We start from the raw sequence: 143030 nt of genomic DNA, 5'->3' as shown, positions 1-143030 counted from the left end.
GCAGAGAAAATATTACCATTGAGTGCCCAGTCCCAGCATATATAACATATCTGCAACACCCTACATTTAAGGGCCAGGGAAAATTGCAGAAGTGGTAGGAATCAGGACACCTATGCTAGTTAGTGTCCTCTAGACATGACAGGGAAACAGTACCTGTGAAATCAATCTCAACAATATTGTGACCAAGAGCTGTACAATGTCAACATCAGTTGACATACCAACATGGATGGGGGAAATTCCACAAGGTCTCCTGGATGAAGAGCTAACAGCTGGTCAATGGCTGTGGAGAGACAGAGAATCAGTTTTCTCCAAGGATAAGATCCTGCCTAGGTTATTCAACCTTAAGTGGTCAGACCTTGACATATGTATGTTCAAGAAACGCTAAATGAACTCAGATGTTGTATATGCACGTGTACATACATACACATATATGTCAGTGTGCAATAATAACAACTAAAGAAGAAGTCATGAACTTTGGAGTGGGGGTGGGGACAACGACGGTGATGATGATGACGACTACCATAACAGGAGTTAGACGTGTAGAAAGATAAAAGTATTATATACGCAGTGCAGATGTGTAAATTTCTTTAAAAAAGAAAACTATATAAAAGGAAGACATGAAGGTCAAAAGAGTCCTGGAAGGAGTTGGAGGAGGTGTTTGGGGGCGGATATGTTAAAGATACATTGCATACACTCATAAAAATTTTAAAGAAAAGAAAAATCCAAATCTTGCCAAGTCACATGGAAGTGCTGGTTATAACTAACCATAGCCACATGGTGGCAGTAGAGGAGGGGGGGTAAGTGGTTCAGCTGCTGCCTGATAACCAGCACAGCAGACTGGACTCTCGGAGGCTTGACTAATGTGAGAATAGCACCAGAGAATTTGATCCTAGAGACAAGAGCAAGAAAACACTGACCTCGCACACTTTAGATGGTGAGTGAAAATAAAATGTTATTTGATGAATACAACATGCACACACTTATCTGTATACATGTTAAATTCTGGTGAGTGAAGGGTGAGGAGGAGAAACAGGCCCAAAAGGAGGAGGGAATGATGTCCCATCAGCAGTGATGTCTGACATCAGACATGCAGCTCCCTACACAAGAGCTGCACGATATTTAGGTGAAATCCAGTCCCATGACTCATTAGCCTGCATTGGTGAGTGTGCACAAATGTACTGAGACTCTGTCTGGTCATCGTGTGAGAACTTTATATGGATTATAGTAAATAATTCTCACAACAATTTCTGAGTGATATTGTTCCAACTGTCTTTGTTAAGCAGTTGTCCCGAGGTTGATGGACTAGTAAAAAGTAAAGTCAAGAGTTAAATGGAGGAACCAAGACATATGTGCAGGAAAACACCATTACAAAGCCCGATGCTTTGTACACTAACTTAAAAACAAACTGAAAGGCTTAACTCATAGTTTTCCTGTGGCGATGCTGGAGATTAAACTCAGGGTTCTCTGCCTGCCAGGCAGATGATCTCCCACCAAGTTATACCACTGGCCCCACAGATTTCATTAGAAGGGAAAAGGCAACTTGTTTCAGAGGTTCTTCTTCTCCATGTCTAAATCTCATTCTAGAAGTTCAGGGCAGTTCTGTGACAAGAGACCTTAAAGGAGAGGAGCTAAGTCATAGGGTGTGGAAGGTGAAGCTGAGGACATTTTGCAAAGGAGTTAATGACTTCTAGCTTTTCCTTGTTATTCTCTAAAGGGGGGGGGGAGTAAAAGAAAACCCAGTGAAGAGCCTCCCTACCTAACCTAGTTAAGTTTTTATTGCTGAGATAAACACCATGACCAAAAGCAGTTTGGGGAGGGAGGAGTTTATGTCAGTCCGCCATGAAGGGAGGTCAGGACAGGAACTCAAGGCAGGATCCAGCAGACAGGAACTGAAGCAGAGGCTGTGGAGGAAGCTGCCTGCTCTACAGGGTTTCTCTGCCATGTTTTCTTCTGCCACCCAGGTTTACCCGGGGGTTGGCACCTTCCACAGTAGGCTGGGTCCTCCCACATCAATTATTAATCAAGAAAATGTCCCACAGGCTAATGTAATGGAGGCGTTTTCTCAACTGATGCTCCCTCTTCCTGCATGACTGTAGCTTGTGTCAAGTCAGCACACGATTTTACTGACTGTTTCCCTCCTCTTCTTCCATTGGTTAGTAAGAATCTCTCTAGAACTTTCCTTGAATGCCCACCCATGCCCTACCTTCTAAGAAGGGAAGAGAGGAAAAGTGCTGTGTAAGATGAAGGTTCGCCTGTGAAATAGCTTCAGAGTCTTGCTGAAGTTCAAGATGGCCCTTGTCGACATTCAGATCTGTGAAGCTGTGTGCAGAAACATTCTATGTGATTGCAAGTCCACATGTGCACATGAGGGTGCGGGCATGCAGGTGTGTGTAGATTCTGTTTGGTTTCTACAAATACACAGGCTTGAACTATGGACCCAGAGTGTGCACTTACATCCACATTAGCAGATGAGCATCGATGCAAGAGCCAAGATCCCATATAATTGTGCACATGTTGGCCACGTATAATCAAGTGCTAGCATTTAGAATTAAAATTTTAGATAGTGGCAACCACTCACACATTTCTGTTCACAGTGGCACATAGAATTATGCACAGCTACTGTGGCCCATGCTGCACATTCATATTTTATTGGCTGCCTGTTCTTTGCAAGCCCTCTAATGTGGGTCTGTTTGTGCTTTCTTTGATCACACAATCACTCCCTCTTGCACAGCTCCCAGCTCCCACGGCCTTTCCTCTTCTTACATATACTGCATTTGCACAGGCCCTCAGTAGATCAGAGATGTGTCACCATAGAAGGGCATGTTTTCATCTAACTGCCTAAGTGTCATTTTGTCCCTAATGACACTACTGTGTAGCTGCCATGATGGAAAAAAAATCACAGCTTCATAAATACCTTCAAACTCATGCAGGTGCTCATGCATAGTATCTGCATGCAACCATCCCCAGGAAGACAGAGTTCCACAAAATGAAACTTATTTTTTGTCCCCCAAGGGTACCGTGTGCCTCCCTCACATCACAGGATTGAGTGGTAGCAGGAGTCAGAGCTTGTCCAGGGAGGACCTACAGAGAGAGTGACTGACCACGCTTTGGGCTCAAGTCCTTGGGAGCACCTTAGTCTCCATTTGAAGGCAACATCCACATTCCTCAGGCCTGTATTCCTGGAGCAGGAACACTAGAGACTAGTTACTCTTCCTCTTATGAGGCCAATTTGATGAGGGTCAGGGTGATTGGTGCTGCCCCCAACTCAGAATGTTTTCAGGAACACTGTGTATGGTGATGGTGCTGCTTCTTAGTTCTAGTCTTATAAAAGCAAAATAATAGTAACAACAACAAATAAATAAATAAATAAATAAATAAATAAAGAAAGAAAGAAAGAAAGAAAGAGTCAGGCTGACCTGTGGAATACAAGTCAAGTGACCAGAGAGTGCAGGAGTTTTACAGGCAGCTTTCAGGACCAATCCTCCTGCCAACTGTAGCAGGGCCAGGTGCTTCTTCAAGTGTTATAGGAGTGCATGTGTAGAGATGGTGCTTCAGGCAGCTGTGGAAACAAATGGCTCTTCCTATGTGTTTGTATGTATGCATCTATGTGCATACACTTGCTAATGTGTATGATAGAAATACAGAAGAGTGTTTTTTGGGTGTGAATATTTCCAGCAATGGATTTGTTGTATATTGAGTGTGTGTGTGCGCACGCGCGTGTGTGTGTGATTTGATGGAATTATGCCTAATGCAGCATTTTGGTTGGGGATGACTTCATGACGGTGTTAGAACAACCATGAGGGAAACATTTTCAGTACAAAACCTTTCAGTGATTTCCTACTGCCTGTTGAATAATGATGGAACACCCTTATTTAATATGCAAGCCACAGGTTGTCTTTCTCTTTCCCAGATCTTTAACCATCAAGCTTTTCTTCACTACATTGACAAGGCGACAGTTAAACTGAACTTGTAATCATCGGCTCACCAAGCTTATTTCACTTCCCTGCCTTTACACACACTTGCTCCCACTTCCAACAGCAGCTCCTGCTTCTTTTCAGTTCTCACCCACGTTGCTGGAACTAACTCACTTTGTGCCATGAGTACCCCTAATAGCCCCCTCAGTCACTCCTATTCCAACTCTGTGTCTGTCCTCACGCTCTTCTGGAATGATGTTGAAAGACATTTAAGAGGGAGATAATTCATCTGATTTGGATGAGTTGTATAAGGGAGGGTGGGAGCATTGTCTCTTTTTAGTGTGGGACTATGTCTATTTCTTCTTTATTCTCCAGGTTGGGCTCTGTTACTGCCTTTCTGTCACTTTCTCTTCTCAATAATTTGTTTCTTTATTCATAAAATAGGTTCAATATATAGACAAGGCTTCCTGTTCCTTCTAGTTGGCTTTTAGAATCTATAAAGTTATGCATCTGGATCTTCACTGATGCTAACCATGTGGAAGAAGCCATGCACATCCTCAGTGATGATGGACAGCATTGTATACCTCAGAAACTTTCCTCTAATCAAGGTCAGTCTTTACAAGGGAGCTGGGAAGGACCAGGCTATTAGAAGGCCTTACCTTGACTTCCTGAGGCCTTTGGGATATTATGTATATGTTCTCATCATGACAATTTAAATAGGTCTAGTAGTACAGGTTTGCAATCCCAGATACTTGGGAGTGGAGCAAGAGGATCACAAATTCAGGGCCTGCTTGGGGTATAGAGTAAGCTCAAGGCTATCCTGGGTAACTTATTCAGACCACATATTACAATAAAAAACGAAGAGGGCTGAGAACCTAGCTCAAGTTGTGCTTAGTATGTATGAAGCACTGAACTCATTCCCTTACTACCCACCAACAGATTCCAGTTCACAAGGAAATATGGCAATGAACCATCTTGCCAAGGACTGAGTATGATCTTAGGATGTGTTACTCCCAGTTTAAGGCTGAGATAATTCTGAGCAAATAGGAATAAGATAAACTGTTAGAATACCCATGATGTTCTCTAAGATTTGAGTAAATGTTTTAGCTGCATCCTTTTCTTTATTAGTCTGTGACTTTCAATAATGCCATAGTTATATACAAAGAGATAGATGGTAGTGGAGGGAAGGAGAGTGGAAGGGAGGAAGGGAGGAAGGGAGGAAAGGAGGAATCTGTGGCTGATGTCTTAACCGTTTCTTCAATCTAGGTGCTAGATTGCTGGTTCCTTTCTGAAGGGGTGTGTGGAAGGCAAGCCCAGTCCCTGGTTAAAGCCTGCAGAAGTGATTCCAAGGGGATTCTCTTGGGACTCATGAAACATTGAATCCTACACCTTACCACATTATCCTCCATTAGCCATACTCACTCAAGGGACTAGAAAGGGGATCAGGCAGAGTTGGCCGTGTAGCATCAGCTGTCCTCTACCTGTCTGCACTCCCAAGTTCATTCTCACCCTGTCCCTGAAGAGAAAGGCTTCCTAGGTAGATTCAACTGGGTCAAGAAGACAAAGGAAATCCATAAAAACTGTGAGCTTTGTTGGGATGAACACCCAAGAGCTCTACCTACTTCTAGAGGGTTCACTATGCCCCAGGACTTGGAGAATCATAGTGACCATTGCTGTGGTCAGAGTTTTGGTATTTCTTTTCCTAACCCCAACATTACCTTTGGATAGTATATCACAACAAAAAAAAAAAACTCATGATGTCAACCTTGCCCCTCCATTTGTTAATCTGAGAATGCTTGTAACCACTAACAAAATTTAGCTATTAATTTCTACTGTTAAGTTTGAAGAAAAATTTAACCACTACCCATAACTCAAAAGCTTAAATGTAACTTTAATGTCAGTTGGATACCTAGAATGCTTATGTATGCAACTCGGTGTTGTTTATCTGTTGCGCCTACCTCGTCCGGCAAGGAAGACGCAACACCATCGAATTCTTCTTAACAGCCTTTATTGCAGGACCACCTCTTTACTGATACGGGGACCTCAAGTAGCAAAAGCACTTGCCTTATATAGACAACAGGCTGAGGCTATGCTAATTGCCCTTCAGGGATTGGCGGAGCATGAATCACCTCATTAGCATGGTACTGCTCCCTCATTAGCATATTACCAGCCAACTGATGCCAGGTGCAAAGCCTGCATGCGCAGTACCATTGTTCACCACAGGAGGGCGCCCTACATCTCCCCCTTTTTTGTTTAATAAAATGACTGGTCTAGATTTGGGGGTCATGTCAATCTTGTCATTGCTCCTGTCTTAGGTCGTTCTCATCCAAACTCGGCCTTACCCGTCATAGAGTTACCCTATTGCTACTGGGCCCCATGTCTTAGGTTGGTCAGAGCTCGAGGAAAGTTGCCCGTCTCTGGATACAATGACTCCACATGACAGTGACAAAAATGATCTAGGGCGAACTCTTAATCTTTCAAAGAGGCCAGCCATATGTTAGGAGAAGCACCCTTTTTAATGGCGGTCATAGCCTGGTAAACAACCACTTTGTGGCATGTTCTCTTTTTAAATGGCCAATAAGCCAGAGACCTACTCCGCATCCCAGGAGGACAATAGCTCCCCAGGCAAACATGACAGCCTACTCCTTAAAAAAGGAGAAGGTGTTGGTGATCCATGAGGTAAACTCTTCAACTGTGATGGGGTCCATCCTAGTGCTGTTAAGGACAGCAATCTGCATCAGCAATTGTCTTGATAGTTGCTCTGCTTTCATGGACCAGTTCCCTTTCAGATAATTCGAAATTTCTTTGCTCTGTGGAGAATGCTGAGAAAAGTTAGCTTGCAAAAGAGTAAAGCATAAACCTCTAAGGGAGGAAACGCAGGACAGCTGCGTCATATGATACAGTGCTTCAATTTGTTCTTGAACTAAATCTATCCTTTGATTAGCTAATAGAAAGCCAGATGCCAAATGGGTACATTGCTCACATTAGAGCTTATATTATATTGAATATTGAAATGTGGTTCTCTGCAACCAAACGCAGGGCAGGGAAGAGTTCTTAACAGTAAAACATAAGGTATGCGACAGAGAAAAGTTAGTGGCGGCATACCGTTGGGGCATTTCTCCATTTGGCACTATACATGGAACATCACACAAACAGGAGGTAGAGTAAAAGGTTGGCAAAACAGTAGAATTGCTATGAATTGGCATGGGTACTGGCCAGGATCTGGCAATAGCCCACAGGGTGAGCGAATCAACCTGTATTACCATTCCCCGTAGTAATAGTAGGGTTCGTAGTCTCATCTTCAGGAAGAGCAGAGGGCAATTTTCGAGTCAAGTGCTCAGGTACCCAAATTGGATTTTCTTGATTCTGCGGAAAAACACAAACAGCTCCCCTAGATCTTGAAATCATGGGATCCGGGCCACGCCATTCATCAGTTAAGACATCCTTCCACTTTACTTCTGCATTAGTCATAGGTGTAGTAGCAGCATGGCGAGCCAAAATTAAGAAATTCAAAGTAAAAAGTGCTAATGACAACTGTTCTCTTGGTGTTCTGCCATAGGCAATTCCCCCTTTTTGTTTTTGTAGCAGTCCCTTTAAGGTGTGGTGTGCTCTTTCCACAATACCTTGACCCTGGGGATTGTATGGTAATCCAGTAGTATGCTCGACCTGCATTGTCTGGCAAAATGCCTGAAAGGACTTTGCTGTGTAGGCAGGCCCGTTGTCTGTCTTGAGACTATCAGGCTTTCCCCAGGCTGTCCACGCCTCTAAACAATGACTAATGGCATTATGAGCCTTTTCACCAGTCATCAGAGTGGCATGTATAATACCGGAACAGGTATCAACAGAAACTTGAGCATATTTTAAATTTCCAAATTGAGATATGTGTGTGACATCCATCTACCAAATTTTTAGTGGAATCAGACCACGAGGGTTAATTCCCACCTGAGGAGGGTGGTGAAATTGAACACAATTCTGGCAACGTAACACCACATCATGAGCTGCAGCTCTAGAGATTTTAAATTTTTGTTGAAGAGTAAAGGCAGGAACATGAAACTTTTGATGAAATTCTCTAGCGAGATCAACCGAAGCTGCATGAAAAATAGACTCTCTATGAGTACTAGCATCCACCAGGGCGTTATTACTGGTCATGGGACCAGGCAAATTAGTATGGGCTCGAATATGTTGTGTGAAAAATTTATTTTTTCTGGCCCAATTCAAATTTTGTAATTCTAAAAGAATCTGACATACAGTACTACTCGACCGAATTGGCCCTGCAATTTCAAGTGAGCACACAGCATTAACTACATAAGCAGAGTCAGAAATTAAATTAAAAGAATCATGAAATCTTTTTAAAAACTTCCAATACAATTTTACATTCTGTAATTTGGGGGGTACCTGGACTGTATTAAGACTGGTTCTTGAGAATCAACCATATAGGCACCTACACCTGTTTTGGAGCCATCTGTATAAATATTTAAAGCTCTAGACAAAGGCTCTGAAGCAGTGACCTTAGGAAAAATCACTGGCTGTTCAATGAAAAATTGTAGCAAAGGATCCTTAGGATAATGATTGTCAAACTTTCCATCAAAACTGCAGCATCTGACTGATTCTGCCAATTGCTTTATAGTCTTAAAGTCAACGGGTTCATGATATCGATGCCCGTTAGCATCCAGAAACACTGGAAAACTTAATCCCATCTCTTTCCACACCTCTGGGCAAAAGGAAGTAGCTTTTGTAGGCTTCACCATGCTTTTATATTGAGGGTTATACGGAGGTGCTGTTGGTATAACCGCTTTCTTGCCTAATTGTCTGCCTCATTGCCACATGGCACTAGCGTGTGTCCAGTCTGGATCATATCTCTCCCTCTCACATTGAGCAGCCTCTTCCTCGAGATCAGCCTCATCATCCCAATTTAGACCTGTTTCCCTAGATTGGCTCATGCCACATGTTGTCTAGAATGACTCCATCCAAATTTACCAGTTTTATGTCAACTTTCTGTTACCAATGTTACATTTTTTTAAACCATATCCAATAACTTAAAAACCAATAGTCCATAACCAAGGCATGTAGAGAATATTTATACATTTAAAACCAATCAGAAACAAAATTGAAGTGGCTACACATATCTTCAATATTTAGACCAAACACCATTATGACTTTTCTAGCTGTGATTTTAAGAGAAGCACCTTGTCACCTGCTAAATCTAATAATCAGCTCATGCAGACGCTCATCCCCGGGCAGCTTCTCCAGCTGACCTAGGCTCCTACTACAGGTGCAAGGCTCCAAGGGCCGATTGAAACTGCTTTTTATTCATTTGTTCCTTTTTTGAAACGAGTTAAAATCAAATCATGGTGTGAACGACCAGCAGATAAAGTTTTTATCATTTTCTCTTTTGAACATGAAACATAAAACATTTAAGCAACGAGAAACAAAAACCACAGACATAAACTGACAGACATGGACAGTTTGGTGCACCAAGGACAGACAATAGACATAGAGGGGAAAAACTAGATGGTGTCCCACCGAAGGGACCCAGATTCCAATAGGAGTCAGCAGAGAGGTAGGATTTCCCCTTACCCACCACTTCCACGGTGACCATCCACTCGAGTGGAGTTGATATGGATGATGGATTGTCTCAATTCCTGGACTAGTCCATCAACGTGTTGAGACCAAATTCCTGTAAGATACTGAGATCTATTACGGCATAAGTGAGCAGCACGACTGACATTCACAAATGGTATGGAAGTGAAACACAGTCCTGAATATTTCCACTCACAACCCAATTACATTAACTCCATCAATCTGTATATGGGCATTGAGATGTCCTTGGGGGTAGGGGGTAGGAAAAATGAAATGAATGCTGTAGCTGATGTGTCCTGACTGGTCCCAGCTGAAAGTCATTGAGACCAGGAATCCAAGTAGGCACACTCTGTACAATTCTCAAGACAAAAGTTTAGAATCGAGATATCTTTTTGTTTGATTCTCCTGAATAAATTTTTCAGGCGGTCTACCTCTATCAAATCTGATCAGTATGACTCTGTGAGGTTTCCAGAGCCTAATCACACCTTTTAAAAACACAAAGACAAAATCTTTCTCCCAAAATACTGTGTTCCTTAGTCTGAAACCAGAAAACCTTGTACCTTGTACTCTCTCCCAGAGTAATAATATAACCATAAAACTCAGAGTCACACCCATCATAATATCTGCTTGTTCCTGGAGCAAATCGACCTTTTGATACAGAAGCAAAATTCCTGTTTTCAACTGACTATTAATATTACCCTGAACATCTAAAGCTTCTGCAACACCTGCGGATAGATTACTTGCAGCTGTGGATATATTACTTACAGCTGCCGCAGTCTGTACTACAGAGGTAAGGGATATGGCCGCTGCGACTCGTCCCAAAACCGGGAACTTTATTGTCTCAATCCGAGAACTTAACCCTTGTCCCAAACCGGGAACCTTATTGTCTCAATCCGAGAACTTAACCCTCGTCCCAAAACCGGGAACCTTATTGTCCCTTACCTGGGAACTTTATTGTCCCTTACCTGGGAACTTTATTGTCACTTACCTGGGAACTTTCCGACGTCGCCGTCCTGGATTTGGAGAGTTCTGAATCCATGAGGATGTCCTCGGGTCCTGGTACGGCCCACCAGTTGTCGCGCCCACCTTGGCTGGCAAGGAAGACACAACACGGTCGGATTCTTCTCAACAGCCTTTATTGCAGGACCAGCTCATTGCTGATATGGGGGCCTCGAGCGGCAAAAGCGCTCACCTTATATACACAGGAGGCTGAGGCTATGCTAATTGTCCTTCAGGGATTGGCAGAGCATGAATCCCTCATTAGCATATTAACGTCTGGCCAACTGGCACCAGGTACAAAACCCGAGCATGCGCAGTACCGTAGTTCACCACAGTTGGGCGCCCTACAGCATACTAATTAAAAAAAACCAAAAGTTAATAAATAGCAAAACTTCAAACATAAACGAAGAAAACCAAATGCATAAAATAATCAAACTTCAAACTAAAAACCAAATACAGCAAGTAAATTAGTCAGCATTCAATTGCTACAGATTTTGCAACATACACCTCCAGCCTGTTGCTGGCCTTGCAAACATAGCAGAACGGCAGGCAAGATGGTAAAAAATCTCTTCAAGATGAATGTAGACATGCCTCATTCGGGGTGGTTGGTTGTTGATGGACAAGTTCTCAAAAGGTTAAACAGGTGTCATCTAAAGATCTTTCAAATGCAGCCCAAGATTGTTATGGTTATGAGGACTGAGGTGTGGGAGGTGTTGTCAATCTTGCACACTCAGTGCTCCTGGTGGACACTTCTGTCTCTGAGAGCTGTAGTCCTGGCCTGGACCCTGTGCAAGCTTCTGCTGGAGTGTTTCAGACCTAGGGGTGGAAAAGACCTGGTGAGGAATTGCCATGTCACTTACCCAATACACAACAGCCCAATTCAGCAGGAAAATCCAGTAGGATCTTTCATCTGAGGTCATTTTCTAATGCCCAAGAGGGAAGGGTAAGCGATCCCACAGGCCTGCATATCTTCTCAGCTTTTAATAACTGCTAAAAATCGAACAGTGAACAACACATAATTCCAATCATCCAAAGAAACACACACAATCACCCCCCCCACACACACACACACACAGAGAGAGAGAGAGAGAGAGAGAGAGAGAGAGAGAGAGAGAGAGAACAGAAATCATAAGGCGAAGCAGAAAAGAATGAGGAGACCATCATGCTGGAACAACAGTTGTTGAATACAGATTAGACAAAGGAAATGTGCCAAGTGAGAGCTTAGACAATGCTATCCATCCCTTATAAAGTTAACCTGTATAGGGAAAACACTTCTCCGGCACACTAGGTTGAGAGAGTTGGAGAAATTTTTCCCTCCAATCCTCACATATCTCACACAAACCCTCACCCTGAGAGAAGCCTTTCTTACATCCCTGTTCATCCAGTCAGCTCCAGGATATAAGCCACAGGAAAGAACTCTAGAGCATTGACATAAAACAGGACTGACAAACTGCTTCTCAAGCTCTATCACTATAAACCATGATTTGGGCAGGCGGAAGGACCATTTTGCAATGTACAGGGAAAAGGAGAGAAAGGACAGAAGCCCCATCAAGACTGAGAATGATAGCCATTCTTTTGGCAATTGCACTGAGCTCTAATCAGTTCTGTGCACTACAAAGGAGGCTACCACATGGCATCCCTCTAGCATAATGGCATGTAAGTGTGCGATGTGCGATAAACAGATCCCCCTTAAGGAAATGCAGTGTCTAGTTGGGCAGGAGGATTTAGTTGTCAATCCTCCAGTTTCTTGCATGAGGCTAACACCACACAAAGTTTTGTAAATGATCAAAGAAATGAACAATGGATGAGACCTAGTAGAGTGTCTGGATAAGTTGGAGATTGGTTAAATTGGTTTGACTTGGTTTAGGGTTAGATATCAGGACAACATGCCCTTGATGCTTCATTCATCCTTCCTGATGCTCTTGTTACATAGATTTTCATACTGGCTTCCACACAACCTTGTTGTTTCCTTATTGGACTCTTCCAGTGCAATCTGATCCCATAGAAGCTCCCTGTTCTCATTCTGTGCTCTCTGGACATTGTGCTTCAGTTCAATAAACTCACTTAGGAGGAGGCAGTACCTGCGGCTGAGTCACAAACAAAAACATGGTGAATCCCAGCCAATCTCCAATTTCCTCCCACTTCTCCAAGTACATTATTCCTTCTAGGGCCTGATCCGAAGATAGCCCCAGATTATAGTCCAAGTCCACAGTAGTCATGGAGCATAACCTAGAGACAGGTCAAATCGAGAAAAAAAGCAACATTCCTGAAGATTCAGGGCACTTTTCATAACCTGACATGAAGGACGCAAGTTTTTCCCAGAAGAGGACTTAATCCTTAAGTGTGCTTATATATCCATTTTATTAGAATGTCACTTGCAGGCAAATGCCCTCTGAGAGAAAAGAATAGATCCAACAGTTATGCAATCTTTCTATGTGTCGTGTGTGTGTGTGTGTGTGTGTGTGTGTGTGTGTGTGTGTGTGTGTTTCCTGTCAGAGCCCCAGAGCATCAATATTGATTGATAAGTCCATCATTGTACATACATTTTCTATGTACAGGATCCCTAGCTGGGAAGGACAATGGTTGGAGAAGCTCACAGCCTCTTTCCATTTATTCAAACTATCTACAGGAGGTAAAATCCTAGAGCCTTCCTTAAAGACACACTTCCTGGTATGCTTCAAACCCTATAAAACCTGATCCTCACTTCAAAGATAAGAATGGGCTGACACATGTCTACTGCTGGGGTCACAACCTGGTAAGTTACTCACCAGTACCATTGATTTTCTTGTGATAGTTGATTACATTTGCTCAAAGCTTTATTGATCTGCTTGCACATTTTCTGCAGGTCAGTAATCACTTCCTGGTGCTGCATCATGAGCATCTCGGACTCAAAGTTGTCCCTATGATAGGGCATGGTCCAAGAATCAAATAACTTTATGAATGAAGGATTCAAGAATTACATGAATTCAGACTGAATCCTGAACTACCCCAGCCTACGACATGCCACAGTCTTGCTCCTTGGTATTGGGTCCATTTGGTTCTTATTAAGCTTATTATTATGGACGCAGGGACAGCAGTGCCAGCAAACTAAATGTGGGAAATGATCTGCATGAACTCCCTGAGGGGGGTTTGAAGGAATAGACTAGCTTGCCAAGAACATTCCAGGACCCTGTGCCACGATCCAGGTTCCAACTTATACCCATGAAGACTATTCTCCTGTTCTTAGGTAACATTTCTCAATCATAGAATCTATTGCTACATGAAAACCCAAAGGAACATGAACCGTATTTACAGGGAAAAGAATTTATAACACACACCAGGAGATTCCCATGTGCGTCCAAGGTAAGCAGAGGTGAAATGTTGTTCTGCTCAAAGTGAGGCTCTCATCTTCATCTCTATCACGCCATGGAAATTGACACAGGATAATTCTCAGGCCAAATCAGAACATAGAATACCCAGATCATAAGTGAAACACACAAAATCACTCTCTCTCTCTCTCTCTCTCTCTCTCTCTCTCTCTCTCACACACACACACACACACACAGGCACACACACAAACTCACACAAAACTCCCTCCCTCTCTCTCTCTCTCTCTCTCTCTCTCTCTCTCTCTCTCTCTCAAATACAATTAGAATGCCAAATAAATATAAGGATGTGGCATTATCTCAAAATACAATGAACAAAATCAGAGAAAACCAATGATATCCTGTAGTCAATCCAGTCACACACTCTGAGGCAGTGAGGCAGCAAGTGGGATAAGGCCCCTCCAGCTGTTCACAGGACCTATTGAACTCCAAGCACCTCCAGGTCAATTACAACAATAATTGGCAAATCACAGCACCTAGAAATTCCCACAAGCCAACACCTGTCCAGTTTTCTTAAAACACACAATGAGAGCTCACACACTACTACCCTTATTCCCAGACTGTGATTCAGGCCACAGGCTATGATTTACTTTTGTAGGAGTCAAAATAGCCTGTGCCCCCATCTCATTCCTATCTGAACTTCACAATCTGATGCAATCAGGAATATGATTTTGACCATGAGGATACCCTGGAGTTGTAGCCTACTGTGATTTGAGGACATATGAGTTTAACAGACATCTCAAGACAGTTAACAAAGAACTTGCATTGTGACTACCTGTCGTTTAAATTCTTCCCAGGGTAATCTGCCAGGATTCTCTGGAGTTCTTCTCTCTCATTTTGCATCTTGTGGAGAGCAATTTTGAGGTTCTCCAAATGCTTCATCCTCTCCTCCTCAACAGGGCTTGTGGAGGGTTGGGATGATACCTTCTGAGCAAACTCTGTAGGCAGATAAACACAAGTAAAAAGGAACATATGTGGACATAAGGTCAGGAAAAACTATGCTTAGTCTAAAACAGAAGTCTGAGGATGCATAGTTCAAGAGATACAGTGAATCCCTGACACAGCAAGAAAGCTATCTTTAAGCTGAACTCAACTGTCCCTGTTCCCCACCATCATAGCCATATGATGACATATGCCATCATAGATATAGACCACACCTCCTAAAGCCATTCCTCTGGCACTGAAATTCTATAGCTGGCCTAAACAAGAAGAATTGGAGGCCATTTTCAGCTAATGTCTGATGTGAGGCAGGTAAGTCCTTGAGTCCAAACTGCTTAATATCTTGAATCCCTAATCATGTGTGTTCAAGTACAAAGTAACTGAGGCCTTGATATATGACCAGGAGAATATCCCTCTTGGCATCAATTACCCATGTAATCTACAGGACTGAGAATGAAGTGCTTCAACAGCCTATACTGAGAGACACACTTTGTTATTCTTACAGAGGCTCATTCTGGTATTCTTTGACACTCCCCATGACATTAAAGAGCTCCAAGTAGAGCCCCTTGACATATATCAATTCTTGGCTCTCTCAAACTAATGATCAGAAATTGTTGAGTCTGGGTCAGCCATTTGGAAACACTGAGGCTCCAAATCATATGTCCTACACCTAGAAGGACCAGCAGAAGCCAACCTCCTCCAAGAAGCTCCCCTACCCCTGTCCAGTGCTCACTTTTCCTTCCTCAGGACCTTTCCGTTCATCTTGTTCTCCAACGTGATAGAAGGCTGGCCTCATTCTGCCTTGGTCTGGTCTCTGCATGTATATGATTGTCCTGCCGAAATAGACTGAGGAACCCGGAGAACATGCCCGCTTCAGAACCCCTTAGGCTCTGGAGGGATATCACTCAGGCAGTTGGTGTCACCACAACACTGGTGACATCACAGAAGATTCTAGGGTTCTCCTGGATACAAGAGAATTTCCAGGGAAGACACTATCAGTGATGTCACTGGGAAATGCCATAGCTTACTTGCTAACTCCCTCTACCCAGACTGATCAGTTTCTGCACTGCCTTTTCCAGAGACTCACTTTTGAGCCAGGGAACACCCATTCGCACACTCTCCTTCCAGAGCCTCAGGGTTCTCACTATTTCATTACAACCCAGTTCCTGAGAACAGGCAGAGTTGTTTAAGGTCTAGATACAGATAGAACATCTTAGTTAACACCCAAAGATCTAAAGACCTTGGATGAGGGAGATTCTTCTCCCTGAAATGTATAAACCCAGGGTCCATGCATGTGACATATAGTCAAATTCCCATAGTTTTTAGTGTTCCCCAGAGGCCATTTTTTTCCCTACAACATTATATGAATGCAAGTTCGAGTTTATTATTTCATTGAGTGTGCCTTGAGAGGGGGCAGGGTTTCAATATATTCACCCATGATTTTTCCTGAAATCCCTGTCTTACAATCCCATTTTGTGCAATGAAAACTCCCTTTTCCTGGCAACGTAGGTGCTGAGGTACAAGGCACACATCAAATCGTATACTTTCTGTCCATTCTTATAAGTTAAAGTCCCCAAAAGTGAGGGAACTAATCCCCAGGTGAGAGACACGGAGGGGCAGAATGCAGAGAGCTGCTGGGCAAGGAAGAGCAGGAGGAAGCAGAGAAGCTGCATCGCATCATGGTGCACCAGGAGCTAGAACTGGAGTCCGACCTGGGCAACCTGCTGGCTTCTGACAGCCACCCTTGATGGTGCTGTGCCAGGCCAGGGCCTCGCTGGAGGCCGAGCTGCGTGCCCTGGAGTGGGAAAACCCGGAGCATCTCATCAACCAACTCTGGAAGTTGCTGACCAACCGCATGGAGGAGGCGGTGGTAGTGTGCTTGCAGGATCCTGACACAGGCCTTCCCCGCAGGAAGCCACTGCTCGGCCAAGGCCACTCACTTGCTGGCAGCAGTTGGAGAGCTTTAAGGGCATCCATCTGAAGAAGAGGCCCAACCTCATGTGGGACGAGGTGAATGGCCAGTAGCGATGCCCTTGTGGCTACAAGCCTGCCCGGGATGACAGTAAGGAGTGGCTGATCAAGGTGCCTGGGAGCACCGACCCCATGGAAGACCTGTTCTCCAAAAGGATTCGGGTCAGGAAGAATGCATGGCCAAGAACTAGCTGAACCATCTGAGGAATCTGGGCCGCAAGTGCAAGATGCAGATGCCCAGTTTAGCTGGCCTGCACCTCCTGCCACCAGAGTAAGGGGGAGCTGGGCTGCACCATGCAAGTGTCCAAGGTTTCCAGTGCTTCGTTGGGACACTTCCAGGAGGGTTCTGTTCTACAACATCTCATGGGTATGCACATATTCCACATTCTGGGGAAAAACCAAAAGGTTTTCTAGTTGTATACAATTTGGAGCAAGTGTGTATTTATGCACCTACAAGCATGTGAGTGTATGTGTATGCCTATGGGCTTGTGTATATGTATACCACAAAACCCAGATTAATAGCCTCACAGATTAACATCAGCATTGTTACTAACAGTGGCTCTCGTTTATTATTAGTGCCTAATGACTATAGCAAATTATCAGGAGTCTGATCTCCTCAGGAGACTTCATGCTAGCCTAAGGCAGCAGTCTGCAAACTTGTGCTCTAAGGACCTCTTATTCCCTTTCTTGTTTTTCCTTTAATCTTTCTCTATTTTTTGTTTATTTATTTGTTTTGTTTTTGAAGACAATGTCATAGACCATGCTGGCTTTAAACTCAGACATCTGCCTCTGCCTACTGGGTGCTGGGATTAAAGAGATGAGCCAACACTGCCAGGCATCTAAGGACCTCTTAATATTCTCAAAAATTACTAAGGACCCATAAAACTTGAAACATGATGGATAGTATCTGAATCTATATTACTCTATCATGTAGTAAGCCTAAAAAGCTTATAAAACGTAGTTGTGGGGTATTGTGGAGATGGCTTAGTTAGCTAAGTGCTTGCCATGCAAATGTGAGGACCAGAGTTTAAATCCCCATCATCCTTGTAAAACATCATCATCAAGTTGACAACAAAAACATTTTCTCAATGACTGCTGAACCCACCTTAGGGCACTCTCTCAAATGAATGCTCTTTTTATCTTCAGAATATTTTTAATTACATGCATATGTGTGAGTGTGCACACATGCATGTAGACACACACACAAACAGACATGTACACACATGATTCGAAAATGCACATGAAGGAAGGAGAGAACAAACTCCCATGAGTTAACTTCTGACTTCCACATGTGTGCCATGATGCCTCTAACCCTAAACATATAAAATAAATAAACTTTTTAAAAATTTTTTTTTTTTTTTGGTTCTTTTTTTCGGAGCTGGGGACCGAACCCAGGTCCTTGTGCTTCCTAGGCAAGCGCTCTACCACTGAGCTAAATCTCCAGCCCCAACTTTTTAAAATTTAAATGTATAGTGTTTCTTTTAATTATACAAGACCCATTTCTTTATCAAGTATTCTTGCATGGTTGGAATTTTGGTTGGAATTCATTTCACCACAATTCTGAGGACAAAACCAACAAATATATACCACATCTGTGAAATGCTTGACTCTAAACCAATTTAAAGTTATGAGCTGAGTCATATCCATTTGGTAGATATAGGATCTCATCCTGCCTACCTCATCCAGCACTGAGTGAGATACACAATGAGAAAAACATCCTATGCATCAGCACAGACTGTAAGGGAGAAGAATGATTAATTCTCAAGGAGAGCTTGGCAGGTTAAAGGGGCACCTCCTGCTGAGCAAATGATACACACATTAATTATCAAGTGTTTACAATATCCCAGAACCTGTTCTTGAAGCTATCTTCACTCCATCTCATTCCGGCTTGAGAATCATGGAAAGCAGGCGCAGTGCCTTTCCCATAAAACTAGGAAAACTAGATGTAGATGTCTATCTACATCTTCCCTGAAAGACACCAATCTGAAGAGAGGATTCTAACCTGGATGCTTAGACCTTAGGCACCATCTCAAAGAGACCCCTAAAAAGGGTTCTATTTAAGCTGATTTGAAGGACAGTGCTGTTTGGCTGTTTAACCCATTTCTAGGTTTGTAAAATGAAGACAATGACTGTGTACCCACAAGTCTTTTGTAAGAAGAACATGAAAACCTTAAAAGCCACAGGACTGTGCCAGGGAAGTGAAGGGTCTAAGTGGTCACGGTCACCACTATTACTGCTGGCATCGTGAAGCAGGAATGAGAGAGACGGTGTCCATACAGCAGTGACAGGTGAGAGGTGAGTCTAACGTAAGTCAAGTTCCTCATGCTCCTGATTGAAATAACCAAGACACTGATGTGCTGTAGAGATTGGAGTCAGGAGGTTGATTCTAGGAATGTGTGTCTTTTCTGAGAGTTCCTGGGTGGCTTTCAGTGCTCTTAACCACAGTTACTCCTACTGATAATGATTCTGAAGTTTGTGTCCCATTAGGGTCAATTTGTTTCATTGTGGATTTAGAATCTAGTAGGTATGGGAGGTCTAATGCCATAACAAAAAGTATCCAGTCTCAGAATGGTGGTCTGGGGTTGTTCTGATCTAGGTAGGAATGTTACCTGAAAGGCAGCAGAGAGAGAGAGAGAGTCGTGATTTGAGGCACGTCACAGAGCTCTGAGGAAACTACAGGGACACAAGTGACATGAGGGCATAGGTGGAGGCTGAACACAGGAAAGTAGGGGTCTACCTTTAGGGTACCTCCTGCTCCCATCTTATATAGAATCTACTTTAAACAAAAGACTAATTCACATGAGATGGCCAGGTCTTTCATCTGATGACCTCATACATTTTAGTGATCATATTTCCTGTCTCTTTCCTTCTATTCAAAACACCATTTCACTGGTGTGTCCATGTGTCTGTTAGTTACTTTTACACAAACTAATAATAGTGGACAGAAGCTAAACATGACTGAATAAAGTATGCATATGAAGACACTAGCTAAAGATTTTGTGTGGGTTTGAGGGGCCAAGGTAGGAGAATGCTAGAGAGTGAGGCAGAAGAGGGTGGGTGGGTGGGGGAGCATCCTCATCAAAGCAGGGGCATGGGGCATTGGGGTGGGATAGCGGGTTTGTGGAGGGGAAACCAGGATGGGAGATGACATTAGAAATGTAAATAAAGTAACCAAAACAAAAGTAAAAATACAGAAGAAAACTATTTGTGTGGGGAAGCCTGGAGTCTTTGATCTGAGAATGCAGGCCTTGAGGGAGTCAGTGAGCTGGGTCTCCCTATGTTCCTCAGGCTTCTCTTTACAGGCTCCTTGCCCATATCCATCAGCCATAGGGTGAAAATTTCAGGCTAAGACAAACAAAATAATAGAATTCCTTCCTTCTGATAGCCTTTATCTTTACCTGTGGGATGATTTTTCCTCTATAACAGTATCGTGCTTACTATGAAGGCTTTAAACTTGTGGACAGAGCTGAAGGAGACTCGGAAGACCTCCAAGCCTTGCGTTTTCTGTCTGTGATTTCCATCGTGGACCCCTGGATCTTCATCATTTTCAGGACTTCAGTATTCTGGATGTTATTTCACAAGGTTTTCACAAGACCTCTGATCTACAGAAACCGGTGCACCCTTTCCTGGTGAGCTAACATGGAATCCACTTTGTGATGGCTTTGTATGTTCTGGTAATCTGAAAATACAGCACACATTCAGGCAAAGAACCATGGTAGGAAATCCTTTCAATTTAAATCCTGAAAAATTACCTCCCATGGGGAGATAGAGAGATGCATCAGCCCTGGAGAGCCTTTATTTTTCTTTTGGAGGACAGGACAGCACCCATATCAGGTGCCTCACAACCACTGTAACTCCAACTCCAGGGCATCTGACACCACTGGCCTCCATAAACACCTGCACTCTAGTGCATATAACCACATGTGAGCACACACACACACACACACACACACACAAAGAGAGAGAGAGAGACTTAAATGTAATTAAAGTAAATTTAAAATATCTCCCATAATTAAGACATCTACTTTTAAAAGTAACCAACTTAACAACATGTTGTCTCTGGTTGCTGCCCTCACAGAGAGCTCAAAAGCAACCCCCCACGAGCAAACTTGAGCCATGGGACCACAGGTAAGACCAACTTTTCTGCTCCAAGCGACCTGCCTGGTAGTCTCAGGACACACAGAGGCAAAATTTCTCTGGGACTGGACACTTCCGGTTTTTAGCTGGAGCCACAACCTCGGTGATCCCAGCCAGCACTCACTGCTCCCAAACCCCTTGGGAGAGAGAGCTCACCGCCCAGACAGGTGGGCACTCCTGAGACTGCAGAGTGGGAGAGACCACCAATACTGCCCACCCCAGCCCACATCCCTGGCCCAAGAGGAAACTGTATACGGCCTCTGGGAAACGGACGATAGGGGCACTGGAGCTGCAGGTCCCCTGCGCTCCAGACACAGCCCAGACCCGAAGGGACCAGATCAACAGTTCTCTGGACCCAAATCCCATGGGAGGGAGAGCTAAACCTACAGAGGGGCTGAAGAAGCAGGGAAGATGCCTGGGAAGCAGGAAGAGACTACACTCTGCCCACATTTCTGACTCCAGAGGAAAACACCTAATGCCATCTGGGACCCCAGTGCATGGGGGCTCCCGGAAAAGGCTGTGCCGGCCGGCCCTCCTGGTTGCACACCTCAGAGACAAAGATAGACACTACCTCAGAGTGAAAGGCTGGAAAAAACTTTCCAAGCAAATGGTCAGAAGAAGCAAGATGGAGTAGCCATTCTAATATCAAATGAAATCGATTTTCAACTAAAAGTCATCAAAAAAAATAAGGAAGGACACGTCATATTCATCAAAGGAAAATCCACCAAGATGAACTCTCAATCCTAAATATCTATGCCCCAAATACAAGGGCACCTACATACATAAAAGAAACCTTACTAAAACTCAAAACACACATTGCACCTCACACAATAATAGTAGGAGATTTCAACACCCCACTCTCATCAATGGACAGATCATGGAAACAGAAATTAAACAGAGACATAGACAGACTAAGAGAAGTCATGAACCAAATGGACTTAACAGATATTTATAGAACATTCTATCCTAAAGCAAAAGGATATACATTCTTCTCAGCTCCTCATGGTACTTTCTCCAAAATTGACCATATAATTGATCATAAAACAGGCCTCAATAGATACAGAAAGATAGAAATAATCCCATGCGTCCCACTAGACCACCATGGGCTAAGCTGGTCTTCAATAACAATAAGGGAAGAACTCCCACATATACATGGAAGTTGAACAATGCTCTACTCAACGATAACCTGGTCAAGGAAGAAATAAAAAAAAAGAAATTAAAGACTTCTTAGATATAATGAAAATGAAGGTACAACATACCCAAACTTATGGGACACAATGAAAGCTGTGCTAAGAGGAAAACTCATAGCTCTGAGTGCCTGCAGAAAGAAACATGAGAGGGAATATGTCAGCAGCTTGACAGCACACCTAAAAGCTCTAGAACAAAATGAAGCAAATACACCCAGGAGGAGTAGAAGGCAGGAAATAATCAAACTCAGAGCTGAAATCAACCAAGTAGAAACAAAAAGGACCATAGAAAGAATCAACAGAACCAAGAGTTGGTTCTTTGAGAAAATCAACAAGAGAGATAAACCCTTAGCCAGCCTAACGAGAGGACACAGAGAGTGTGTCCAAATTAACAAAATTAGAAATGAAAAGGGAGACATAATTACAGAATCAGAGGAAATTCAAAAAATCATCAGATCCTACTACAAAAGCCTATATTCAACCAAACTTGAAAATCTGCAGGAAATGGACAATTTCCTAGACAGATACCAAGTACCGAAGTTTAACCAGGAAGAAATAAACCATTTAAACAACCCCATAACTCCCAACAAAATAAAAGCAGTCATTAAAGGTCTCCCAACCAAAAAGAGCCCAGGTCCAGACGGGTTTAGTGCAGAATTCTATCAGACCTTCATAGAAGACCTCATACCAATACTATCCAAACTATTCCACAAAATTGAAACAGATGGAGCGCTACCGAACTCCTTCTATGAAGCCACAATTACTCTTATACCTAAACCACACAAAGACCCAACAAAGAAAGAGAACTTCAGACCAATTTCCCTTATGAATATCGATGCAAAAATACAAAATTAAATTCTGACAAACCAAATCCAAGAGCACATCAAAACAATCATCCACCATGATCAAGTTGGCTTCATTCCAGGCATGCAAGGATGGTATAATATATGGAAAGCCATCAACGTGATCCATTATATAAACAAACTCAAAGATCAAAACCACATGATCATTTCATTACATGCTGAGAAAGCATTTGACAAAATTCAACACCCCTTCATGATAAAAGTCCTGGAAAAATAGGAATTCAAGGCCCATACCTAAACATAGTAAAAGCCATATACAGCAAACCAGTTGCTAATATTAAACTAAATGGAGAGAAACTTGAAGCAATCCCACTAAAATCAGGGACTAGACAAGGCTGCCCACTCTCTCCCTACTTATTCAATATAGTTCTTGAAGTTCTAGCCAGAGCAATCAGACAACAAAAGGAGATCAAGGGGATACAGATTGGAAAAGAAGAGGTCAAAATATCACTATTTGCAAATGATATGATAGTATATTTAAGTGATCCCAAAAGTTCCACCAGAGAACTTCTAAACCTGATAAACACCTTCAGCAAAGTGGCTGGGTATAAAATTAACTCAAATAAATCAGTTGCCTTACTCTATACAAAAGAGAAACAAGCCGAGAAAGAAATTAGGGAAATGACACCCTTCATAATAGTCCCAAATAATATAAAATACCTCAGTGTGACTTTAACCAAACAAGTAATAGATCTGTATAAGAACTTCAAGACACTGAAGAAAGAAATTGAGGAAGACCTCAGAAGATGGAAAGATCTCCCATGCTCATGGTTTGGTAGGATTAATATAGTAAAAATGGCCATTTTACCAAAATTTATCTACAGATTCAATGCAATCCCCATCAAAATCCCAATCCAATTCTTCAGAGAGTTAGACAGAACAATTTGCAAATTCATCTGGAATTACAAAAACCCAGGATAGCTAAAACTATTCTCAACAATAAAAGGACTTCAGGGGGAATCACTATCCCTGAAGTCAAGCAGTATTACAGAGCAACAGTGATAAAAACTGTATGGTATTGGTACAGAGACAGACAGATAGACCAGTGGAATAGAATTGAAGACCCAGAAATGAACCCACACACCTATGGTCACTTGATTTTTGACAAAGGAGCCAAAACCATCCAATGGAAAAAAGATAGCATTTTCAGCAAATGGTGCAGGTTCAACTGGAGGTCAGCATGTAGAAGAATGCAGATCGATCCATGATTATCACCGTGTACAAAGCTTAAGTCCAAGTGGATCAAGGACCTCCACATCAAACCAGATACACTCAAACTAATAGAAGAAAAACTAGGGAAGCATCTGGAACACATGGGCACTGGAAAAAATTTCCTGAACAAAACACCAATGGCTTATGCTCTAAGATCAAGAATGGACAAATGGGATCTCATAAAACTGCAAAGCTTCTGTAAGGCAAAGGACACTGTGGTTAGGACAAAACGGCAACCAACAGATTGGGAAAAGATCTTTACCAATCCTACAACTGATAGAGGGCTTATATCCAAAATATACAAAGAAATCAAGAAGTTAGACTGCAAGGAGACAAATAACCCTATTAAAAAATGGAGTTCAGAGCTAAGCAAAGAATTCACAGCTGAGGAATGCCAAATGGCTGAGAAACACCTAAAGAAATGTTCAACATGTTTAGTCATAAGGGAAATGCAAATCAAAACAACCCTGAGATTTCACCTCACACCAGTGAGAATGGCTAAGATCAAAAACTCAGGTGACAGCAGATGCTGGCGAGGATGTGGAGAAAGAGGAACACTCCTCCATTGTTGGTGGGATTGCAGACTGGTACAACCATTCTAGAAATCAGTCTGGAGGTTCCTCAGGACATGGAGGACATTGAACTACCTGAGGATCCAGCTATACCTCTCTTGGGCATATACCCAAAAGATGCCCCAACATATAAAAAAGACACGTCCTCCACTATGTTCATCGCAGCCTTATTTATAATAGCCAGAAGCTGGAAAGAACCCAGATGCCCTTCAACAGAGGAATGGATACAGAAAATGTGGTACATCTACACAATGGAATATTACTCAACTATCAAAAACAATGACTTTATGAAATTCCTAGACAAATGGATGGAAATGGAAAATATCATCCTGAGTGAGGTAACCCAATCACAGAAGAACACACATGGTATGCACTCATCGACAAGTGGCTATTAGCCCAAATGCTTGAATTGTACTAGATGCACAGAACACTTGAAACTCAAGTGACCAAAATGCGAATGCTTCACTCCTTCTTTAAAAGGGGAACAAGAATACCCTTGCCAGGGAATATGGAGGCAAAGTTTAAAACAGAGGCAGAAGGAACACCCATTTGGAGCCTGCCCCACATGTGGCCCATATATATACAGCCACCCAATTAGACAAGATGGATGAAGCAAAGAAGTGCAGGCCGACAGGAATGGGATGTAGATCTCTCCTGAGAGACACAGTCAGAATACAGCAAATACATAGGGGAATGTCAGCAGCAAACCACTGAACTGAGAACGGGACCACCGTTGAAGGAATCAGAGAAAGGACTGGAACAGCTTGAAGGGGCTTGAGACCCCATATGAACAACAATGCCAACCAACCAGAGCTTCCAGGGACTAAGCCACTACCCAAAGACTATACATGGACTGACCCTGGGCTCCAACCTCATAGGTAGCCATGAATAGCCTAGTAAGAGCACCAGTGGAAGGGGAAGCCCTTGGTCCTGCCAAGACTGAACCCCCAGTGAACGTGATTGTTGGGGGAGGGCGGTAATGGGGGGAGGATGGGGAGGGGAAACCCACATAGAAGGGGAGGGGTAGGGGTTAGCGGGATGTTGGCCCTGAAACTGGGAAGGGGAATAACAATCGAAATGTCAGTAAGTAAGACTCAAGTTAATAAAGGTAAAAAAAAAAAAAAACCTAAAAAAAAAAAAAAAACAACCAATGTGTTGTTACTCTGTCTCCATACAATGTGTTGTTACTCTGTGTCCATAAACCCTTTTAGTCTATTTTTAAAAATGTACTATTAACAGCCACTAAAATTTGTATGCTGTAAACAATATTAACAGTTTTATAGCAATGATTTTAATTGTCTCAACATTTGTACCTGATAGATCTAAATGTTTAGGGCAGTCTTAATACCTATGGGTTTTTATTGAAATACAGTAGAAACAATACTGTTTCACTATATGTTTGTAATTTTGCAGTGGGAATTTCTGAAGAAGCCTAGCAATGTCTCCCATGTTTTTACAGTAAAGGCTAACTTAGTTTGTATCATCGTTGCTCCTTTTTGTTGTTGGTTTGTTTTGTTTTGTTTGTTTGTTTTTGTCGAATGATCTAAGAATAATCTGAATTATAGACATATTTCAGAGGAATGAACTGGGAAACTAGACCAGGTCAGGCATTTGGAGCGACCATTTCAGAGGCTCACTGCCACAGGTGAAGACCTACAACTGCCATGTAGTTAAACGAGTCAAGATGCAAGTAGGACCAACAACTCAAAGTGGAAAAAAGGAAACTGATATTTTGAAGTCTGGTCTGGAGGCAGGGATGGTGGGGGAGGGGGTCAATAATTTGCATGATGAGTCTAAGATTTTCAATTCAGGAAACCTTCATTTTCACATTGATGGATTCTTTGAAGAAGAGGATTTATGTTTCTTGGGAGAACACTGGTGTGTGACTTACCAAAGAGCTGTATTATTTACCAATTTCAGCTGTGTGAACTCAGGGCATTTAGCACAGTAAGAGGCCCACTCAGGACATAACCGCTGTGGAGGGCGATGGCAATGGTCTTCACAGCTGCATATTACAGCTTCGGTCTGCTGTTAGTAGAGGGAATAAAATGTTACTTGGGGCTTCTGTGAGCTCTGATAGCGGAACCAGAGCAAAGCATGGCTCAGAAGGACACTGAGGGTACTTTAATTGCTCACTTATGAGACCACAAGGGTCAGCAACACTATGTGTGGTCCAAAGAGAAAGGGGAGCATGGGCTGCCCCTGCACTGGGAGAGAAGGTTCTAGATAGAGAACACAGCAAGAACTCTCAGCATTTGTAGATCAAGAGATGGGGGTAAGATAGAGTTTTTGAGTCCCTGAGCATCCTGATATTCAGATGCTTAACTGGTCTCAAGGTCTGCAGCAGGCAATCTCTTCCAAAGGCAAGAGGAGCTCCCTCCTTCCAGTTCAGCAGAAAACCAATTTTCTAATCTCTGTTTTGCCTGAAAACTCAGAGATAGTAGTGGCTTAACTAATGTCTGTCTGTCTGTAAGTTTGTATGTATGTGTGTTTGTATGCATGTATGTTTGTATTATATATTATGTACGTATGTGTGTATGTATGTATGCATGCATGTATGCATGTTTGTATGTGTGTATGTTTGTATGTATGTATGCATGTTTGTGTGTATGTATGTATATATATTATGTATGTATGTGTGTGTATGTATGTATGTATGTATGTATGTGTAGCAAAACTGAAAAAGCCAAACTAGGAATAAAGGAAAAATAAATTGGGAGTATGACACAGTTGAAAAATGTTCTTGGTTTTGGTTTATCTTGTGTTTCTATCTTTAATGTAAATGATGAATCTTTCTTCTGGTCTTGAGTAGGGCTATCTTTTTGTGTCCTACTGTTTGAAGGTGTGCTATAGTAATTGCTAGAGGATTTGATAAAGTGCCAGATGAATCCATAAATGTATTTTATAAGATTTTTCAAAGAAATATGCTTTTTGATGTAAAAGAAAAGCATCTGATTTTGTTTTTATGGCAAATAATTGGCAAGCAATATTTCAATCTCTAGCTTTGCAAGTGTGGATTTTTCCGAAGTAGGTCTTAATATTACCTAAACATAATTCCCTAGGCGTATCCAAGAGCCTGGTGTTCCTGTTTGTTTTACATGAAATGCTGATAAGCTGCTCTGATAATAGCCATGTGCAGTTACCGTCCACTGTGTAGGGATCCTCACTGGTTGATCAGTAAAGTATTAAATCCCTGACACAGACCCCATGCACAGCAGTTGGCTAGGTGCACGTTGCTCCTTGTCCACTAGAGGGAGACAAGACTCAATGGCTGTAATGCCAATGGAGATTCTCAGTAGCAATGTGCTCCTGCCGTGCTAAGATGTCTCCAGCAGAGCCAACATGTCTGAAGAACTTCTCAGGGAGCAGGTGTTTCCTTAAAGCACTGAAAATGGCTACACAGGACAACTGAAATCGGAAAGGACATTCAAAGACAGTACACAGAGGATGGAACACATATCCTTGAGAAATGTAGAAAACCATGCAGCCTGACCACAGAAATACAGAAGCTGAATTAAACGATGGAGGGTCAAGCAAAACAGTGTGACTTACAGGAAGGTTATTGAGATGTAAATATTCATCATCATCTGGGAAGTTTGTCAATTACTACATCATTTCTTGATAGCAGCCTTGCTACAGATACACTAAGAGCCTAAAAAGATCTAGGGTGCCAGCATGTGCAACCTGAAATTTCATTCCAAAAGAAGAACTAGAGATATTGTCAAAATTACATTTTAAAAAATTGTAGCCTTACGTTAAGTAGAAGAAAAGAAGGAAAGAAATGAAAGATACTAACAGGATAAGGACTAAACAAACAAATTCAAACACACATTTATATACAAACTACTTATAGTTGTGACTACTAAATATATCCACAAAGAAAATGTCTTGTAAAAATAAATCAAAAGCATGAATCACAGGTGCTCTTGTCCATAATTCTTTATGTTTTCAAAGATTTGAGATGATAAGTATTCCTTTTACATGAAAGTATATATATATACTTTATTATCTTTATTAACTTGAGTATTTCTTATTTACATTTCGATTGTTATTCCCCTTCCCAGTTTCCAGGCCAACATCCCGCTAACCCCTTCCCCTCCCCTTCTCGATGGGTGTTCCCCTCCCCATTCTCCCCCCATTACCGCTCTTCCCCCCAACAATCACGTTCACTGGGGGTTCAGTCTTGGCAGGACCAAGGGCTTCCCCTTCCACTGGTGCTCTTACTAGGCTATTCATAGCTACCTATGAGGTTGGAGCCCAGGGTCAGTCCATGTATAGTCTTTGGGTAGTGGCTTAGTCCCTGGAAGCTCTGGTTGGTTGGCATTGTTGTTCATATGGGGTCTCAAGCCCCTTCAAGCTCTTCCAGTCCTTTCTAAGATTCCTTCAACAGGGGTCCCGTTCCCAGTTCAGTGGTTTAATGATGGCATTCACCTATGTATTTGCTGTATTCTGGCTGTGCCTCTCAGGAGAGATCTACATCTGGTTCCTGTAAGCCTGCACTTCTTTGCTTCATCCATCTTGTCTAGTTTTGTGGCTGTATATGTATGGGCCATATGTGGGGCAGGTTCTGAATGGGTGTTCCTTCTGCCTCTGTTCTAAACTTTGGCTCCCTATTCCCTCCCAAGGGTATTCTTATTCCCCTTTTAAAGGAGTGAAGCATTCACATTTTGGTCATCCTTCTTGCGTTTCATGTGTTCTGTGCATCTAGGGTAATTCAAGCACTTGGGCTAATAGCCACTTATCAATGAGTGCATACCATGTGTGTTTTTCTGTGATTGGGTTACCTCACTCAGGATATATTTTCCAGTTCCATCCATTTGCCTATGAATTTCATAAAGTCATTGTTTTTGATAGCTGAGTAATATTCCATTGTGTAGATGTACCACATTTTCTGTATCCATTCCTCTGTTGAAGGGCATCTGGGTTCTTTCCAGCTTCTGGCCATTATAAATAAGGCTGCTATGAACACAGTGGAGCACGTGTCTTTTTCATATGTTGGAGCATCTTTTGGGTATATGCCCAAGAGAGGTATAGCTGGATCCTCAGGTAGTTTAATGTCCTCCATGTCCTGAGGAACCTCCAGACTGATTTCTAGAATGGTTGTACCAGTCTGCAATCCCACCAACAATGGAGGAGTGTTCCTCTTTCTCCACATCCTCGCCAGCATTTGCTGTCACCTGAGTTTTTGATCTTAGCCATTCTCACTGGTGTGAGGTGAAATCTCAGGGTTGTTTTGATTTGCATTTCCCTTATGACTAAACATGTTGAACATTTCTTTAGGTGTTTCTCAGCCATTCGGCATTCCTCAGCTGTGAATTCTTTGTTTAGCTCTGAACCCCATTTTTTAATAGGGTTATTTGTCTCCCTGCGGTCTAACTTCTTGAGTTCTTTGTATATTTTGGATATAGCCCTCTGTCAGTTGTAGGATTTGTAAAGATCTTTTCCCAATCTGTTGGTTGCCATTTTGTCCTAACCACAGTGTCCTTTGCCTTACAGAAGCTTTGCAGTTTTATGAGATCCCATTTGTCCATTCTTGATCTTAGAGCATAAGCCATTGGTGTTTTGTTCAGGAAATTTTTCCCAGTGCCCATGTGTTTGAGATTCTTCCCCACTTTTTCTTCTATTAGTTTGAGTGTATCTGGTTTGATGTGGAGGTCCTTGATCCACTTGGACTGAAGCTTTGTACAGGGTGATAAGCATGGATCGATCTGCATTCTTCTACATGTTGACCTCCAGTTGAACCAGCACCATTTGCTGAAAATGCTATCTTTTTTCCATTTGATGGTTTTGGCTCCTTTGTCAAAAATCAAGTGCCCATAGGTGTGTGGGTTCATTTCTGGGTCTTCAATTCTGTTCCATTGATCTATCTGTCTGTCTCTGTACCAATACCATGCAGTTTTTATCACTATTTATCAAGTAATACTGCTTGAGTTCAGGGATAGTGATTCCCCCTGAAGTCCCAAGCCACTACCTCAAGACTATACATGGACTGACCCTGGACTCTGACCTCATAGGTAGCAATTAATATCCTAGTAAGATCACCAGTGGAAGGGGAAGCCCTTGTTCCTGCTAAGACTGAACCCCCAGTGAACGTGATTGTTGGGGAGATGGTGGCAAAGGGGGGAGGATGGGGAACACCCATAAAGAAGGGGAGGGGCAGGGGTTAGGGGGATGTTGGCCCGGAAACCGGGAAAGGGAATAACACTCGAAATGTAAATAAGAAATACTTCAGTTAATAAAAAAAGTAATAAAAAAAGGAGTTCTGCACAGGCATGTCCAGAGGTTAACCTAAATCTAGTAATGCCTTATAGAATAGAGCTAATAATCAAATGATCTTCCACTTGGGTGCCTAGAGGTGTGTCTCCAGGGAGATTCCAGGTCCTGTCAAGTTGATGATCAAGAAACACTAACCAACATGCAAACTATGAAGACAAGTTATTCATTTAGACTCAAGCCTACTTGGCATGTAAGGAAAGTAAAAATTCCATAATTATCAAAACCTGAACAACCTCCTCACTTACCAGTCAAGCAGGTTAGACCAACACCTCTGAAACTGTGGCCTGGACAAGCAACAGTATCTTCATTACCTGGGAATTATCAGAAATGCAAATTTTAACTCTACTAAGTCTATTCTCTGGATGAAGCCAATCACCTCCTCTCAGTGGACTGCCTGGAATGGATGGCTTTCTTTTCCCAGAATGGCCTCCAGGTGTAGCAAAGCTAAGTTTGCAGCTAATTGCAGTTGGGTGTTTGGGGCTTCCTTTTCCTGCCCTTCACAATTACCTGACTTAGTAAAAAGAATCAGCAGGCCCCATCTATCATTGACAAGGGGACCATTCCAGTCTTTGAGAAAAAGAAAGATTTAAAAATCACTATAGTCTTGAATATCATCACAATGAAGGTAACTAGATCTTACCATGCCCCAGCAAAGAATCTACAAAATCAGAAAGCTTGATTTTTTGTGTTATTTCTATTACCAGAATGCTAAAACTAAGAAGGACTAAACAGGTGACCCAGGTGACATATAGAACAACATATTTAATTGGGGACTTGCAATTTCAGAGTTTTAGAGCAAGAACATGTGGCATGAACAGCTGAGAGCTCTGATGTTGATGAAGAAGTAGAAGAAAACAAATGCTAACTGGGAATGGTGGGGGCCTTTGCAACCTTAAAATCCACTCCCAGTAACACACCTCCATCTCGGGTCCAGACCTTGAAACACTGGTGGTCTTGGAGTCCCCTAGAGCTGGAAACAATGTAATGGTCAAGAACTCCGAGAGTTGTACAACCTGAGATGTTCCTCATGAACTCTCTTTGATGGACTGCTGGCCAATGCTTCAAAAGAATCTGACAGCTCCAGTCCAAATAAGGAATAAAATTGAAAGTTGCCTGGTTTGTCACCTCTAGAGTTAAGTCCCGTTAAGGCACCTTCTGTTTAGGATGCTAATGAGATGCAGGTGGTGAGGATCTAGGACTGGGTTCCATATGGTCTCCTCAGGTGCATGAATGTATGGCTGGGACCCAGACAATTTTCTCTATGTATTTATCTCTCTGTATATTTCTGTCAGTTCTATTGATTGGAGACAAAGATCTAAAAAAGAAGGGAAGTGAGACCTCCTGGGAAAACAGCTACTGCTGCCCCTTGGATGATACACAACTTCCCACAGGCTCGTGGGTCATGCTGGCCCATCCATGCTGCACCCCTCTTCTGGCAGAAACTGTGGCTGCAAGCTGGTGCTACTGTTGCTATGGTGATGCCAGCTGTAGGGGCTCCTGAGTAGTATTATGGGTGGTGGACACAGGCCCAGAAAGAGTTTTGTGGAGTAGGATGGCTATGATGAATGTCTCTGGCACTGTGACCCTGGAAGAGGCTAGTGGCCTATCTATCCAGAAGACTTGATCTTGTTTGGCCTACTTGTTTGTGAGCAGTTGCTGCTACAACCATACTAATAAATAAATTGACTTCGTGCCAGGAGCTGTTATTAACTTACATCTTCATCGTTGTAATGGACCTCCTGAGGGGAACCGCAGTACATGGATGCATAACATTTAAATAACCCATTATAAGGCATATCTTCTGGGCCAGTCCCATATATGACTTAATAAAATGATAGCCATCAGCCCAGCCAACCCACTACCAGATGATAACATCTTTAGACCCAACCATTCTACTGTTTGTTTTAAAACATCTACTTGATGCTGAAGTCTACTGTCAATTTTAGTTTGCTCTATCCATAACTCATGTGAATCTTTCTGCCAGTCTTCAACAAAATGCTTTGTCTGAATAGATGTTTTTAATGCTATGCTGGAAACTGCTGCCAAAGTAGCAACAGAAATAAGGCTTAAAATAGTAGCTACAGGGGCTGGAGAGATGGCTCAGAGGTTAAGAGCACTGTCTGCTCTTCCAGAGGCCCTGAGTTCAATTCCCAGTAACCACATGGTGGCTCACAGCCATCTATAATCAGGTCTGGTGCCCCCTTCTGGCCTTCTGGCCTACAGGCATACATGCAGGCAGAAAGCTGTATGATGATGTATAATGTATACATAATAAATAAATAAATAAATAAATAAATAAATAAATAAATAAATAAATAAATAAATAAATAAAAAAATGTAGTCGCCAGTAGCCGGAGCGGGTTCCTGCGAGGACTGGGGCAGGACAGGAGAGACCAAGCCCAGGATCCCGGATCTTCGTGCCCATTGTGAGCGCCTGGCTGCCAGTCCAGGGGTCCCCTACTGGGGCCCCGAACCGAGTCTGCTGTCCATCCGGTGCCAGCCTGGGCGGTGGAAATCACTCTCGCCCCGTATCCTGCTCCGGTAGTCTGTAGTCTCCAGACCATAAGTCCATGTCCACGAGGCTGCTGACCATGAGCGCCCGCGCCGGCCTGGGACCAGTGCACCAGCCGCGGGCCATGCAGGAGGAGCCCGCGTTCACGCGAACCTGGTCCTCAACTAAGCGCTCTGCCCTGTAGATGATCTGAAACACGTGCACCGACACTGCCTTCCGAGGAGCTGGTCCAGACAAGATGTGAAATAGAGAAGTATCTGACACCTCAGCTTCCTCCAGTTCCGATAATTTCAGAGCATAAAAAATACAGACGAGACAGTGCCTCAGTGGTTGAGCAGTTCTTCACTGTCACTGAAGGCTTCCCTTACAGCATCAACATGAACGTCTTTCTCCCTGATATCACGCACCTGAGACCTGGCCTCTACAAATCCCAGAGACCATGCGCAACACAGATCAAGACAGAACCTGTTACCATTTTCAGCCACCAGAGCGAATCGACCGTCCCTCCTCCGGCCCCCACGCAGGGCCTCCCTGAGTTCCCCAGTATGTTCAGCTCCCACAAGACCACAGCGCCAGAGGTGAACAATATCTTCATCAAACAAGAACGTCCTATACCAGGTCTCTCTCCATCTCTCGGTCCCTTCCCAGCAGGGCCACCTGTAGCAGCTGTGGAATACACCTGATCTAGACGTGCCCAGTTCGACAAACCAGACAGCAGTCATGAACACCCTTAATGTCTCTATGGCCGGCCTTAACTCACACCCCTCTGCTGTGCCGCAGACGTCACTGAAACAGTTCCAGGGCATGCCTCCTTGCAGGTACACCATGCCGAGTCAGTTTCTTCCACAGCAGGCCTCCTACTTTCCCCCATCACCACCGAGCTCAGAGCCTGGAAGTCCTGAGAGACAAGCTGAGATGCTCCAGAATTTAACCCACCTCCGTCCTACGCTGCTACAATTGCTTCGAAACTGGCAACTCACAATCCAAATTTACCTGCCACTCTGCCAGTTAATTCGCCAAATATCCAACCTGTCAGATACAATAGGAGGAGGGTTCTGGAGAAGTGACACATCCATTTCTGTGATTATAATGGTTGCACAAAAATTTTTAGGTGAGTTGCCTATATTTGCTATTTAGAATTTTGTAAATATGCAAATCAGATTTATAGGTTTTTTTACACTCTTTTAAGGATTGTTTGGGGAGGGAAGAAATCATACTTTTGATGTGAGGGTTTGTGGTAAGATACCTCAATTACCAAATCCATTTCTTTGAGGAGGGGATAATCGTTCAAATAAGAGTAAAATGCACATTTCATTCACTGATTGAAATAAGATTTTATTATAAATGTAAGATTTTTCTCATGTGAATTTAAGCTTAAAGATAGTTAAAATACACAGACATTAACAGTCTTACCATAAGTGAAACAGTATCATTTTTTAAGTGGAGAAGGACAGTTGTGTTTCTTGTTGATCTTACAACGCTGTTTTCTCGAGGGGAAGCGTTGAACTTCCGGTACAGTTTTTCTGTCAGACTGGGATGTTTGCTCCTGCCGTGCTGTGGGTTAAGTGACAATTTATGGATTTTTGCATGTAATATCCAGTGAGACAGTAATTTTATTGAAATTACAGTACCATGTAGGTAATCTGTTATTAATACTGACTCGGTGTCTGTCTTTGATATCAGTGATGTGTTGAAATCTTACCAATATGCAATATGGCTAGGAATGTGACATTGATGCTGGTAACCAAAGGGCAAAAATCACAAGCAAATGCCAAAAGCAGTCTAAATGAAAAATTTAATGTTGTTTTTAAAATATTGTTTCATCATTAATTATTTTGTGGTAATATAGTAAGTTTTGTTGGAAACAATTATCATAACTTGATAAAATATAGTTTTGTTTGTTAGAAAAGTTGCTACGACCTGTAAATAGGCAAGATACAGTGTAAATAGTTTTGTAAGGCTTCTAGATGTTTATCCGTGGACACACCTACATCAAAAGCATAAATCAGGTGCTGTTCTGCTACTTCACCCCTTACTTTTGTATTGTGGTAATTTCCTATGCACATATCAGCAAGCAGCTGTAAAGCTGTAGAATTCTTTAAGAGAATGAGATGTTTATATATTAATGACAATTTTTTAAAAATAAAAGTGCATAAAGGAAAAAAATAGGAGCTACAATGATTCTAATGATTATTTTACTTCTCTTCAGATTATTAAAAAGTTCAATAATCACATGAAGATCTTGAGGCCAATGACATCCCAAATTAAGTCATCCATACATAAAATTTTTGCTGAATATCATAATAGAATCTTAATTCATAATAAACTGAATAGATGAATTAATACATGAATACAAATGACAGTTAATACAAGCAAATCAATTAGTAAAATTAAATCTACCTGTTAAAAACAAATATGACATAGGAATACAAGTAGTAACTTTTCTTTCTTAAATGTGGTAAAATTATACTGAGAGGCAGATTGAGCAGTCTCAGAAAAGCTTCCACTAGCAAACACAACTTCTTTTTATGCAGCAGCTGTCTTCCACAGATCAGTTTGAAGCACAGTGGAATCTTCCACAGAGGCCAGTAGATTATCAGCAATGCCACCATCTCCCCTTTCCATCGGCAAGGACCCATTAAGAGGTTCATTCTCTTCTCTGCTCATCCTGGAAACATTAGACAAATCACAAGTACTAATATTGCATTCTGAACTTGTATTACGAAATTGACCATAAGTAACCCAATGTATCCATTTGATTGAATAATTTTTCCAAACATGCCAAGGCAATTCTTCCAAATGAATGGGCAATGTTTTATGTCTATATAAGTTAACTGAGCACAAACAGAACATAGTGGCTCACTAACGAATACGATGTTACTCCAATTTTGGTTTATATGCCAAGCTGTTAATCACTGCCAATGAGTCCTGAGCCTGAACCTTTTTTCCTGGTAATAGCCAATTTTCATAGACGCTTTGGAGACATGGTCTCTGTCCTAAACATAAAGGCATCTTTGAGCCAGCATCAGTAAAATTATACAAAGCTCCATCATGCTTATTCAAATAAGTCAAATTATTTCAAAGAAATGGTACAATGTTTGCAGTGGTGTATAACACCAAATCTGTTTCCCCCCAAGTAGCAGGCTCAAATAAAGGTGGATTAGGAATATAAGCCCAATAACTCACACTGGCCTCAGCAGAAGATACTGTGAGTAAAGCACACATTGCTAAAAATAAATGCTCAGCAGTAAAGGACTTTCCTGTGCGAGACAATTTTGTTCCTTGTGAAGTCCCTGCCTCAAGGAATAAAGTGGGGTAGCCATCAAGGAGAATTCCCGCCATCAGCGTCAGGCCTGCCTATTCAGGAGTCACAAGTGAAGACAGATTTTGGGAATTGGAATTTTATCATGGAGGGCAGTTGTAGGAAAGGGGCAGGCACTAAAAGAGGAAGGGGGTGAGCATCAGGTGAAGTAAGGCTGTGGGTGAATTAAGGCTTGGGCAATCCCGGGAAGCCTTCTGAAGAGTCTAAAGAAGAAGTCTGTTAATCCCAGCACAGCAGGGACAAGCAAGAGCTGGGAGACACATTACACAGGGCTCTCAGGTGAAGTAGTTTTGCTGAAATGGACCCTATGTCCTAGATAGGAAATAAAGAATTGCCAGATGGTTGAGGTCACTTAGCTGACCCCATATTGAGGCTGCATCTGGAGCAACCATAGGACAGAGGACAGCTGACTCTTTACGAAGGAACACAGAATGGAGTCTTCGCAAGCTGCCCTCGGTGTTCTGGCATTGTAGCTTTGATATGTCTTGTTTTAAAACGTAACACTTTCCATAATAGCGATAAATGCCCTTGTAGGGGGTTAGTCATTCAAAAATAAAGCAACATCATACACAATGCACATAATATTATGGCAAAACCAGCCCCTCCCAAGCTATGAAAACACTTTGAGCCAAGGCTTGGGATCTAATCCTGTCAATTGATCAGCCAATAATTTAGCTATTTCCGCAGGGGTAGTATCCTCTAGCTGTTTACCAAAAGATGTTTAAACATCATTTTTCAAGGCACTAATACTTTGGTAGCACTATCATTACCTTCTAAAGACTTGAATTAACTTCCAATCCTGTTCTGCATATATATATATATATAAGTATATATATACATATATATATGTGTGTGTAAATATATATATATATACACATATATATATATACATATTCAGTAACACAAAAAGGAGTAGAATTTCAATCACATTCTAAATCCACCTATTGTTCAATAGACAACATCTTTAGGCCCAACCATTCTGCTGTTTGTTTTAAAGCATCTACTTGATGCTGAAGTCTACTATCAATTTTAGTTTGCTCTATCCATAAATCATGTGAATCTTTCTGCCATTCTTCAACAAAATGCTTTGTCTGAATAGATGTTTTTAATGCTAAAAATTGAACAGTGGACAGCACATAATTCCAATCGTCCATATATATTATATTTTAATATCACGTTCCAATGTCTCAATGTCAGTTGAGGAGAGATGTGAACAAACTAGAAAGGCCTTGGAAGCCTGTCCATCACTGAAATGAAGGCTATTATGATTCCTCCAGTGCAGGAATCTGCTTGGGTTCCACTACAACCTCAATATCTGCAAAGACCCAGAGAAACAATATCTCAAGAAGGACATGCACACTGAAGTGATATTATATTTGGTAAGAATACGCTGCATGGAATTCTTTCCAAGGGGAGGCTTTGAACTCTGAAGGAGATACTTATGGAGAAAATAAACTATGTCACTCCTTTGTTTATGGGTATTGTAAAACTATTTGTGGGGAGACTTAAAGGCACTGGGCTCAGATAATACTAGAGAGCTCAGACTGGAGGAATGAGTACACAATGGCCGGAATCTCTAAGGATCACATACACTTCACGGACGGAATTTCTTTTAAAATGTACCAGAATAATGTTCTGAGCTGCTCCTAGCTGGCAGATGCTGAGAACTATGCAGAAAGACAGACACCCAAAAAGACAGTTTACAAGTACAGGTAATCCACTTGGGTCCTCCCATCGTGCTTTTAAATCATCTCAGTGACACTGAAATTATGCTGCATCTTCTCAGTCAAGGCCTTTTGCTCAGTGACCAGTTCTTTCTGCTTCAGCGGGTCCTGGAGACTTTTCTCCATTTTATCCTCATCCTGGTCATTAGAAGATTATATTGTCTGTGGAGGCATGCATGTATACAGACACAGAGACAGACAGACACCCACCCAGAGATACACACTTTTGAACCCACTAAATATATTTGTTCACACATACAAGCAGAGTACTTTGCAGAATGTGGTTAGTTTCCCAGTTAATGGTAATATAAGAGATCACCCAGGCTACTATTGTGGCATAAGAAAAAAAAAACCTGGAATGAGGTAAGTACACAGTGAGCATAGCTTAGAGACAGCTCAGCCACTAAAGTGCATTGCTCTGAAAATCAGAAGTTAGAAGTGTGGCATCTTGACCTGTTAGCCAAGGCTGCTTAGCAAGTGCACCAGGTTGTGCACAGTAGGCTTAATATCAGGCAATACTCTACTGGGTGGTGGCAGCCTTTTCCATGCTCTGCCTCACTGTTTCATACTGGATGCAAAGTGAGTAGCATTTTTCAATATGAGGTCCCTTTCCCATACCCTACCTGACAGGGGAACCAAACTACCAGCACAAACAGCTAGGAAATCTCCATAACCACAATCCAAGGTAAAACTTGTAATGGGATCCTGTCAGATATAATTCCAGTAAGATAAGGCTGACTAATTCAACGCCAAATGCTTGGATGTATAATCAAACTCAGCAACAGTCCATGGAAGGGCTGGACAGCATTGTACCTTCTCACTTTCTGACTGATGGACATCTGGATCATTCTACGTCAGGGCTGCTCCGAGGTGTACCACTACAACACTAATGTGCCAGAGTTTCCCTGCTGACACCTACTTCTTGTTCTGGAATCGCTGTGTCAAAAGGTTGAACTTTCAGAAGAGTTGTACATGGCTTCTCACAGGGTTACCCATTTGACACCTCTAGCAATGTCTGAGGGTCATCACTTTTCTAAACCTTCCTTAAAGATGATTTTCACTCAGATCAAATGATTTTGAATCACAGTGGTTAAGAGTGCCACACACTCAACACAGGATGACTGCTTTGGACTATTTTGAGCCTAAGGTTCTGTCTGAGGCAAAGATGTGATTACACCTCAGCATAACTCCTGGACATCTTCTGCTCGCAGATTCAACTCTAAGCAAATTACTTTCAAATAACAAATTCCAGGCCAAACTCAAAGCCAAGGTATATTCAGTCAAGTTTAGGCCAATCTGGAAAGAAAGTGGTGGCAGGCAATGATTAAAATAACCAGGATGTTAAGAAGATACAACAAGCCACATGACTTTCCAGTATTACTATACACCAAGAGCAAAGAAGGCAGAAGAGGCCTGAGTCAGCAGTTTCGACACTCAGGTACATGGCTTTCACACCACAGCCTCTCCTCACATCCCTGTAACCCATTACTGTGTTTTTCTCCAAGTTATGTCAGTGATGATGAATAGTTTTCCCACTGTATATAGTTTCAAGAGCAATCAAGACCCCATTAAGAACATTGAAAAATCTGATTTGAAAATTTTTTCCTCTTATTCTAGTGAATATATATGTTTTTACATGTTTATATGTATGTGCATATAGGTGTATACACCTCTATATATACATATATATGTATGTATATATGTCTGTGTGTGTTCAAAAACTATTAGTTCATGACTTCACATACACACACATGCAACAAACACACATACAAGTGCACAAACACACACACACATATACAAACACTTCTATATATAGGGACCCATACCACAAACACTTAAAACAAGCTACTCCCAATGTACAAATATGCACCATAGCCATAAATGTGGTCACATATATCTGTGATCACAGACACAAACACAGACATTTACACAATCACCCCCACACACTCACGCACAGAGAGATAGATAGATAGATAGATAGATAGAGAGAGAGAGAGAGAGAGACAGAGAGAGACAGAGAGAGACAGAGAGAGAACAGATATCATAAGTGAGAGGCAGAAAAGAATGAAGAGGCCATCATGCTGGAGGAACAGTTGGTGAATACAGATTAGGCAAAGGAAATGTGTCAAGTGAGAGCTTAGACAATGCTATCCAAACCCTAAAAAATAAAACAGTATAGAGAGTGCACTTCTTGGGCATGCTACGTTGAGAGAGCTGGAGAATTTTTTCCCACAAATGCTCAACTTATCTCACACAAAACCTCACCTTGAGAGAAGCCTTTCCTACATCCTTGTTCATCCAGTCAGCTCCAGGATAGGAGCCACAGAAAAGAACTCTAGAACATTGACATAGAGCAGGGCTGACAAGGTGCCTCTCAAGCTCTGTCACTATGAACCACGATTTGGGCAAGCAGAAGGGACCATCTTGCAATGTACGGGGGAAAAGGACAGAAAGGACACAAACCCCATCAAAACTGACAATAAAAAGAACCTAACAATGATAACCATTTTTTGGCAATTTAACTGAGCTCTAATCAGTTCTGTACACTACAAAGAAGGCTACCACAAGACACCCTCCATAATGGCACGTAAGTGTGCTATGTGTGATCAACCGATCCCCCGAAGGGAAATGCAGGTTCTAGTTGGGCAGGAGGATTTGGTTGTCATTTCTTCTGTTTCTTGCATGAGGCTAACACCACAGAGAGTCTTGTAAACAGTCAAAGAGATGAACAACTGGATGAGACCTAGTAGAGTGTCTGGATAAGTTGGAGATTGGTTAAATTGGTTTGACTTGGTTTATGGTTAGATATCAGGACAACATCCCCTTGAAGCTTCATTCATCCTACCTGATGCTGCTTGTTACGTGGTTTTTCATACTGGCTTCCACACGGAACCTCGCAGTTTCCTTAATGGACTCTTCCAGTGCAATTTGTTCCCATAGAAGCTCCCTGTTCTCATTCTGTGCTCTCTTGACATTGTGCTTCAGCCGAATAGACTCACTTCGTAGGAGGGAGTACCTGAGGCTGAGCCACAAACATAAAACGGTGAATCCCAGACAAGACTCTAGCTTCTTCCCACTTCTCCAAGTACATTACACTGTCTAGAGCTCTAATCCAAAGCTTAGATTAGCCTTAGATTGTAGTCCAAGTCCTTGGTAGCCATGGAGCATAATCTAGAGACAGGTCAAATCGAGAAAAGAGCAACATTCCAGAATAGTCGGGGTACTTCTCATAACCTGACACCAAGGACTCAAGTTTGTCCCAGAAGAGGACATAATTCCTCTGTGTGCCTATATGTTCATTTTTTTCAAAAGTCACTTGTAGGCAAACACCTGCTGACAGAGGAGAATAGAGCCAACAGGTATGCCATCTTTCTATGTGATTATATATATATATATATGTATATATATATGTATGTATGTATATGTATGTATATCCTCTCAGAGCTCCAGAGGATCAAGATTGATTGATAGCTCCATCATGGTGAACACCTTTGCTATCTACAAGATCCTTAGTTGGGAAAGACAATGATTGGAGAGACTGACAGCCTCTTTACATTTGATCAAACTATCTACAAGAGGTAAAAATCCTACAGGCTTCCTTAGAGGCTGGTTTCCTTGTACACGTCAAACAGTATAGAACCTGATCCTCACTTTAGTTCAAAGACCAGCATAGGCTGACACATTCTGTGCCTAGTGCTGTGATCACAACACTGTGATTCACTCACCAGTACAATTGGTTTTGTTTCCTGAGTTGATTGGACTTCCACAAGCCTTCATTGATCTGCTGGCGCATTTTCTGTAGGTCAGTCATCACTTGCTGGTGTTGCATCATGAGCATCTCAGACTCAAAGTTGATCCTGTGGTAGGGCATGATCCAAGGGTCAAATAACTTTCTGAACTAAGGATTCAAGGATTACATGAATTTAGGCTGAATCCTGAATTACCCCAGTTTAGGATATGCCACAGCCTTGCTCCTTGGTACTGGGTCCATTTGGTACTTATTAAGCTTATTATGGAAACCGGGACAGTACAGATAGCAGAGAAAGGGAGGGAACTGATCTGTTTGAGCTCCCCGAGCAGGCTTGAAGGAATAGACTAGCTTGCCAAGAACATTCCAGGACCCTGTGCCACAGTCCATGCCTCACCTTAAACCCATGAAGACTATTCTCCTTTTCTTAGGTGAGTATTCTCAATCCTAGAATTTATTGCTACAAGACATCAAAAGGAACACAATCAGTATTTACAGAGAAAAGAATTTGTGAAACACACCAGGAGATTCCAATGTGCCTTCAAGGTGAGCAGAGGTCAAATATTGTACTGCTCAAAGTGAGGCTCTCAGCCTCATCTCTTTCATGCCATGGAAACTGAGTCAGGCTAATTCTTAGGCCAAACCAAGGCCATAGAATTCTCAGATCTTAAGGGATACACGCAAATGCATTCACACACGCACACACACACACACACAAAGAGACCACACACACACACACAAAGAGACCACACACACACACACACACACACACACACACAAAGAGACCACACACACACACACAGAGTCAAGTACAATTAGAATGCCGAATAAATACAATGATGTGGCATCATCTCAAAGTACAATGAACAAAATCAGAGAAAACCAATGATAACCTGTTGCCAATGCAGTCACACACTGAGAGGCAGCAAGTGGCATTAGGCCCCTTCAGCCGTTCACAGGACCTATTGAACCCAAAGCACCTCCACGTCAATTACAACAATAATTAGTCATAACCACAGCACCTAAAGATTCCCACAAGCCAACACCTACCTGTCCAGGCATCTTAAGACACACAATGAGAGCTCACACACTTCTACTTTTATTCCCAGACTGTGATTCAGGTCACAGGCTACGATTTACTTTTAGAGGAATCAAAATAGCCTGTGCCCCCATCTCACTCCTATCTGAATTTCGCATTCTGTGCTTAAGATGCAATCAGAAGAAATGATTTTGACCATGAGGACACCCTGGAGTTGTAGCCTACTGTGATGTGATGAAATATGGGCTTAAAAGGCATCTCAAGATAGTCAACAAAGAACTTGCATTGTGACTACCTGTCATTTAAATTCTTTCTAGGGTAATATGCCAGGATTCTCCGGAGTTCATCTCTCTCATTTTGCATCTTGTGGAGAGCAGTTTTGAGGTTCTCCAAATGCTTCATTCTCTCCTCCTCAACAGGGCCTGTGGAGGGTTGGGATGATGCCTTCTGAGCAAACTCTGTAGGTAGATAAACACAAGTATAAAGAATATATGTCGACATAGTGTCAGGAAAAAGTATGCTTAGTCTAAAACAGAAGTCTGAGGATGAACAGTTCTAGAGACAGAGTGAATCAGTAACAAAGCAAGAAAGCTATCTTTAAGCTGAATTCAGCTATGTCCCTGTTCCCCACCATCATAGCCATATGATGACATATGACAACATAGATTTAGACCACACTTCCTAAGGCCATTCTCCTGGCAGTGAAATGAAAAAAGCTGGCCTAAACAAGAAGAATTGGAGGCCATTTTCAGCTAATGTGAGGTAGGTAAATCCTTGAGTCGAAACTGCTTAACATCTTGAATCCCTATTCATGTGTGTTCAAGTACGAAGTAACTGAGACCTTGATATATGACCAGGAGAATATCCCTCTTGGCATCAATTACCCATGTAACCTACAGAACATTGCTGAGAATAAAGTGCTTCAATAGCCTATCCTGAGAGAGAGGCACTTTGTTATTCGTACAGAAGCTCATCCTGGTATCCTTTGACACTACCCATGACATTAAAGGGCTCCAAGGAAAGCCCCTTGACGTATATCAATTCTTGGCTCTCTGTCAAACTACTGATCAGAAAGTGCTGAGTTTGGGACAGCCAATTAACAAAACTGGGGCTCAAAAATCATAAGTCCTACACCTGGAAGGACCAGCTCAAGCCAACCTTCTCTAGGAAGCTTCTCTAGCCCTGCCCAGTATTCACTGGGTCTTCCCCAGGACCATTTCCTTTTTCTTGTTCTCCAACCTGATTGAAGTCTGGCCTCATTCTGCCTTGGTCTGGTCTCTGCATGTCTATGATTCTCCCTCCGAAATAGACTGAGGAACCTGGAGAACATGCCCCCTTCAGAACCCCTTAGGCTCTGGAGGGATATCATTCAGGCAGTTGGTGTCACCACAACACTGGTGACATCACAGAATATTCTAGGCTTCTCCTGGATACAAGAGAATTTCCAGGAAAGACACTACCGTTGATGTCACAGGGAAATGCCATAGCTTACTTGCTAACTAGCTCTACCCAGACTGACCAGTTTCTGCAGTGCCTTTTCCAGAGACTCACTTCTGAGCCAGGGAACACCCATTCGCACACTCTTTTTCCAGAGCTTCACGGTTCTCACTACTCCATTACAACTCAGTTGCTGAGGATAGGGAGAGTGGGTTAAGGGCTAGATATGGGTAGAAAATATTTGTTTACCCCAAATATCTAAAGGTCTTATGTGAGGGAGATTCTTCTCCCTGGAATGTAAAAACCTGGGTCCATTCATATGACATATAGTCCAATTCTCACAGTTTTTGCTGTTTCCCAAGGTTAATATCCTTTTCCTACACCTTTAAATGTATTCAAGTTGAGTTTATTGTTTCACTGAGTGTGCCTTGAAGGGGGGCAGGGTTTCACTATATTCACCCATGTGTTTTCATGAAATCTCTGTCTTACAATCCTATTTTGTGCAATGAAAACTCCATTGTCCTGGCAACCTAGGTCCTCAGGTACAGGGCAAACATCAAATTGTAAACTTTCTGTCCATTCTTAAAGTCCTCAAAAGTGAGAGAACTGAGCCTCAGGCAAGAGCCATGGAGGGGCAGAGTGTGCAGGAGCTGCTGGCCAAGGCTGAGCAGGGGAAGCAGAGAAACTGCAGTGCATCCTGCTGCACCAGGAGGTGGAACTGGAGTTCGACCTGGGCAACCTACTGGCTTCAGACAGGAATCCCCTGATGGTGATGCGCCAGTCCTGGCCCTCGGGAGAGGACGAGCTGCGGGCCCTGGCGTGGGAAAACACGCGGCTTCTCATGAACCAGCTGTGGCAGCTGCTGACTGAGCAAGTGGAGGAGGCGGTGGTAGCATGCTTGCAGGTGCCTGCCACAGGCCTGGCCCGGGAGAAGCTTCTGCACCAGCTACTGCCGCTCCAATGCTTTCAGCAGTTCGAGTGCATTAAGGGCATCCATCCCAAGAAGAGGGCCAACGTGTGTGACAAGGTGATTGGCAATGCTGTTGTGGCTACAAGCTCACCCAGGATGACACCAAGGAGTAGCTGATTGAAGTGCCAGGGAGTGCTGACCCCATGGAAGACCAGTTCTGCAAGATGATTCAGGCCAAGAAAGCGCATGGCCATGAAGGAGCTGAACCATCTGGCAGATATTAACTAGAACAGTAAACATGGAGAACAAATAAAGTGTAATAAAAGCTGGAAGGGGAAAAGGACAACTAACATACAAAGACAGTCCTCCTATTAGAATTACACATTACTTTTCCCTCGAGACTCCAAAAGCAATAAAAGCCTGGATAGATGCACTGTAGACTGAGAGACCAGACTAATAACATTGGATTGTAGTTGATCCAAGTGCCTCTCTTCTTTTACCACATACAATATTATTAGATACGTCCTAAAATTGCCTTCAGACCATCTTTGAGGAAGCCTGAGTAGCTTAAGACCTCTGATAAAGTATTTTGTACAAAAGGGCCTGCTTGCTTTTTCCTTATATCTACTATAGCAGGATGTAGGCAACGTTTTTTTGCAACCTACTTTTAATAAGAATTCAACCCCTCCTCTAGCCCACCACCCAGCATAGTTAATGGAAGGGAAAAGTTATTAGGATATGGGGGGAGAGGACCTGTTCAGCAATAGTTCTTTGGGAAGGAGCTTGTTGTTCTTTGGCAGCAGTTCAGTACAACAGCCAGCACCAAATATGACTCAAGAGGGGATTTCACAGGAGAGAAAAAGCAGGGGCATAGTGGAAACATTATGGCAGTGGCTGTGCAGACTCAGGCTGCAACAAAGCACCTCGTGCTCTGAAGCACAGCCGCTTAGCCAGTTAGCTGGAGACCGGGCTCTCCCACTGCCTGCCTTGCCTGGAATCTGTACAGGATACAAGAGGACAAACAACTGAGCCCAAGCTGAGCAGTCAGATCAAAAGTCCTCTGAAGAACCTGCAGGCACCAACTTAGTCAACTTCATTAGAGCAAAGAGTCTGAAGTGTTTTCCTCCTTCAAGCATGGCACCCCAGCCCATTTTCTTTCACTCCATGCCTTAATTTTGATGGCTTCTACTTCCCTTCATAAGTTTGTCATTTAGTTTCTTTTCTCTCTCTTTTTTTGTTTCTTTGTCTCTTTCTTTCAACTAATATAAAGGACCAGCATTGTGATATTTCTAACCTAATATTTGTTGTGGTTTATTCCATGCATACTTGCACATTAAAATTCTTTTTTTCTTAAATTTGCCACACTTTAATAGGACACATTAACTTAGCTCAACCTCTCACTTTGAGGTAAGTGAATGTTGGGGTGACCTCATTCCCAACTCCTGATCCTTGTGCCTCTAAAGTCAAATGCTTATGAATTTTGAAAGTTTTTTTGGCCAGTATGTGTGTGTGTGTGTGTGTGTGTATGTGTGTGTGTGTGTGTGTGTGTGTGTGTGTGCTATGTGCCACAATTTTCATGTTTCTACTAGGAGTCCCAGGTATTGAACTCAGATAATCACACTAATGCAGCAAGTTCTTTACCTGCTGAGTACCTTGCTGCTATTGCACAAGTCTCTCTCTCTCTCTCTCTCTCTCTCTCTCTCTCTCTCTCTCTCTCTCTCTCTCTGTCTAATTTTCATGTATCTGTATACCATATATTGTGCCTATCTCTCCCTCTCAATACAGTTTTCCTTCCTTTCCTCACCTGTTCTACAATTTCTTTTTATCTCTCTGGACAGATTCTCTTTGTTCACATCAGTTTTAAATGTAAGAAAACACACACACACACACACACACACACACACACACACACACACACCGATTGAAACAAAATTAGAATGAAAAAATAAAAATATGCAGTCTTTTTGATCAATACTCATTAGCATTAGCTTTTCTTTGATTTTTTTATACAATTCATATATAATAATTAATGGGAAATCAGCTCAAAATTTTTGCTTAATGATGATATCCTTGGAGTTTTCATGAATGTTTTATAAATATTATATTATCTGCAGATAAAAATGTCAACTTTTAGTTCCTCCTAGTGACAGGCCTTAAAATATCACATTCCTGCATTCTGACCACAGCAGTATGCTGTCTATAAGGGTGATCACCACTTAGTGCTCAATAAAAGGGAAACAGAAGAGTGGTGCTGTTCCTACCCCTTCTGGCCAAAGGTCCTTATGAGCTTGTCCTGAAGAAATGAGGATATGGATTACTAGGAATGGGGTGCCACCTGGTGGAAGTAACAACGTAGTGCACCTGCGCGATGTCTTCTCCCACAGTTGCCTTGGCTGGCTCTAAGTCGAAGTGTTGGAGAAGACCTGAGTCATCCCCACTACACGCACTGCTCTCTCAAAAGAAACCCAACCTCAGTTTTAAACGGACACTTAATTCCAGTGAGATTCCTGCTCATCCCTCACTCTGGCATAAGTCCAAAGGACTTTCAGAAAAATGAAAATGCTAGGCAACCCAGGGCACTTAACGCCATTAGAAAATTCAGACCAGGGGTTGGGTATTTAGCTCAGTGGTAGAGTGCTTGCCTAGCAAGCACAAGGCCCTGGGTTCGGTCCCCAGCTCCGAAAAAAAAAAGAAAAGAAAAGAAAATTCAGACCAGAGTCTTCTGTCTAGTCCAATGGAACAAACTCGAAATACCCAACTACAAGTTGTTAATCTATACACCATGTCGTGAATCATCTAAGGTAATAGCACATTTTGTAATGCCCTAGTAGGCACTTAATTGCTTGTTTGTGGTTTTAGGACACAAAGAAGAAGTGGTGGTGGTCCACTGTTAGTTCAAGAGTTCAAGCAGGAGGGCAGAAGCAGGGAGTAGAACATCCTTGTTTACATAGATCGTTCCATGCTAAATACAAGCAAAAGGAGATCTTCGATTACAAAATCCAAAACTCAAAATGAACATGTCATTGCAGATGTGTGGCCCTTTTGAGGGACAAGATAAGGGACAGGGTAAGATCAAACTTTATATTGCCAAGAGAACATTCATAAGAAGATTAACTGGAGACACTGGGCAGATTAGAATAGAAGCAATGGTGCTGGAGAGATGGTTCCACAGTTAATATTGGCCACTGTTCCAGAGGTCCGGAGTTCAATTCCCAGCAGCCACATGGTGCCTCACAATAATCGATAGTGAGATCTGCCGCCCTCTTCTGGCCGGCAAGCATGCATGCAGGCAGAATGCTGTATGCAGAATAAATCTTAAAAAAAACTAAAATAAAAATAAATAGGTTTGGAAAGCTCTGTGTGTTTTATTTAAAAAGCGCAACCACATCTATGGCGATTCTGCATAGATTTCCTGGGGCCTGCGGCGTCTGACATTGCTTTCTTCTTTCTTCCGTCTTTTTGCTAAACCATCAAATGTAAAAGACAGGAAAATATCTACTGAATGTGTACCCGTGTTCACTAGCTGAGGAGAGACATCTTAGGCTTCACTTAACTCCAGAAGGCCTTAAGTAGACATTACGAGCAGTGCCTCTGTGACAATAGAGTTTCTAGGGTCAACTATTGCTGTCCCCTTCTAAGGTCAAATCTGTGTTATCTTGTGATGGGGAAGGTTAAGGGTAGAAACTGTCTCATGGGAAGATGAAGAAAGATAAAAAAATATTGTCCCCAAGGGATTAGCAGGGAAATTTGGTTGGTGTTGTAATTTTGTTATTTCATCTACTCTTCTATCCAGGCCTGTGCACACAGGATGGTGTGACACACAACTGACAAAAGAACCGAGCCACTGGAAGAACTGATCATTTTCACATTTCATGGCCCTGCTAGCCATTTTGCTGACTGATTGGGGCTTCATTTCAATGCTCACACTTTTCTCGCCGATTAGATATTTTACTTTAGCTTTTGCTCGCTCATCTGCCTCAAAATAGCAAACAGTTATTGGATACCTGGTAGTGTGTGCTGTCTGTACCTGATGAGCGTTATGCCTGTCAGACCAGAAAAACAGCAGTGGATCAAATTTGGGTTCACTGACAGCAAACTGGGCTTTGCCTTCCTGGAAAAATTCGAATGATACCTCCACTTACCTTGGCGTCCCAGTTTTTATTTAGATAATGCATACAGGTCCTGAGTCTTCCTTCTCCATTTGGGTTATTGATGTGATGGACATAGCCTATTTTGTTGCCTGGGTAACAAGCAACCATGGCGTGGCGCTGCCCCACTCTGAACTGCACTGGTTCAACATATTAGATGGCCAAATCCAAATGTCCCCCATGTCACGTCAATGAAGAATAGAAAAGCAGACTCAACGCAGACTAAGCCCTCTGGGAAAGGAAAGCATCTTCTGCTCAGGTCTTCAAGCCTCGGCTCAGCAGACCAGTCAGCATGATACACCAAGAGGATAACATCCACAGAGGAGCGGAGTGCCCTTGTGCTCTGGGTATATACATGTGACCAGTTAATGCTGGACAGAGATTCAACAGAATCCCTTGGTCACCTGACCAATAGCAGGGCGTGTCCTATCCGCAGGCAGAACTTCACCTGCTGCTGGTCAGCATCACTTCTGGATATCCTGTCAGCACGGGAAATTCGTTTTAGTTCCTCAGGGTGACCCAGAGCGCTCACCAGAGGGCTAATAGAGTATGACAAGAATTGGGGACCAAAGTTTCTTTTAGCAGTTTATCCTCTAGTGCTCAGCTCCCCGCTGCTGCGGGGGATCAGTCGTCCATGCTGCTCATGAGCAGGGCGATAGATGGTCTCTTTGTCATCAACCCAGGTGATCTGTTCCTGCTAGATGTCCTTGGAAGAGTCACACTCTGACTGACCAGCTGCCTGTATGTGAACTTGCCAAAGCCTCGCAGGGCGTGCACCTCTTCGATGATCTGTTGCCGGGTCTTTCTTCCTAGGAAGTGGTCCGTTATGCAGATGCTGTAGTTGTTCGTGCACAACACAATGCACTCCCAACGCCAGTTTCATCACAGGCAGAGGCTTCGTTTGCCCATTGGGCTACAGCTCTCCACCAGGACTCAGCGCCTCCCAGGGGCCGCCGACCTGGGAACACAGGCTGCCTCACTCACACCCAGAGACGTGCTAGGCGAAGGATCCTAGTAGCTGGGCCGTGGTGGGCCTGGACTGTCCTTTCCTTCACCAGGCCCGGAACCAGGTATTCCCCAGGCCGCACCGCTCCCCTCCCTGTGCAGTAGCAGGCTCACACAGCTCTGGGTTGCCCCACCGGGCAGGGTAGTAACGTGGGGCAGTGCACATCCAGCTGCGCTTTGGGGTCCTCTCTGCCCTGCACACCAGCTTGTGCTTCTTCCAGTCCTGCGTCTGCTGCTCCTTGCAGCAGTGCCTACAGCACGGCAGGTTCTCCATTTTCCTGCACAGCTCTTGCAACTGCCAGTGGCACTCGCTGGCACTAGGCATGCTGTGCCTGCCACTGTCACTGGTTTTGGCCTTAACTGCCTTGCCTGGAGCTGTCCAGCACAGCAAGGTGCCTGAGAGAGTGAGCACTGCAGGGAGCTGGGGCTCATTGGGTTGTATCTTAGTCAGCAGGCAGGGCAAGGGCCTGTGGGCAGCGCACACAATCCAGCCGTGTGGGGGGTACACTTTGGCCTGATGGACTCCATTTTTAAATTCACACGCTTTTTGTAAGGAAGCATCCTCCTTACCTATCCATGCCATTGTGTCTTCCAATGCCACTGGGTGCCAAAACTTCATATTATACACTGAAAATGTCCTTCACTATTCCCGGAATCATGGATGGTCATGGCTCTGCCAGATGTTGTCTCCATTCCCGTAAAGAGAAGCTGCTGAATGGTTTGAAACACTGAAGTAGGGGAGACCTGGACCCCAGCCTTCCGTCAAACACTGCGAACACCAACCACTCACCACATTCTGTTCTTTTTTTTTTTTGGTTTTTTTTTTTTTTTTTTTGGTTCTTTTTTTCGGAGCTGGGGACCGAACCCAGGGCCTTGCGCTTCCTAGGTAAGCACTCTACCACTGAGCTAAATCCCCAGCCCCCACATTCTGTTCTTATCACCTGTTTCTTTCTGGAGAGGAAAAAAATCCATTTAGTGATGTTAGGATTCACAGAATAGGATTTTACTTATTTCATGGTCGAGGAAAACCAGTAGTTATTACCAGATACCTTGTTCATTATCTCATGTGGATATAGGCAACGCTAATACTTGTCTCAGTGCAGATTAATCTACCTTTATGCAAGAGATGTTCTTGTCACACAGATCTTTCACTTGCTTGATTAGAGTCATACCCAGGCCTTTTATGTTATCTGTGACTACTGTGAAGGGTGTCCTTTCCCTCATTTCTTTCTCAGCCTGTTTTTCCTTTGAGAAGAGGAAGGTGGCTGATTTGTTTTAGTTAATTTTCTCCCTATCCACTTGGCTGAAGTTGTTTATCAGGCTTAGTAGGTTTCTGGCGGAACTTTTGGGGTCACTTAAGTATACTAACATATCATCTGCAAAGAGTGATATTTTGACTTCTTTCTTTCCCACTTGTATCCCTTTGACCTGCTTTTGGTTGTCTGATTGCTCTGGCTAGGACCTTGAGTGCTCTCTTGAATAAGTAGGGGAGAGAGTAGGCAGCTTGGTCTACTCCCTGATTTTAGTGGGATTGCTTCAAGTGTCTCTCTGTTTAGTTTGAGGTTGGCTACTGGTTTGGTGTATATTGCTCTTACTATGTTTAGGTTTGTGCCTTGAATTCCTGATCTTTCTAAGGAGATGATCATGTGATTTTCTTCTTTGAGTTTGTTTACACAGTGGATTACTTTGATGGATTTCGGTATATTGAACCATCCCTGCATCCCTGGGATGAAGCCTACTTGATCATGGTGGATGATCGTTTTGATGTATTCTTGGATTTGGTTAATGAGAATTTTATTAAATATTTTTTGTGTCGATATTCATAAGGGCAATTGGTTTGAACTCGTTCTTTTATGGGAGTGTTTGGTTTAGGTATAAGCATAATTGTGGCTTCATGGAAGCAATTGAGTAGTATTCCTTCTGTTTTGATTTCATAGAATAGTTTGGACAGTATTGGTATTAGTTATGCTCTGAAGGTCAGATAGAATTCAGCACTAAAACCATCTGGTCCTGGGCTTCTTTTGGTTGGGAGACTTTTAATTGCTGCTCCTATTTCTTTAGGAATTTTGGGACTTAAAGAAGAAATGTTTTTTCTGATCCTAATTTAAATTTGGTACCTGGTATCTGTCTAGAAAACTGTCCATTTCATCCAGATGTTCCAGTTTTGTTGAATATGCTTTTGTAGTAGGATTTGTTGATTTTTTTGTATTTCCTCAGATTCTGTTGTTATGTCTTCCTTTTTCATTCCTGATTTTGTCAATTTGGATATTCTCTGTGTACCCTCTGTTAGACTGGCTAAAGTTTAGTCTATCTTTTTGGTTTTCTTAAAGAACTAGCTCCTGGTTTTGTGATTCTTTGTATACTTCTTTTTGTTTCTACTTGGTTGATTTTAGCCCTGAGTTTGATTATTTCCTGCCTTCTACTCCTCTTGGGTGAATTTGCTTCTTTTTATTCTAGAACTTTTAGGTGTGCTGTCAAGACTCTAGTGTATGCTCTCTCCAGTTCCTTTTTGGAGGCCCTCAGAGCTATGAGTTTTCCTCTTAGCACTGCTTTCACTGTGTCCCATAAGGTGGAGCCTGGACTGTGGCACATCTCTTAGGCCTATTTGGATATTGGAGAAAACACATACCTTATTTACAGTTCTTGCTCAAGTCACTCTATCACATAGTGAAAAAGGCATCTGATTTCACCTAGGGACCACCCAAGGAAGAGGCAGCGAAGACTATTATTAGGATATATAGAGCAGTATCTTAATTTAATCTATATTAATATAGATGATAAGTAATAATAGATAAACTATGGAAGAATATGGAAATTGGAATATTTTTGTAAAGCAGCTTCAAATTAAATCTATTGGATTTAATTGCAAATGATTTTTTTGGTCAGACAACAAGTATTCAGTGTTTGATAAAACAGTATGGACTGTGTATGAAGCACTCCAGACCTGCCACAGTATCCTAAAAGGGAAGCCAGTGGTACTCTGATCCACCATACACATTCTAGAATTGGTAAAGGCACAAGAAGAGGCATGGGCAAGGTATAGAAGGGAAGGTATTGCAATGGAAATGGTACCTTTCAGAGTCCCTTCAAGGAGCAAACCTGACTGCACAGGGGATGGTACTAATGGTGTCAGAGCACATACTGGCATAAGTCAATGAAAGCCAGGTACCCATCACACTTGTCACCTCCCCTACCCAGAAACAGGTACCAGTACGATCATGGGGGTCAAGACAGCACTCCCCCTCACTGGTTAATGCCTGTTTTACTGATGGCTCAGCTACCACTGAAAACAACTTGGTGCTCTGGAAAGCAGCAGGCTTCAGGCGAGAAGATGGGATGGTGATAAAAGAGGAAGGAAAAAGCCAAACAGCACAGCACATGGAAGTGGTAGCAGCCTTGTTGGCAGCTAGGCAGTCCCTTGATGATGGGAAGGATAAACACCTTTTCACAGATTCTTGGAGTGTGGCCAGAGATATAGCAATTTGGACAGGGAAATGAAGACTGAATGATTGGAAAATTAATGGTAAAGAACTATGGTCTAAAGGTGCCTGAATAGAATTAGCACAAATAGGAAAAGACATTAAAATAAAAGTATACCTTGCAGATTCTCTTCAGAATACAGATGACCTACAAACCAAATATAACAATGAGGTAGATAGATTAGCAAGCTTGGCATTGAAACTCAAAGCCCAATATCAAAAAGAACAGATAGGATCCATAAAACTTAAGATCAAAAGACAGAGGATTAAACAACCCTCTCATACATGAAAGGAAACTAGGAAAGAAGAAACAGAGGAGATACATAAAATTCTCGGACACACAGGCACCCATGCAACATACCGGTGGTTCATTCAAATCAACATTGCAATAACAAGGAGTAAGATCAAAAATGCCACACAGAAATGTGAATAATGCCACGTGACAATAAACAGATTACTTACACACAACTACCATGGGAAGGAACACACAGATTATATTTCAATCACATGCTCCAAGTTGATTTCATAGGACCATTGAATGAATTCAAACAGCAATATGCTTGTATCATAGTAGATATCTGTACATGATTAAGTATGGCCAAATCAGGATCCAGGCCAGACCAAAAATTAACTATTTTTACATTGTGGTCATGGATCTCAGCCTACAGAATACCTTAACTAATCCAAAATGGTCAGGGAACCCATTTTACAGGTAAGATTGTACAGAGACTAGCAAAAACCTACACATCATCTGCATACAACCCCACTGCAGCAGGCAGCATTGAAAGATTAAGTGGACTATTAAAGGTAAAACTAATGATGTATAAAGACAGACAATTGACAGAAGCACTAACAAAGGCTATCTCTGAGCTCAACAGAATAAGAAAAGTCTGATAGAAGAGGTCCTCAGTATGCATTCAGATATAGATTACCCAACCGAAGAAGAACATAGGAATATAATTAAACGTAATGCTTACATCTGCAGGCACAAGGACAAATGGACACAGACAGAAATCATAGCTCCCGGCACTGGAAACAGCATGTGGACCACAGACAGCAAGGGAGCACTACAGCTAACTGAACTGTAGAATTTAATATACACTAGTAGGCAATGTGCTTGTGTGCATGTTTGAGAGCACTTGTATATACAATAAGCCTGATTGTTGTCATTTTGCTGGGAATTGTTCCAGCAATTGATCTGGGATTAACCTTTTGTGCTAAATTATATAACATTAATAGTGCTACCAGCCTGATTGCCTATCATACTATTTGCTGGTTATATACAGTGGCACAGATCAAGAGTTAATGATTAATCTTCTGCTGCTATTTTTATTAGGTATTGCTACGAACCCTTTGCCTTTTAATTTGTGATTTGGTGGCTGTATTATATTACTGAATTTAGGAAACACACACATATTAAGTATTTAGCTATCTTTTATTACCTGTTTAAAAATCCCACTAATGGCGAAAAGAATAGCAGTGATGGAGACTACAAAACTATGAGATACATCTGTGTTACAGCAGTAAGTGGCACAGGAATGGATTTCCTTATACCCTGGAACATAACAGGAGATTTAACCACTGTCAGTTTTCTGGCAAGGAACAAATCTGCAAGATTCAGTTCCATGCCACAATGTCTCCCTGGCTTGAGTAATTTGATAAATATACCTAGCTTAAATTATACAACGCTAAATAGCATTAGACATGAAAAACCTAACCTGACAGTAACACAGATACCTGCAGTAGGCTGCCAGTATGATTTGCACAGCCTGACCCCAGATACATCATCCAAGCACTAGACAGGGCAGTGTATTGGTGGAAACATGGGGGATTACAGGAAATAATACAAGGACAATATATCATTCAGGCTTACTATATTACTTTAGTTACACATTGCCACATCTTCGATATCAGGATTGGCAAATTTTGGATTGAACAGCACCAAAATCCAAAGCAACAACATATAACAAGGACACATGCACTAGTATGTTCATAGCAGCCTCATCTATAATAGCAAGGGGCTGGAAGGAACCCAGATGTCCCTCAACAGAGGAATGGATACAGAAAATGTGATACATCTTCACAATGGACTACTACTCAGCTTTTAAAAACAATGATTTCATGAAATTCATAGGCAAATGGATGGGACTATGAACTATCTTCTTACGTGAGGTAACCCAATCACAAAAAACCCCCCATAAAACCACACATGGTATGCACTCATTCCTAAGTGAATATTCGCTCAAAAGCTCAGAATAAACAAGATACAATTCACAGACCACATGAAGCTCAAGAAGGATGATCAAAGGGCAGAACTTTGAGTCCTTCATAGAAGGGAAAAATATTCATAGGAGGGGATATGGAGAAAAAGTTTGGATCAGAGACTGAAGGAATGGCCAGTCAAAGCCTGCCCCACCTTGGGATCCAGCCTATATACATACAGTCACCAAACCCAGTCACTATTGCTGATGCCAAGAGGTGCATGCTGACAGGAGTCTGATATTGATGTCTTCTGAGAGGCCCTGCCAGAGCATGACAAACACAGAGGCAGACTCTCATAGCCAACCATTGAACTGAGAAGGGGTCCCCATGGGAGGAGTTAGAGGAAGGACTGAAGGAGCTGAAGCGGTTTGCAGCTCAATAAGGACAACATTATCAACCAAACCGAGCTCCCAGTGAATAAACCACCATCCAAAGAGCACACATGAACAGACCCATGCCTCAGGGGCATATGTAGCAGAGGACGGCCTTGTTCAGCACCAATGGGAGGTGAAGGCTTTGATCCTGCCAACCTGGACCGCACAGGCTAGGGGAATGTCTGGGCAGGGAGGTGGGAAGGAGTGGCTGGTTGGGTGGGGAACACCCTCATAGAAGAAGGGAGAAGGGATATGTATGTGGTTTACGAACGGGAAACCGGGAAAGGGGATAACATTTGAAATGAAAATAAATAAAAACATATCTAATAAAATATATTTTATTAAAAATTATTTAATTCCCAGACAACCTAAAGGGCAATTTACAATCCTCTGTCATTTCAGTTGCATGAGCAATCCAGCGACCTCTGCTGGCCTCTGGCGGTAATGCATCCAAACAAACACTATTTGGGGGAAAGTGGGTGGGATGGTTCGGGGGATCCTCATGGAGGCACAGGTTTGGGGGATAAGATAGGGGATTTACTGAGGTGAAATGGTGGAGGGGTATAATATTTAAAATGTAATTAAACAAAATATGCAATAAAGATGAAAAAAAGAAATAATTCGAAAACCTAAACAAAAACTTCCCCTATGCCCCCTAAAAACGAAGCTAGCAAATATAGTGCCAAGGCCTCAGCACAAAATTAGCATCATTGAGAAGAACCACAAACAACTACCACCAATAATAATAAAATATTTGTCTCTCCAAGCGTCTTGGAATTCATTATCTTTGTTTTCTAGTTGTAGCTGATGCTCTATTTCAAAAAAAATCAGAGGCATTCGACTCTCTGTTTCCTGATTCCATTTATATAAAAAGAGGATCAGGATGACTTTGGGAATTCAAGGAAGAAAGACAAGGTTGTGGGATGACATTTGCCATGTAAACAAATATATATATATATATATGTATACACTTATGTGTGTATGTATATATAATGTTTATAATATAATATATTTATGTTTCCAACAGAGATGTTAACATATGTCTCCATAAGGACCAGATATTCATTATCTGTTATAGATTTACTGAAAATAAATTTCATAACTTTTGTGACTTACTTTTTATTGAAATTTCACATAGATGAAACCACTCAATATTTTATCTTCTGTCCTTGCACCTATATTAAATGCTTAGTTATCTTTCTGAAAAATTTGAAAAAATAATTTGTATTTTTACTCCATTAGGTTTCCATTCAATGCCTCAAATGTCCCTCAATTTTAGCTGTCCCCCTGTATATTCCCTCCATTGTTACCCTCTCCCTGTCTCTTCACATTTGACGTTCCTGTCCCTGACACTGTCCCTCAGCAATCCAGGAGTAAACTTGTACTTCCCAACTTGAGGACAGTCTGGCCCACGTCCCTGGACCTTACACTAAACTGATCTAAGAGTTACACAGATTGAAGAATTAACATTCAGACTAAAGTGAATATGCATCCCATTTGTCCTTTTTGATCTGGATCACCTCATCCAGGATGGCTTTTACAAGATCCATTCATTGTCCTAAAAATTACATGCTTTCCTTTTTCCTTTTGTAGTTATTAATCAGCAATCCAGTCTGTAAATGCACCACATTTTCTTTATGCACTCATCTCTTAAGGGACAACTTGAATATTTCCAAATTCTGAATATTATAATAGAGCTTCACTGAGCATGGTGCAGAAAGGGTCTCTATACTAGGATGAATCAACATTAGGATATATGCTGTGGAGTTGTATCTTGAGTTACACCCATTCCCACCTTCCTGAAGAAACAGTACACTGATTTCCGAAGTCGCTAAAGAAATTTGCATTGCCACCAGGAGAATGTAAATGGTCCCCTTGCTCCATAACCCAGTAAACCTGAGTTCTCTCATGTGTTATTAAACTAAGATATTTAGAAAAGTATGAAAATATATCTCAGAATAGTTTTGATTTGAAATTCTGTAAAGTCCAAGGATGATAAATATTTATTATGAGTTTCTAAGTCATTTGAGTTTCTTCAATTGTGAATACTATGCTTATATATGTAGCCCATTTGAATTATGTTTTTCCCTTATGTATAGTGTTTATCTTTCAAATATATGTTTTATAAGCCCAATGTTGAATGTGTACATGGAAATAATGTTTACTATTTCCATAAATGGTCATTTAAAAATTATTAATGACAAATTAGATAATGCTCTCTTCATTGATCTCACAGAATTGGCAGACATGTTTTAATTAATTGAATTCATTAAAGTAACTTAATGAAATATCCCTATATAATAAAACATTCTCTATGTCCATAATATTGTGGAATATACTTTAGATGTTTTGTTTGAGAATTTCCACCAATGTATTTTGATGATAATTCTCCCATTTATTCCACACACATCACTCTCTTTTTCTTTGAATCCTATGTTTTTATATCGTGTACATTAAATTACCGTTTAATAACCCTATGATAAACCCTTACAAAAATTGTTCAACCCTCCAACAGAAGACACTAACTGTCCATAGTATGTCAGTTAGGGGTAGGGGCTCTCAGGTCTTTTCACTGCACTCTTGACTGTTGACTGACTTGAAGCTGTGCAGGGAATGACAGCTGCTATGTGTCACGAGGGAAGCACTTCTTGTATCCAAAAGACACTCTTTTCCTCTGATCCCCCTCAATTTGTGCACCTACGGTCTCATTGCCCCATCTTTTAGGTTGGCCTTTGAGCCTTGTGGAAGGGGTGTAACATGTATATCCAACTCATCAAGACTGAAATCAATAAAATGATGCCAAAAATATAATGAATGAAAGGAGGAGTTGGTTCTTGGAAAATATTAGCAAGATTGTCATAACATCTGGCCAAGTTAGGTAAAAGACAGGGTGGAATTAATAAAATTATAGAGAAGAAAGGAGACATGAGAGAACACAAGTTTTTTTTCATATTTACATTCCCAAAACTAGAATATTCTTTTAAAGTATTCATGATTTATTGGATGTATTTGATATACCAATATTTTTTCATGATTTTTTCTCCATCTTTATTGAGTATTTCTTATTTACATTTCAATTGTTATTACCGTTCCTGGTTTCCAGGCAAACATCCCCCTAACCACTCCCACTCCCCTTCTATATAGGTGTTCCACTCCCTATCCTTCCCCCATTACCACCCTCCCCCCAACAATCCCGTTCACTGGGGCTTCAGTCTTGGCAGGACCCAGGGCTTCCCCTTCCATTTGTGCTCTTACTAGGCTATTCATTGCTACCTATGCAGTTGGAGCCCAGGATCAGTCCATGTATAGTCTTTGGGTAGTGGCTTAGTCCCTGGAAGCTCTGATGGCTTGGCATTGTTGTCCATATGGGGTCTCAAGCTCCTTAAAGCTGTTCCAGTCCTTTCTCTGATTCCTTCAAAGGGGGTCCTATTCTCAGTTCAGTGGTTTGCTGCTGGCATTCGCCTCTGTATTTGCTGTATTCCGGTTGCATCTCTCAGGAGAGATCTACTTCTGGTTCCTGTCAGCCTGCACTTCTTTGCTTCATCCATCTTATCTAGTTTGGTGGCTGTATATGTATGGGCAACCTGTGGGACAGGCTCTGAATGTGAGTTCCTTCAGGCTCTGTTCTAAACATTGCCTCCCTATTCCCTTGCAAGGGTATTCTTCTTCCCCTTTTAAAGGAGGAGTGAAGCATTCGCATTTTGGTCATCCTTCTTGAGTTTCATGTGTTCTGTGCATCAAGGGTAATTTGAACATTTGGGCTATTATCCACTTACAATAAGTGCATACCATGTGTGTTTTTCTGTGATTGGGTTACCTCACTCAGGATGATATTTTCCAGTTCCATCCACTTGCCTATGAATTTCATAAAGTCATTGTTTTTGATAGCTGAGTAATATTCCATTGTGTAGATGTACCACATTTTCTGTATCCATTCCTCTGTTGAAGGGCATCTGGGTTCTTTCCAGCTTCTGGCTATTATAAATAAGGCTGCTATGAACATAGTGGAGCACGTGTCTTTGTTATATGTTGGGGCATCTTTTGGGTATATGCTCAAGAGAGGTATAGCTGGGCTCTCAGGTAGTACTATGTCCAATTTTCTGAGGAACCTCCAGACTGATTTCCAGAATGGTTTTACCAGTCTGCAACCCCACCAACAATGGAGGAGTGTTCCTCTTTCTCCACATCTGCGTCAGCATCTGCTGTCTCGGGAGTTTTTGATTTTAGACATTCTGCCTGGTGTGAGGTGGAATCTCAGGGTTGTTTTGATTTGCATTTCCCTTATGTTGAACATTTCTTTAGGTGCTTCTCAGCCATATGGCATTCCTCAGCTGTGAATTCTTTGTTTAGCTCTGAACCCCATTTTTTAATACGGTTATTTGTCTCCCTGCAGTCTATCTTTGTGAGTTCTTTGTATATTTTGGATATGAGCCCTCTATCAGTTGTAGGATTGGTAAAGATCTTTTCCCAATCTGTTGGCTGCCGTTTTGTCCTAACCACAGTGTCCTTTGCCTTACAGAAGCTTTGCAGTTTTATGAGATCCCATTTGTCGATTCTTGATCTTAGAGCATAAGCCATTGGTGTTTTGTTTAGGAAATATTCTCCAGTGACGATGTGTTCAAGATGCTTCCCCACTTTTTCTTTTATTAGTTTGAATATATCTGGTTTGATGTGGAAGGCCTTGATCCAGTTGGACATAAGCTTTGTACATGGTGAAAAGCACGGATCAATCTTCATTCTTCTACATGCTGACCTCCAGTTGAACCAGCACCATTTGCTGAAAATGCAATCTTTTTTCCATTGGATGGTTTTGACTCCTTTGTCAAAAATCAAGTGCCCATAGGTGTGTGGGTTCATTTCTGGGTCTTCAATTCTATTCCACTGGTCTGTCTGCCTGTCTCTGTACCAATACCATGCAGTTTTTAATCACTATTGCTCTGTAATACTGCTTGAGTTCAGGGATAGTGATTCCCCCTGAAGTCCTTTTATTGTTGAGGATAGTTTTAGCTACCCTGGGTTTTTTGTTATTCCAGATGAAATTGCAAATTGTTCTGTCTAACTCTCTGAAGAATTGGATATTTTGATGGGGATTGCATGAATCTATAGCTCGCTTTTGGTAAAATGGCCATTTTTGTTATATTAATCCTGCCAATTCATGAGCATGGGAGATCTTTCCATCTTCTGAGGTCTTCTTCAATTTCTTTCTTCAGAGGCTTGAAGTTCTTATCATACAGATCTTTTACTTGCTCGTTTAAAGGCACACTGAGGTATTTTATATTATTTGGGACTATTATGAAGGGTGTCGTTTCCCTAATTTCTTTCTCGGCTTGTTTCTCTTTTGTGTAGAGGAAGGCTACTGATTTATTTGAGTTAATTTTTTACCCAGCCACTTTCCTGAAGGTGTTTATCAGGTGTCAAACTGCTAACATATGCTTTCTCCTGTTTCTCTCTGCAGGCACTCAGAGCTATGAGTTTTCCTCTTAGCACAGCTTTTATTGTGTCCCATAAGTTTGGGTATGTTGTACCTTCATTTTCATTAAATTCTAAGAAGTCTTTAATTTCTCTATTTCTTCCTTGACCAGGTTATCATTGAGTAGAGCATTGTTCAACTTACATGTATATGTGGGTGTTCTTTCCTTATTGTTATTGAGGACCAACTTTAGCTCATGGTGGTCTGATAGGACGCATGGGATTATTTCTATCTTTCTGTATCTGTTGAGGCCTGTTTTATGACCGACTATATGGTCAGTTTTGGAGAAAGTACCATGAGGTGGTGAGAAGGTATATCCTTTTGTTTTAGGATAGAATGTTCTATAAATATCTGTCAAGCCCATTTGGTTCATGATTTCTCTTAGTCTGTCTATGTCTCTGTTTAATTTCTCTTTCCATGATCTGTCCATTGATAGAGTGGGGTATTGAAATCTCTTACTCTTATTGTGTGAGGTGCAATGTGTGCTTTGAGCTTTAGTAAGGTTTCTTATATGTATGTAGGTGCCCTTTTAATTGGGGCATAGATATTTAGGATTGAGAGTTCATCTTGGTGGATTTTTTCCTTTGATGAATATGAAGTGTCCTTCCTTATCTTTTTTGATGACTTTTAGTTGAAAATTGATTTTATTTGATATTAGAATGGCTACTCCAGCTTGCTTCTTCTGACCATTTGCTTGGAAAGTTGTTTTCCAGCCTTTCACTCTGAGGTAATGTCTGTCTTTGTCTCTGAGGTGTGTTTCCTGTAGGCAGCCGAATGCTGGGTCCTCATTGCATATCCAGTTTGTTAATCTATGTCTTTTTATTGGGGAGTTGAGACCATTGATGTTGAGAGATATTAAGGAATAGTGATTATTGCTTCCTGCTATATTCATATTTGGATGTGAGGTTATGTTTGTGTGCTTTTCTTCTCTTTGTTTTGTTGCCAAGACGATTAGTTTCTTGCTTTTTCTAGGGTGTAGCTTGCCTCCTTATGTTGGGCTTTACCATTTATTATCCTTTGTAGTGCTGGATTTGTAGAAAGATATTGTGTAAATTTGGTTTTGTCATGGAATATCTTGGTTTCTACATCTATGTTGATTGAGAGTTTTGCTGGATACAGTAAGCTGGGCTGACATTTTTGTTCCCTTAAGGTCTGTATGACATCTGTCCAGGATCTTCTGGCTTTCACAGTCTCTGGTGAGAAGTCTGGTTTAATTCTGATAGGTCTGCCTTTATATGTTACTTGACCTTTTTCCCTTACTGCTTTTAATATTCTTTGTTTTGTGCATTTGGTGTTTTGACTATTATGTGACAGGAGGAGTTTCTTTTCTGGTCCAATCTGTTTGGAGTTCTGTAGGCTTCTTTTATGTTTATTGGCATCACTTTCCTTAGGTTAGGGAAGTTTTCTTCTATGATTTTGTTGAAGATATTTACTGGTCTTTGAGCAGGGAGTCTTCACTCTTTTCTATACCTATTATCCTTAGGTTTGATCTTCTCATTGTGTCCTGGATTTCCTGTATGTTTTAGGCCAGTAGCTTTTTTGGTGTTATATTATCTTTAACAGTTGTGTCGATAATTTCTATGGAATCTTCTGCTCCTGAGATTCTCTCTTCTATCTCTTGTATTCTTTTGGTGATGCTTGTATCTATGACTCCTTGTCTCTTCCTTTAGTTTTCTATATCCAGGTTTGTTTCCCTTTGTGCTTTCTTTATTGCTTCTATTTCCACTTTTAATTCCTCCACCTGTTTGATTGTGTTTTTCTGTAATTCTTTTAGGGATTTTTGTGATTCCTCTCTATAGGCTTCTACTTGTTTATTTATGTTTTCCTGCGTTTCTCTAAGGGAGTTCTTTATGTTTTCTTTGAAGTCCTCCATCATCATGATCAAATATGATTTAAAATCTAGATCTTGCTTTTCTGGTGTGTTTGGACATTCAGTGTTTGCTTTGGTGGGAGAATTGGGCTCTGATGAAGCCATGTAATCTTGGTTTCTGTTGCTTGAGTTCCTGTGCTTGCCTCTCTCCATCAGGTTGTCTCTGGTGTTACCTTGTTCTGCTATTTCTGACAGTGGCTAGACTGTCCTATAGGCCTGTGTGTCAAGAGTGCTGTAGAACAGTTTTCCTGTTTTCTTTCAGCCAGTTATGGGAACAGAGTGTTCTGCTTTCAGGCATGTAGTATTTCCTGTCCTCTTGTCTTCAGGTGTTCTGTGGGCCTGTGTCTTGGGTCAATCAGGGAGGTCACTTGGAGCAGAAAAGTTGGTCTTACCTCTGGTCCCGGATCTGAAGTCACTCCTCGGGGGCTGCGTTTCAGCTTTCTGTGAGGGCAGCAACCAGAAGGGCCTGGCCCGCCTTTTCTCGGGCCCCTGTGCACAGGGGGCCCAGATGGCACTATCCGTTTTCCTCTAGAGTCAGAAATGTGGGCAGAGTGTAGTCTCTTCTGGCTTCCCAGGCATGTCTGCCCCTCTGAAGGATTAGCTCTCCATCCCATGGGATTTGGGTGCAGGGAGCTGTTTGACCGTGTCCCTTCAGATCCGGTCGGTGTCTTTGATATACCAATATTAATTCAGCTCAAGGTGCATAATTTAAACAGTGCCATACTAACCAATGACATAGAGGTAGGTATTTAAAATTTCCCACCTAAAAGATCATAGGACCTCACGTATTTAGTTTTATAATTTGATTAGACATTTAAAGAGCATTTAAAGTTTCTTAGACTATTCCATACAGTAGACAAAAGGAGCACATACATTAAAATTCTATGTTCAATCTGGTATTATCCAACAATTGACAGGGAAAAAAGGAGAGGGAGGGAGACAGGGCTAGAAACAGACAAATGAGTGAGGAAAGAGACAGGGAGATAGAATTACAGACAAGTGACAGAGAAAGAGAGGAAAAGAGAGTATTACAGACTAATTTCCACCCACACACACATATTCTTAATAAAATCCTTGTGAACAGATTCAAGACTACATTAAAAAATAGTCTTTGACCAGGTAAGCTTACTTAAACCTAAACATACAATGTTGATGTAACATAAATGCATGTTAAATACAAATACATAAAATGATTAAAGACACAAAAGACACCATCATCTTTTTAGATACAAAAAAAAATGACCTGTAACAAATGTTATTTGCAGATGTCAGGATACTATTTTAAAAACTCAAAAAATATATCACAGTCTCTTAAGACTGACAAACACATTCATAAATGCAGAATACAATATGAACACTAAAAGGTCCTTAGCCTTCCTTTATGCCAATAAAAATCATACTGTGAAAAAATCTGGGAAAAATTCCCCTCACGATAATCTAAAAATATAAAATAAAATAATGGGATTAAAATATTTAAAATGCAAAGGCAACTATGAATTAGCTAGAAGCAATCCTAAAGAGAGACAATTTGTCTCTGAAAAATTAAGTTTCTTAAAGCTGAAAATACATTCATAAAAGTAGTAGAATGCGAAATAACACAGAAAACTCATTATCTTTCCTGTATACCAATAACAAAATGTGATAAAGAAATCAGGGAAATATTCCACTCAAAATAGTCTCAAAATATATAACAAAATACCCTGGATTAGCATACTTATAAGGCATACTATTAGTAAGAGGACATATGACATATCCATGATCCATCCTGAATACATATAAGAACTTTTAGACAATGTTCTGAAAGGCCTTAAAGACTTGAATAAATCAAAGCTTTTATAGTCTTATCCATAAGTAGAAAACATAATAAGGTCAGTTTTGATAAATTAATAAAATTAATACAATAAATCATGATTAGAAAATTTTACTACAATAAATCACCCACTTTTATGAAACTCATGAATTTGACTGTAAATATTCTACTATGGGACAAAGGACAACTTTTAAAGTACGACGAGCTAACATGTTTAGAGAGTTAATTTTAAAGAGAAAAAACAGGGAGGCAAAAATATCATTAGATTAAAAAATTTAATTGTTACATAAGCAGTGTGATGTGGTAGTGAGAGTGAATATTTCAACAGATTAGGGTGTCCAGGAACTGTGTTTATTGATTTAAAACCTGAGGTTACATACCTGCAGGAGGAGGGACTATCAGAGCAGATCTCAAGAAAATGCCAAATGTTCCAATTAGTTTCCTGCTGTTATAGTAAAACATAAAAATGCCAATGTGGGAAAGTGAAGGTTTTATTCACCTTACAAGTTATAGTTCATCATCAATGGAACCCAGGACAAGAACACAAGGCAGGAGCTTGAAAACATAGAGAACTCTGTTTACTTATCTGCTCAGCTACCTCAACTCTATAACCTCTCCTCATCTTACTGGGGCTGGTACCACCCACAGTGGGCTAAGTCCCCATACATCAACTAGCCATCAAGAAAATGCCAAAGACACATGCCTACAAGCCATTCTGATGGAGTCAATTGCTCAACAATGCATCATTGAGACAGCCACATTTAGCCATCACAGCAAGCTGTAAAGGGAAAATAGAAACCTTAGCCAACTACAGATAAAAGTAAACCTTCATGAATAGAATTTGAGGTCAAAAGTGAAGTTTTATGTGAGGAAGCATTAGAAGGAATTATGCCAGAAATTTCACTGTATTTAAAATAAAAAGGGACAACAGGCTAAAGCCACAAATGAAATGTTGGTTAAGTCTGTCTTTTTGAAACCTCTTTGGAGGCTGCAGGGTAGACTCAGGGCATGGTTGTTGGCTGGCACCACCAGTGACCATCCAGTGTTTTGGTGGAAGATTTTCCATCAGAAGCCTTAGCCTTACTACAGAGGCTAGGTCCCCAATACAAATCATAGTCAATCAATTGGATGCCAGAACTTGTGCTCCAAAGAAATGGAGGAGTCCATTTAGTCATGATTTGCGGATGGCTCTCACTCATTTCAGAGTCATAGATATTTTAAGTATCTAGAAAAACACAAGACCCATTGTCTAACACCAGCATTTCCTGCATTGCCCACAGTCACCATGGTAATATTAGTGGTGAGCTCTACAGTATTATTTGTTCCTGTTTCCTGGTGTTGCTGCCTCCAAACCCTGTTTCTGTGTCCCACAGAGAAGCTTCAAAAAAAAAAATAAATAATTTTTGCATTGAAACCAATTGGCAGCTTGTAGTTGTAGTTTACAATGAAGACCTCAAGCAATCTTCTCTCAGTCCTCCTGGTTTTAGCCAGTTTGTTTTGCTTTTGCTTTTGCTTTCGTTTCATTTTGGTGATTTTTTTTTATTGTATTTTGTTCCGTTTTGTTTTTCTTTTTGTTTTATTCTTCTCAGGATACATGGAGTGATCAAGAAGTGGTCGGAAGGAGTTCAAGTACAAACTCAGATGCGCAGAAAGACCCCAGTCTTTCTGACAGGTCCACAGTGTTTGCCGCATTAGGGTTTTTTTTCCCTTTTGCTTTAAATATTACCCATTTCCACTCTCTTGGAACCTTTCATCAAGGCATAATTGTAACATATATATCATAATCACTTGAATTTCAATTCTCCAATTCTAACTCCTCTATCTCCCACCCCAATCCAGAGACAGGTATTGAGTTCTGTAGGGTATGATTTTGATGCTTAGATCAGGAATCTTCCTGTAAACACTGAAGGTCCTGTTACCAAATTGATTCTTGATCGTTCAATAATGATGCTGTTGGCCAACCAGCTGGGTGGCATAGGCAGGACTTCTAGTTTTCCTGCAGGCAAGCTAGTAGACACAAGGGAGGAGAAGGGATTTAATACTTCAGAGGGAGTAAGAGCTACCGGCCATTTGAGATCTAGGGTTGAGTGGCCATTGGTGGCCTCCCAGACTGGGCTTGCTGTAGCAGGCAGGAGGTTATAAACACAATAAACTGAGAGCAGATTTGGGGTGCTGAGCTATGACTAAAGGCAACTGAGCAACTGAGCTGAGGGCAGATTTAGAGGTGTTGAACTGGGAATGAAAAGGAGGGCATCCTATTTGGAGGTGGCTTAGAAGAACCTGGTCATTGAGCTAAAGCACATCAAAAGTATCTTAATGTATGTGTCTTTTATGTGCAATCCAAAGAAACCTGGGCAGGGCTGATAGCTTGGTCTGCCTAGAGCTTAAAGTAAGGCAGTAGAAACAACACTCTACACAGTCCTATGTGAGCAATCCATGGGCATTAAGGATCGTATCCAAAGTCACCTTGAGTTAGAGAGTTAGAACTTATCCAGATGTAGCTTTTGATCATAACCAACCATTGATTATAACTTTTGAATTTTTAGTGTTCCATTTGCTCGAGTGTTACTGAGGAGGGCAATATGACTCTAAAGGCTATTATTGGTTGTCAACTTATCTTCATCTGAGATTACCGAAACTCCAAAAGTAGAGGGGTAATTTGTGCGGGATTTCTGTTTAATATAAAGTCAAATTTACTTCTAATCTGGATATTTGCAGTAGGAAGTCATGCCGTTAACCCAGAACTTTAATCCTGATCTTTTTAATTTTTCAGCCATCTACAGATACTTCATTATTATAGTCCTTCTCACTGGAGACCAGAGAAGAGACCTACAGTTCCATGATAATTAAATGTCATAGCAAGACATCAAAGCAAAATGTCAGAGTGTAATTGGAATGAATTAATTAGGACAGTGTTTTGCAAACAAGTTCTTTCACAGACATTCTTGGAAAGAGAGCTCTGCAATTTTGCATTTCATATTTGACTTTGTTGGTACTCTGACTAGGATCAACAAACAAATTCTTGACATTTTCTGGGCACTGAATTACCTTTAGGAACAGAGCTGAATGCACCATGTGCTCGGTTGTCTATGTTAATATGACTACAGTGAGGACCAACTATGCTAAAGCTCTTCATCTGATTTTTCTTTTTTTTTTTATTTTTTATTTTTTTTTATTATCTTGAGTATTTCTTTTTTTTAATATAAACTATTTTTTTTTATTAACTTGAGTATTTCTTATATACATTTCAAGTGTTATTCCCTTTCCCGGTTTCCGGGCAAAATCCCCCTCCCCCCTCCCCTTCCTTATGGGTGTTCCCCTCCCAACCCTCCCCCCATTGCCGCCCTCCCCCCATAGTCTAGTTCACTAGGGGGTTCAGTCTTAGCAGGACCCAGGGCTTCTCCTTCCACTGGTGCTCTTACTAGGATATTCATTGCTACCTATGAGGTCAGAGTCCAGGGTCAGTCCATGTATAGTCTTTAGGTAGTGGCTTAGTCCCTGGAAGCTCTGGTTGCTTGACATTGTTGTACTTTTGGGGTCTCGAGCCCCTTCAAGCTCTTCCAGTTCTTTCTCTGATTCCTTCAACGGGGGACCTATTCTCAGCTCAGTGGTTTGCTGCTGGCATTCGCCTCTGTATTTGCTGTATTCTGGCTGTGTCTCTCAGGAGCGATCTACATCCGGCTCCTGTCGGTCTGCACTTCTTTGCTTCATCCATCTTGTCCAATTGGGTGGCTGTATATGTATGGGCCACCTGTGGGGCAGGCTCTGAATGGGTGTTCCTTCAGTCTCTGTTTTAATCTTTGCCTCTCCCTTCCCAGCCAAGGGTATTCTTTTTCCTCATTTAAAGAAGGAGTGAAGCATTCACATTTTGATCATCCGTCTTGAGTTTCGTTTGTTCTAGGGATCTAGGGTAATTCAAGCATTTGGGCTAATAGCCACTTATCAATGAGTGCATACCATGTATGTCTTTCTGTGATTGGGTTAGCTCACTCAGGATGATATTTTCCAGTTCCAACCATTTGCCTACGAATTTCATAGACTCGTTGTTTTTGATAGCTGAGTAATATTCCATTGTGTAGATGTACCACATTTTCTGTATCCATTCCTCTGTTGAAGGGCATCTCGGTTCTTTCCATTTTCTGGCTATTATAAATAAGGCTGCGATGAACATAGTGGAGCACGTGTCTCTTTTATATGTTGAGGCATCTTTTGGGTATATGCCCAAGAGAGGTATAGCTGGATCCTCAGGCAGTTCAATGTCCAATTTTCTGAGGAACCTCCAGACTGATTTCCAGAATGGTTTTACCAGTCTGCAATCCCACCAACAATGGAGGAGTGTTCCTCTTTCTCCACATCCTCACCAGCATCTGCTGTCACCTGAGTTTTTGATCTTAGCCATTCTCACTGGTGTGAGGTGAAATCTCAGGGTTGTTTTGATTTGCATTTCCCTTATGACTAAAGATGTTGAACATTTCTTTAGGTGTTTCTCAGCCATTCGGCATTCCTCAGCTGTGAATTCTTTGTTTAGCTCTGAACCCCATTTTTTAATAGGGTTATTTGTTTCCCTGCGGTCTAACTTCTTGAGTTCTTTGTATATTTTGGATATAAGGCCTCTATCTGTTGTAGGATTGGTAAAGATCTTTTCCCAATCTGTTGGTTGCCGTTTTGTCCTAACCACCGTGTCCTTTGCCTTACAGAAGCTTTGCAGTTTTATGAGATCCCATTTGTCGATTCTTGATCTTAGAGCATAAGCCATTGGTGTTTTGTTCAGGAAATTTTTTCCAGTGCCCATGTGTTCCAGATGCTTCCCTAGTTTTTCTTCTATTAGTTTGAGTGTGTCTGGTTTGATGTGGAGGTCCTTGATCCACTTGGACTTAAGCTTTGTACAGGGTGATAAGCATGGATCGATCTGCATTCTTCTACATGTTGCCCTCCAGTTGAACCAGCACCATTTGCTGAAAATGCTATCTTTTTTCCATTGGATGGTTTTGGCTCCTTTGTCAAAAATCAAGTGACCATAGGTGTGTGGGTTCATTTCTGGGTCTTCAATTCTATTCCATTGGTCTATCTGTCTGTCTCTGTACCAATACCATGCAGTTTTTATCACTATTGCTCTGTAATACTGCTTGAGTTCAGGGATAGTGATTCCCCCTGAAGTCCTCTTATTGTTGAGGATAGCTTTAGCTATCCTGGGTTTTTTGTTATTCCAGATGAATTTGCAAATTGTTCTGTCTAACTCTTTGAAGAATTGGATTGGTATTTTGATGGGGATTGCATTGAATCTGTAGATTGCTTTTGGTAAAATGGCCATTTTTACTATATTAATCCTGCCAATCCATGAGCATGGGAGATCTTTCCATCTTCTGAGGTCTTCTTCAATTTCTTTCCTCAGTGTCTTGAAGTTCTTATTGTACAGATCTTTTACTTGCTTGGTTAAAGTCACACCGAGGTACTTTATATTATTTGGGTCTATTATGAAGGGTGTCGTTTCCCTAATTTCTTTCTCGGCTTGTTTCTCTTTTGTATAGAGGAAGGCAACTGATTTATTTGAGTTAATTTTATACCCAGCCACTTTGCTGAAGTTGTTTATCAGCTTTAGTAGTTCTCTGGTGGAACTTTTGGGATCACTTAAATATACTATCATGTCATCTGCAAATAGTGATATTTTGACTTCTTCTTTTCCGATCTGTATCCCCTTGATCTCCTTTTGTTGTCTGATTGCTCTGGCTAGAACTTCAAGAACTATATTGAATAAGTAGGGAGAGAGTGGGCAGCCTTGTCTAGTCCCTGATTTTAGTGGGATTGCTTCGAGTTTCTCTCCATTTAGTTTAATGTTAGCAACTGGTTTGCTGTATATGGCTTTTACTATGTTTAGGTATGGGCCTTGAATTCCTATTCTTTCCAGGACTTTTATCATGAAGGGGTGTTGAATTTTGTCAAATGCTTTCTCAGCATCTAATGAAATGATCATGTGGTTCTGTTCTTTCAGTTTGTTTATATAATGGATCACGTTGATGGTTTTCCGTATATTAAACCATCCCTGCATGCCTGGGATGAAGCCTACTTGATCATGGTGGATGATTGTTTTGATGTGCTCTTGAATTCGGTTTGCCAGAATTTTATTGAGTATTTTTGCGTCGATATTCATAAGGGAAATTGGTCTGAAGTTCTCTTTCTTTGTTGTGTCTTTGTGTGGTTTAGGTATAAGAGTAATTGTGGCTTCGTAGAAGGAATTCGGTAGTGCTCCATCTGTTTCAATTTTGTGGAATAGTTTGGATAATATTGGTATGAGGTCTTCTATGAAGGTTTGATAGAATTCTGCACTAAACCCGTCTGGACCTGGGCTCTTTTTGGTTGGAAGACCTTTAATGACTGCTTCTATTTCCTTAGGAGTTATGGGGTTGTTTAACTGGTTTATCTGTTCCTGATTTAACTTCGATACCTGGTATCTGTCTAGGAAATTGTCCATTTCCTGAAGATTTTCAAATTTTGTTGAATATAGGTTTTTATAGTAAGATCTGATGATTTTTTGAATTTCCTCTGAATCTGTAGTTATGTCTCCCTTTTCATTTCTGATTTTGTTAATTTGGACGCACTCTCTGTGTCCTCTCGTTAGTCTGGCTAAGGGTTTATCTATCTTGTTGATTTTCTCAAAGAACCAACTTTTGGTTCTGTTGATTCTTTCTATGGTCCTTTTTGTTTCTACTTGGTTGATTTCAGCTCTGAGTTTGATTATTTCCTGCCTTCTACTCCTCCTGGGTGTATTTGCTTCTTTTTGTTCTAGAGCTTTTAGGTGTGCTGTCAAGCTGCTGACATATGCTCTTTCCTGTTTCTTTCTGCAGGCACTCAGCGCTATGAGTTTTCCTCTTAGCACAGCTTTCATTGTGTCCCATAAGTTTGAGTATGTTGTATCTTCATTTTCATTAAATTCTAAAAAGTTTTTAATTTCTTTCTTTATTTCTTCCTTGACCAGGTTATCATTGAGTAGAGCATTGTTCAATTTCCACGTATATGTGGGCATTCTTCCCTTATTGTTATTGAAGACCAGTTTTAGGCCGTGGTGGTCCGATAGCACGCATGGGATTATTTCTATCTTTCTGTACCTGTTGAGGCCCATTTTTTGACCAATTATATGGTCAATTTTGGAGAAAGTACCATGAGGAGCTGAGAAGAAGGTATATCCTTTTGCTTTAGGATAGAATGTTCTATAAATATCTGTTAAGTCCATTTGGCTCATGACTTCTCTTAGTCTGTCGACATCACTGTTTAATTTCTGTTTCCATGATCTGTCCATTGATGAGAGTGGGGTGTTGAAATCTCCCACTATTATTGTGTGAGGTGCAATGTGTGTTTTGAGCTTTAGTAAGGTTTCTTTTACGTATGTAGGTGCCCTTGTATTTGGGGCATAGATATTTAGGATTGAGAGTTCATCTTGGTTGATTTTTCCTTTGATGAATATGAAGTGTCCTTCCTTATCTTTTTTGATGACTTTTAGTTGGAAATTGATTTTATTTGATATTAGAATGGCTACTCCAGCTTGCTTCTTCTGACCATTTGCTTGGAAAGTTGTTTTCCAGCCTTTCACTCTGAGGTAGTGTCTGTCTTTGTCTCTGAGGTGTGTTTCCTGTAGGCAGCAGAATGCAGGGTCCTCGTTGCGTATCCAGTTTGTTAATCTATGTCTTTTTATTGGGGACTTGAGGCCATTGATATTGAGAGATATTAAGGAATAGTGATTATTGTTTCCCTTTATATTCATATTTGGATGTGAGGTTATGTTTGTGTGCTTTCATTCTCTTTGTTTTGTTGCCAAGACGATTAGTTTCTTGCTTCTTCTAGGGTATAGCTTGCCTCCTTATGTTGGGCTTTACCATTTATTATCCTTTGTAGTGCTGGATTTGTAGAAAGATATTGTGTAAATTTGGTTTTGTCATGGAATATCTTGGTTTCTCCATCTATGTTAATTGAGAGTTTTGCTGGATACAGTAACCTGGGCTGGCATTTGTGTTCTCTTAGGGTCTGTAGGACATCAGTCCAGGATCTTCTGGCCTTCATAGTTTCTGGCGAGAAGTCTGGTGTGATTCTGATAGGTCTCCCTTTATATGTTACTTGACCTTTTTCCCTTACTGCTTTTAATATTCTTTCTTTATTTTGTGCGTTTGGTGTTTTGACAATTATGTGACGGGAGGTGTTTCTTTTCTGGTCCAATCTATTTGGAGTTCTGTAGGCTTCTTGTATGTCTATGGGTATCTCTTTTTTTAGGTTAGGGAAGTTTTCTTCTATGATTTTGTTGAAGATATTTACTGGTCCTTTGAGCTGGGAGTCTTCACTCTCTTCTATACCTATTATCCTTAGGTTTGATCTTCTCATTGAGTCCTGGATTTCCTGTATGTTTTGGACCAGTAGCTTTTTCCGCTTTACATTATCTTTGACAGTTGAGTCAATGATTTCTATGGAATCTTCTGCTCCTGAGATTCTCTCTTCCATCTCTTGTATTCTGTTGGTGAAGCTTGTATCTACAGCTCCTTGTCTCTTCTTTTGGTTTTCTATATCCAGGGTTGTTTCCATGTGTTCTTTCTTGATTGCTTCTATTTCCATTTTTAATTCCTTCAACTGTTTGATTGTGTTTTCCTGGAATTCTTTCAGGGATTTTTGCGATTCCTCTCTGTAGGCTTCTACTTGTTTATTAATGTTTTCCTGTGTTTCCCTAAGTGTGTTCATGTCTTTCTTGAAGTCCTCCAGCATCATGATCAAATATGATTTTGAAACTAGATCTTGCTTTTCTGGTGTGTTTGGATATTCCATGTTTGTTTTGGTGGGAGAATTGGGCTCCGATGATGGCATGTAGTCTTGGTTTCTGTTGCTTGGGTTCCTGCGCTTGCCTCTCGCCATCAGATTATCTCTAGTGTTACTTTGTTCTGCTATTTCTGACAGTGGCTAGACTGTCCTATAAGCCTGTGTGTCAGGAGTGCTGTAGACCTGTTTTCCTCTCTTTCAGTCAGTTATGGGGACAGAGTGTTCTGCTTTCAGGCGTGTAGTTTTTCCTCTCTACAGGTCTTCAGCTGTTCCTGTGGGCCTGTGTCTTGAGTTCACCAGGCAGCTTTCTTGCAGCAGAAAATTTGGTCTTACCTGTGGTCCCGAGGCTTAAGTTCGCTCGTGGGGTGCTGCCCAGGGGCTCTCTGCAGCGGCAGCAACCAGGAAGACCTGTGCCGCCCCTTCCGGGAGCTTCAGTGCACCAGGGTTCCAGATGGTCTTTGGCTTTTTCTCTGGCGTCCGAGATGTGTGTGCAGGGAGCAGTCTCTTCTGGTTTCCCAGGCTTGTCTGCCTCTCTGAAGGTTTAGCTCTCCCTCCCACGGGATTTGGGTGCAGAGAACTGTTTATCCGGTCTGTTTCTTTCAGGTTCAGGCGGTGTCTCAGGCAGGTGTCCTGCTGCTCCTGGGCCCTCCCCCACGGGAGCCCAGAGGCCTTATACAGTTTCCTCTTGGGCCAGGGATGTGGGCAGGGGTGAGCAGTGTTGGTGGTCTCTTCCGCTCTGCAGCCTCAGGAGTGCCCACCTGACCAGGCGGTTGGGTCTCTCTCTCACCCGGTCTGGGAGCAGAGATAACAACCATTTCTAAATTCCTCATAAAAACAGCTTCAGAATAATCGCTTTCAGCCCCCCAAAAGTCTAGGGAACTGGGACGAAGACTCTTCTGTAACTTCTTCAAGCTGTACATGGGCGTTGAGATATCCTTCTGGGTAGGGGGTAGGAATAATGAAGCACATGCTGTAGCATGTGTGTCCTGATTGGACCCGCCTGATAAAGTCTTTGAGACCAGGAGTCCAAGTAGGCACACTTCGCATCATACAACTCTCAAGACAAACGTTTAGGATTCAGATAACTTTTTCTGTTTGATTCTCCTGAATCATTTTTTCAGGAGGTCTACCTCTATCAAATCAGATCAGTAGGACTCTGTGAGGTTTCCAGAGCCTAACCACACTTTGTAAAAGCACAAAGACAAAACATTTGTCCCAAAATACTGTGTTACTCAGTCTGTATCCAAATAGCTTGTATCTTATACTCTTTCCCGGACTAATAATATAACCATAAAACTCAAAGGCACACCCATTATGACGATTAAATGACTTTTAACACACGAAGTAAGCTAAACATTGAGCCTGATACACTTTTGTACTCTATGATATCAGGAAATGAACCGAATAATCCGGTGGAGCCCACGTTAAGAGAATCTGAGCTTCCTGTTCTGGAATATATCAAAAGTAACAACACACCCTCGCTGGCCGTCATCAACCAGAGCTATGGCTTTTAGCGGCTAACACATAAAACACATTTAAAAACTTCTATCAATTCTAATACCAATACGCCATGTATCAAACCAGGACTTTGACTCAGGGTAGAGAGCTTTAGAGATGGACATATGTTAGGCTACAGATTTTTGTTTAACCTTAAGACAAATATCTATCTATCTATCTATCTATCTATCTATCTATCTATCTATCTATCTATCTATCTCCATCTGTTTAGCTCTTTACCCGGAGTCACAGATTTTATTGAACCTTAATTACTGGTAAGTAACATTGGATACTCTAAGTGGATCCAGGGACTAATTTTTCCCGACCTAAGTTTCGATCCATGCATGAAAATCCCCATGTGATTCTCATAATCTCTGTACTCTCCTTTTTTTGTTTTTAGACAGCCAAATCTTTTTTTATTGGGGAGTGGGTTTCTAGGGGGTAGGCCTGGGGCCCTCACTGCACAGCTTGTTCATTGGCACTGCCTCCAGAATCCTGTGGCTTCATCACATCTGGAAGCTCCGAGGGCTGGAGAAGGGTTCAATAAGCAGCGCTTCAACGGTGTCATCTGCTCGAAAGGCCAGGCACACTGTGGCTGGGGTCTGTGGCCTTGCTGTCTGACTGGTGAAGCCACATTCGCCCAGAGTTTTTCCATCATTGAGGAGCTGGTCGTCCTTGTACAGCCGCTGCTCCTCTGGCTGCCGCTTGATGATGCCCTCGACGATGCACTTCAGTTCGAACACTGTGCTCGACTCCTTGGCGTCCATAAAGATGGTGGTGGTCTTGTGGCGCCGGATCATGAGAAACACATCCATGCCGGCGGCTGCTTCTGGCTCCAACCTCTGTACTCTCCTTTAGACAAACTTAAACATCTTCTATCAAGTCTAATACCAAAAACCAATTTAAAATTCAGGACATTAGCCAAAATGCATCCATCTGTTCAGCTCTCTACCCAGAGCCACAGGTGTTTAATTAACCTTCATATCTTCCACAATATATGTCTGTATCCACTCTGACCAGAGTTAAAGGTATTTATCACAACTCTCTACTTAGATAGGGAAAAATTGTTCACTAACTCCAAGTACCAAACTATGGTGAAAATCCCCACGTGTTTCAAGCAATGTCTTTGCTCTCTTCTTTGTAAAATTGAACTTATTCACCTGTTAATAAAATGGTCCTTACTAAGCAGCTTGTCTAACTAGGATTTCCACCCAGAATTCCTGTGGAGCCCACGTTAAAAGAAATATGAGTATCATGAAAGATTGTAGAAACAACGCACTTTAAAGAGCAGCTTTAAATCTCTAACTCTATGACTTGCCATTACTTGTCACACAGCAGGGAATCTACAATGTGCCAGCCCAGGGTGCTTCTCTGTTTCTTTGTTTAAATTCCTAATATTGAGATATCACATGGCTTATCATGGTGCTGACTTCCTCTTCTTCTTCTTTTTTTTTTTTTCCAGGGCTGGGGATGGAACCGAGGGCCTTGCATTTGCTAGGCAAGCGCTCTACCAGTGAGCTAAATCCCCAACCTGCCCTCCTCTTCTTTAGAAATGAAAACTTTCAACTCTTTGGATTATTAGTGGACTGTTGCTCATTGGGTCGGTTCGCTGTCTGTTCATGTAAAAGTATAAAATATAAAAGCCTGCTGTTTTCCCCATCAAGGTTCTGCACCTCAATACCCCAAGATACCTGATGGAAATCTTAATTATCAGCCAGGAAAACATCTTACCTGCTCAGCTCCATCCCATACAACACAGCCAAAGGCTTCTCTCTGAGCCTGGCAGCAATCTCTCTACCTATCAGTTTCCCAAGTCGGTTTCCCTGCCAGACATACACATCCCAACTCTGTGGCCACAGAGACCATCTGTCCCACACTTTCTTACACTTACATCACTACATGAAAGGACACACTGCACAATAACCTTTGGCCCAATTTATAAGATATAATTGACCCTCTAAACCTATAAAGCCCAATTTACATCCATTTCTTAAAAGTATTTGTCACAACAGGTAAAGGTGCAGCAGGGAATCTTAACGTCACCCACCATATAGTCCTGCACCGGATTCTCTCCCTCTCACCCCCATCTCTTCCCCCTTTCCCATCTGGTCTCCTCCTCTCCCTTCAACATTTTTCCCTGCCCATCCTTCCTTCTCATTCAATACAAGCCTCCTTTTGCCTTGTAAATGTCTCACCTGTGACAACATCCCACATTTCACCATTTTGATCTAATTACAAAACTTTTCTCTCAAATACAACCTGAACACAACTATTAACGTGTTGTAATTAAAAGCATAAAGTAAATCTAACATCCAGTCCAACACTGTCAGATGAGCAGAACATTCAGTTATCCATTCCAAGTATAGAAAGTCTTAACATCCATATTGTATCTTGGCTAGCTTGTATACTATCTCATACATCTCCAATGATTATATATATATATATATGTATATATATATATATATATGTATATGTTCAGAGTCAAACAGCCTCATAAGCTATGAGCCTATAATCAGTCTTCAACCCCGTCAGAAATCTGAGAATGGCCAAGTATCTACACACATAGGAAGCCTAAAACACCTTCTAGAACTGAGAGGTTGTAGAGAGCACTCTCCACCAGCACAGTACCCTGTTAGCAACACGTGAGGGAAGACTTCAGCCTTCTGGCCCCAAATCAACTGACAGACTGTGGAAATGCAGATGAGGAAGGGCTGTTCACCCTGTCTTGGTTGGGCTTATCAGTCAACTATTCTGCATGACTTGTCCTTTTCTGGACAGTATTAGTGTGCAGATGAAACAGGCAGCTTTGTGCAGTGGCTGCCTTGCCACAAAGTATGGCATCACCTGGAGGTCGAGATGTTCAAATTCTTCATTAAATCAGGGAAAGGGAACGGTTAGGAGCAGATATGTCTCAACAAAGGATAAATAATTTTAAATCTCAAATTTTGTGGATTTCTGACGTTTTTGAAGAACATCGATCTATATAAAGTAATCTGGACTGTTGTCTCCAAATCCTAAATATTATCTTGAAAGTTTCAAGTGTCAAACTCAGAGTCATGAATTTGTTATTTGTCTCTTAAATCAGAGGTGTAATCATCTCAGATCTTTGTAATGACATCACTAGAAGGACTGACTCTAAAACTTGTACTTTTACAATTTTTCGTCAAATAAATTGTATACCAAAGCACAGATATGATGCTAGCTTAGTTACCACATGAGATTATGACTGTATAACCCTATCTACTTCCTCCCAGTTAAATAACAACCATTTCTAAATTCCTCATAAAAACCACTTCAGAATAATCCCTTTCAGCCCCCCAAAAGTCTAGGGAACTGGGACGAAGACTCTTCTGTAACTTCTTCAAGCTGTACATGGGCGTTGAGATATCCTTCTGGGTAGGGGGTAGGAATAATGAAGCACATGCTGTAGCATGTGTGTCCTGATTGGACCCGCCTGATAAAGTCTTTGAGACCAGGAGTCCAAGTAGGCACACTTCGCATCATACAACTCTCAAGACAAACGTTTAGGATTCAGATAACTTTTTCTGTTTGATTCTCCTGAATCATTTTTTCAGGAGGTCTACCTCTATCAAATCAGATCAGTAGGACTCTGTGAGGTTTCCAGAGCCTAACCACACTTTGTAAAAGCACAAAGACAAAACATTTGTCCCAAAATACTGTGTTACTCAGTCTGTATCCAAATAGCTTGTATCTTATACTCTTTCCCGGACTAATAATATAACCATAAAACTCAAAGGCACACCCATTATGACGATTAAATGACTTTTAACACACGAAGTAAGCTAAACATTGAGCCTGATACACTTTTGTACTCTATGATATCAGGAAATGAACCGAATAATCCGGTGGAGCCCACGTTAAGAGAATCTGAGCTTCCTGTTCTGGAATATATCAAAAGTAACAACACACCCTCGCTGGCCGTCATCAACCAGAGCTATGGCTTTTAGCGGCTAACACATAAAACACATTTAAAAACTTCTATCAATTCTAATACCAATACGCCATGTATCAAACCAGGACTTTGACTCAGGGTAGAGAGCTTTAGAGATGGACATATGTTAGGCTACAGATTTTTGTTTAACCTTAAGACAAATATCTATCTATCTATCTATCTATCTATCTATCTATCTATCTATCTATCTCCATCTGTTTAGCTCTTTACCCGGAGTCACAGATTTTATTGAACCTTAATTACTGGTAAGTAACATTGGATACTCTAAGTGGATCCAGGGACTAATTTTTCCCGACCTAAGTTTCGATCCATGCATGAAAATCCCCATGTGATTCTCATAATCTCTGTACTCTCCTTTTTTTGTTTTTAGACAGCCAAATCTTTTTTTATTGGGGAGTGGGTTTCTAGGGGGTAGGCCTGGGCCCTCACTGCACAGCTTGTTCATTGGCACTGCCTCCAGAATCCTGTGGCTTCATCACATCTGGAAGCTCCGAGGGCTGGAGAAGGGTTCAATAAGCAGCGCTTCAACGGTGTCATCTGCTCGAAAGGCCAGGCACACTGTGGCTGGGGTCTGTGGCCTTGCTGTCTGACTGGTGAAGCCACATTCGCCCAGAGTTTTTCCATCATTGAGGAGCTGGTCGTCCTTGTACAGCCGCTGCTCCTCTGGCTGCCGCTTGATGATGCCCTCGACGATGCACTTCAGTTCGAACACTGTGCTCGACTCCTTGGCGTCCATAAAGATGGTGGTGGTCTTGTGGCGCCGGATCATGAGAAACACATCCATGCCGGCGGCTGCTTCTGGCTCCAACCTCTGTACTCTCCTTTAGACAAACTTAAACATCTTCTATCAAGTCTAATACCAAAAACCAATTTAAAATTCAGGACATTAGCCAAAATGCATCCATCTGTTCAGCTCTCTACCCAGAGCCACAGGTGTTTAATTAACCTTCATATCTTCCACAATATATGTCTGTATCCACTCTGACCAGAGTTAAAGGTATTTATCACAACTCTCTACTTAGATAGGGAAAAATTGTTCACTAACTCCAAGTACCAAACTATGGTGAAAATCCCCACGTGTTTCAAGCAATGTCTTTGCTCTCTTCTTTGTAAAATTGAACTTATTCACCTGTTAATAAAATGGTCCTTACTAAGCAGCTTGTCTAACTAGGATTTCCACCCAGAATTCCTGTGGAGCCCACGTTAAAAGAAATATGAGTATCATGAAAGATTGTAGAAACAACGCACTTTAAAGAGCAGCTTTAAATCTCTAACTCTATGACTTGCCATTACTTGTCACACAGCAGGGAATCTACAATGTGCCAGCCCAGGGTGCTTCTCTGTTTCTTTGTTTAAATTCCTAATATTGAGATATCACATGGCTTATCATGGTGCTGACTTCCTCTTCTTCTTCTTTTTTTTTTTTCCAGGGCTGGGGATGGAACCGAGGGCCTTGCATTTGCTAGGCAAGCGCTCTACCAGTGAGCTAAATCCCCAACCTGCCCTCCTCTTCTTTAGAAATGAAAACTTTCAACTCTTTGGATTATTAGTGGACTGTTGCTCATTGGGTCGGTTCGCTGTCTGTTCATGTAAAAGTATAAAATATAAAAGCCTGCTGTTTTCCCCATCAAGGTTCTGCACCTCAATACCCCAAGATACCTGATGGAAATCTTAATTATCAGCCAGGAAAACATCTTACCTGCTCAGCTCCATCCCATACAACACAGCCAAAGGCTTCTCTCTGAGCCTGGCAGCAATCTCTCTACCTATCAGTTTCCCAAGTCGGTTTCCCTGCCAGACATACACATCCCAACTCTGTGGCCACAGAGACCATCTGTCCCACACTTTCTTACACTTACATCACTACATGAAAGGACACACTGCACAATAACCTTTGGCCCAATTTATAAGATATAATTGACCCTCTAAACCTATAAAGCCCAATTTACATCCATTTCTTAAAAGTATTTGTCACAACAGGTAAAGGTGCAGCAGGGAATCTTAACGTCACCCACCATATAGTCCTGCACCGGATTCTCTCCCTCTCACCCCCATCTCTTCCCCCTTTCCCATCTGGTCTCCTCCTCTCCCTTCAACATTTTTCCCTGCCCATCCTTCCTTCTCATTCAATACAAGCCTCCTTTTGCCTTGTAAATGTCTCACCTGTGACAACATCCCACATTTCACCATTTTGATCTAATTACAAAACTTTTCTCTCAAATACAACCTGAACACAACTATTAACGTGTTGTAATTAAAAGCATAAAGTAAATCTAACATCCAGTCCAACACTGTCAGATGAGCAGAACATTCAGTTATCCATTCCAAGTATAGAAAGTCTTAACATCCATATTGTATCTTGGCTAGCTTGTATACTATCTCATACATCTCCAATGATTATATATATATATATATATGTATATATATATATATATATATGTATATGTTCAGAGTCAAACAGCCTCATAAGCTATGAGCCTATAATCAGTCTTCAACCCCGTCAGAAATCTGAGAATGGCCAAGTATCTACACACATAGGAAGCCTAAAACACCTTCTAGAACTGAGAGGTTGTAGAGAGCACTCTCCACCAGCACAGTACCCTGTTAGCAACACGTGAGGGAAGACTTCAGCCTTCTGGCCCCAAATCAACTGACAGACTGTGGAAATGCAGATGAGGAAGGGCTGTTCACCCTGTCTTGGTTGGGCTTATCAGTCAACTATTCTGCATGACTTGTCCTTTTCTGGACAGTATTAGTGTGCAGATGAAACAGGCAGCTTTGTGCAGTGGCTGCCTTGCCACAAAGTATGGCATCACCTGGAGGTCGAGATGTTCAAATTCTTCATTAAATCAGGGAAAGGGAACGGTTAGGAGCAGATATGTCTCAACAAAGGATAAATAATTTTAAATCTCAAATTTTGTGGATTTCTGACGTTTTTGAAGAACATCGATCTATATAAAGTAATCTGGACTGTTGTCTCCAAATCCTAAATATTATCTTGAAAGTTTCAAGTGTCAAACTCAGAGTCATGAATTTGTTATTTGTCTCTTAAATCAGAGGTGTAATCATCTCAGATCTTTGTAATGACATCACTAGAAGGACTGACTCTAAAACTTGTACTTTTACAATTTTTCGTCAAATAAATTGTATACCAAAGCACAGATATGATGCTAGCTTAGTTACCACATGAGATTATGACTGTATAACCCTATCTACTTCCTCCCAGTTAAATAACAACCATTTCTAAATTCCTCATAAAAACCACTTCAGAATAATCCCTTTCAGCCCCCCAAAAGTCTAGGGAACTGGGACGAAGACTCTTCTGTAACTTCTTCAAGCTGTGCATGGGCGTTGAGATATCCTTCTGGGTAGGGGGTAGGAATAATGAAGCACATGCTGTAGCATGTGTGTCCTGATTGGACCCGCCTGATAAAGTCTTTGAGACCAGGAGTCCAAGTAGGCACACTTCGCATCATACAACTCTCAAGACAAACGTTTAGGATTCAGATAACTTTTTCTGTTTGATTCTCCTGAATCATTTTTTCAGGAGGTCTACCTCTATCAAATCAGATCAGTAGGACTCTGTGAGGTTTCCAGAGCCTAACCACACTTTGTAAAAGCACAAAGACAAAACATTTGTCCCAAAATACTGTGTTACTCAGTCTGTATCCAAATAGCTTGTATCTTATACTCTTTCCCGGACTAATAATATAACCATAAAACTCAAAGGCACACCCATTATGACGATTAAATGACTTTTAACACACGAAGTAAGCTAAACATTGAGCCTGATACACTTTTGTACTCTATGATATCAGGAAATGAACCGAATAATCCGGTGGAGCCCACGTTAAGAGAATCTGAGCTTCCTGTTCTGGAATATATCAAAAGTAACAACACACCCTCGCTGGCCGTCATCAACCAGAGATATGGTTTTTAGCGGCTAACACATAAAACACATTTAAAAACTTCTATCAATTCTAATACCAATACGCCATGTATCAAACCAGGACTTTGACTCAGGGTAGAGAGCTTTAGAGATGGACATATGTTAGGCTACAGATTTTTGTTTAACCTTAAGACAAATATCTATCTATCTATCTATCTATCTATCTATCTATCTATCTATCTATCTATCTATCTCCATCTGTTTAGCTCTTTACCCGGAGTCACAGATTTTATTGAACCTTAATTACTGGTAAGTAACATTGGATACTCTAAGTGGATCCAGGGACTAATTTTTCCCGACCTAAGTTTCGATCCATGCATGAAAATCCCCATGTGATTCTCATAATCTCTGTACTCTCCTTTTTTTTGTTTTTTTTTTGTTTTTTTTAGACAGCCAAATCTTTTTTTAATGGGGGAGTGGGTTTCTAGGGGGTAGGCCTGGGGCCCTCACTGCACAGCTTGTTCATTGGCACTGCCTCCAGAATCCTGTGGCTACATCACATCTGGAAGCTCCGAGGGCTGGAGAAGGGTTCAATAAGCAGCGCTTCAACGGTGTCATCTGCTCGAAAGGCCAGGCCCACTGTGGCTGGGGTCTGTGGCCTTGCTGTCTGACTGGTGAAGCCACATTCACCCAGAGTTTTTCCATCATTGAGGAGCTGGTCGTCCTTGTACAGCCGCTGCTCCTCTGGCGGCCGCTTGATGATGCCCTCGATGATGCACTTCAGTTCGAACACCGTGCTCGACTCCTTGGCGTCCATAAAGATGGTGGTGGTCTTGTGGCGCCGGATCATGAGAAACACATCCATGCCGGCGGCTGCTTCTGGCTCCAACCTCTGTACTCTCCTTTAGACAAACTTAAACATCTTCTATCAAGTCTAATACCAAAAACCAATTTAAAATTCAGGACATTAGCCTAAATGTATCCATCAGTTCAGCTCTCTACCTAGAGCCACAGGTGTTTAATTAACCTTCATATCTTCCACAATATATGTCTGTATCCACTCTGACCAGAGTTAAAGGTATTTATCACAACTCTCTACTTAGATAGGGAAAAATTGTTCACTAACTCCAAGTACCAAACTATGGTGAAAATCCCCACGTGTTTCAAGCAATGTCTTTGCTCTCTTCTTTGTAAAATTGAACTTATTCACCTGTTAATAAAATGGTCCTTACTAAGCAGCTTGTCTAACTAGGATTTCCACCCAGAATTCCTGTGGAGCCCACGTTAAAAGAAATATGAGTATCATGAAAGATTGTAGAAACAACGCACTTTAAAGAGCAGCTTTAAATCTCTAACTCAATGACTTGCCATTACTTGTCACACAGCAGGGAATCTACAATGTGCCAGCCCAGAGTGCTTCTCTGTTTCTTTGTTTAAATTCCTAATATTGAGATATCACATGGCTTATCATGGTGCTGACTTCCTCTTCTTCTTCTTTTTTTTTGTCCAGGGCTGGGCATGGAACCGAGGGCCTTGCATTTGCTAGGCAAGCGCTCTACCAGTGAGCTAAATCCCCAACCTGCCCTCCTCTTCTTTAGAAATGAAAACTTTCAACTCTTTGGATTATTAGTGGACTGTTGCTCATTGGGTCGGTTCGCTGTCTGTTCATGTAAAAGTATAAAATATAAAAGCCTGCTGTTTTCCCCATCAAGGTTCTGCACCTCAATACCCCAAGATATCTGATGGAAATCTTAATTATCAGCCAGGAAAACATCTTACCTGCTCAGCTCCATCCCATACAACACAGCCAAAGGCTTCTCTCTGAGCCTGGCAGCAATCTCTCTACCTATCAGTTTCCCAAGTCGGTTTCCATGCCAGACATACACATCCCAACTCTGTGGCCACAGAGACCATCTGTCCCACACTTTCTTACACTTACATCACTACATGAAAGGACACACTGCACAATAACCTTTGGCCCAATTTATAAGATATAATTGACCCTCTAAACCTATAAAGCCCAATTTACATCCATTCCTTAAAAGTATTTGTCACAACCTGTATCGGTGCAGCAGGGAATCTTAATGTCACCCACCATATAGTCCTGCACCGGCTTCTCTCCCTCTCACCCCCATCTCTTCCCCCTTTCCCATCTGGTCTCCTCCTCTCCCTTCAACATTTTTCCCTGCCCATCCTTCCTTCTCATTCAATGACAAGCCTCCTTTTGCCTTGTAAATGTCTCACCTGTGACAACATTCCATATTTTACCATTTTGATCTAATTACAAACTTTTCTCTCAAATACAACCTGAACACAACTATTAACGTTTTGTAATTAAAAGCATAAAGTAAATCTAACATCCAGTCCAACACTGTCAGATGAGCAGAACATTCAGTTATCCATTCCAAGTATAGAAAGTCTTAACATCCATATTGTATTTTGGCTAGCTTGTATACTATCTCATAAATCTCCAATGATATATAATATATATATATTCATGTATATGTATATATATATATAAGTTCAGAGTTAAACAGCCTCATAAGCTATGAGCCTATAATCAGTCTTCAATCCCGTCAGAAATCAGGAGAATGGCCTAGTATCTACACACATAGGAAGCCTAAAACACCTTCTAGAACTGAGAGGTTGTAGAGAGCACTCTCCACCAGCACAGTACCCTGTTAGCAACACGTGAGGGAAGACTTCAGCCTTCTGGCCCCAAATCAACTGACAGACTGTGGAAATGCAGATGAGGAAGGGCTGTTCACCCTGTCTTGGTTGGGCTTATCAGTCAACTATTCTGCATGACTTGTCCTTTTCTGGACAGTATTAGTGTGCAGATGAAACAGGCAGCTTTGTGCAGTGGCTGCCTTGCCACAAAGTATGGCATCACCTGGAGGTCGAGATGTTCAAATTCTTCATTAAATCAGGGAAAGGGAACGGTTAGGAGCAGATATGTCTCAACAAAGGATAAATAATTTTAAATCTCAAATTTTGTGGATTTCTGACGTTTTTGAAGAACATCGATCTATATAAAGTAATCTGGACTGTTGTCTCCAAATCCTAAATATTATCTTGAAAGTTTCAAGTGTCAAACTCAGAGTCATGAATTTGTTATTTGTCTCTTAAATCAGAGGTGTAATCATCTCAGATCTTTGTAATGACATCACTAGAAGGACTGACTCTAAAACTTGTACTTTTACAATTTTTCGTCAAATAAATTGTATACCAAAGCACAGATATGATGCTAGCTTAGTTACCACATGAGATTATGACTGTATAACCCTATCTACTTCCTCCCAGTTAAATAACAACCATTTCTAAATTCCTCATAAAAACCACTTCAGAATAATCCCTTTCAGCCCCCCAAAAGTCTAGGGAACTGGGACGAAGACTCTTCTGTAACTTCTTCAAGCTGTGCATGGGCGTTGAGATATCCTTCTGGGTAGGGGGTAGGAATAATGAAGCACATGCTGTAGCATGTGTGTCCTGATTGGACCCGCCTGATAAAGTCTTTGAGACCAGGAGTCCAAGTAGGCACACTTCGCATCATACAACTCTCAAGACAAACGTTTAGGATTCAGATAACTTTTTCTGTTTGATTCTCCTGAATCATTTTTTCAGGAGGTCTACCTCTATCAAATCAGATCAGTAGGACTCTGTGAGGTTTCCAGAGCCTAACCACACTTTGTAAAAGCACAAAGACAAAACATTTGTCCCAAAATACTGTGTTACTCAGTCTGTATCCAAATAGCTTGTATCTTATACTCTTTCCCGGACTAATAATATAACCATAAAACTCAAAGGCACACCCATTATGACGATTAAATGACTTTTAACACACGAAGTAAGCTAAACATTGAGCCTGATACACTTTTGTACTCTATGATATCAGGAAATGAACCGAATAATCCGGTGGAGCCCACGTTAAGAGAATCTGAGCTTCCTGTTCTGGAATATATCAAAAGTAACAACACACCCTCGCTGGCCGTCATCAACCAGAGCTATGGCTTTTAGCGGCTAACACATAAAACACATTTAAAAACTTCTATCAATTCTAATACCAATACGCCATGTATCAAACCAGGACTTTGACTCAGGGTAGAGAGCTTTAGAGATGGACATATGTTAGGCTACAGATTTTTGTTTAACCTTAAGACAAATATCTATCTATCTATCTATCTATCTATCTATCTATCTATCTATCTATCTATCTATCTCCATCTGTTTAGCTCTTTACCCGGAGTCACAGATTTTATTGAACCTTAATTACTGGTAAGTAACATTGGATACTCTAAGTGGATCCAGGGACTAATTTTTCCCGACCTAAGTTTCGATCCATGCATGAAAATCCCCATGTGATTCTCATAATCTCTGTACTCTCCTTTTTTTTGTTTTTAGACAGCCAAATCTTTTTTTTATTGGGGAGTGGGTTTCTAGGGGGTAGGCCTGGGGCCCTCACTGCACAGCTTGTTCATTGGCACTGCCTCCAGAATCCTGTGGCTTCATCACATCTGGAAGCTCCGAGGGCTGGAGAAGGGTTCAATAAGCAGTGCTTCAACGGTGTCATCTGCTCGAAAGGCCAGGCACACTGTGGCTGGGGTCTGTGGCCTTGCTGTCTGACTGGTGAAGCCACATTCGCCCAGAGTTTTTCCATCATTGAGGAGCTGGTCGTCCTTGTACAGCCGCTGCTCCTCTGGCTGCCGCTTGATGATGCCCTCGACGATGCACTTCAGTTCGAACACTGTGCTCGACTCCTTGGCGTCCATAAAGATGGTGGTGGTCTTGTGGCGCCGGATCATGAGAAACACATCCATGCCGGCGGCTGCTTCTGGCTCCAACCTCTGTACTCTCCTTTAGACAAACTTAAACATCTTCTATCAAGTCTAATACCAAAAACCAATTTAAAATTCAGGACATTAGCCAAAATGCATCCATCTGTTCAGCTCTCTACCCAGAGCCACAGGTGTTTAATTAACCTTCATATCTTCCACAATATATGTCTGTATCCACTCTGACCAGAGTTAAAGGTATTTATCACAACTCTCTACTTAGATAGGGAAAAATTGTTCACTAACTCCAAGTACCAAACTATGGTGAAAATCCCCACGTGTTTCAAGCAATGTCTTTGCTCTCTTCTTTGTAAAATTGAACTTATTCACCTGTTAATAAAATGGTCCTTACTAAGCAGCTTGTCTAACTAGGATTTCCACCCAGAATTCCTGTGGAGCCCACGTTAAAAGAAATATGAGTATCATGAAAGATTGTAGAAACAACGCACTTTAAAGAGCAGCTTTAAATCTCTAACTCAATGACTTGCCATTACTTGTCACACAGCAGGGAATCTACAATGTGCCAGCCCAGAGTGCTTCTCTGTTTCTTTGTTTAAATTCCTAATATTGAGATATCACATGGCTTATCATGGTGCTGACTTCCTCTTCTTCTTCTTTTTTTTTGTCCAGGGCTGGGCATGGAACCGAGGGCCTTGCATTTGCTAGGCAAGCGCTCTACCAGTGAGCTAAATCCCCAACCTGCCCTCCTCTTCTTTAGAAATGAAAACTTTCAACTCTTTGGATTATTAGTGGACTGTTGCTCATTGGGTCGGTTCGCTGTCTGTTCATGTAAAAGTATAAAATATAAAAGCCTGCTGTTTTCCCCATCAAGGTTCTGCACCTCAATACCCCAAGATATCTGATGGAAATCTTAATTATCAGCCAGGAAAACATCTTACCTGCTCAGCTCCATCCCATACAACACAGCCAAAGGCTTCTCTCTGAGCCTGGCAGCAATCTCTCTACCTATCAGTTTCCCAAGTCGGTTTCCATGCCAGACATACACATCCCAACTCTGTGGCCACAGAGACCATCTGTCCCACACTTTCTTACACTTACATCACTACATGAAAGGACACACTGCACAATAACCTTTGGCCCAATTTATAAGATATAATTGACCCTCTAAACCTATAAAGCCCAATTTACATCCATTCCTTAAAAGTATTTGTCACAACCTGTATCGGTGCAGCAGGGAATCTTAATGTCACCCACCATATAGTCCTGCACCGGCTTCTCTCCCTCTCACCCCCATCTCTTCCCCCTTTCCCATCTGGTCTCCTCCTCTCCCTTCAACATTTTTCCCTGCCCATCCTTCCTTCTCATTCAATGACAAGCCTCCTTTTGCCTTGTAAATGTCTCACCTGTGACAACATTCCATATTTTACCATTTTGATCTAATTACAAACTTTTCTCTCAAATACAACCTGAACACAACTATTAACGTTTTGTAATTAAAAGCATAAAGTAAATCTAACATCCAGTCCAACACTGTCAGATGAGCAGAACATTCAGTTATCCATTCCAAGTATAGAAAGTCTTAACATCCATATTGTATTTTGGCTAGCTTGTATACTATCTCATAAATCTCCAATGATATATAATATATATATATTCATGTATATGTATATATATATATAAGTTCAGAGTTAAACAGCCTCATAAGCTATGAGCCTATAATCAGTCTTCAATCCCGTCAGAAATCAGGAGAATGGCCTAGTATCTACACACATAGGAAGCCTAAAACACCTTCTAGAACTGAGAGGTTGTAGAGAGCACTCTCCACCAGCACAGTACCCTGTTAGCAACACGTGAGGGAAGACTTCAGCCTTCTGGCCCCAAATCAACTGACAGACTGTGGAAATGCAGATGAGGAAGGGCTGTTCACCCTGTCTTGGTTGGGCTTATCAGTCAACTATTCTGCATGACTTGTCCTTTTCTGGACAGTATTAGTGTGCAGATGAAACAGGCAGCTTTGTGCAGTGGCTGCCTTGCCACAAAGTATGGCATCACCTGGAGGTCGAGATGTTCAAATTCTTCATTAAATCAGGGAAAGGGAACGGTTAGGAGCAGATATGTCTCAACAAAGGATAAATAATTTTAAATCTCAAATTTTGTGGATTTCTGACGTTTTTGAAGAACATCGATCTATATAAAGTAATCTGGACTGTTGTCTCCAAATCCTAAATATTATCTTGAAAGTTTCAAGTGTCAAACTCAGAGTCATGAATTTGTTATTTGTCTCTTAAATCAGAGGTGTAATCATCTCAGATCTTTGTAATGACATCACTAGAAGGACTGACTCTAAAACTTGTACTTTTACAATTTTTCGTCAAATAAATTGTATACCAAAGCACAGATATGATGCTAGCTTAGTTACCACATGAGATTATGACTGTATAACCCTATCTACTTCCTCCCAGTTAAATAACAACCATTTCTAAATTCCTCATAAAAACCACTTCAGAATAATCCCTTTCAGCCCCCCAAAAGTCTAGGGAACTGGGACGAAGACTCTTCTGTAACTTCTTCAAGCTGTGCATGGGCGTTGAGATATCCTTCTGGGTAGGGGGTAGGAATAATGAAGCACATGCTGTAGCATGTGTGTCCTGATTGGACCCGCCTGATAAAGTCTTTGAGACCAGGAGTCCAAGTAGGCACACTTCGCATCATACAACTCTCAAGACAAACGTTTAGGATTCAGATAACTTTTTCTGTTTGATTCTCCTGAATCATTTTTTCAGGAGGTCTACCTCTATCAAATCAGATCAGTAGGACTCTGTGAGGTTTCCAGAGCCTAACCACACTTTGTAAAAGCACAAAGACAAAACATTTGTCCCAAAATACTGTGTTACTCAGTCTGTATCCAAATAGCTTGTATCTTATACTCTTTCCCGGACTAATAATATAACCATAAAACTCAAAGGCACACCCATTATGACGATTAAATGACTTTTAACACACGAAGTAAGCTAAACATTGAGCCTGATACACTTTTGTACTCTATGATATCAGGAAATGAACCGAATAATCCGGTGGAGCCCACGTTAAGAGAATCTGAGCTTCCTGTTCTGGAATATATCAAAAGTAACAACACACCCTCGCTGGCCGTCATCAACCAGAGATATGGCTTTTAGCGGCTAACACATAAAACACATTTAAAAACTTCTATCAATTCTAATACCAATACGCCATGTATCAAACCAGGACTTTGACTCAGGGTAGAGAGCTTTAGAGATGGACATATGTTAGGCTACAGATTTTTGTTTAACCTTAAGACAAATATCTATCTATCTATCTATCTATCTATCTATCTATCTATCTATCTATCTATCTATCTCCATCTGTTTAGCTCTTTACCCGGAGTCACAGATTTTATTGAACCTTAATTACTGGTAAGTAACATTGGATACTCTAAGTGGATCCAGGGACTAATTTTTCCCGACCTAAGTTTCGATCCATGCATGAAAATCCCCATGTGATTCTCATAATCTCTGTACTCTCCTTTTTTTTGTTTTTTTTTGTTTTTTTTAGACAGCCAAATCTTTTTTTAATGGGGGAGTGGGTTTCTAGGGGGTAGGCCTGGGGCCCTCACTGCACAGCTTGTTCATTGGCACTGCCTCCAGAATCCTGTGGCTTCATCACATCTGGAAGCTCCGAGGGCTGGAGAAGGGTTCAATAAGCAGTGCTTCAACGGTGTCATCTGCTCGAAAGGCCAGGCACACTGTGGCTGGGGTCTGTGGCCTTGCTGTCTGACTGGTGAAGCCACATTCGCCCAGAGTTTTTCCATCATTGAGGAGCTGGTCGTCCTTGTACAGCCGCTGCTCCTCTGGCTGCCGCTTGATGATGCCCTCGACGATGCACTTCAGTTCGAACACTGTGCTCGACTCCTTGGCGTCCATAAAGATGGTGGTGGTCTTGTGGCGCCGGATCATGAGAAACACATCCATGCCGGCGGCTGCTTCTGGCTCCAACCTCTGTACTCTCCTTTAGACAAACTTAAACATCTTCTATCAAGTCTAATACCAAAAACCAATTTAAAATTCAGGACATTAGCCAAAATGCATCCATCTGTTCAGCTCTCTACCCAGAGCCACAGGTGTTTAATTAACCTTCATATCTTCCACAATATATGTCTGTATCCACTCTGACCAGAGTTAAAGGTATTTATCACAACTCTCTACTTAGATAGGGAAAAATTGTTCACTAACTCCAAGTACCAAACTATGGTGAAAATCCCCACGTGTTTCAAGCAATGTCTTTGCTCTCTTCTTTGTAAAATTGAACTTATTCACCTGTTAATAAAATGGTCCTTACTAAGCAGCTTGTCTAACTAGGATTTCCACCCAGAATTCCTGTGGAGCCCACGTTAAAAGAAATATGAGTATCATGAAAGATTGTAGAAACAACGCACTTTAAAGAGCAGCTTTAAATCTCTAACTCTATGACTTGCCATTACTTGTCACACAGCAGGGAATCTACAATGTGCCAGCCCAGGGTGCTTCTCTGTTTCTTTGTTTAAATTCCTAATATTGAGATATCACATGGCTTATCATGGTGCTGACTTCCTCTTCTTCTTCTTTTTTTTTTTTCCAGGGCTGGGGATGGAACCGAGGGCCTTGCATTTGCTAGGCAAGCGCTCTACCAGTGAGCTAAATCCCCAACCTGCCCTCCTCTTCTTTAGAAATGAAAACTTTCAACTCTTTGGATTATTAGTGGACTGTTGCTCATTGGGTCGGTTCGCTGTCTGTTCATGTAAAAGTATAAAATATAAAAGCCTGCTGTTTTCCCCATCAAGGTTCTGCACCTCAATACCCCAAGATACCTGATGGAAATCTTAATTATCAGCCAGGAAAACATCTTACCTGCTCAGCTCCATCCCATACAACACAGCCAAAGGCTTCTCTCTGAGCCTGGCAGCAATCTCTCTACCTATCAGTTTCCCAAGTCGGTTTCCCTGCCAGACATACACATCCCAATTCTGTGGCCACAGAGACCATCTGTCCCACACTTTCTTACACTTACATCACTACATGAAAGGACACACTGCACAATAACCTTTGGCCCAATTTATAAGATATAATTGACCCTCTAAACCTATAAAGCCCAATTTACATCCATTTCTTAAAAGTATTTGTCACAACAGGTAAAGGTGCAGCAGGGAATCTTAACGTCACCCACCATATAGTCCTGCACCGGATTCTCTCCCTCTCACCCCCATCTCTTCCCCCTTTCCCATCTGGTCTCCTCCTCTCCCTTCAACATTTTTCCCTGCCCATCCTTCCTTCTCATTCAATACAAGCCTCCTTTTGCCTTGTAAATGTCTCACCTGTGACAACATCCCACATTTCACCATTTTGATCTAATTACAAAACTTTTCTCTCAAATACAACCTGAACACAACTATTAACGTGTTGTAATTAAAAGCATAAAGTAAATCTAACATCCAGTCCAACACTGTCAGATGAGCAGAACATTCAGTTATCCATTCCAAGTATAGAAAGTCTTAACATCCATATTGCATCTTGGCTAGCTTGTATACTATCTCATACATCTCCAATGATTATATACATATATATATATATATATATGTATATATATATATATATGTATATGTTCAGAGTCAAACAGCCTCATAAGCTATGAGCCTATAATCAGTCTTCAACCCCGTCAGAAATCTGAGAATGGCCAAGTATCTACACACATAGGAAGCCTAAAACACCTTCTAGAACTGAGAGGTTGTAGAGAGCACTCTCCACCAGCACAGTACCCTGTTAGCAACACGTGAGGGAAGACTTCAGCCTTCTGGCCCCAAATCAACTGACAGACTGTGGAAATGCAGATGAGGAAGGGCTGTTCACCCTGTCTTGGTTGGGCTTATCAGTCAACTATTCTGCATGACTTGTCCTTTTCTGGACAGTATTAGTGTGCAGATGAAACAGGCAGCTTTGTGCAGTGGCTGCCTTGCCACAAAGTATGGCATCACCTGGAGGTCGAGATGTTCAAATTCTTCATTAAATCAGGGAAAGGGAACGGTTAGGAGCAGATATGTCTCAACAAAGGATAAATAATTTTAAATCTCAAATTTTGTGGATTTCTGACGTTTTTGAAGAACATCGATCTATATAAAGTAATCTGGACTGTTGTCTCCAAATCCTAAATATTATCTTGAAAGTTTCAAGTGTCAAACTCAGAGTCATGAATTTGTTATTTGTGTCTTTTTTTTTTTATTAACTTGAGTATTTCTTATATACATTTCGAGTGTTATTCCCTTTCCCGGTTTCCGGGCAAACATCCCCCTCCCCCCTCCCCTTCCTTATGGGTGTTCCCCTCCCAACCCTCCCCCCATTGCCTCCCTCCCCCCATAGACTAGTTCACTGTGGGTTCAGTTAGCAGGACCCAGGGCTTCCCCTTCCACTGGTGCTCTTACTAGGATATTCATTGCTACCTATGGGGTCAGAGTCCAGGGTCAGTCCATGTATAGTCTTTAGGTAGTGGCTTAGTCCCTGGAAGCTCTGGTTGCTTGGCATTGTTGTAGTTTTGGGGTCTCGAGCCCCTTCAAGCTCTTCCAGTTCTTTCTCTGATTCCTTCAATAGGGGACCTATTCTCAGTTCAGTGGTTTGCTGCTGGCATTCGCCTCTATATTTGCTGTATTCTGGCTGTGTCTCTCAGGAGCGATCTTCATCCGGCTCCTGTCGGTCTGCACTTCTTTGCTTCATCCATCTTGTCTAATTGGGTGGCTGTATATGTATGGGCCACATGTGGGGCAGGCTCTGAATGGGTGTTCCTTCAGTCTCTGTTTTAATCTTTGCCTCTCCCTTCCCTGCCAAGGGTATTCTTTTTCCTCATTTAAAGAAGGAGTGAAGCATTCACATTTTGATCATCCGTCTTGAGTTTCGTTTGTTCTAGGGATCTAGGGTAATTCAAGCATTTGGGCTAATAGCCACTTATCAATGAGTGCATACCATGTATGTCTTTCTGTGATTGGGTTAGCTCACTCAGGATGATATTTTCCAGTTCCAACCATTTGCCTACGAATTTCATAAACTCGTTTTTGATAGCTGAGTAATATTCCATTGTGTAGATGTACCACATTTTCTGTATCCTTTCCTCTGTTGAAGGGCATCTGGGTTCTTTCCAGCTTCTGGCTATTATAAATAAGGCTGCGATGAACATAGTGGAGCACGTGTCTCTTTTATATGTTGAGGCATCTTTTGGGTATATGCCCAAGAGAGGTATAGCTGGATCATCAGGCAGTTCAATGTCCAATTTTCTGAGGAACCTCCAGACTGATTTCCAGAATGGTTTTACCAGTCTGCAATCCCACCAACAATGGAGGAGTGTTCCTCTTTCTCCACATCCTCGCCAGCATCTGCTGTCACCTGAGTTTTTGATCTTAGCCAATCGCACTGGTGTGAGGTGAAATCTCAGGGTTGTTTTGATTTGCATTTCCCTTATGACTAAAGATGTTGAACATTTCTTTAGGTGTTTCTCAGCCATTCGGCATTCCTAGGCTGTGAATTCTTTGTTTAGCTCTGAACCCCATTTTTTAATAGGGTTATTTGTTTCCCTGCGGTCTAACTTCTTGAGTTCTTTGTATATTTTGGAAATAAGGCCTCTATCTGTTGTAGGATTGGTAAAGATCTTTTCCCAATCTGTTGGTTGCCGTTTTGTCCTAACCACAGTGTCCTTTGCCTTACAGAAGCTTTGCAGTTTTATGAGATCCCATTTGTCGATTCTTGATCTTAGAGCATAAGCCATTGGTGTTTTGTTCAGGAAATTTTTTCCAGTGCCCATGTGTTCCAGATGCTTCCCTAGTTTTTCTTCTATTAGTTTGAGTGTGTCTGGTTTGATGTGGAGGTCCTTGATCCACTTGGACTTAAGCTTTGTACAGGGTGATAAGGATGGATCGATCTGCATTCTTCTACATGTTGCCCTCCAGTTGAACCAGCACCATTTGCTGAAAATGCTATCTTTTTTCCATTGGATGGTTTTGGCTCCTTTGTCAAAAATCAAGTGACCATAGGTGTGTGGGTTCATTTCTGGGTCTTCAATTCTATTCCATTGGTCTATCTGTCTGTCTCTGTACCAATACCATGCAGTTTTTATCACTATTGCTCTGTAATACTGCTTGAGTTCAGGGATAGTGATTCCCCCTGAAGTCCTTTTATTGTTGAGGATAGCTTTAGCTATCCTGGGTTTTTTGTTATTCCAGATGAATTTGCAAATTGTTCTGTCTAACTCTTTGAAGAATTGGATTGGTATTTTGATGGGGATTGCATTGAATCTGTAGATTGCTTTTGGTAAAATGGCCATTTTTACCATATTAATCCTGCCAATCCATGAGCATGGGAGATCTTTCCATCTTCTGAGGTCTTCTTCAATTTCTTTCCTCAGTGTCTTGAAGTTCTTATTGTACAGATCTTTTACTTGCTTGGTTAAAGTCACACCGAGGTACTTTATATTATTTGGGTCTATTATGAAGGGTGTCGTTTCCCTAATTTCTTTCTCGGCTTGTTTCTCTTTTGTATAGAGGAAGGCAACTGATTTATTTGAGTTAATTTTATACCCAGCCACTTTGCTGAAGTTGTTTATCAGCTTTAGTAGTTCTCTGGTGGAACTTTTGGGATCACTTAAATATACTATCATGTCATCTGCAAATAGTGATATTTTGACCTCTTCTTTTCCGATCTGTATCCCTTTGATCTCCTTTTGTTGTCTGATTGCTCTGGCTAGAACTTCAAGAACTATATTGAATAAGTAGGGAGAGAGTGGGCAGCCTTGTCTAGTCCCTGATTTAGTGCGATTGCTTCAAGTTTCTCTCCATTTAGTTTAATGTTAGCAACTGGTTTGCTGTATATGGCTTTTACTATGTTTAGGTATGGGCCTTGAATTCCTATTCTTTCCAGGACTTTTATCATGAAGGGGTGTTGAATTTTGTCAAATGCTTTCTCAGCATCTAATGAAATGATCATGTGGTTCTGTTCTTTCAGTTTGTTTATATAATGGATCACGTTGATGGTTTTCCGTATATTAAACCATCCCTGCATGCCTGGGATGAAGCCTACTTGATCATGGTGGATGATTGTTTTGATGTGCTCTTGAATTCGGTTTGCCAGAATTTTATTGAGTATTTTTGTGTCGATATTCATAAGGGAAATTGGTCTGAAGTTCTCTTTCTTTGTTGTGTCTTTGTGTGGTTTAGGTATAAGAGTAATTGTGGCTTCATAGAAGGAATTCGGTAGGGCTCCATCTGTTTCAATTTTGTGGAATAGTTTGGATAATATTGGTATGAGGTCTTCTATGAAGGTTTGATAGAATTCTGCACTAAACCCGTCTGGACCTGGGCTCTTTTTGGTTGGGAGACCTTTAATGACTGCTTCTATTTCCTTAGGAGTTATGGGGTTGTTTAACTGGTTTATCTGTTCCTGATTTAACTTCGATACCTGGTATCTGTCTAGGAAATTGTCCATTTCCTGAAGATTTTCAAATTTTGTTGAATATAGGTTTTTATAGTAAGATCTGATGATTTTTTGAATTTCCTCCGAATCTGTAGTTATGTCTCCCTTTTCATTTCTGATTTTGTTAATTTGGACACACTCTCTGTGTCCTCTCGTTAGTCTGGCTAAGGGTTTATCTATCTTGTTGATTTTCTCAAAGAACCAACTTTTGGTTCTGTTGATTCTTTCTATGGTCCTTTTTGTTTCTACTTGGTTGATTTCAGCTCTGAGTTTGATTATTTCCTGCCTTCTACTCCTCCTGGGTGTATTTGCTTCTTTTTGTTCTAGAGCTTTTAGGTGTGCTGTCAAGCTGCTGACATATGCTCTTTCCTGTTTCTTTCTGCAGGCACTCAGCGCTATGAGTTTTCCTCTTAGCACAGCTTTCATTGTGTCCCATAAGTTTGAGTATGTTGTATCTTCATTTTCATTAAATTCTAAAAAGTTTTTAATTTCTTTCTTTATTTCTTCCTTGACCAGGTTATCATTGAGTAGAGCATTGTTCAATTTCCACGTATATGTGGGCATTCTTCCCTTATTGTTATTGAAGACCAGTTTTTGGCCGTGGTGGTCCGATAGCATGCATGGGATTATTTCTATCTTTCTGTACCTGTTGAGGCCCGTTTTTTGACCAATTATATGGTCAATTTTGGAGAAAGTACCATGAGGAGCTGAGAAGAAGGTATATCCTTTTGCTTTAGGATAGAATGTTCTATAAATATCCGTTAAGTCCATTTGGCTCATGACTTCTCTTAGTCTGTCTACATCACTGTTTAATTTCTGTTTCCATGATCTGTCCATTGATGAGAGTGGGGTGTTGAAATCTCCCACTATTATTGTGTGAGGTGCAATGTGTGTTTTGAGCTTTAGTAAGGTTTCTTTTACATAAGTAGGTGCCCTTGTATTTGGGGCATAGATATTTAGGATTGAGAGTTCATCTTGGTTGATTTTTCCTTTGATGAATATGAAGTGTCCTTCCTTATCTTTTTTGATGACTTTTAGTTGGAAATTGATTTTATTTGATATTAGAATGGCTACTCCAGCTTGCTTCTTCTGACCATTTGCTTGGAAAGTTGTTTTCCAGCCTTTCACTCTGAGGTAGTGTCTCTCTTTGTCTCTGAGGTGTGTTTCCTGTAGGCAGCAGAATGCAGGGTCCTCGTTGCGTATCCAGTTTGTTAATCTATGTCTTTTTATTGGGGAGTTGAGGCCATTGATATTGAGAGATATTAAGGAATAGTGATTATTGCTTCCCGTTATATTCATATTTGATGTGAGGTTATGTTTGTGTGCTTTCATTCTCTTTGTTTTGTTGCCAAGACGATTAGTTTCTTGCTTCTTCTAGGGTATAGCTTGCCTCCTTATGTTGGGCTTTACCATTTATTATCCTTTGTAGTGCTGGATTTGTAGAAAGATATTGTGTAAATTTGGTTTTGTCATGGAATATCTTGGTTTCTCCATCAATGTTAATTGAGAGTTTTGCTGGATACAGTAATCTGGGCTGGCATTTGTGTTCTCTTAGGGTCTGTAGGACATCAGTCCAGGATCTTCTGGCCTTCATAGTTTCTGGCGAGAAGTCTGGTGTGATTCTGATAGGTCTCCCTTTATATGTTACTTGACCTTTTTCCCTTACTGCTTTTAATATTCTTTCTTTATTTTGTGCGTTTGGTGTTTTGACAATTATGTGACGGGAGGTGTTTCTTTTCTGGTCCAATCTATTTGGAGTTCTGTAGGCTTCCTGTATGTCTATGGGTATCTCTTTTTTTAGGTTAGGGAAGTTTTCTTCTATGATTTTGTTGAAGATATTTACTGGTCCTTTGAGCTGGGAGTCTTCACTCTCTTCTATACCTATTATCCTTAGGTTTGATCTTCTCATTGAGTCCTGGATTTCCTGTATGTTTTGGACCAGTAGCTTTTTCCGCTTTACATTATCTTTGACAGTTGAGTCAATGATTTCTATGGAATCTTCTGCTCCTGAGATTCTCTCTTCCATCTCTTGTATTCTGTTGGTGAAGCTTGTATCTACAGCTCCTTGTCTCTTCTTTTGGTTTTCTATATCCAGGGTTGTTTCCATGTGTTCTTTCTTGATTGCTTCTATTTCCATTTTTAATTCCTTCAACTGTTTGATTGTGTTTTCCTGGAATTCTTTCAGGGATTTTTGCGATTCCTCTCTGTAGGCTTCTACTTGTTTATTAATGTTTTCCTGTGTTTCCCTAAGTGTGTTCATGTCTTTCTTGAAGTCCTCCAGCATCATGATCAAATATGATTTTGAAACTAGATCTTGCTTTTCTGGTGTGTTTGGATATTCCATGTTTGTTTTGGTGGGAGAATTGGGCTCCGATGATGGCATGTAGTCTTGGTTTCTGTTGCTTGGGTTCCTGCGCTTGCCTCTCGCCATCAGATTATCTCTAGTGTTACTTTGTTCTGCTATTTCTGACAGTGGCTAGACTGTCCTATAAGCCTGTGTGTCAGGAGTGCTGTAGACCTGTTTTCCTCTCTTTCAGTCAGTTATGGGGACAGAGTGTTCTGCTTTCAGGCGTGTAGTTTTTCCTCTCTACAGGTCTTCAGCTGTTCCTGTGGGCCTGTGTCTTGAGTTCACCAGGCAGCTTTCTTGCAGCAGAAAATTTGGTCTTACCTGTGGTCCCGAGGCTTAAGTTCGCTCGTGGGGTGCTGCCCAGGGGCTCTCTGCAGCGGCAGCAACCAGGAAGACCTGTGCCGCCCCTTCCGGGAGCTTCAGTGCACCAGGGTTCCAGATGGTCTTTGGCTTTTTCTCTGGCGTCCGAGATGTGTGTGCAGGGAGCAGTCTCTTCTGGTTTCCCAGGCTTGTCTGCCTCTCTGAAGGTTTAGCTCTCCCTCCCACGGGATTTGGGTGCAGAGAACTGTTTATCCGGTCTGTTTCTTTCCGGTTCCGGTGGTGTCTCAGGCAGGTGTCCTGCTGCTCCTGGGCCCTCCCCCACGGGAGCCCAGAGGCCTTATACAGTTTCCTCTTGGGCCAGGGATGTGGGCAGGGGTGAGCAGTGTTGGTGGTCTCTTCCGCTCTGCAGCCTCAGGAGTGCCCACCTGACCAGGCGGTTGGGTCTCTCTCTCACCGGGTCTGGGAGCAGAGAGCTGCTGCGGGCCGGGATCCGCGGGTGTGGGACTTCCGGTAAACACAGAACGTGCCCGGTTCTAGAGAAATTCTGCTTCCGTGTGTCCCAAGCTCACCAGGCAGCTTTCTTGCAGCAGAAAATTTGGTCTTACCTGTGGTCCCGAGGCTCAGGTTTGCTCGTGGGGTGCTGTCCAGGGGTTCTCTGCAGCGGCAGCAACCAGGAAGACCTGTGCCGCCCCTTCCGGGAGCTTCAGTGCACCAGGGTTCCAGATGGTCTTTGGCTTTTTCCTCTGGCGTCCGAGATGTGTGTGCAGGGAGCAGTCTCTTCTGGTTTCCCAGGCTTGTCTGCCTCTCTGAAGGTTTAGCTCTCCCTCCCACGGGATTTGGGTGCAGAGAACTGTTTATCCGGTCTGTTTCCTTCAGGGTCCGGCGGTGTCTGTGGCAGGGGTCCTGCCGCTCCTGGGCCCTCCCCCACGGGAGCCCAGAGGCCTTATACAGTTTCCTCTTGGGCCAGGGATGTGGGCAGGGGTGAGCAGTGTTGGTGGTCTCTTCCGCTCTGCAGCCTCAGGAGTGCCCACCTGACCAGGCGGTGGGTCTCTCTCTCACCGGGTCTGGGAGCAGAGAGCTGCTGTTATTTGTGTCTTAAATCAGAGGTGTAATCATCTCAGATCTTTGTAATGACATCACTAGAAGGACTGACTCTAAAACTTGTACTTTTACAATTTTTCGTCAAATAAATTGTATACCAAAGCACAGATATGATGCTAGCTTAGTTACCACATGAGATTATGACTGTATAACCCTATCTACTTCCTCCCAGTTAAATAACAACCATTTCTAAATTCCTCATAAAAACCACTTCAGAATAATCCCTTTCAGCCCCCCAACAGTCTAGGGAACTGGGACGAAGACTCTTCTGTAACTTCTTCAAGCTGTACATGGGCGTTGAGATATCCTTCTGGGTAGGGGGTAGGAATAATGAAGCACATGCTGTAGCATGTGTGTCCTGATTGGACCCGCCTGATAAAGTCTTTGAGACCAGGAGTCCAAGTAGGCACACTTCGCATCATACAACTCTCAAGACAAACGTTTAGGATTCAGATAACTTTTTCTGTTTGATTCTCCTGAATCATTTTTTTCAGGAGGTCTACCTCTATCAAATCAGATCAGTAGGACTCTGTGAGGTTTCCAGAGCCTAACCACACTTTGTAAAAGCACAAAGACAAAACATTTGTCCCAAAATACTGTGTTACTCAGTCTGTATCCAAATAGCTTGTATCTTATACTCTTTCCCGGACTAATAATATAACCATAAAACTCAAAGGCACACCCATTATGACGATTAAATGACTTTTAACACACGAAGTAAGCTAAACATTGAGCCTGATACACTTTTGTACTCTATGATATCAGGAAATGAACCGAATAATCCGGTGGAGCCCACGTTAAGAGAATCTGAGCTTCCTGTTCTGGAATATATCAAAAGTAACAACACACCCTCGCTGGCCGTCATCAACCAGAGCTATGGCTTTTAGCGGCTAACACATAAAACACATTTAAAAACTTCTATCAATTCTAATACCAATACGCCATGTATCAAACCAGGACTTTGACTCAGGGTAGAGAGCTTTAGAGATGGACATATGTTAGGCTACAGATTTTTGTTTAACCTTAAGACAAATATCTATCTATCTATCTATCTATCTATCTATCTATCTATCTATCTCCATCTGTTTAGCTCTTTACCCGGAGTCACAGATTTTATTGAACCTTAATTACTGGTAAGTAACATTGGATACTCTAAGTGGATCCAGGGACTAATTTTTCCCGACCTAAGTTTCGATCCATGCATGAAAATCCCCATGTGATTCTCATAATCTCTGTACTCTCCTTTTTTTTGTTTTTAGACAGCCAAATCTTTTTTTTATTGGGGAGTGGGTTTCTAGGGGGTAGGCCTGGGGCCCTCACTGCACAGCTTGTTCATTGGCACTGCCTCCAGAATCCTGTGGCTTCATCACATCTGGAAGCTCCGAGGGCTGGAGAAGGGTTCAATAAGCAGTGCTTCAACGGTGTCATCTGCTCGAAAGGCCAGGCACACTGTGGCTGGGGTCTGTGGCCTTGCTGTCTGACTGGTGAAGCCACATTCGCCCAGAGTTTTTCCATCATTGAGGAGCTGGTCGTCCTTGTACAGCCGCTGCTCCTCTGGCGGCCGCTTGATGATGCCCTCGACGATGCACTTCAGTTCGAACACTGTGCTCGACTCCTTGGCGTCCATAAAGATGGTGGTGGTCTTGTGGCGCTGGATCATGAGAAACACATCCATGCCGGTGGCTGCTTCTGGCTCCAACCTCTGTACTCTCCTTTAGACAAACTTAAACATCTTCTATCAAGTCTAATACCAAAAACCAATTTAAAATTCAGGACATTAGCCAAAATGCATCCATCTGTTCAGCTCTCTACCCAGAGCCACAGGTGTTTAATTAACCTTCATATCTTCCACAATATATGTCTGTATCCACTCTGACCAGAGTTAAAGGTATTTATCACAACTCTCTACTTAGATAGGGAAAAATTGTTCACTAACTCCAAGTACCAAACTATGGTGAAAATCCCCACGTGTTTCAAGCAATGTCTTTGCTCTCTTCTTTGTAAAATTGAACTTATTCACCTGTTAATAAAATGGTCCTTACTAAGCAGCTTGTCTAACTAGGATTTCCACCCAGAATTCCTGTGGAGCCCACGTTAAAAGAAATATGAGTATCATGAAAGATTGTAGAAACAACGCACTTTAAAGAGCAGCTTTAAATCTCTAACTCTATGACTTGCCATTACTTGTCACACAGCAGAGAATCTACAATGTGCCAGCCCAGGGTGCTTCTCTGTTTCTTTGTTTAAATTCCTAATATTGAGATATCACATGGCTTATCATGGTGCTGACTTCCTCTTCTTCTTCTTTTTTTTTTTTTCCAGGGCTGGGGATGGAACCGAGGGCCTTGCATTTGCTAGGCAAGCGCTCTACCAGTGAGCTAAATCCCCAACCTGCCCTCCTCTTCTTTAGAAATGAAAACTTTCAACTCTTTGGATTATTAGTGGACTGTTGCTCATTGGGTCGGTTCGCTGTCTGTTCATGTAAAAGTATAAAATATAAAAGCCTGCTGTTTTCCCCATCAAGGTTCTGCACCTCAATACCCCAAGATACCTGATGGAAATCTTAATTATCAGCCAGGAAAACATCTTACCTGCTCAGCTCCATCCCATACAACACAGCCAAAGGCTTCTCTCTGAGCCTGGCAGCAATCTCTCTACCTATCAGTTTCCCAAGTCGGTTTCCATGCCAGACATACACATCCCAACTCTGTGGCCACAGAGACCATCTGTCCCACACTTTCTTACACTTACATCACTACATGAAAGGACACACTGCACAATAACCTTTGGCCCAATTTATAAGATATAATTGACCCTCTAAACCTATAAAGCCCAATTTACATCCATTTCTTAAAAGTATTTGTCACAACAGGTAAAGGTGCAGCAGGGAATCTTAACGTCACCCACCATATAGTCCTGCACCGGCTTCTCTCCCTCTCACCCCCATCTCTTCCCCCTTTCCCATCTGGTCTCCTCCTCTCCCTTCAACATTTTTCCCTGCCCATCCTTCCTTCTCATTCAATACAAGCCTCCTTTTGCCTTGTAAATGTCTCACCTGTGACAACATCCCACATTTCACCATTTTGATCTAATTACAAAACTTTTCTCTCAAATACAACCTGAACACAACTATTAACGTGTTGTAATTAAAAGCATAAAGTAAATCTAACATCCAGTCCAACACTGTCAGATGAGCAGAACATTCAGTTATCCATTCCAAGTATAGAAAGTCTTAACATCCATATTGTATCTTGGCTAGCTTGTATACTATCTCATACAACTCCAATGATTATATATATATATATATATATATATATATATATATATATATATATGTATATATATATGTATATGTTCAGAGTCAAACAGCCTCATAAGCTATGAGCCTATAATCAGTCTTCAACCCCGTCAGAAATCTGAGAATGGCCAAGTATCTACACACATAGGAAGCCTAAAACACCTTCTAGAACTGAGAGGTTGTAGAGAGCACTCTCCACCAGCACAGTACCCTGTTAGCAACACGTGAGGGAAGACTTCAGCCTTCTGGCCCCAAATCAACTGACAGACTGTGGAAATGCAGATGAGGAAGGGCTGTTCACCCTGTCTTGGTTGGGCTTATCAGTCAACTATTCTGCATGACTTGTCCTTTTCTGGACAGTATTAGTGTGCAGATGAAACAGGCAGCTTTGTGCAGTGGCTGCCTTGCCACAAAGTATGGCATCACCTGGAGGTCGAGATGTTCAAATTCTTCATTAAATCAGGGAAAGGGAACGGTTAGGAGCAGATATGTCTCAACAAAGGATAAATAAATTTAAATCTCAAATTTTGTGGATTTCTGACGTTTTTGAAGAACATCGATCTATATAAAGTAATCTGGACTGTTGTCTCCAAATCCTAAATATTATCTTGAAAGTTTCAAGTGTCAAACTCAGAGTCATGAATTTGTTATTTGTGTCTTAAATCAGAGGTGTAATCATCTCAGATCTTTGTAATGACATCACTAGAAGGACTGACTCTAAAACTTGTACTTTTACAATTTTTCGTCAAATAAATTGTATACCAAAGCACAGATATGATGCTAGCTTAGTTACCACATGAGATTATGACTGTATAACCCTATCTACTTCCTCCCAGTTAAATAACAACCATTTCTAAATTCCTCATAAAAACCACTTCAGAATAATCCCTTTCAGCCCCCCAAAAGTCTAGGGAACTGGGACGAAGACTCTTCTGTAACTTCTTCAAGCTGTGCATGGGCGTTGAGATATCCTTCTGGGTAGGGGGTAGGAATAATGAAGCACATGCTGTAGCATGTGTGTCCTGATTGGACCCGCCTGATAAAGTCTTTGAGACCAGGAGTCCAAGTAGGCACACTTCGCATCATACAACTCTCAAGACAAACGTTTAGGATTCAGATAACTTTTTCTGTTTGATTCTCCTGAATCATTTTTTCAGGAGGTCTACCTCTATCAAATCAGATCAGTAGGACTCTGTGAGGTTTCCAGAGCCTAACCACACTTTGTAAAAGCACAAAGACAAAACATTTGTCCCAAAATACTGTGTTACTCAGTCTGTATCCAAATAGCTTGTATCTTATACTCTTTCCCGGACTAATAATATAACCATAAAACTCAAAGGCACACCCATTATGACGATTAAATGACTTTTAACACACGAAGTAAGCTAAACATTGAGCCTGATACACTTTTGTACTCTATGATATCAGGAAATGAACCGAATAATCCGGTGGAGCCCACGTTAAGAGAATCTGAGCTTCCTGTTCTGGAATATATCAAAAGTAACAACACACCCTCGCTGGCCGTCATCAACCAGAGATATGGCTTTTAGCGGCTAACACATAAAACACATTTAAAAACTTCTATCAATTCTAATACCAATACGCCATGTATCAAACCAGGACTTTGACTCAGGGTAGAGAGCTTTAGAGATGGACATATGTTAGGCTACAGATTTTTGTTTAACCTTAAGACAAATATCTATCTATCTATCTATCTATCTATCTATCTATCTATCTATCTATCTATCTATCTATCTATCTCCATCTGTTTAGCTCTTTACCCGGAGTCACAGATTTTATTGAACCTTAATTACTGGTAAGTAACATTGGATACTCTAAGTGGATCCAGGGACTAATTTTTCCCGACCTAAGTTTCGATCCATGCATGAAAATCCCCATGTGATTCTCATAATCTCTGTACTCTCCTTTTTTTTGTTTTTAGACAGCCAAATCTTTTTTTTATTGGGGAGTGGGTTTCTAGGGGGTAGGCCTGGGGCCCTCACTGCACAGCTTGTTCATTGGCACTGCCTCCAGAATCCTGTGGCTTCATCACATCTGGAAGCTCCGAGGGCTGGAGAAGGGTTCAATAAGCAGTGCTTCAACGGTGTCATCTGCTCGAAAGGCCAGGCACACTGTGGCTGGGGTCTGTGGCCTTGCTGTCTGACTGGTGAAGCCACATTCGCCCAGAGTTTTTCCATCATTGAGGAGCTGGTCGTCCTTGTACAGCCGCTGCTCCTCTGGCTGCCGCTTGATGATGCCCTCGACGATGCACTTCAGTTCGAACACTGTGCTCGACTCCTTGGCGTCCATAAAGATGGTGGTGGTCTTGTGGCGCCGGATCATGAGAAACACATCCATGCCGGCGGCTGCTTCTGGCTCCAACCTCTGTACTCTCCTTTAGACAAACTTAAACATCTTCTATCAAGTCTAATACCAAAAACCAATTTAAAATTCAGGACATTAGCCAAAATGCATCCATCTGTTCAGCTCTCTACCCAGAGCCACAGGTGTTTAATTAACCTTCATATCTTCCACAATATATGTCTGTATCCACTCTGACCAGAGTTAAAGGTATTTATCACAACTCTCTACTTAGATAGGGAAAAATTGTTCACTAACTCCAAGTACCAAACTATGGTGAAAATCCCCACGTGTTTCAAGCAATGTCTTTGCTCTCTTCTTTGTAAAATTGAACTTATTCACCTGTTAATAAAATGGTCCTTACTAAGCAGCTTGTCTAACTAGGATTTCCACCCAGAATTCCTGTGGAGCCCACGTTAAAAGAAATATGAGTATCATGAAAGATTGTAGAAACAACGCACTTTAAAGAGCAGCTTTAAATCTCTAACTCTATGACTTGCCATTACTTGTCACACAGCAGGGAATCTACAATGTGCCAGCCCAGGGTGCTTCTCTGTTTCTTTGTTTAAATTCCTAATATTGAGATATCACATGGCTTATCATGGTGCTGACTTCCTCTTCTTCTTCTTTTTTTTTTTTCCAGGGCTGGGGATGGAACCGAGGGCCTTGCATTTGCTAGGCAAGCGCTCTACCAGTGAGCTAAATCCCCAACCTGCCCTCCTCTTCTTTAGAAATGAAAACTTTCAACTCTTTGGATTATTAGTGGACTGTTGCTCATTGGGTCGGTTCGCTGTCTGTTCATGTAAAAGTATAAAATATAAAAGCCTGCTGTTTTCCCCATCAAGGTTCTGCACCTCAATACCCCAAGATACCTGATGGAAATCTTAATTATCAGCCAGGAAAACATCTTACCTGCTCAGCTCCATCCCATACAACACAGCCAAAGGCTTCTCTCTGAGCCTGGCAGCAATCTCTCTACCTATCAGTTTCCCAAGTCGGTTTCCCTGCCAGACATACACATCCCAATTCTGTGGCCACAGAGACCATCTGTCCCACACTTTCTTACACTTACATCACTACATGAAAGGACACACTGCACAATAACCTTTGGCCCAATTTATAAGATATAATTGACCCTCTAAACCTATAAAGCCCAATTTACATCCATTTCTTAAAAGTATTTGTCACAACAGGTAAAGGTGCAGCAGGGAATCTTAACGTCACCCACCATATAGTCCTGCACCGGATTCTCTCCCTCTCACCCCCATCTCTTCCCCCTTTCCCATCTGGTCTCCTCCTCTCCCTTCAACATTTTTCCCTGCCCATCCTTCCTTCTCATTCAATACAAGCCTCCTTTTGCCTTGTAAATGTCTCACCTGTGACAACATCCCACATTTCACCATTTTGATCTAATTACAAAACTTTTCTCTCAAATACAACCTGAACACAACTATTAACGTGTTGTAATTAAAAGCATAAAGTAAATCTAACATCCAGTCCAACACTGTCAGATGAGCAGAACATTCAGTTATCCATTCCAAGTATAGAAAGTCTTAACATCCATATTGCATCTTGGCTAGCTTGTATACTATCTCATACATCTCCAATGATTATATACATATATATATATATATATATGTATATATATATATATATGTATATGTTCAGAGTCAAACAGCCTCATAAGCTATGAGCCTATAATCAGTCTTCAACCCCGTCAGAAATCTGAGAATGGCCAAGTATCTACACACATAGGAAGCCTAAAACACCTTCTAGAACTGAGAGGTTGTAGAGAGCACTCTCCACCAGCACAGTACCCTGTTAGCAACACGTGAGGGAAGACTTCAGCCTTCTGGCCCCAAATCAACTGACAGACTGTGGAAATGCAGATGAGGAAGGGCTGTTCACCCTGTCTTGGTTGGGCTTATCAGTCAACTATTCTGCATGACTTGTCCTTTTCTGGACAGTATTAGTGTGCAGATGAAACAGGCAGCTTTGTGCAGTGGCTGCCTTGCCACAAAGTATGGCATCACCTGGAGGTCGAGATGTTCAAATTCTTCATTAAATCAGGGAAAGGGAACGGTTAGGAGCAGATATGTCTCAACAAAGGATAAATAATTTTAAATCTCAAATTTTGTGGATTTCTGACGTTTTTGAAGAACATCGATCTATATAAAGTAATCTGGACTGTTGTCTCCAAATCCTAAATATTATCTTGAAAGTTTCAAGTGTCAAACTCAGAGTCATGAATTTGTTATTTGTGTCTTTTTTTTTTTTTATTAACTTGAGTATTTCTTATATACATTTCGAGTGTTATTCCCTTTCCCGGTTTCCGGGCAAACATCCCCCTCCCCCCTCCCCTTCCTTATGGGTGTTCCCCTCCCAACCCTCCCCCCATTGCCTCCCTCCCCCCATAGACTAGTTCACTGTGGGTTCAGTTAGCAGGACCCAGGGCTTCCCCTTCCACTGGTGCTCTTACTAGGATATTCATTGCTACCTATGGGGTCAGAGTCCAGGGTCAGTCCATGTATAGTCTTTAGGTAGTGGCTTAGTCCCTGGAAGCTCTGGTTGCTTGGCATTGTTGTAGTTTTGGGGTCTCGAGCCCCTTCAAGCTCTTCCAGTTCTTTCTCTGATTCCTTCAATAGGGGACCTATTCTCAGTTCAGTGGTTTGCTGCTGGCATTCGCCTCTATATTTGCTGTATTCTGGCTGTGTCTCTCAGGAGCGATCTTCATCCGGCTCCTGTCGGTCTGCACTTCTTTGCTTCATCCATCTTGTCTAATTGGGTGGCTGTATATGTATGGGCCACATGTGGGGCAGGCTCTGAATGGGTGTTCCTTCAGTCTCTGTTTTAATCTTTGCCTCTCCCTTCCCTGCCAAGGGTATTCTTTTTCCTCATTTAAAGAAGGAGTGAAGCATTCACATTTTGATCATCCGTCTTGAGTTTCGTTTGTTCTAGGGATCTAGGGTAATTCAAGCATTTGGGCTAATAGCCACTTATCAATGAGTGCATACCATGTATGTCTTTCTGTGATTGGGTTAGCTCACTCAGGATGATATTTTCCAGTTCCAACCATTTGCCTACGAATTTCATAAACTCGTTTTTGATAGCTGAGTAATATTCCATTGTGTAGATGTACCACATTTTCTGTATCCTTTCCTCTGTTGAAGGGCATCTGGGTTCTTTCCAGCTTCTGGCTATTATAAATAAGGCTGCGATGAACATAGTGGAGCACGTGTCTCTTTTATATGTTGAGGCATCTTTTGGGTATATGCCCAAGAGAGGTATAGCTGGATCATCAGGCAGTTCAATGTCCAATTTTCTGAGGAACCTCCAGACTGATTTCCAGAATGGTTTTACCAGTCTGCAATCCCACCAACAATGGAGGAGTGTTCCTCTTTCTCCACATCCTCGCCAGCATCTGCTGTCACCTGAGTTTTTGATCTTAGCCAATCGCACTGGTGTGAGGTGAAATCTCAGGGTTGTTTTGATTTGCATTTCCCTTATGACTAAAGATGTTGAACATTTCTTTAGGTGTTTCTCAGCCATTCGGCATTCCTAGGCTGTGAATTCTTTGTTTAGCTCTGAACCCCATTTTTTAATAGGGTTATTTGTTTCCCTGCGGTCTAACTTCTTGAGTTCTTTGTATATTTTGGAAATAAGGCCTCTATCTGTTGTAGGATTGGTAAAGATCTTTTCCCAATCTGTTGGTTGCCGTTTTGTCCTAACCACAGTGTCCTTTGCCTTACAGAAGCTTTGCAGTTTTATGAGATCCCATTTGTCGATTCTTGATCTTAGAGCATAAGCCATTGGTGTTTTGTTCAGGAAATTTTTTCCAGTGCCCATGTGTTCCAGATGCTTCCCTAGTTTTTCTTCTATTAGTTTGAGTGTGTCTGGTTTGATGTGGAGGTCCTTGATCCACTTGGACTTAAGCTTTGTACAGGGTGATAAGGATGGATCGATCTGCATTCTTCTACATGTTGCCCTCCAGTTGAACCAGCACCATTTGCTGAAAATGCTATCTTTTTTCCATTGGATGGTTTTGGCTCCTTTGTCAAAAATCAAGTGACCATAGGTGTGTGGGTTCATTTCTGGGTCTTCAATTCTATTCCATTGGTCTATCTGTCTGTCTCTGTACCAATACCATGCAGTTTTTATCACTATTGCTCTGTAATACTGCTTGAGTTCAGGGATAGTGATTCCCCCTGAAGTCCTTTTATTGTTGAGGATAGCTTTAGCTATCCTGGGTTTTTTGTTATTCCAGATGAATTTGCAAATTGTTCTGTCTAACTCTTTGAAGAATTGGATTGGTATTTTGATGGGGATTGCATTGAATCTGTAGATTGCTTTTGGTAAAATGGCCATTTTTACCATATTAATCCTGCCAATCCATGAGCATGGGAGATCTTTCCATCTTCTGAGGTCTTCTTCAATTTCTTTCCTCAGTGTCTTGAAGTTCTTATTGTACAGATCTTTTACTTGCTTGGTTAAAGTCACACCGAGGTACTTTATATTATTTGGGTCTATTATGAAGGGTGTCGTTTCCCTAATTTCTTTCTCGGCTTGTTTCTCTTTTGTATAGAGGAAGGCAACTGATTTATTTGAGTTAATTTTATACCCAGCCACTTTGCTGAAGTTGTTTATCAGCTTTAGTAGTTCTCTGGTGGAACTTTTGGGATCACTTAAATATACTATCATGTCATCTGCAAATAGTGATATTTTGACCTCTTCTTTTCCGATCTGTATCCCTTTGATCTCCTTTTGTTGTCTGATTGCTCTGGCTAGAACTTCAAGAACTATATTGAATAAGTAGGGAGAGAGTGGGCAGCCTTGTCTAGTCCCTGATTTAGTGCGATTGCTTCAAGTTTCTCTCCATTTAGTTTAATGTTAGCAACTGGTTTGCTGTATATGGCTTTTACTATGTTTAGGTATGGGCCTTGAATTCCTATTCTTTCCAGGACTTTTATCATGAAGGGGTGTTGAATTTTGTCAAATGCTTTCTCAGCATCTAATGAAATGATCATGTGGTTCTGTTCTTTCAGTTTGTTTATATAATGGATCACGTTGATGGTTTTCCGTATATTAAACCATCCCTGCATGCCTGGGATGAAGCCTACTTGATCATGGTGGATGATTGTTTTGATGTGCTCTTGAATTCGGTTTGCCAGAATTTTATTGAGTATTTTTGTGTCGATATTCATAAGGGAAATTGGTCTGAAGTTCTCTTTCTTTGTTGTGTCTTTGTGTGGTTTAGGTATAAGAGTAATTGTGGCTTCATAGAAGGAATTCGGTAGGGCTCCATCTGTTTCAATTTTGTGGAATAGTTTGGATAATATTGGTATGAGGTCTTCTATGAAGGTTTGATAGAATTCTGCACTAAACCCGTCTGGACCTGGGCTCTTTTTGGTTGGGAGACCTTTAATGACTGCTTCTATTTCCTTAGGAGTTATGGGGTTGTTTAACTGGTTTATCTGTTCCTGATTTAACTTCGATACCTGGTATCTGTCTAGGAAATTGTCCATTTCCTGAAGATTTTCAAATTTTGTTGAATATAGGTTTTTATAGTAAGATCTGATGATTTTTTGAATTTCCTCCGAATCTGTAGTTATGTCTCCCTTTTCATTTCTGATTTTGTTAATTTGGACACACTCTCTGTGTCCTCTCGTTAGTCTGGCTAAGGGTTTATCTATCTTGTTGATTTTCTCAAAGAACCAACTTTTGGTTCTGTTGATTCTTTCTATGGTCCTTTTTGTTTCTACTTGGTTGATTTCAGCTCTGAGTTTGATTATTTCCTGCCTTCTACTCCTCCTGGGTGTATTTGCTTCTTTTTGTTCTAGAGCTTTTAGGTGTGCTGTCAAGCTGCTGACATATGCTCTTTCCTGTTTCTTTCTGCAGGCACTCAGCGCTATGAGTTTTCCTCTTAGCACAGCTTTCATTGTGTCCCATAAGTTTGAGTATGTTGTATCTTCATTTTCATTAAATTCTAAAAAGTTTTTAATTTCTTTCTTTATTTCTTCCTTGACCAGGTTATCATTGAGTAGAGCATTGTTCAATTTCCACGTATATGTGGGCATTCTTCCCTTATTGTTATTGAAGACCAGTTTTTGGCCGTGGTGGTCCGATAGCATGCATGGGATTATTTCTATCTTTCTGTACCTGTTGAGGCCCGTTTTTTGACCAATTATATGGTCAATTTTGGAGAAAGTACCATGAGGAGCTGAGAAGAAGGTATATCCTTTTGCTTTAGGATAGAATGTTCTATAAATATCCGTTAAGTCCATTTGGCTCATGACTTCTCTTAGTCTGTCTACATCACTGTTTAATTTCTGTTTCCATGATCTGTCCATTGATGAGAGTGGGGTGTTGAAATCTCCCACTATTATTGTGTGAGGTGCAATGTGTGTTTTGAGCTTTAGTAAGGTTTCTTTTACATAAGTAGGTGCCCTTGTATTTGGGGCATAGATATTTAGGATTGAGAGTTCATCTTGGTTGATTTTTCCTTTGATGAATATGAAGTGTCCTTCCTTATCTTTTTTGATGACTTTTAGTTGGAAATTGATTTTATTTGATATTAGAATGGCTACTCCAGCTTGCTTCTTCTGACCATTTGCTTGGAAAGTTGTTTTCCAGCCTTTCACTCTGAGGTAGTGTCTCTCTTTGTCTCTGAGGTGTGTTTCCTGTAGGCAGCAGAATGCAGGGTCCTCGTTGCGTATCCAGTTTGTTAATCTATGTCTTTTTATTGGGGAGTTGAGGCCATTGATATTGAGAGATATTAAGGAATAGTGATTATTGCTTCCCGTTATATTCATATTTGATGTGAGGTTATGTTTGTGTGCTTTCATTCTCTTTGTTTTGTTGCCAAGACGATTAGTTTCTTGCTTCTTCTAGGGTATAGCTTGCCTCCTTATGTTGGGCTTTACCATTTATTATCCTTTGTAGTGCTGGATTTGTAGAAAGATATTGTGTAAATTTGGTTTTGTCATGGAATATCTTGGTTTCTCCATCAATGTTAATTGAGAGTTTTGCTGGATACAGTAATCTGGGCTGGCATTTGTGTTCTCTTAGGGTCTGTAGGACATCAGTCCAGGATCTTCTGGCCTTCATAGTTTCTGGCGAGAAGTCTGGTGTGATTCTGATAGGTCTCCCTTTATATGTTACTTGACCTTTTTCCCTTACTGCTTTTAATATTCTTTCTTTATTTTGTGCGTTTGGTGTTTTGACAATTATGTGACGGGAGGTGTTTCTTTTCTGGTCCAATCTATTTGGAGTTCTGTAGGCTTCCTGTATGTCTATGGGTATCTCTTTTTTTAGGTTAGGGAAGTTTTCTTCTATGATTTTGTTGAAGATATTTACTGGTCCTTTGAGCTGGGAGTCTTCACTCTCTTCTATACCTATTATCCTTAGGTTTGATCTTCTCATTGAGTCCTGGATTTCCTGTATGTTTTGGACCAGTAGCTTTTTCCGCTTTACATTATCTTTGACAGTTGAGTCAATGATTTCTATGGAATCTTCTGCTCCTGAGATTCTCTCTTCCATCTCTTGTATTCTGTTGGTGAAGCTTGTATCTACAGCTCCTTGTCTCTTCTTTTGGTTTTCTATATCCAGGGTTGTTTCCATGTGTTCTTTCTTGATTGCTTCTATTTCCATTTTTAATTCCTTCAACTGTTTGATTGTGTTTTCCTGGAATTCTTTCAGGGATTTTTGCGATTCCTCTCTGTAGGCTTCTACTTGTTTATTAATGTTTTCCTGTGTTTCCCTAAGTGTGTTCATGTCTTTCTTGAAGTCCTCCAGCATCATGATCAAATATGATTTTGAAACTAGATCTTGCTTTTCTGGTGTGTTTGGATATTCCATGTTTGTTTTGGTGGGAGAATTGGGCTCCGATGATGGCATGTAGTCTTGGTTTCTGTTGCTTGGGTTCCTGCGCTTGCCTCTCGCCATCAGATTATCTCTAGTGTTACTTTGTTCTGCTATTTCTGACAGTGGCTAGACTGTCCTATAAGCCTGTGTGTCAGGAGTGCTGTAGACCTGTTTTCCTCTCTTTCAGTCAGTTATGGGGACAGAGTGTTCTGCTTTCAGGCGTGTAGTTTTTCCTCTCTACAGGTCTTCAGCTGTTCCTGTGGGCCTGTGTCTTGAGTTCACCAGGCAGCTTTCTTGCAGCAGAAAATTTGGTCTTACCTGTGGTCCCGAGGCTTAAGTTCGCTCGTGGGGTGCTGCCCAGGGGCTCTCTGCAGCGGCAGCAACCAGGAAGACCTGTGCCGCCCCTTCCGGGAGCTTCAGTGCACCAGGGTTCCAGATGGTCTTTGGCTTTTTCTCTGGCGTCCGAGATGTGTGTGCAGGGAGCAGTCTCTTCTGGTTTCCCAGGCTTGTCTGCCTCTCTGAAGGTTTAGCTCTCCCTCCCACGGGATTTGGGTGCAGAGAACTGTTTATCCGGTCTGTTTCTTTCCGGTTCCGGTGGTGTCTCAGGCAGGTGTCCTGCTGCTCCTGGGCCCTCCCCCACGGGAGCCCAGAGGCCTTATACAGTTTCCTCTTGGGCCAGGGATGTGGGCAGGGGTGAGCAGTGTTGGTGGTCTCTTCCGCTCTGCAGCCTCAGGAGTGCCCACCTGACCAGGCGGTTGGGTCTCTCTCTCACCGGGTCTGGGAGCAGAGAGCTGCTGCGGGCCGGGATCCGCGGGTGTGGGACTTCCGGTAAACACAGAACGTGCCCGGTTCTAGAGAAATTCTGCTTCCGTGTGTCCCAAGCTCACCAGGCAGCTTTCTTGCAGCAGAAAATTTGGTCTTACCTGTGGTCCCGAGGCTCAGGTTTGCTCGTGGGGTGCTGTCCAGGGGTTCTCTGCAGCGGCAGCAACCAGGAAGACCTGTGCCGCCCCTTCCGGGAGCTTCAGTGCACCAGGGTTCCAGATGGTCTTTGGCTTTTTCCTCTGGCGTCCGAGATGTGTGTGCAGGGAGCAGTCTCTTCTGGTTTCCCAGGCTTGTCTGCCTCTCTGAAGGTTTAGCTCTCCCTCCCACGGGATTTGGGTGCAGAGAACTGTTTATCCGGTCTGTTTCCTTCAGGGTCCGGCGGTGTCTGTGGCAGGGGTCCTGCCGCTCCTGGGCCCTCCCCCACGGGAGCCCAGAGGCCTTATACAGTTTCCTCTTGGGCCAGGGATGTGGGCAGGGGTGAGCAGTGTTGGTGGTCTCTTCCGCTCTGCAGCCTCAGGAGTGCCCACCTGACCAGGCGGTGGGTCTCTCTCTCACCGGGTCTGGGAGCAGAGAGCTGCTGTTATTTGTGTCTTAAATCAGAGGTGTAATCATCTCAGATCTTTGTAATGACATCACTAGAAGGACTGACTCTAAAACTTGTACTTTTACAATTTTTCGTCAAATAAATTGTATACCAAAGCACAGATATGATGCTAGCTTAGTTACCACATGAGATTATGACTGTATAACCCTATCTACTTCCTCCCAGTTAAATAACAACCATTTCTAAATTCCTCATAAAAACCACTTCAGAATAATCCCTTTCAGCCCCCCAACAGTCTAGGGAACTGGGACGAAGACTCTTCTGTAACTTCTTCAAGCTGTACATGGGCGTTGAGATATCCTTCTGGGTAGGGGGTAGGAATAATGAAGCACATGCTGTAGCATGTGTGTCCTGATTGGACCCGCCTGATAAAGTCTTTGAGACCAGGAGTCCAAGTAGGCACACTTCGCATCATACAACTCTCAAGACAAACGTTTAGGATTCAGATAACTTTTTCTGTTTGATTCTCCTGAATCATTTTTTTCAGGAGGTCTACCTCTATCAAATCAGATCAGTAGGACTCTGTGAGGTTTCCAGAGCCTAACCACACTTTGTAAAAGCACAAAGACAAAACATTTGTCCCAAAATACTGTGTTACTCAGTCTGTATCCAAATAGCTTGTATCTTATACTCTTTCCCGGACTAATAATATAACCATAAAACTCAAAGGCACACCCATTATGACGATTAAATGACTTTTAACACACGAAGTAAGCTAAACATTGAGCCTGATACACTTTTGTACTCTATGATATCAGGAAATGAACCGAATAATCCGGTGGAGCCCACGTTAAGAGAATCTGAGCTTCCTGTTCTGGAATATATCAAAAGTAACAACACACCCTCGCTGGCCGTCATCAACCAGAGCTATGGCTTTTAGCGGCTAACACATAAAACACATTTAAAAACTTCTATCAATTCTAATACCAATACGCCATGTATCAAACCAGGACTTTGACTCAGGGTAGAGAGCTTTAGAGATGGACATATGTTAGGCTACAGATTTTTGTTTAACCTTAAGACAAATATCTATCTATCTATCTATCTATCTATCTATCTATCTATCTATCTATCTATCTCCATCTGTTTAGCTCTTTACCCGGAGTCACAGATTTTATTGAACCTTAATTACTGGTAAGTAACATTGGATACTCTAAGTGGATCCAGGGACTAATTTTTCCCGACCTAAGTTTCGATCCATGCATGAAAATCCCCATGTGATTCTCATAATCTCTGTACTCTCCTTTTTTTTGTTTTTAGACAGCCAAATCTTTTTTTTATTGGGGAGTGGGTTTCTAGGGGGTAGGCCTGGGGCCCTCACTGCACAGCTTGTTCATTGGCACTGCCTCCAGAATCCTGTGGCTTCATCACATCTGGAAGCTCCGAGGGCTGGAGAAGGGTTCAATAAGCAGTGCTTCAACGGTGTCATCTGCTCGAAAGGCCAGGCACACTGTGGCTGGGGTCTGTGGCCTTGCTGTCTGACTGGTGAAGCCACATTCGCCCAGAGTTTTTCCATCATTGAGGAGCTGGTCGTCCTTGTACAGCCGCTGCTCCTCTGGCGGCCGCTTGATGATGCCCTCGACGATGCACTTCAGTTCGAACACTGTGCTCGACTCCTTGGCGTCCATAAAGATGGTGGTGGTCTTGTGGCGCCGGATCATGAGAAACACATCCATGCCGGCGGCTGCTTCTGGCTCCAACCTCTGTACTCTCCTTTAGACAAACTTAAACATCTTCTATCAAGTCTAATACCAAAAACCAATTTAAAATTCAGGACATTAGCCAAAATGCATCCATCTGTTCAGCTCTCTACCCAGAGCCACAGGTGTTTAATTAACCTTCATATCTTCCACAATATATGTCTGTATCCACTCTGACCAGAGTTAAAGGTATTTATCACAACTCTCTACTTAGATAGGGAAAAATTGTTCACTAACTCCAAGTACCAAACTATGGTGAAAATCCCCACGTGTTTCAAGCAATGTCTTTGCTCTCTTCTTTGTAAAATTGAACTTATTCACCTGTTAATAAAATGGTCCTTACTAAGCAGCTTGTCTAACTAGGATTTCCACCCAGAATTCCTGTGGAGCCCACGTTAAAAGAAATATGAGTATCATGAAAGATTGTAGAAACAACGCACTTTAAAGAGCAGCTTTAAATCTCTAACTCTATGACTTGCCATTACTTGTCACACAGCAGAGAATCTACAATGTGCCAGCCCAGGGTGCTTCTCTGTTTCTTTGTTTAAATTCCTAATATTGAGATATCACATGGCTTATCATGGTGCTGACTTCCTCTTCTTCTTCTTTTTTTTTTTTCCAGGGCTGGGGATGGAACCGAGGGCCTTGCATTTGCTAGGCAAGCGCTCTACCAGTGAGCTAAATCCCCAACCTGCCCTCCTCTTCTTTAGAAATGAAAACTTTCAACTCTTTGGATTATTAGTGGACTGTTGCTCATTGGGTCGGTTCGCTGTCTGTTCATGTAAAAGTATAAAATATAAAAGCCTGCTGTTTTCCCCATCAAGGTTCTGCACCTCAATACCCCAAGATACCTGATGGAAATCTTAATTATCAGCCAGGAAAACATCTTACCTGCTCAGCTCCATCCCATACAACACAGCCAAAGGCTTCTCTCTGAGCCTGGCAGCAATCTCTCTACCTATCAGTTTCCCAAGTCGGTTTCCATGCCAGACATACACATCCCAACTCTGTGGCCACAGAGACCATCTGTCCCACACTTTCTTACACTTACATCACTACATGAAAGGACACACTGCACAATAACCTTTGGCCCAATTTATAAGATATAATTGACCCTCTAAACCTATAAAGCCCAATTTACATCCATTTCTTAAAAGTATTTGTCACAACAGGTAAAGGTGCAGCAGGGAATCTTAACGTCACCCACCATATAGTCCTGCACCGGCTTCTCTCCCTCTCACCCCCATCTCTTCCCCCTTTCCCATCTGGTCTCCTCCTCTCCCTTCAACATTTTTCCCTGCCCATCCTTCCTTCTCATTCAATACAAGCCTCCTTTTGCCTTGTAAATGTCTCACCTGTGACAACATCCCACATTTCACCATTTTGATCTAATTACAAAACTTTTCTCTCAAATACAACCTGAACACAACTATTAACGTGTTGTAATTAAAAGCATAAAGTAAATCTAACATCCAGTCCAACACTGTCAGATGAGCAGAACATTCAGTTATCCATTCCAAGTATAGAAAGTCTTAACATCCATATTGTATCTTGGCTAGCTTGTATACTATCTCATACAACTCCAATGATTATATATATATATATATATATATATATATATATATGTATATATATATGTATATGTTCAGAGTCAAACAGCCTCATAAGCTATGAGCCTATAATCAGTCTTCAACCCCGTCAGAAATCTGAGAATGGCCAAGTATCTACACACATAGGAAGCCTAAAACACCTTCTAGAACTGAGAGGTTGTAGAGAGCACTCTCCACCAGCACAGTACCCTGTTAGCAACACGTGAGGGAAGACTTCAGCCTTCTGGCCCCAAATCAACTGACAGACTGTGGAAATGCAGATGAGGAAGGGCTGTTCACCCTGTCTTGGTTGGGCTTATCAGTCAACTATTCTGCATGACTTGTCCTTTTCTGGACAGTATTAGTGTGCAGATGAAACAGGCAGCTTTGTGCAGTGGCTGCCTTGCCACAAAGTATGGCATCACCTGGAGGTCGAGATGTTCAAATTCTTCATTAAATCAGGGAAAGGGAACGGTTAGGAGCAGATATGTCTCAACAAAGGATAAATAAATTTAAATCTCAAATTTTGTGGATTTCTGACGTTTTTGAAGAACATCGATCTATATAAAGTAATCTGGACTGTTGTCTCCAAATCCTAAATATTATCTTGAAAGTTTCAAGTGTCAAACTCAGAGTCATGAATTTGTTATTTGTCTCTTAAATCAGAGGTGTAATCATCTCAGATCTTTGTAATGACATCACTAGAAGGACTGACTCTAAAACTTGTACTTTTACAATTTTTCGTCAAATAAATTGTATACCAAAGCACAGATATGATGCTAGCTTAGTTACCACATGAGATTATGACTGTATAACCCTATCTACTTCCTCCCAGTTAAATAACAACCATTTCTAAATTCCTCATAAAAACCACTTCAGAATAATCCCTTTCAGCCCCCCAAAAGTCTAGGGAACTGGGACGAAGACTCTTCTGTAACTTCTTCAAGCTGTGCATGGGCGTTGAGATATCCTTCTGGGTAGGGGGTAGGAATAATGAAGCACATGCTGTAGCATGTGTGTCCTGATTGGACCCGCCTGATAAAGTCTTTGAGACCAGGAGTCCAAGTAGGCACACTTCGCATCATACAACTCTCAAGACAAACGTTTAGGATTCAGATAACTTTTTCTGTTTGATTCTCCTGAATCATTTTTTCAGGAGGTCTACCTCTATCAAATCAGATCAGTAGGACTCTGTGAGGTTTCCAGAGCCTAACCACACTTTGTAAAAGCACAAAGACAAAACATTTGTCCCAAAATACTGTGTTACTCAGTCTGTATCCAAATAGCTTGTATCTTATACTCTTTCCCGGACTAATAATATAACCATAAAACTCAAAGGCACACCCATTATGACGATTAAATGACTTTTAACACACGAAGTAAGCTAAACATTGAGCCTGATACACTTTTGTACTCTATGATATCAGGAAATGAACCGAATAATCCGGTGGAGCCCACGTTAAGAGAATCTGAGCTTCCTGTTCTGGAATATATCAAAAGTAACAACACACCCTCGCTGGCCGTCATCAACCAGAGATATGGCTTTTAGCGGCTAACACATAAAACACATTTAAAAACTTCTATCAATTCTAATACCAATACGCCATGTATCAAACCAGGACTTTGACTCAGGGTAGAGAGCTTTAGAGATGGACATATGTTAGGCTACAGATTTTTGTTTAACCTTAAGACAAATATCTATCTATCTATCTATCTATCTATCTATCTATCTATCTATCTATCTATCTATCTCCATCTGTTTAGCTCTTTACCCGGAGTCACAGATTTTATTGAACCTTAATTACTGGTAAGTAACATTGGATACTCTAAGTGGATCCAGGGACTAATTTTTCCCGACCTAAGTTTCGATCCATGCATGAAAATCCCCATGTGATTCTCATAATCTCTGTACTCTCCTTTTTTTTGTTTTTTTTTTGTTTTTTTTTAGACAGCCAAATCTTTTTTTATTGGGGGAGTGGGTTTCTAAGGGATAGGCCTGGGGCCCTCACTGCACAGCTTCTTCATTGGCACTGCCTCCAGAATCCTGTGGCTTCATCACATCTGGAAGCTCCGAGGGCTGGAGAAGGGTTCAATAAGCAGTGCTTCAACGGTGTCATCTGCTGGAAAGGCCAGGCCCACTGTGGCTGGGGGCTGTGGCCTTGCTGTCTGACTGGTGAAGCCACATTCGCCCAGAGTTTTTCCATCATTGAGGAGCTGGTCGTCCTTGTACAGCTGCTGCTCCTCTGGCGGCCGCTTGATGATACCCTCGACGATGTACTTCAGTTCGAACACCGTGCTCGACTCCTTGGCGTCTGTAAAGATGGTGGTGGTCTTGTGGCTCCGGATCATGAGGAACACATCCATGCTGGCGGCTGCTTCTGGCTCCCCCCTTTGTACTCTCCTTTAGACAAATTTAAACATCTTCTATCAAGTCTAATACCAAAAACCAATTTAAAATTCAGGACATTAGCCAAAATGTATCCATCTGTTCAGCTCTCTACCCAGAGCCACATGTGTTTAATTAACCTTCATATCTTCCACAATATATGTCTGTATCCACTCTGACCAGAGTTAAAGGTATTTATCACAACTCTCTACTTAGATAGGGAAAAATTGTTCACTCACTCCAAGTACCAAACTATGGTGAAAATCCCCACGTGTTTCAAGCAATGTCTTTACTCTCTTCTTTGTAAAATTGAACTTATTCACCTGTTAATAAAATGGTCCTTACTAAGCAGCTTGTCTAACTAGGATTTCCACCCAGAATTCCTGTGGAGCCCACGTTAAAAGAAATATGAGTATCATGAAAGATTGTAGAAACAACGCACTTTAAAGAGCAGCTTTAAATCTCTAACTCTATGACTTGCCATTACTTGTCACACAGCAGGGAATCTACAATGTGCCATCCCAGGGTGCTTCTCTGTTTCTTTGTTTAAATTCCTAATATTGAGATACCACATGGCTAACATGGTGCTGCCCTCCTCTTTCTTTTTTTTTTTTTTTCATAGCTGAGGTCCGAACCCAGGGCCTTGCATTTGCTAGGCAAGCGCTCTACCAGTGAGCTAAATCCCCAACCTGCCCTCGACTTCTTTAGAAATGAAAACTTTCAACTCTTTGGCTTATCAGTGGACTGTTGCTCAGTGGGCCGGTTTGCCGTGTGTTCATGCAAAAGTATAAAATCTAAAAGGCTGCTGTTTTCCCCATCAAGGTTCTGCACCTCAATACCCCAAGATATCTGATGGAAATCTTAATTATCAGCCAGGAAAACATCATACCTGCTCTGCGCCATCCCATACAACACAGCCAAAGGCTTCTCTCTGAGCCTGGCAGCAATCTTTCTACCTATCAGTTTCCCAAGTCGGTTTCCCTGCCAGACACATACATCCCAATTCTGTGGCCACAGAGACCATCTGTCCCACACTTTCTTACATTTAAATCGCTACATGAAAGGACACACTGCACAACAACCTTTGGCCCAATTGATAAGATATAATTGACCTTCTAAACCTATAAAGCCCAATTTACATCCATCTCTTAAAATATTTGTAACAACCAGTAAAGGTGCAGCAGGGAATCTTAACGTCACCCACCATATAGTCCTGCACCGGATTCTCTCCCTCTTACCCCCATCTCTTCCCCCTTCCCCATCTGGTCTCCTCCTCTCCCTTCAACATTTTTCCCTGCCCATCCTTCCTTCTCATTCAATGACAAGCCTCCTTTTGCCTTGTAAATGTCTCACCTGTGACAACATCCCACATTTCACCATTTTGATCTAATTACAAAACTTTTCTCTCAAATACAACCTGAACACAACTCTTAACGTGTTGTAATTAAAAGCATAAAGTAAATCTAACATCCAGTCCAACACTGTCAGATGAGCAGAACATTCAGTTATCCATTCCAAGTTTAGAGAAGTCTTAACATCCATATTGTATTTTGGCTAGCTTGTATACTATCTCATAAATCTCCAATGATATATAATATATATATTCATGTATATGTATATATATATATATATATATATATATGTTCAGAGTCAAACAGCCTCATAAGCTATGAGCCTATAATCAGTCTTCAACCCCGTCAGAAATCTGAGAATGGCCAAGTATCTACACACATAGGAAGCCTAAAACACCTTCTAGAACTGAGAGGTTGTAGAGAGCACTCTCCACCAGCACAGTACCCTGTTAGCAACACGTGAGGGAAGACTTCAGCCTTCTGGCCCCAAATCAACTGACAGACTGTGGAAATGCAGATGAGGAAGGGCTGTTCACCCTGTCTTGGTTGGGCTTATCAGTCAACTATTCTGCATGACTTGTCCTTTTCTGGACAGTATTAGTGTGCAGATGAAACAGGCAGCTTTGTGCAGTGGCTGCCTTGCCACAAAGTATGGCATCACCTGGAGGTCGAGATGTTCAAATTCTTCATTAAATCAGGGAAAGGGAACGGTTAGGAGCAGATATGTCTCAACAAAGGATAAATAAATTTAAATCTCAAATTTTGTGGATTTCTGACGTTTTTGAAGAACATCGATCTATATAAAGTAATCTGGACTGTTGTCTCCAAATCCTAAATATTATCTTGAAAGTTTCAAGTGTCAAACTCAGAGTCATGAATTTGTTATTTGTCTCTTAAATCAGAGGTGTAATCATCTCAGATCTTTGTAATGACATCACTAGAAGGACTGACTCTAAAACTTGTACTTTTACAATTTTTCGTCAAATAAATTGTATACCAAAGCACAGATATGATGCTAGCTTAGTTACCACATGAGATTATGACTGTATAACCCTATCTACTTCCTCCCAGTTAAATAACAACCATTTCTAAATTCCTCATAAAAACCACTTCAGAATAATCCCTTTCAGCCTCCCAAAAGTCTAGGGAACTGGGACGAAGACTCTTCTGTAACTTCTTCAAGCTGTACATGGGCGTTGAGATATCCTTCTGGGTAGGGGGTAGGAATAATGAAGCACATGCTGTAGCATGTGTGTCCTGATTGGACCCGCCTGATAAAGTCTTTGAGACCAGGAGTCCAAGTAGGCACACTTCGCATCATACAACTCTCAAGACAAACGTTTAGGATTCAGATAACTTTTTCTGTTTGATTCTCCTGAATCATTTTTTCAGGAGGTCTACCTCTATCAAATCAGATCAGTAGGACTCTGTGAGGTTTCCAGAGCCTAACCACACTTTGTAAAAGCACAAAGACAATACATTTGTCCCAAAATATTGTGTTACTCAGTCTGTATCCAAATAGCTTGTATCTTATACTCTTTCCCGGACTAATAATATAACCATAAAACTCAAAGGCACACCCATTATGACGATTAAACGACTTTTTAACACACGAAGTAAGCTAAACAATGAGCCTGATACACTTTTGTACTCTATGATATCAGGAAATGAACCGAATAATCCGGTGGAGCCCACGTGAAGAGAATCTGAGCTTCCTATTCTTGAATATATCAAATTAACCGCACACCCTCGCTGGCCGTCATCAACCAGAGATATGGCTTTTAGCGGCTAACACATAAAACACATTTAAAAACTTCTCTCAATTCTAATACCAATACGCCATGTATCAAACCAGGACTTTGACTCAGGGTAGAGGGCTTTAGAGATGGACATATGTTAGGCAACAGATTTTTGTTTAACCTTAAGACAAATATCTATCTATCTATCTATCTATCTATCTATCTATCTATCTATCTATCTATCTATCTCCATCTGTTTAGCTCTTTACCGGGAGTCACAGATTTTATTGAACCTTAATTACTACTAAGTAACATTGGATACTCTAAGTGGATCCAGGGACTAATTTGTCCCGTCCTAAGTTTCGATCCATGCATGAAAATCCCCATGTGATTCTCATAATCTCTGTACTCTCCTTTTTTTGTTTTTTGTTTTTTTTTAGACAGGCAAATCTTTTTTTATTGGGGGAGTGGGTTTTTAGGGGGTAGGCCTGGGGCCCTCACTGCACAGCTTGTTCATTGGCACTGCCTCCAGAATCCTGTGGCTTCATCACATCTGGAAGCTCCGAGGGCTGGAGAAGGGTTCAATAAGCAGCGCTTCAACGGTGTCCTCTGCTGGAAAGGCCAGGCCCACTGAGGCTGGGGGCTGTGGCCTTGCTGTCTGACTGGTGAAGCCACATTCGCCCAGAGTTTTTCCATCATTGAGGAGCTGGTCGTCCTTGTACAGCTGCTGCTCCTCTGGCGGCCGCTTGATGATACCCTCGACGATGTACTTCAGTTCGAACACCGTGCTCGACTCCTTGGCGTCTGTAAAGATGGTGGTGGTCTTGTGGCTCCGGATCATGAGGAACACATCCATGCTGGCGGCTGCTTCTGGCTCCACCCTCTGTACTCTCCTTTAGACAAACTTAAACATCTTCTATCAAGTCTAATACCAAAAACCAATTTAAAATTCAGGACATTAGCCAAAATGTATCCATCTGTTCAGCTCTCTACCCAGAGCCACATGTGTTTAATTAACCTTCATATCTTCCACAATATATGTCTGTATCCACTCTGACCAGAGTTAAAGGTATTTATCACAACTCTCTACTTAGATAGGGAAAAATTGTTCACTCACTCCAAGTACCAAACTATGGTGAAAATCCCCACGTGTTTCAAGCAATGTCTTTACTCTCTTCTTTGTAAAATTGAACTTATTCATCTGTTAATAAAATGGTCCTTACTAAGCAGCTTGTCTAACTAGGATTTCCACCCAGAATTCCTGTGGAGCCCACGTTAAAAGAAATATGAGTATCATGAAAGATTTTAGAAACAACGCACTTTAAAGAGCAGCTTTAAATCTCTAACTCTATGACTTGCCATTACTTGTCACACAGCAGGGAATCTACAATGTGCCATCCCAGGGTGCTTCTCTGTTTCTTTGTTTAAATTCCTAATATTGAGATACCACATGCCTAACATGGTGCTGCCCTCCTCTTTCTTTTTTTTTTTTTTCATAGCTGAGGTCCGAACCCAGGGCCTTGCATTTGCTAGGCAAGCGCCCTACCAGTGAGCTAAATCCCCAACCTGCCCTCGACTTCTTTAGAAATGAAAACTTTCAACTCTTTGGCTTATCAGTGGACTGTTGCTCAGTGGGCCGGTTTGCCGTGTGTTCATGCAAAAGTATAAAATCTAAAAGGCTGCTGTTTTCCCCATCAAGGTTCTGCACCTCAATACCCCAAGATATCTGATGGAAATCTTAATTATCAGCCAGGAAAACATCATACCTGCTCTGCGCCATCCCATACAACACAGCCAAAGGCTTCTCTCTGAGCCTGGCAGCAATCTTTCTACCTATCAGTTTCCCAAGTCTGTTTCCCTGCCAGACACATACATCCCAATTCTGTGGCCACAGAGACCATCTGTCCCACACTTTCTTACATTTAAATCGCTACATGAAAGGACACACTGCACAACAACCTTTGGCCCAATTGATAAGATATAATTGACCCTCTAAACCTATAAAGCCCAATTTACATCCATCTCTTAAAATATTTGTAACAACCTGTAAAGGTGCAGCAGGGAATCTTAACGTCACCCACCATATAGTCCTGCACCGGATTCTCTCCCTCTTACCCCCATCTCTTCCCCCTTCCCCATCTGGTCTCCTCCTCTCGCTTCAACATTTTTCCCTGCCCATCCTTCCTTCTCATTCAATGACAAGCCTCCTTTTGCCTTGTAAATGTCTCACCTGTGACAACATCCCACATTTCACCATTTTGATCTAATTACAAAACTTTTCTCTCAAATACAACCTGAACACAACTCTTAACGTGTTGTAATTAAAAGCATAAAGTAAATCTAACATCCAGTCCAACACTGTCAGATGAGCAGAACATTCAGTTATCCATTCCAAGTTTAGAGAAGTCTTAACATCCATATTGTATTTTGGCTAGCTTGTATACTATCTCATAAATCTCCAATGATATATAATATATATATATTCATGTATATGTATATATATATATGTTCAGAGTTAAACAGCCTCATAAGCTATGAGCCTATAATCAGTCTTCAACCCCGTCAGAAATCTGAGAATGGCCAAGTATCTACACACATAGGAAGCCTAAAACACCTTCTAGAACTGAGAGGTTGTAGAGAGCACTCTCCACCAGCACAGTACCCTGTTAGCAACACGTGAGGGAAGACTTCAGCCTTCTGGCCCCAAATCAACTGACAGCCTGTGGAAATGCAGATGAGGAAGGGCTGTTCACCCTGTCTTGGTTGGGCTTATCAGTCAACTATTCTGCATGACTTGTCCTTTTCTGGACAGTATTAGTGTGCAGATGAAACAGGCAGCTTTGTGCAGTGGCTGCCTTGCCACAAAGTATGGCATCACCTGGAGGTCGAGATGTTCAAATTCTTCATTAAATCAGGGAAAGGGAACGGTTAGGAGCAGATATGTCTCAACAAAGGATAAATAAATTTAAATCTCAAATTTTGTGGATTTCTGACGTTTTTGAAGAACATCGATCTATATAAAGTAATCTAGACTGTTGTCTCCAAATCCTAAATATTATCTTGAAAGTTTCAAGTGTCAAACTCAGAGTCATGAATTTGTTATTTGTGTCTTAAATCAGAGGTGTAATCATCTCAGATCTTTGTAATGACATCACTAGAAGGACTGACTCTAAAACTTGTACTTTTACAATTTTTCGTCAAATAAATTGTATACCAAAGCACAGATATGATGCTAGCTTAGTTACCACATGAGATTATGACTGTATAACCCTATCTACTTCCTCCCAGTTAAATAACAACCATTTCTAAATTCCTCATAAAAACCACTTCAGAATAATCCCTTTCAGCCTCCCAAAAGTCTAGGGAACTGGGACGAAGACTCTTCTGTAACTTCTTCAAGCTGTACATGGGCGTTGAGATATCCTTGTGGGTAGGGGGTAGGAATAATGAAGCACATGCTGTAGCATGTGTGTCCTGATTGGACCCGCCTGAAAGTCTTTGAGACCAGGAGTCCAAGTAGGCACACTTCGCATCATACAACTCTCAAGACAAACGTTTAGGATTCAGATAACTTTTTCTGTTTGATTCTCCTGAATCATTTTTCAGGAGGTCTACCTCTATCAAATCAGATCAGTAGGACTCTGTGAGGTTTCCAGAGCCTAACCACACTTTGTAAAAGCACAAAGACAAAACATTTGTCCCAAAATACTGTGTTACTCAGTCTGTATCCAAATAGCTTGTATCTTGTACTCTTTCCCGGACTAATAATATAACCATAAAACTCAAAGGCACACCCATTATGACGATTAAACGACTTTTTAACACACGAAGTAATCTAAACAATGAGCCTGATACACTTTTGTACTCTATGATATCAGGAAATGAACCGAATAATCCGGTGGAGCCCACGTTAAGAGAATCTGAGCTTCCTGTTCTGGAATATATCAAAAGTAACAACACACCCTCGCTGGCCGTCATCAACCAGAGATATGGCTTTTAGCGGCTAACACATAAAACATATTTAAAAACTTCTCTCAATTCTAATACCAATACGCCATGTATCAAACCAGGACTTTGACTCAGGGTAGAGGGCTTTAGAGATGGACATATGTTAGGCAACAGATTTTTGTTTAACCTTAAGACAAATATCTATCTATCTATCTATCTATCTATCTATCTATCTATCTATCTATCTATCTATCTCCATCTGTTTAGCTCTTTACCGGGAGTCACAGATTTTATTGAACCTTAATTACTACTAAGTAACATTGGATACTCTAAGTGGATCCAGGGACTAATTTGTCCCGTCCTAAGTTTCGATCCATGCATGAAAATCCCCATGTGATTCTCATAATCTCTGTACTCTCCTTTTTTTTGTTTTTTGTTTTTTTTTAGACAGGCAAATCTTTTTTTATTGGGGGAGTGGGTTTTTAGGGGGTAGGCCTGGGGCCCTCACTGCACAGCTTGTTCATTGGCACTGCCTCCAGAATCCTGTGGCTTCATCACATCTGGAAGCTCCGAGGGCTGGAGAAGGGTTCAATAATCAGCGGTTCAACGGTGTCGTCTGCTGGAAAGGCCAGGCCCACTGAGGCTGGGGGCTGTGGCCTTGCTGTCTGACTGGTGAAGCCACATTCGCCCAGAGTTTTTCCATCATTGAGGAGCTGGTCGTCCTTGTACAGCCGCTGCTCCTCTGGCGGCCGCTTGATGGTGCCCTCGACGATGCACATCAGTTCGAACACCGTGCTCGACTCCTTGGCGTCCGTAAAGATGGTGGTGGTCTTGTGGCGCCGGATCATGAGAAACACATCCATGCCGGCGGCTGCTTCTGGCTCCAACCTCTGTACTCTCCTTTAGACAAACTTAAACATCTTCTATCAAGTCTAATACCAAAAACCAATTTAAAATTCAGGACATTAGCCAAAATGTATCCATCAGTTCAGCTCTCTACCCAGAGCCACAGGTGTTTAATTAACCTTCATATCTTCCACAATATATGTCTGTATCCACTCTGACCAGAGTTAAAGGTATTTATCACAACTCTCTACTTAGATAGGGAAAAATTGTTCACTAACTCCAAGTACCAAACTATGGTGAAAATCCCCACGTGTTTCAAGCAATGTCTTTGCTCTCTTCTTTGTAAAATTGAACTTATTCACCTGTTAATAAAATGGTCCTTACTAAGCAGCTTGTCTAACTAGGATTTCCACCCAGAATTCCTGTGGAGCCCACGTTAAAAGAAATATGAGTATCATGAAAGATTTTAGAAACAACGCACTTTAAAGAGCAGCTTTAAATCTCTAACTCTATGACTTGCCATTACTTGTCACACAGCAGAGAATCTACAATGTGCCAGCCCAGGGTGCTTCTCTGTTTCTTTGTTTAAATTCCTAATATTGAGATATCACATGGCTTATCATGGTGCTGACTTCCTCTTCTTCTTCTTTTTTTTTTTCCAGGGCTGGGGATGGAACCGAGGGCCTTGCATTTGCTAGGCAAGCGCTCTACCAGTGAGCTAAATCCCCAACCTGCCCTCCTCTTCTTTAGAAATGAAAACTTTCAACTCTTTGGATTATTAGTGGACTGTTGCTCATTGGGTCGGTTCGCTGTCTGTTCATGTAAAAGTATAAAATATAAAAGCCTGCTGTTTTCCCCATCAAGGTTCTGCACCTCAATACCCCAAGATACCTGATGGAAATCTTAATTATCAGCCAGGAAAACATCTTACCTGCTCAGCTCCATCCCATACAACACAGCCAAAGGCTTCTCTCTGAGCCTGGCAGCAATCTCTCTACCTATCAGTTTCCCAAGTCGGTTTCCCTGCCAGACATACACATCCCAACTCTGTGGCCACAGAGACCATCTGTCCCACACTTTCTTACACTTACATCACTACATGAAAGGACACACTGCACAATAACCTTTGGCCCAATTTATAAGATATAATTGACCCTCTAAACCTATAAAGCCCAATTTACATCCATTTCTTAAAAGTATTTGTCACAACAGGTAAAGGTGCAGCAGGGAATCTTAACGTCACCCACCATATAGTCCTGCACCGGATTCTCTCCCTCTCACCCCCATCTCTTCCCCCTTTCCCATCTGGTCTCCTCCTCTCCCTTCAACATTTTTCCCTGCCCATCCTTCCTTCTCATTCAATGACAAGCCTCCTTTTGCCTTGTAAATGTCTTACCTGTGACAACATCCCACATTTCACCATTTTGATCTAATTACAAAACTTTTCTCTCAAATACAACCTGAACACAACTATTAACGTGTTGTAATTAAAAGCATAAAGTAAATCTAACATCCAGTCCAACACTGTCAGATGAGCAGAACATTCAGTTATCCATTCCAAGTTTAGAAAGTCTTAACATCCATATTGTATTTTGGCTAGCTTGTATATTATCTCATACATCTCCAACGATTATATATATATATATATATATATGTATATATATATATATATGTATATGTTCAGAGTCAAACAGCCTCATAAGCTATGAGCCTATAATCAGTCTTCAACCCCGTCAGAAATCTGAGAATGGCCAAGTATCTACACACATAGGAAGCCTAAATCACCTTCTAGAACTGAGAGGTTGTAGAGAGCACTCTCCACCAGCACAGTACCCTGTTAGCAACATGTGAGGGAAGACTTCAGCCTTCTGGCCCCAAATCAACTGACAGCCTGTGGAAATGCAGATGAGGAAGGGCTGTTCACCCTGTCTTGGTTGGGCTTATCAGTCAACTATTCTGCATGACTTGTCCTTTTCTGGACAGTATTAGTGTGCAGATGAAACAGGCAGCTTTGTGCAGTGGCTGCCTTGCCACAAAGTATGGCATCACCTGGAGGTCGAGATGTTCAAATTCTTCATTAAATCAGGGAAAGGGAACGGTTAGGAGCAGATATGTCTCAACAAAGGATAAATAATTTTAAATCTCAAATTTTGTGGATTTCTGACGTTTTTGAAGAACATCGATCTATATAAAGTAATCTGGACTGTTGTCTCCAAATCCTAAATATTATCTTGAAAGTTTCAAGTGTCAAACTCAGAGTCATGAATTTGTTATTTGTGTCTTAAATCAGAGGTGTAATCATCTCAGATCTTTGTAATGACATCACTAGAAGGACTGACTCTAAAACTTGTACTTTTACAATTTTTCGTCAAATAAATTGTATACCAAAGCACAGATATGATGCTAGCTTAGTTACCACATGAGATTATGACTGTATAACCCTATCTACTTCCTCCCAGTTAAATAACAACCATTTCTAAATTCCTCATAAAAACCACTTCAGAATAATCCCTTTCAGCCCCCCAAAAGTCTAGGGAACTGGGACGAAGACTCTTCTGTAACTTCTTCAAGCTGTACATGGGCGTTGAGATATCCTTCTGGGTAGGGGGTAGGAATAATGAAGCACATGCTGTAGCATGTGTGTCCTGATTGGACCCGCCTGATAAAGTCTTTGAGACCAGGAGTCCAAGTAGGCACACTTCGCATCATACAACTCTCAAGACAAACGTTTAGGATTCAGATAACTTTTTCTGTTTGATTCTCCTGAATCATTTTTTCAGGAGGTCTACCTCTATCAAATCAGATCAGTAGGACTCTGTGAGGTTTCCAGAGCCTAACCACACTTTGTAAAAGCACAAAGACAATACATTTGTCCCAAAATATTGTGTTACTCAGTCTGTATCCAAATAGCTTGTATCTTGTACTCTTTCCCGGACTAATAATATAACCATAAAACTCAAAGGCACACCCATTATGACGATTAAACGACTTTTTAACACACGAAGTAAGCTAAACAATGAGCCTGATACACTTTTGTACTCTATGATATCAGGAAATGAACCGAATAATCCGGTGGAGCCCACGTGAAGAGAATCTGAGCTTCCTATTCTTGAATATATCAAATTAACCGCACACCCTCGCTGGCCGTCATCAACCAGAGATATGGCTTTTAGCGGCTAACACATAAAACACATTTAAAAACTTCTCTCAATTCTAATACCAATACGCCATGTATCAAACCAGGACTTTGACTCAGGGTAGAGGGCTTTAGAGATGGACATATGTTAGGCAACAGATTTTTGTTTAACCTTAAGACAAATATCTATCTATCTATCTATCTATCTATCTATCTATCTATCTATCTATCTATCTATCTCCATCTGTTTAGCTCTTTACCGGGAGTCACAGATTTTATTGAACCTTAATTACTACTAAGTAACATTGGATACTCTAAGTGGATCCAGGGACTAATTTGTCCCGTCCTAAGTTTCGATCCATGCATGAAAATCCCCATGTGATTCTCATAATCTCTGTACTCTCCTTTTTTTTGTTTTTTGTTTTTTTTAGACAGGCAAATCTTTTTTTATTGGGGGAGTGGGTTTTTAGGGGGTAGGCCTGGGGCCCTCACTGCACAGCTTGTTCATTGGCACTGCCTCCAGAATCCTGTGGCTTCATCACATCTGGAAGCTCCGAGGGCTGGAGAAGGGTTCAATAAGCAGCGCTTCAACGGTGTCCTCTGCTGGAAAGGCCAGGCCCACTGAGGCTGGGGGCTGTGGCCTTGCTGTCTGACTGGTGAAGCCACATTCGCCCAGAGTTTTTCCATCATTGAGGAGCTGGTCGTCCTTGTACAGCTGCTGCTCCTCTGGCGGCCGCTTGATGATACCCTCGACGATGTACTTCAGTTCGAACACCGTGCTCGACTCCTTGGCGTCTGTAAAGATGGTGGTGGTCTTGTGGCTCCGGATCATGAGGAACACATCCATGCTGGCGGCTGCTTCTGGCTCCACCCTCTGTACTCTCCTTTAGACAAATTTAAACATCTTCTATCAAGTCTAATACCAAAAACCAATTTAAAATTCAGGACATTAGCCAAAATGTATCCATCTGTTCAGCTCTCTACCCAGAGCCACATGTGTTTAATTAACCTTCATATCTTCCACAATATATGTCTGTATCCACTCTGACCAGAGTTAAAGGTATTTATCACAACTCTCTACTTAGATAGGGAAAAATTGTTCACTCACTCCAAGTACCAAACTATGGTGAAAATCCCCACGTGTTTCAAGCAATGTCTTTACTCTCTTCTTTGTAAAATTGAACTTATTCACCTGTTAATAAAATGGTCCTTACTAAGCAGCTTGTCTAACTAGGATTTCCACCCAGAATTCCTGTGGAGCCCACGTTAAAAGAAATATGAGTATCATGAAAGATTTTAGAAACAACGCACTTTAAAGAGCAGCTTTAAATCTCTAACTCTATGACTTGCCATTACTTGTCACACAGCAGGGAATCTACAATGTGCCATCCCAGGGTGCTTCTCTGTTTCTTTGTTTAAATTCCTAATATTGAGATACCACATGCCTAACATGGTGCTGCCCTCCTCTTTCTTTTTTTTTTTTTTCATAGCTGAGGTCCGAACCCAGGGCCTTGCATTTGCTAGGCAAGCGCTCTACCAGTGAGCTAAATCCCCAACCTGCCCTCGACTTCTTTAGAAATGAAAACTTTCAACTCTTTGGCTTATCAGTGGACTGTTGCTCAGTGGGCCGGTTTGCCGTGTGTTCATGCAAAAGTATAAAATCTAAAAGGCTGCTGTTTTCCCCATCAAGGTTCTGCACCTCAATACCCCAAGATATCTGATGGAAATCTTAATTATCAGCCAGGAAAACATCATACCTGCTCTGCGCCATCCCATACAACACAGCCAAAGGCTTCTCTCTGAGCCTGGCAGCAATCTTTCTACCTATCAGTTTCCCAAGTCGGTTTCCCTGCCAGACACATACATCCCAATTCTGTGGCCACAGAGACCATCTGTCCCACACTTTCTTACATTTAAATCGCTACATGAAAGGACACACTGCACAACAACCTTTGGCCCAATTGATAAGATATAATTGACCCTCTAAACCTATAAAGCCCAATTTACATCCATCTCTTAAAATATTTGTAACAACCTGTAAAGGTGCAGCAGGGAATCTTAACGTCACCCACCATATAGTCCTGCACCGGATTCTCTCCCTCTTACCCCCATCTCTTCCCCCTTCCCCATCTGGTCTCCTCCTCTCGCTTCAACATTTTTCCCTGCCCATCCTTCCTTCTCATTCAATGACAAGCCTCCTTTTGCCTTGTAAATGTCTCACCTGTGACAACATCCCACATTTCACCATTTTGATCTAATTACAAAACTTTTCTCTCAAATACAACCTGAACACAACTCTTAACGTGTTGTAATTAAAAGCATAAAGTAAATCTAACATCCAGTCCAACACTGTCAGATGAGCAGAACATTCAGTTATCCATTCCAAGTTTAGAGAAGTCTTAACATCCATATTGTATTTTGGCTAGCTTGTATACTATCTCATAAATCTCCAATGATATATAATATATATATATTCATGTATATGTATATATATATATGTTCAGAGTTAAACAGCCTCATAAGCTATGAGCCTATAATCAGTCTTCAACCCCGTCAGAAATCTGAGAATGGCCAAGTATCTACACACATAGGAAGCCTAAAACACCTTCTAGAACTGAGAGGTTGTAGAGAGCACTCTCCACCAGCACAGTACCCTGTTAGCAACACGTGAGGGAAGACTTCAGCCTTCTGGCCCCAAATCAACTGACAGACTGTGGAAATGCAGATGAGGAAGGGCTGTTCACCCTGTCTTGGTTGGGCTTATCAGTCAACTATTCTGCATGACTTGTCCTTTTCTGGACAGTATTAGTGTGCAGATGAAACAGGCAGCTTTGTGCAGTGGCTGCCTTGCCACAAAGTATGGCATCACCTGGAGGTCGAGATGTTCAAATTCTTCATTAAATCAGGGAAAGGGAACGGTTAGGAGCAGATATGTCTCAACAAAGGATAAATAAATTTAAATCTCAAATTTTGTGGATTTCTGACGTTTTTGAAGAACATCGATCTATATAAAGTAATCTAGACTGTTGTCTCCAAATCCTAAATATTATCTTGAAAGTTTCAAGTGTCAAACTCAGAGTCATGAATTTGTTATTTGTGTCTTAAATCAGAGGTGTAATCATCTCAGATCTTTGTAATGACATCACTAGAAGGACTGACTCTAAAACTTGTACTTTTACAATTTTTCGTCAAATAAATTGTATACCAAAGCACAGATATGATGCTAGCTTAGTTACCACATGAGATTATGACTGTATAACCCTATCTACTTCCTCCCAGTTAAATAACAACCATTTCTAAATTCCTCATAAAAACAACTTCAGAATAATCCCTTTCAGCCTCCCAAAAGTCTAGGGAACTGGGACGAAGACTCTTCTGTAACTTCTTCAAGCTGTACATGGGCGTTGAGATATCCTTGTGGGTAGGGGGTAGGAATAATGAAGCACATGCTGTAGCATGTGTGTCCTGATTGGACCCGCCTGAAAGTCTTTGAGACCAGGAGTCCAAGTAGGCACACTTCGCATCATACAACTCTCAAGACAAAGGTTTAGGATTCAGATAACTTTTTCTGTTTGATTCTCCTGAATCATTTTTCAGGAGGTCTACCTCTATCAAATCAGATCAGTAGGACTCTGTGAGGTTTCCAGAGCCTAACCACACTTTGTAAAAGCACAAAGACAAAACATTTGTCCCAAAATACTGTGTTACTCAGTCTGTATCCAAATAGCTTGTATCTTGTACTCCTTCCCGGACTAATAATATAACCATAAAACTCAAAGGCACACCCATTATGACGATTAAACGACTTTTAACACACGAAGTAAGCTAAACAATGAGCCTGATACACTTTTGTACTCTATGATATCAGGAAATGAACCGAATAATCCGGTGGAGCCCACGTTAAGAGAATCTGAGCTTCCTGTTCTGGAATATATCAAAAGTAACCACACACCCTCGCTGGCCGTCATCAACCAGAGATATGGTTTTTAGCGGCTAACACATAAAACACATTTAAAAACTTCTATCAATTCTAATACCAATACACCATGTATCAAACCAGGACTTTGACTCAGGGTAGAGAGCTTTAGAGATGGACATATTTTAGGCTAAAGATTTTTGTTTAACTTTAATACAAATATCTATCTATCTATCTATCTATCTATCTATCTATCTATCTATCTCCATCTGTTTAGCTCTTTACTCGGAGTCACAGATTTTATTGAACCTTAATTACTGCTAAGTAACATTGGATACTCTAAGTGGATCCAAGGACTAATTTTTCCCGACCTAAGTTTTGATCCATGCATGAAAATCCCCATGTGATTCTCATAATCTCTGTACTCTCATTTTTTTTTGTTTTTTGTTTTTTTTAGACAGCCAAATCTTTTCTTATTGGGGGAGTGGGTTTCTAGGGTTTAGGCCTGGGGCCCTCACTGCACAGCTTTTTCATTGGCACTGCCTCCAGAATCCTGTGGCTTCATCACATCTGGAAGCTCCGAGGGCTGGAGAAGGGTTCAATAAGCAGTGCTTCAACGGTGTCATCTGCTCGAAAGGCCAGGCCCACTGTGGCTGGGGGCTGTGGCCTTGCTGTCTGACTGGTGAAGCCACATTCGCCCAGAGTTTTTCCATCATTGAGGAGCTGGTCGTCCTTGTACAGCCGCTGCTCCCCTTCGGCCGCTTGATGATGCCCTCGACGATGCACTTCAGTTCGAACACCGTGCTCGACTCCTTGGCGTCCGTAAAGATGGTGGTTGTCTTGTGGCGCCGGATCATGAGAAACACATCCATGTCGGCGGCTGCTTCTGGCTCCACCCTCTGTACTCTCCTTTAGACAAACTTAAACATCTTCTATCAAGTCTAATACCAAAAACCAATTTAAAATTCAGGACATTAGCTAAAATGCATCCATCTGTTCAGCTCTCTACCCAGAGCCACAGGTGTTTAATTAACCTTCACATCTTCCACAATATATGTCTGTATCCACTCTGACCAGAGTTAAAGGTATTTATCACAACTCTCTACTTAGATAGGGAAAAATTGTTCACTAACTCCAAGTACCAAACTATGTTGAAAATCCCCACGTGTTTCAAGCAATGTCTTTACTCTCTTCTTTGTAAAATTGAACTTATTCACCTGTTAATAAAATGGTCCTTACTAAGCAGCTTGTCTAACTAGGATTTCCACCCAGAATTCCTGTGGAGCCCACGTTAAAAGAAATATGAGTATCATGAAAGATTTTAGAAACAACGCACTTTAAAGAGCAGCTTTACATCTCTAACTCTATGACTTGCCATTACTTGTCACACAGTAGGGAATCTACAATGTGCCAGCCCATGGTGCTTCTCTGTTTCTTTGTTTAAATTCCTAATATTGAGATGTCACATGGCTTATCATGGTGCTGACTTCTTCTTCTTCTTCTTCTTTTTTTTTTTCCAGGGCTGGGGATGGAACCGAGGGCCTTGCATTTGCTAGGCAAGCGCTCTACAAGTGAGCTAAATCCCCAACCTGCCCTCCTCTTCTTTAGAAATGAAAACTTTCAACTCTTTGGATTATTAGTGGACTGTTGCTCATTGGGTCGGTTTGCTGTCTGTTCATGTAAAAGTATAAAATATAAAAGCCTGCTGTTTTCCCCATCAAGGTTCTGCACCTCAATACCCCAAGATATCTGATGGAAATCTTAATTATCAGCCAGGAAAACATCTTACCTGCTCTGCTCCATCCCATACAACACAGCCAAAGGCTTCTCTCTGAGCCTGGCAGCAATCTCTCTACCTATCAGTTTCCCAAGTCGGTTTCCCTGCCAGACATACACATCCCAACTCTGTGGCCACAGAGACCATCTGTCCCACACTTTCTTACACTTACATCGCTACATGAAAGGACACACTGCACAATAACCTTTGGCCCAATTTATAAGATATAATTGACCCTCTAAACCTATAAAGCCCAATTTACATCCATCCCTTAAAAATATTTGTAACAACCTGTAAAGGTGCAGCAGGGAATCTTAACGTCCGTCACCTACCATATAGTCCTGCACCGGCTTCTCTCCCTCTCACCCCCATCTCTTCCCCCTTTCCCATCTGGTCTCCTCCTCTCCCTTCAACATTTTTCCCTGCCCATCCTTCCTTCTCATTCAATGACAAGCTTCCTTTTGCCTTGTAAATGTCTCACCTGTGACAACATCCCACATTTCACCATTTTGATCTAATTACAAAACTTTTCTCTCGAGTTCTCTGCACCCAAATCCCGTGGGAGGGAGAGCTAAACCTTCAGAGAGGCGGACAGGCCTGGGAAACCAGAAGAGACTGCACTCTGTGCACATCCAGACGCCAGAGGAAACACCAAACGCCATCTGGAACCCTGGTGCACGTAGGCTCCCGGAAAGAGCGGCGGAGATCTTCCTGGTTGCTGCCACAGCGGAGAGGACTTAGGCAGTACCCCACGAGCAAACTTGAGCCTTGGAACCGCAGGTAAGACCAACTTTTCCCCTGCAAGAAACCTGCCTGCAGAACTCAGGTCACACAGAGGCAAAATTCCTTTAGGACTGGGCACTTCCTGTGTTTACAGGAAGTCCCACACCCGCGGATCCCGGCCCGCAGCAGCTCTCTGCTCCCAAACCCCGTGGGAGAGAGACCTCACGGCCTGATCAGGTGGGCACTCCTGAGGCTGCAGAGCGGAGGAGACCACCAACACTGCCCACCCCTGCCCACATCCCTGGCCCAAGAGGCAACTGTATAAGGCCTCTGGGTTCCCGTAGGGGAGGGCCCGGGAACGGCAGGACCCCTGCGCCTGAGACACCGCCGGAATGTGAAGGAAACAGACCGGATAAACAGTTCTCTGCACCCAAATCCCGTGGGAGGGAGAGCTGAACCTTCAGAGAGGCAGACACGCCTGGGAAACCAGAAGAGACTGCACTCTGTGCACATCCAGATGCCAGAGGAAAACACCAAACATCATCTGGAACCCTGGTGCACGGAGGCTCCCGGAAAGAGCGGCGCAGATCTTCCCGGTTGCTGCCGCTGCGGAGAGGACTTAGGCGGTACCCCACGAGCAAACTTGAGCCTTGGAACCGCAGGTAGGACCAACTTTTCCCCTGCAAGAAACCTGGCTGGTGAACTCAAGACACAGGCCCACAGGAACAGCTGAAGACCCGTAGATAGGAAAAACTACACGCCCGAAAGCAGAACACTCTGTCCCCATAACTGGCTGAAAGAAAACAGGAAAACAGGTCTACAGCACTCCTGACACACAGGCTTATAGGACAGTCTAGCCACTGTCAGAAATAGCAGAACAAAGTGACACTAGAGACAATCTGATGGCGAGAGGCAAGCGCAGGAACCCAAGCAACAGAAACCAAGACTACATGGCATCATCGGAGCCCAATTCTCCCACCAAAGCAAACACGGAATATCCAAACACACCAGAAAAGCAAGATCTAGTTTCAAAATCATATTTGATCATGATGCTGGAGGACTTCAAGAAAGACATAAAGAACTCCCTTAGAGAACAAGTAGAAGCCTACAGAGAGGAATTGCAAAAATCCCTGAAAGAATTCCAGGAAAACACAATCAAACAGTTGAAGGAATTAAAAATGGAAATAGAAGCAATCAAGAAAGAACACATGGAAACAACCCTGGACATAGAAAATCAAAAGAAAAGACAAGGAGCTGTAGATACAAGCTTCACCAACAGAATACAAGAGATGGAAGAGAGAATCTCAGGAGCAGAAGATTCCATAGAAATCATTGACTCAACTGTCAAAGATAATGTAAAGCAGAAAAAGCTACTGGTCCAAAACATACAGGAAATCCAGGACTCAATGAGAAGATCAAACCTAAGGATAATAAGTATAGAAGAGAGTGAAGACTACCAGCTCAAAGGACCAGTAAATATCTTCAACAAAATCACAGAAGAAAACTTCCCTAACCTAAAGAAAGAGATACCCATAGGCATACAAGAAGCCTATAGAACTCCAAATAGATTGGATCAGAAAAGAAACACCTCCCGTCACATAATTGTCAAAACACCAAACGCACAAAATAAAGAAAGAATATTAAAAGCAGTAAGGGAAAAAGGTCAAGTAACATATAAAGGCAGACCTATTAGAATCACACCAGACTTTTCGCCAGAAACTATGAAAGCCAGAAGATCCTGGACAGATGTCATACAGACCCTAAGAGAACACAAATGCCAGCCCAGGTTACTGTATCCTGCAAAACTCTCAATTAACATTGATGGAGAAACCAAGATATTCCATGACAAAACCAAATTTACACAATATCTTTCTACAAATCCAGCACTACAAAGGATAATAAAGGGTAAAGCCCAACATAAGGAGGCAAGCTATACCCTAGAAGAAGCAAGAAACTAATCATCTTGGCAACAAAACAAAGAGAAGAAAAGCACACAAACATAACCTCACATCCAAATATGAATATAACAGGAAGCAATAATCACTATTCCTTAATATCTCTCAACATCAATGGCCTCAACTCCCCAATAAAAAGACATAGATTAACAAACTGGATACGCAATGAGGACCCTGCATTCTGCTGCCTACAGGAAACACACCTCAGAGACAAAGACAGACACTACCTCAGAGTGAAAGGCTGGAAAACAACTTTCCAAGCAAATGGTCTGAAGAAGCAAGCTGGAGTAGCCATTCTAATATCAAATAAAATCAATTTTCAATTAAAACTCATCAAAAAAGATAAGGAAGGACACTTCATATTCATCAAAGGAAAAATCCACCAAGATGAACTCTGAATCCTCATCTTCGGTTGGTTTATATACAAGTGTGCAATTTCTAGGCTTGAAAGTAAAATGATGCTATCTGGTGCTGGATAGAGGAGCCTTATTTTTTATTATGGCAGCTTGCTATTTTTGTAACATGGTGATTTGGTTGAACACAATAAAGTACAGTAGTAACTGATCTCCCCTTCTTCCTGGATGAGTGAGGAGATGATTAAATATTGATGTCAGCATCCTTGAGCATATTCAGATGAGCTTCTGCTTCTGTTGAAAAGGATGCTGTGTTTGATTGTGGT

At 41.7% G+C, this 143030-nt stretch overlaps 13 protein-coding genes, 1 long non-coding RNA gene and 3 pseudogenes across 18 annotated transcripts; 2 read left to right on the top strand and 15 right to left on the bottom strand.

Annotated features, from left to right (window-relative positions):
• Nucleotides 1-5905: 5905 nt before the first annotated feature.
• Nucleotides 5906-10847, bottom strand: LOC120101901 (uncharacterized). 4 transcript variants are annotated; one of them, XR_010064772.1, is made up of 3 exons: nt 10687-10847; nt 7178-10585; nt 5906-6724 (listed from the first exon to the last, which is right to left on the bottom strand). It is a non-coding gene; the product is annotated as an uncharacterized LOC120101901 (long non-coding RNA). The 4 variants fall into 4 exon arrangements; XR_010064773.1 differs by having other exon boundaries at nt 5906-7280; nt 9492-10585; XR_005502927.2 differs by having other exon boundaries at nt 5906-7280; nt 10483-10585.
• A 5542-nt stretch (nt 10848-16389) lies between these two features.
• On the top strand, nt 16390-18114 carry Rrs1-ps1 (ribosome biogenesis regulator 1 homolog, pseudogene 1; annotated as a pseudogene).
• Nucleotides 18115-33380: 15266 nt separating this feature from the next.
• On the top strand, nt 33381-34829 carry Klf5-ps2 (Kruppel-like factor 5, pseudogene 2; annotated as a pseudogene).
• Nucleotides 34830-34841: 12 nt separating this feature from the next.
• On the bottom strand, nt 34842-44777 carry Dlg5l2 (discs large MAGUK scaffold protein 5 like 2). 2 transcript variants are annotated; one of them, XR_010064770.1, is made up of 6 exons: nt 44600-44772; nt 43656-43818; nt 42299-42430; nt 41419-41595; nt 35928-36195; nt 34842-35081 (listed from the first exon to the last, which is right to left on the bottom strand). XR_010064770.1 is itself a non-coding variant. In XM_063284857.1 (5 exons), the coding sequence occupies exons 1-5, from the start codon at nt 44727-44729 to the stop codon at nt 36054-36056; spliced, it is 744 nt and encodes a 247-aa protein (XP_063140927.1). In that variant the 5' UTR covers nt 44730-44777; the 3' UTR covers nt 34842-36053. The 2 variants fall into 2 exon arrangements, 1 of the variants encoding a protein (XP_063140927.1); XM_063284857.1 differs by having other exon boundaries at nt 34842-36195; nt 44600-44777.
• Nucleotides 44778-76842: 32065 nt separating this feature from the next.
• Elob-ps5 (elongin B, pseduogene 5) lies at nt 76843-77724 on the bottom strand. The gene has a single exon (XM_063284868.1). The coding sequence runs from the start codon at nt 77228-77230 to the stop codon at nt 76922-76924; it is 309 nt and encodes a 102-aa protein (XP_063140938.1). The 5' UTR covers nt 77231-77724; the 3' UTR covers nt 76843-76921.
• Nucleotides 77725-80822: 3098 nt separating this feature from the next.
• On the bottom strand, nt 80823-81662 carry Elob-ps15 (elongin B, pseduogene 15). The gene has a single exon (XM_063284864.1). It carries the CDS (start codon nt 81170-81172, stop codon nt 80864-80866), a length of 309 nt encoding a protein of 102 aa, XP_063140934.1. The 5' UTR covers nt 81173-81662; the 3' UTR covers nt 80823-80863.
• A 3034-nt stretch (nt 81663-84696) lies between these two features.
• On the bottom strand, nt 84697-85159 carry Elob-ps13 (elongin B, pseduogene 13). Its single transcript, XM_063284866.1, has one exon. The coding sequence runs from the start codon at nt 85140-85142 to the stop codon at nt 84834-84836; it is 309 nt and encodes a 102-aa protein (XP_063140936.1). The 5' UTR covers nt 85143-85159; the 3' UTR covers nt 84697-84833.
• A 3497-nt stretch (nt 85160-88656) lies between these two features.
• Nucleotides 88657-89506, bottom strand: LOC134486084 (elongin-B-like). Its single transcript, XM_063284865.1, has one exon. The coding sequence runs from the start codon at nt 89092-89094 to the stop codon at nt 88786-88788; it is 309 nt and encodes a 102-aa protein (XP_063140935.1). The 5' UTR covers nt 89095-89506; the 3' UTR covers nt 88657-88785.
• A 3108-nt stretch (nt 89507-92614) lies between these two features.
• Nucleotides 92615-93553, bottom strand: Elob-ps8 (elongin B, pseduogene 8). Its single transcript, XM_063284862.1, has one exon. It carries the CDS (start codon nt 93057-93059, stop codon nt 92751-92753), a length of 309 nt encoding a protein of 102 aa, XP_063140932.1. The 5' UTR covers nt 93060-93553; the 3' UTR covers nt 92615-92750.
• A 10023-nt stretch (nt 93554-103576) lies between these two features.
• LOC134486081 (elongin-B-like) lies at nt 103577-104014 on the bottom strand. Its single transcript, XM_063284858.1, has one exon. The coding sequence runs from the start codon at nt 104012-104014 to the stop codon at nt 103706-103708; it is 309 nt and encodes a 102-aa protein (XP_063140928.1). The 3' UTR covers nt 103577-103705.
• Nucleotides 104015-107557: 3543 nt separating this feature from the next.
• On the bottom strand, nt 107558-108441 carry Elob-ps3 (elongin B, pseduogene 3). The gene has a single exon (XM_063284859.1). It carries the CDS (start codon nt 107993-107995, stop codon nt 107687-107689), a length of 309 nt encoding a protein of 102 aa, XP_063140929.1. The 5' UTR covers nt 107996-108441; the 3' UTR covers nt 107558-107686.
• Nucleotides 108442-118522: 10081 nt separating this feature from the next.
• On the bottom strand, nt 118523-119110 carry LOC134486082 (elongin-B-like). Its single transcript, XM_063284860.1, has one exon. The coding sequence runs from the start codon at nt 118958-118960 to the stop codon at nt 118652-118654; it is 309 nt and encodes a 102-aa protein (XP_063140930.1). The 5' UTR covers nt 118961-119110; the 3' UTR covers nt 118523-118651.
• Nucleotides 119111-122329: 3219 nt separating this feature from the next.
• On the bottom strand, nt 122330-123472 carry LOC134486085 (elongin-B-like). Its single transcript, XM_063284869.1, has one exon. It carries the CDS (start codon nt 122935-122937, stop codon nt 122629-122631), a length of 309 nt encoding a protein of 102 aa, XP_063140939.1. The 5' UTR covers nt 122938-123472; the 3' UTR covers nt 122330-122628.
• An 85-nt stretch (nt 123473-123557) lies between these two features.
• On the bottom strand, nt 123558-128450 carry LOC134486083 (elongin-B-like). Its single transcript, XM_063284863.1, has one exon. The coding sequence runs from the start codon at nt 126904-126906 to the stop codon at nt 126598-126600; it is 309 nt and encodes a 102-aa protein (XP_063140933.1). The 5' UTR covers nt 126907-128450; the 3' UTR covers nt 123558-126597.
• A 1767-nt stretch (nt 128451-130217) lies between these two features.
• Elob-ps14 (elongin B, pseduogene 14) lies at nt 130218-130908 on the bottom strand. Its single transcript, XM_063284861.1, has one exon. It carries the CDS (start codon nt 130859-130861, stop codon nt 130553-130555), a length of 309 nt encoding a protein of 102 aa, XP_063140931.1. The 5' UTR covers nt 130862-130908; the 3' UTR covers nt 130218-130552.
• A 1764-nt stretch (nt 130909-132672) lies between these two features.
• Elob-ps7 (elongin B, pseduogene 7) lies at nt 132673-136068 on the bottom strand. Its single transcript, XM_063284867.1, has one exon. It carries the CDS (start codon nt 134825-134827, stop codon nt 134519-134521), a length of 309 nt encoding a protein of 102 aa, XP_063140937.1. The 5' UTR covers nt 134828-136068; the 3' UTR covers nt 132673-134518.
• Nucleotides 136069-138160: 2092 nt separating this feature from the next.
• On the bottom strand, nt 138161-140015 carry Elob-ps11 (elongin B, pseduogene 11; annotated as a pseudogene).
• Between the last annotated feature and the right edge of the window lie 3015 nt (nt 140016-143030).

Source organism: Rattus norvegicus, chromosome 3 (genome assembly GCF_036323735.1).
Source record: "Rattus norvegicus strain BN/NHsdMcwi chromosome 3, GRCr8, whole genome shotgun sequence".
NCBI classification, from domain to species: Eukaryota; Metazoa; Chordata; class Mammalia; order Rodentia; family Muridae; genus Rattus; species Rattus norvegicus.
This window is presented reverse-complemented; position numbering and strand designations above follow the sequence as displayed.

Excerpts from the sequence above, each read along its gene's own strand:
- LOC134486084 (XM_063284865.1), bottom strand. The coding sequence starts at position 89,094 with ATGGATGTGTTTCTCATGATCCGGCGCCACAAGACCACCACCATCTTT.
- Elob-ps8 (XM_063284862.1), bottom strand. The coding sequence starts at position 93,059 with ATGGATGTGTTTCTCATGATCCGGCGCCACAAGACCACCACCATCTTT.
- LOC134486083 (XM_063284863.1), bottom strand. The coding sequence starts at position 126,906 with ATGGATGTGTTCCTCATGATCCGGAGCCACAAGACCACCACCATCTTT.
- Elob-ps3 (XM_063284859.1), bottom strand. The coding sequence starts at position 107,995 with ATGGATGTGTTTCTCATGATCCGGCGCCACAAGACCACCACCATCTTT.
- Elob-ps14 (XM_063284861.1), bottom strand. The coding sequence starts at position 130,861 with ATGGATGTGTTTCTCATGATCCGGCGCCACAAGACCACCACCATCTTT.
- Elob-ps15 (XM_063284864.1), bottom strand. The coding sequence starts at position 81,172 with ATGGATGTGTTTCTCATGATCCGGCGCCACAAGACCACCACCATCTTT.
- Dlg5l2 (XM_063284857.1), bottom strand. The coding sequence starts at position 44,729 with ATGATATCCCTCCAGAGCCTAAGGGGTTCTGAAGGGGGCATGTTCTCC. Across the intron at positions 42,431-43,655 it reads AGAAAGAATTTAAATGACAG|GATCAACTTTGAGTCTGAGA; the intron begins GTAGTCACAATG and ends GCCCTACCACAG. Across the intron at positions 36,196-41,418 it reads CACGTAACAAGCAGCATCAG|GATGAGCAGAGAAGAGAATG; the intron begins GTAGGATGAATG and ends TAATGTTTCCAG.
- LOC134486081 (XM_063284858.1), bottom strand. The coding sequence starts at position 104,014 with ATGGATGTGTTTCTCATGATCCAGCGCCACAAGACCACCACCATCTTT.
- Elob-ps13 (XM_063284866.1), bottom strand. The coding sequence starts at position 85,142 with ATGGATGTGTTTCTCATGATCCGGCGCCACAAGACCACCACCATCTTT.
- LOC134486085 (XM_063284869.1), bottom strand. The coding sequence starts at position 122,937 with ATGGATGTGTTCCTCATGATCCGGAGCCACAAGACCACCACCATCTTT.
- Elob-ps5 (XM_063284868.1), bottom strand. The coding sequence starts at position 77,230 with ATGGATGTGTTTCTCATGATCCGGCGCCACAAGACCACCACCATCTTT.
- LOC134486082 (XM_063284860.1), bottom strand. The coding sequence starts at position 118,960 with ATGGATGTGTTTCTCATGATCCGGCGCCACAAGACCACCACCATCTTT.
- Elob-ps7 (XM_063284867.1), bottom strand. The coding sequence starts at position 134,827 with ATGGATGTGTTCCTCATGATCCGGAGCCACAAGACCACCACCATCTTT.